Genomic DNA, 144,179 nt, shown 5'->3' with positions numbered 1-144,179 from the left:
TCTCTCTCTCTCTCTCCTCTTTCTCTCCCTGTCTCTTTCTATCTCTGTCTGCCTCTTTCTGTCTCTCTTTCATCTTCACCAAAGCAACCCTTTCATCATTAAGATTCATGCTATCCAAAGTTATCATCCAATCTAGGTCCTAGTAGCTGTTATCTTTAGACTTGTAAGACATTCCCCTTTCTTCCTCATGTTCATTACAGTATTTCTCCTCTCCATGTCCTTCCCTTATCTACTCACTTCCCATGACCTACTCCTCCACTCTGTCTTAGCTACACAGAGAGACTTATCCCTTATCTTACCCTCACCCACGAAGATTCTACTTCCCTGTTTATGAATTCTGAAGTTGCTCATCTGATCAGAACCATGTAACAGAGGTTGCTCAAGCCCAACTCTCTTAAGACCAGACCTGCTACATTTTATTCCCCCCATAAGGTTCTCTGGTATCCTGAGGAATTTGGAAAATCTCTCTTCTCTGCCATAGGCTCGAATGCCCAACAATTGTGTTCTCCTCTTAGAAGTCCAGTGACCAGCATCTCAGTTCCATGCAGCCACTTACACCAGATCAGCTTTATTTACATATATATGGGTATATATATATATATATATATATATAAAACAAGAACAAACATTCAAATATTTTTCCCAATACCTTGTAGGCACAATCCATTCTCTATACCACCTCCATTTCTGAATGGAGCTGGGGTGGGATAGGAGGGTTAAACTCATAGTTTCTACATAGACTAGTTCCACCATTTTCAAATCCAGAACTGACAGTGCTGGCTTCTGTTGTACTTGTGCTCTGGACTGGTGCTCCTTAAGGCATGAATGCCTAGCCTGGATCCCTATGACTTGAGGTCTCACATTAGAAACTCACTGCCTGAACATAGAATGGAAAAGGACAAAGTCCCAGGTCAGTTTCTCTGGACCCAAAAGGGATTTGGGAGAAAGCAGGTTTCAGACCCTCTCACTTGCTATGGGTGAAGGAATCCTTCATCCCTGGGCATGAATACAGGATAAACTCTGACTATGCTCAGTCTGACAGTTTTAAAGATGCAGCAGTTCAAGCTATGCAGCCAATGGAAAAAGAGCTGATCCTAGCCACATGATAGCCAAAATGAAATTCCATTGATTTTCTAGTACTCCATTCTCCTTGAAGCAGGATTCTCAGCATCCTTCATGTGTGTGACACCATATTAGGTAGACTAGGAATGTTCTGAATCTCACTACATTTGTTTATCATTCCGGCTTTCCCTCTATCTTATTGATTTCTGATCTGGTTCTTCATCTTTACCTTGAACCACATTTATTCCACCCCTCAGTTCTTACCAGATTATTAGACCTGCTTTAATTATACTTTCATTCATTCTCTATTTCAAAACATTAGTGAACCAGTCATTATATACAATTTAGCTAAAAAAACCCACAACAATAGTATTGAAAATAGAGGAGGAGGAAGAAGAAGAGATGGGTTACTTGGTGAAGCAGAAGAAAATCACAAAACCATGTTGACTGAATCTACCACAAATTTATGTTATCCCCACTCCCACAGCCCTATCTCCTCCTTTACTCTGGCTTCAGATGAAAAGGTAAATCAGCTTCTTGCCAGATTCAAATTTCTACAATCATCTCTGATCCCATCTCCTCTTGACTTCCTTAGCAAATTGTCCCCATTATTTTCCCCACTCTCTCATCTTCAATTTTTTCCTATCTCCTATTTTCCTATTTCTTCCAAGCATACTCGTCTCCCCCATCCTTAAAAATTCTTCACTCCACTACCATCTCTATTAACTAGAATACTTTATCTCTCCTTCCTTTCAAGGCTAAATTCCTTGAGAAAGTTGTCTATACTTAATGATGTTTCTACTTCTCTCCCTCTTGCATAAACCCTCTCTAATAGGCTTCTAAATTTATTATTCAACTGAAAATGCCCTATGTCTGTCTCTGTCTCTCTTTGTCTCTGTTTCTATTTCTGTCTGTCTTTGTTTCTGTCTCTTCTATTCCTCTCTCTCTCTCTCTTTCTCTCTCTCTCTCTTTTCTCTCTCTCTCTCTTTCTCTCTCTCTCCCTTTTTGTCTCTCTATCTCTCTGTCTGTCTGTCTCTGCCTCTCTGTCTGTCTGTTTCTTCTCTTCTCTCCCTCTCTTTCTGTCTCTGTCTCTCTCTCTTTCTCTGCTTCTGGCTCTCCTTCACTCTCTCTCCTCCCTTCACTGTCCCCATCTTCTTTATTTCTCTCCTTATCTCACAGGCTCTCTCAGCATGACTTCCTTGTACAACCTGCTTCTTCTTAAAATGGATGTCTCTTAGGCATCTCAAAATTAACAAGTGTAAAACAGAACTCATCATGTTTCCCCTAAACCTTTTTGTCTTCTGAATTTCTCTATTATTATTGAGAACACTACCACCCTCCCAGCTGTCAGGTTGATAACTTTGGTATTATTCCCCACATTATCTTCTCATTCATCTACATATCCAAATCTATTGCCATATCTTATCATTGCTACATTGATGATGTCTCATTTACATTTCCTCTCCATCATAGCTACAACCTTTATCCAGTCCCTCATTACTTCTCAATCGGACTATTGCAATGGCTTATTGCTTGGTGTCCTTGCCTCAGGTCTCTCCCTACTCCAGTCCATTCTCCATTCAAATTCCCAAATGATTTTTTTTCAAAATTTAAGCATGACCATGTTACTCCCTTGCTCATTGAGCTCCACTTTTTTCCTATTACCACCATGATCAAATACAAAAAGTTCTCTTTAGCATTTAAAGTTTTTCATGGAGATGATTCTGAGAGGATGGTGGAATAGATCAGAAAATCCCAAACTCTCCAGATTTCCCCCACAAATAAAACAAAATTGAACCTGAAAGTGAACATAGACCAGTGAAAAACAAATAAGACTCCAGGCAGAAAGGGGATTCTTCCGGGACAACCTGAAAAGACCCAAAGATAGAGAATTCTGGAGCTAACTGGGCTGGGAATTTGCCTCAGCCCCACTGGAACTTTCATCTCCTGGTCAGTGGGGAAGTTGGGGGCACTGAATCCAGGAAAAATGAAGGACCTTCGTTGATTAGGAGTGCCAGGCTTGGCTGTGCTGCTAAGATGCCATCCTGGGAGAGAAGAAAGCAGTGTATCCAGTGAGTGCAGAAGCAGCAGGGCAGGGATGCTGCTGGCTATGGGCACCTGTAGGAGGGGAGAGGTCTTGATTTGGGGTTCCAGGCCAGAGGGGAGAACAGAATGGAAGCACATCTTTGCCCCCATCCCCACCTCCATCCCAAGCCTGGAATTGTTTACACTAATAAGTTCTCCTTAAAAAAATAATGAGCAGGCAAAGGAGAAAGAATCCAACCACAGAAACTTATTGTGGGAATGTGGAAGATTGAGGTTCATCTTCAGAGGAAAAGAGCAATGTTTAAAAAAAAGTCTCTCTTACCCTAAAGAGTAATGCTGAATGGCTCCCTGTTCCAAAAAAAATTTATAGAAAAACTCAAAAAAGTTAAAAATTAAATGAGCAATGAAGGAAAAGAAAAAACAAACAAAAAAGACCCCTCCAAGAAAAATGAGGAGATTATGAAAAGAAAGTCAACCAACTAGAAAAATCTTAAAGAAGACAATGATTTTCTGAAAATTAGAATTGAGCAAAAGAAAACCTCAAACTACAAGAGATCAAGAAATAACAAAATAAAATATAAAAAAATGAAAAAATAGAAAAAATGTGAATCATTTCATAAGAAAAATAACAGGTCTTGAGAACAGATCAAGAAGAGAAAAACCTAAGAATAATTGGATTACCTAAAAGTTGTGAACAAAAAAAGAACCTTGACACAATAATACAAGAAATAATGAAAGAAATTATTCTGAAGTGATAGAACAAGAGAAGAAAATAGAAGTAAAAAAAATTCATTGATCATTTCAATAAGATCCTACAAGGAAAACATATAGAAACATTATTGCTAAATATTAAAATTCTCAAATCAAAGAGAAAATTTTACAAGAAACAAATAGCAACAACAACAACAACAACCAATTCAAATATGCTGGAGCTACAATTAGCATTATACAGTATTAATCAGCAGCCATAATAAAAGACCACAGGTCCTAGAATAGTATATATCAACAATCAAAAGAACTATGCCTGTGGCCAAAAATATTATATCCAACAAAATTAAGTACAGTATTGAACAAAAAAAAAAAATGGACACTCAATGAACTCAGATTTTCAGGATTTTGTCTCAAACAAACCTGAATTCAATAGAAAATTTAGCATATAAAAAGCAAAACATTTCAAGGGCCTCAATAAGGACAAATTATCTTTTATATGTAGAAATATAAACCATATATCTAAAATTAACATTAGTAATTGGTAATACAAAAGAAAGACTGGGACAGAGCTGAGTATGATCTGACTCTAAAAGACAAAACCAGATAGGAAAAGATAAAAATAGTAATTGTGCTATATTAATGAGGTGCAGAGGAAGAATCAACACAGAAGCATTAGATAGGGGAGCAGGAGGGAATAGGTTAAGGTGGGGTATGAGAAGGGTATGTAGGGAGTAGAAGAAAATGTATAGATAATTCGAATGGGATAAAGAAGGAGAGAAAAGGTGAGGGAAGAAGATAAGAGAGGTATCCAAGAGGAGAAGTTAAATAAAGTGAGAAAGTTAAGGGATAGATCTAAAGTAGAAGGGTTAATGGGATAGGAAATAAGAGATACAGAAACACAAATGATCAGGAGTAGAATTCACTAGGAAAAAAAGGAGGGCTAATAATCATTTATCACAGACAAAGTCAAAGATTCAATCAAGAGAGAAATTTATATTATATGTCAGCCATATTCATATTATTTTAGATGCATGCCTAGGAAAGTATATAAGACTTTATATAATAAATAAATAAATAAATGAACAACAAATAAAATAAAATAAAGTTATTCACAAACAACCTTCTTTCCAACTTATATGTATATATGTATGCATATGTGTGTAGGTAGGTATATGTGTGTGCATATAAATATATGTATGTGTATATGTGGATATATGTATATATGTATGTATACATAAATATATCTGTACTTAACAGTAGACTGCTAAGGGGAGGTGGGAGGGATGAAAGGAAAAGAAATAAACTAAAAAGTGTACAGAGAGAACAAAAGAAAACCCACAAGGAAGCAAAAATAGATAGTTATGAATATAATGTCTTCTATTATTACATATGCTTTCTTTGACATTTTTTGTTATATATTTTTAATTCTTCCTGATGTTCTACTGGGTACATGACAATGCTCCCATACCCTTTTTCTATTTTTTTCTTATTTTGTATTTGTTTTAAATAAATAAATTTTAAAAATAAAAATAAACAACAAATAAAATAAAATAAAGATATTCACAAACTATATTCTTTCCAACTTATTGTCTTTTTTTTACATTTTTCCCCCTCCATCTCCATGCACTGTGATATATCTATATTTGATCTTCTTGTAATTCTTCCCCCAAGATAGGACACTACCTTTCATCCCCCTTATGCCTGGAGAGCTCTGCCTCCTCCCCCTCACCTCTTGGTTATCCCCGACTTTTCTCATGACATATCTCAAAGTTTGCCTTCTGTAGGAGGCATTTCTCAGTTTCTTTAAGTCCCTTCCACCACCACCCTTCCTTCTGCCATCTGAGAATTTTCTCACACTACTGTTCATCTTCTCTGTATATGTTTTGTATGTACTACTTATTTACACGTTGTCTTCCCCATTGGAATGGGATGTTCTTTGAGGATAGAAGGTTTTTTTTTTTTTTACTTTTGTTGTATCTCTGGTGCTTGTACCAAGCCTGACACATTGTAAGCACTTAATAAATACTTGACTGACTGATTTTACATGATGGTGTCAGGAGCGGAGTTTTGAAGGAAAGCAAGGATCCCAAAAGGCAAAGTGAAGAAGGTAATATATTCTAAGCACAAGAGACAGCCAGTGAAAAGGCAGAGATGGGAGATGAAGGATTGAGGAAAAGCAAGAAGAGCAATTTGTCTGGACAATAGAGGGTATGGGGTATATTAATATGTAATAGGGCTCAAAATATAGGGTAGAACCCAGTAGTAAAGAGCTTTATATGCCAAACAGATTATTTCATATCAGATTCTAGAGGCACTAGGGAGCAACTGTAGTTTATTGAGTATGGAGGTAATTTGCTCAGACCTGTGCTTTAGGAAAATTATTTTGGCAGCATGGTGAAAATGGATGGGAGTGAGGAGAGACTTGACGCAAAAAGCTCTTTTAGCAAGTTATTGCAATTGTCCTATTGAGGGTCAATATGGGCCATAATGTATGTAGCTACTATATGAATACAAAGAAGGGTATGGATATGGCAAATATTGTGAAATAATTCATTATCTCTTCTCCCACAAAGGTGTTTTCCAAATCTACTGAGGGTCTCAGCATTTCAGTTCCATATTCTCTATTAATTTTTTTTTTCCAGGAGAATTTTCCCAGTCTTCCCCCTTTATTATTCTTTCTCATGCTCTGTTCCAAGAAAGGTTCCTAACTGGGATTTGTCATTATCTTAGTATATTATCCAGGTTCTGAATAATGCCAAGGACACCTTTTTCAATTTGGTTCCCAGGGCATTCACATTGATGTACTATGCTTAGAGCACTGATATGATGTTTAATGATTCATAGTCCTTTCTGTTCTAAAGGCAAAATCTGATGATTTTTAGAGCAGTAAGACAGAGATAATCCTTCTCTACTGGCAACATGAACTTATAAGAGATGCCCCTAGAGTGATTTTATTTGGATCTGGCTCCAATGTTCAGCTAAAACTGCTAGCTTATATTTAGTTCAAGTAGGGCTTAACATGGGGCAGAAGTTCATACCACAAGACCTCAGCTCTCTTTCAGTTGGCTAGGATTGCAAAGTAAAAACAAAACAGAGAGTTGTGGAATATTTGTAACTTTATCACATTATCCAGTTGCCAGAGAACCTATAATTATTCTCTCAGTTTGGAAATACAATATAAAAAAAAAAGATAATCCCTGCCTTCAAGGACCTTACATTCTAACAAAGAAAGATATCAAATAAAATAGAACTGAAAAGGGTATATGGGGTGGGATTTGGAGTATGGGTGGAAGAGCAAAGTCTAGAGTCAGAAACTGAGCCAGAAGAGAAATGAAGGATGGCTGGCCTGGCCCTTTCCTCAAAATGACGTTCCAGAAAAAACTCACTGGGATTAAAAGGGCAACAATAGGTCTGAGGGGTGTTTCAATATGAGAAGACCTGGGTTCCAATCTTGCCTCTGACACAAAGTGCTTGTGTAACTCTAGGCAAGTCCTTTAATCTGGAAGTATTCTAGGCAGTTAACTTAGTCCTTATTATTATTGTTTGTTGTTGTTTAACCTTCCTTATGGAAGAAGGTCTTGATAACAGGAAGATGTCTTGTAATGTAAGTGATTGGATTTGAGTTAGAGAGGGCTGTCTCACTCTCTCCTCCAGAACCATCTTGGTCCAGTGGAAAGATATAGATCAGGGCCACTAGAGATGACCTGGAATGCAGTGGGAGACCTTGGCCTTTTTAAGCTAAAATCTTTTTAAGGACTCAGTTTGTCTGAGGCAACACCCATTCAGTGTTTAAGGCTAGGTAAAAATGAAGCAAAGAATGACATCTTTTACCAAGTTAAAAAAAAAAAAAAAAGAATCTGAAAGGGGAAGACCCCCAGGTTTCTGGCCAAAACAGAAACAATTGCCATTTACACTCACTCTTAGTCATCAGAATACAAACATTGAGATTCAGGTCAGTTCCAATGGTCTTGTGATGAAGAAAGACATCTGTACCTAGAGAAAGGACTGGGGAACTGAGTGTGGATAACAACATAGTATTTCCACTCTTTTGGTTATTTGCATTTTGTTTTCTTTCTCATTTTTTTGTTTTGATCTGATTTTTTTTGTGCAGCATGATAATTGTGGAAATATGCATAAAAGAATTGCAGGGCATAGAGCATTAGTCCTGAAGTTAGGAGAAGCTGAATTCAAATCTGTCCTCAGACACTTAACACTTTCCAGGTGTGTGACCCTGGGCAAGTCACTTAATCCCAATTATTTTAGCAAAAAAAAAAAAAAAAAGAAAGAGAAAGAAAGAAAGAGAAAAAAGAGAAAGAGAAAGAAAGAGAGAGAAAGAAAGAAAGAAAGAGAGAGAAAGAAAGAAAGAGAGAGAGAGAAAGAGAGAAAGAAAGAAGAAAAGAAAGAAAAAGAAAGAGAGAAAGAAAGGGAGAAAGAGAGAAAAAGAGAGAGAGAAAGAAAGAGAGAAAGAAAAAAGAAAGAGAGAGAAAGAAAGAAAAAACAAAAGAAAAAGAAAGAAAGAATTGCACATATTTAGCATGTTGGATTACTTGACACCTAGGGGAGAGAGTAGGGAGAAGGGAAAGAAAAAATTTGGAACACAAGATTTTGCAAAGGTGAATGGTGAAAATTATCCATGAATATGTTTTGAAAATAAAGAGCTTTAATTAAAAAAAAAAAAAAGAAATACAAACATTGCCTGGGATTTATTGTTGGCTAATCAAAGAGAGCCAGAGTGATTGGGTTGAAGACATGGTCCATAAAAAAAGAAATCTAGCCTGTAATCCCTAAGATACTTTGTTAGGTTTCAGCTATTTTACCTTTAAAATGAGCTGAAGAAGTAAATGGCAAACTACTCCAGTATCTTTGCTGAGAAAACTCCAAAATGCATTAACAGGGAGTTGAATATGATTGAAATAACTAAGACCTTAAAATTGCAGAGCAGAAGCTGATCTGAATTGGTAGAAATATCCTCACAAAGTATTTCTTATACCAAAGAAATGATTGGTCTTGTAAAAAAAAAAAAGTTCTGAAGGATGAAAAAAATTAAGTCAAACTGAATAGAAATTGGACAACAACACTAGAGGAAGTACAATGAAATCATTTCTTTTTCTATATCCTTTGAGAAGAGAAATCTTATGTCATAAGCACAGATAGCAGAGGGATTAAGTTGGAGTCAGAAAATTTAAAATCATTTTTTCCCCACAAAGTCAATCTATCTTATTCTTAAATATGGCCTCAGATTCCCTCAAGAGCTTTTTCCTAGTATTTTGTGGGCAGGAAATTTCTCCTTACATATAAGATAAATCCCCCTAGCTGTCATTTAAGTCTATTTTGGGTTGCAATACAGGATAAAACATTGGTAAAGGTTTTGGAGAGAGGGTAAAGCAGAAAATAGTGTTACAGATGTTGTAGCAGGGTAAAGGGGGTGGAAGAGTGGTGGAGAAGCAAAGTGACATTCACTTCTTAGTGACAAGGAGGAAAGGATAGTGTCAGATTTGGACCAGTGATAGCATTCATGAAAGAAGAGGAGATGACAGTGTCTGCAGCAGTGAGGGGAAGGAGAGAGGTTAACCTGGAAGATAAGGGGCTGGATTTATAAAGCTGAAGTAGTGGGATCACCAGGATCATTAATAGTAAAAATCAAAGCTTTGAAAAGGACAATTCCTTTGTTTTGCCTCCTCCCAGGAAAAGGGATGGTTGAAAAAAGAAAAGAAAAAAGAAAACATTAATTGCAAAGAATAAAACCATACTATAATCTCAAAGTAACATTCTTTGCATTTTACTTAATAAATTCTGATGATGGTTTTTTGTTCATATACCTTAAGAAGATTGATTTATTTTTTTTTGCTATTAGAATTTTTTAACAGAAAAAATTTTACTTCATGGTACTATTTCATAACTTTTTTGGGGGATTGGGGGGAAATAACACCGGTGATAAGGAAAACTTTTTTTGCTAGATTGGGTCACCTCTCATGGAAATGAACATAGACACTTGACTTTTTTTTTTACAAAGGATTTTAGTGAAATGAGAACAACTTCAAAAAAGAAAAAAAAAAGAAAAGAAATGAGAACAACTTCTAATTAGTCCTCAGAGATTGGCAGTAGAGATTTTAAAAGGATGGACTTCTGTCAGGGAAACTTCCCTCCTACCCCAAGACTAGAAAAAGAGTTGCAGAAACAGTCTGACCTCCTAGGGCATTCTTCCAGGGCTTTCTTTCCCTTGAACTTCTAGCAAAGGAAGGAAAGAGATTTCTTTGCTCCCTATTGCCCATCTTCCCCGCCCTGCTCCCAGGGGACAATGGCAACTTTGCAGCAGAAACGTGAAACTCTGGGACAGAACCTTGAATCTCTCTCACTGTCTTCTTGCTTTTTGTTTCTTTCCCTGGAATCATAAGAATAATTAGCTTTGATGATAAAGTTGTGGGTCAGGGTTCTTAGATTCTGGATTCAGGCATCAGTTGAACTGATGGAGATTTCCATAGCTACACACAGAAGAAGGAGATCCCCTCTGCCAGGGGCATCTCTAGCTCAAGTGACTAAAGAAGACCATATCTTGTTGACCTGAATCTCTGTTAAGGCAGAATAGGTCTGAAGGGAGAGAGAAATAACTGTTCCTTAAGCCCAGAAAATCCCCCTCCTCCTTCTCCCCTTGAGGAAGAAGGAGGGAATAGGGAATAAAATGAATTCAACAGGTTAAGACACTTATATCTTATATATTTGTTCTTTTAAAAATTTTTTTGATTCTGAATTTAAAACTAGAAAACAAACATCTCCAAATACACAGAACATAAAAGGAGGATTATATAGGAATTTTCATTTTATAGCATTTTCTTCTTAAATATTCATTGTTCAGTCATTTTTTAGTCATGTTTGACTCTTTTCAGGAGTGGTTTGTGATTTTCTTCCCCAGGTCATTTTACAGATAAGGAAATTGAGGCAAAAAAGCTTAAGGCATCTATCCAAGGTCACACAGCTTATAAGGATTTGAGGCCAGATTTGAACTCAGGAAGATGAGTCTCCTTGACCCCAGGCCCAGAGCTCCAGTACTCCAGTGCTATCTAGCTGCCCTTGTGCCTCATATGTATGTAACAAATGTTAAATGTTGCTTTCAACTTGTCCTGTTTGTCTTTGCTTCCTTTTGAAATTCCTTGTTTTCTATGCATTTTTTCCACTGTTGGTCTTTTTTGGGGGGAGGGGACAACACTCTTATTAGTCTTCTTTCCCTCCCAATCCTATCTCCAATTTAAAAGTGAGACAGACACTCACAGATAGAATGAGAGACAGAAGAGAGAGAATGAAAGACAGAAACAGAGACAGAAAGGAAGGAGAGAGAGAGAGACAGAGACACACATAGAGACAAAGAGAGAGAAAAAGGTTTTCTGGTCAATATGACTGAACAAAGACAGGCTGCCCAGCCCTTCCTTAAGTAATTCAACAATCTATCCCTCGGTCTTCTGTTTTTCTTATTTAACTCTCTCAGTACCCCTTAAAACTTTCACAATTCTGAAAGGTCATTTGTTTTTTATCCCTGTAGTAAAATGCTAGCCCTAAATCATCACTGCTCAGATGTACCTTGCTAGTTTTTAAAAGTTCTGCTCAGTTTGGCTTTTTTCATTAGAAATGTTTTAAAAGTCCTGTTCCACTGAAGATCTGTTTTTTCCCCCAATAGGATTATGTTCAGCTTTTCAGAGTAAATTATTCTTGGTTGTAAGGCCATGAATTCTGCTTTTTGGAATATTATATTCTAAGATCTCTCGTTTATAGTTGAAGCTACAAAATCTTGTGTGATCCTAACTATGTTTCCTTGGTATTTTAATTCTTTCTGACTGTTTAAAATATTTTTTTTCTTTGATAAAAACTATGGATTTTGGCTGTGACATTTCTGGACTTGTCCTGTTAGGATTTCTTTAATGAGTGGATTATTATGGATTCTTATCTATTCTCACTTTGCCCTCTGGTTCTAAAAGATATGGACAATTTTCATTTATGATTTCTTGAAATAGGGTCCATAATTTTTGAAACCATTTTCAGAGTCCAATAATTATTAAGTTGTATCTCTTTGATCTGTTTCCCAGGCAGTAGCTTTTTTTTTCCTATCAGATCTTATTTTTCAATATTTTGATTCTGTTTTAATATTTCTTGCTGTCTCATTGAGTTATTGATTTCTATTTGACTTATTCTAATTTTCTGGAACTTCATTACATAGGTATACTTCTCTCAATCATAAATTATTTATTCTTCTTCCAATTATTTCCTCTGTAACTTTTTTTTTTAATCTCTTGTTTTTTTTTCAAGTATGCATGGAGTCCTTGTGGAAAAGCTATTTGTCTTCCTCTTGAGTTTCTGCCTGCAGTTATTATAGTGCTATGTTCTCCTAGTTTTCATTTTTGACCATCTCTGGATCTCTGGTCTGCTCATCTTTCTTGTGCTTCCTTGAACTGGAGCTTTATATGAAGATTAGATTATTCCTCCTGTAGCATTTTAGAGTGGAGTGGTCAATCCTGCTTAAGCTTACCTTAGGTCACCCAAGATCCTTCACTGACTTCCTCCTGCTATCGTTAGGCTCCCCTGGATCACTGAGGTTTAGAGTGATATATTTTTAGGGCATTCTATAGCCTCTCAAGTTAGAGTGCTAGGGACCATAGAACCTAAGAACTGGAGTATCCCAATATGAGTAATGAGCAACCACAGTAGTTACTAGTACTCCTAATAATTTCTAACATAACCAAAATGGGTTTCTGATTCCTTCTGGGCCTTTTATCAAGAAGTTATTCTCTTTTTCTGCTTCTGGACACAAAGTCCTGAGACTACAGTGAGACTACAGTATCTCTGGTTATGTTGGGAGGATGCAGGTTTATTTACGTAAGTTGTCACTGGCTTTGCTGGAGGCTCCTTTCCTATTATCTGTGAGCTACTGACTAACTTTTTGAGTGGATTGGAGGTTAAGCAGTTTACTATGTAGTTTCCCATTCTCACAATTTGATCTTGTGTGGTATTTGTTTTTTTTTTCTTGGTATAGATGTGCGAGAGCTGATCTTATTTCTATCCATGTAGCAATCATGGACAGAAATTCCTTCTGCATTTATTCTTGCATTGGGTTATTTACCTTACATTTTCTGTAATGGAAGAAATCAAACACTATTCTACCTTGTATCTATATTGCCCATAACATCTTTTCTAGTGGGACCCTCTTATGAGGAGACCTTAGACATGAACCATATATACGTCTTATTTTAGAAACTTTCCCTAAAGTCCCTGCAGGGATGGAGGTAGAACCAGGGAGAAAGAAATGTGATCTTCCTCTTTGGGGCCAAAACCTGTAGGATTAAATTCAATATGTTTGAATCCAGAATCCTTTCTTCTCTATCCTCCCTCCCCTAGGCTTCAGAGTACATCTATGCCAACCATCATGAAGAAATTCTATTTTCTTTGCTCTCTTTATTTTCTTGGCTCTCTTTGATCTCCTGTGATTCCACAGGAATAATAAATTTGAAGTTTAGAGCGGACTTTTTTCCCCCTTTCTCTCTCTCTCTGTCTCTCTCTGTCTATCTCTGTCTCTGTCTGTTTGTCTGTCTGTCTCTCTCTTCCCTTTTGAAACTATATTGGAGAGACAGGTAAGATGAGCCTCTTTTAGCTTGATGATATATAGAAGGAAATTATTTTTTTCTTTTCTTCCAGGAATGAAAACTAGATCCAAAAGACCCTGGCTTACACTTAATGGTAAGCAGGCTAAGCTTAAGTTCTCCCAAAATAAACATATTAGCTTTAAAGAAGGTTATCTGAGGATCTAGAAATCCCTTATTTACCCAGATAACACTTTAAGTAAGGGATACCCAAGTAACACCTGGAGAGCCTTTTATCTTACAATTAACAGAAAGTAAGGGGACACCTTTAGTCCTTTTTTTCTGATGCAACTAAAATGGGACAAAATTTCTAACTGTCTTTGGTGGAAACTGGAACACTCCAAAGAGGGTGGAGTCTGAAAGAAAAAGAGCAGCAATGATTTCTAACCAAAGCACAAAATATTATATTTGGAAAGACTTATTCAGAACCTTCTATTTTCTCAAGAAAGTTCCCTTAAAAAAAAATTCAGCAGGGCCAAACCAGAACCTTAGTGAATATGTGCCTCTTTAGGGCCTGATAATGATGAGAGATTCCTAGTGTTTGGAAGTCATGGGGATAGGGCCTACATCTCAGAAACCTGGAGGTCCTAAGCCCCTGAGAGCCAGAGGCATCATAAGCCTTCTGCCATGTGAGGTCATGCAACTGCCAAAGACAAAAAGCTGAGTATATATGGTGCCTGAAGCTATCTATTAGATGTGCCTCTGTACTGGAGTGAATATATAGAGCTTGAGCCAAGTGTGACATCCGTTCAGCTCTGGATACTCACTGATCTAGACACCAGACGAAATCACTACTAGTCTTACCCTTCCTTCCTGCCCTGTTTAGAACATAACAACAATAACACTAGTAACACTGATTTAAGTTTTTCAAAGCACTTTATAATTATTAATTCATTTTATTCTCACAAGGCAAATGAAGAAGAGATTAAATGACTTATTTAGGATTACACAATGTCCAAGGCTAAATTTGACTTTAGATCTTGGATTGTAACTGTCATTTTTTATCCTCTGTATCGTCTATCTACTTCTAAAAAGATATTTGCTGAATTGAATTGAAAAACAATAAATTATAAAGTATAATAAGTGAGCTCAATGACTATGCATTTTAAATTTCAAAACTATATCTGTTCCTGATTTATTAATATGTTTTAGAATTTAATTTACTCTTAACCAACTTATCAGCTGTCCACTAGTCTCAATTATTTAGCAAGTTAAACTGACACTTAATAAGTATGTAAATCGAAGCACCCAAACCTACTACAGGTACCTTCCTAAGTGCCAATTATATGCCTCAACATTCCCTTCAATTTGAATGAGTTAGTAAGAATCTAATTATACTAGTTTATAGCTGATAGAATTACAGGAGAAAAAGATTTCTCTCTTACATACTTATTAGGCCTCAATAAGTGTTCCTTAGCAATCTGTTGCTATTCAATTACCAAGTAATAACTGTCTTAATGAATCTAATTGAAATGCTTATTTTGGGCACACAAAGGCTTTACTTCAGTGTTTCTCTTAGGGTTGGGTCGCCTTGTTTGTTTAGCCAGAACAAAGAGATCTTAGATCTTATTCAGAATAAGCCTGATAAGACTAGTAGCTTTGGGTCTCATCACACAAGTGGAAAATGTGTAGCTCCCAGGGCATCTGTGTCCTGTAAAACAAGAAGTGTACTTGGAGTCTGTGAGAAGTTACTTTCAGTTCGTTTTTTTCTCACTTCATCAAATGAGGAACTCTGCATCACCTTCCTATTCTTGGAAACCTCCTAGAGATCAGAGCTGCATTTCTCAAGTTTTCATGGAGGTTCATGGAATCGTGCAGCTGGGAAGGAACTTGAGAGATCCTCCAGTAGTCATAGGTTCAAGGGTTAGAGCTTCAGAGACCTCAAAATCCCTTCATTTTCTCTAATTGGTTCCATTTCTTCTTCCCCCTCTCTTTCCTCCCTGCTATTTTTTTTCTGTCTTTCATGACTATGATGCCCTCAGTATGGCACAGTGGAAAGAGCACTGACTTCGGAGTCACAGTACCTGGGACCACACTTTTGTACACATCATTATTATATGACGATCAATTCTGATGAATGTGATTCTTTCCAACAACGATTGATGCCAGTTCCCATGATCTTGTGATGAAGCAAGCCACCTACACCCAGACTAGTGGAACTAAGTGTGCATCACAAATAGCATTCTCACTTTTTGTTGTTGTTCACTTGCATTTTTTTTTTTACTCATTTACTTTCTTTTTTTATTTGATTTTTCTTGTGTAGCAAGAGAATTGTATAAATATGTTTATACATATTGGATTTAACACATATTTTAACATGTTTAACATATATCGGATTGCTTCCCATCTGGGGGACGGGTTGGGAGTAGGAGGAGAAAAATCTGAAACACAAGGCTATGCAAGGGTTGTCAAATTATCCACGCATGGGGGCACTTAGTTGGAGCAGTGGATAGAGCATCAGCCCTGAAGTCAGGAGGACCTGAGTTAAAATCTGGCCTCAGACACTTAACACTTCCTGGCTGTGTGACGCTGGGCAAGTCACTTAACCCCAATTGCCTCAGCAAGAAAAAAAAAAAAATTCTCCCTGCATATGTTTTGAAAATAAAAAGCTTTAAGGAAAAAAAAAAAAAAAGAAAGAAAGAAATTTAGTGGCCAAGACAGAATTATAAACCTAGTCTCCTAATTATTCATCTTTCTACATGGTCTTTATTTGGTTTCCAAGAGGTGCCTTAAGTAAAAACAATCCATTTTAGACTTTTTTTGTTAAGCCAAGGAACTAGGTCCTTAAATGCATAAATCTTAACTCTCACTGGGTGCCACAAATAAACCTAGAAGAATACTTGTTGAAGAGGTCATGAAGTTACCTCCTGACACACACTTATAGGAAGAGACCTCATAGATCATCTAATCCAACCCCAATTTTTACAGACAGGGAAACTGAGGTCCAGGTGAGTGGACTTGCTTAAGTTTGCACAAGAAATTACTGTTAGAGCTAAGAGACCAAAACAAGTCTTTTTATTCCAAATCCAACATCCTTCCACTTCAAAGGAATTATTGTTTATGTATGGGTTGAGCTACATGGCTTCTAAAGTCCCTTGCAACTCTAGAATTCTATAAGTGTTTGTGTCGGTTGAAGGAGACTAACATTATATGTCTTTGGATATGTATCTTCTGTATGTGATTTGGTTCTTGATTAAGATGAATAGTGATACCTCTATAACCTACATTAAATTGCTTGCCTAAGGAGGGTGGAGAGGGAGAAAGGGAATTTGAAAGTCAAAAAATTAAAGATAAATGTTAAAATTGTTTTTACATGTAATGAAGAAAAATAAAATACCAAGTGGGGAAAAAATCATTAACGGTAAGGATAACAGAGACGAAGTTGATGAAGATGTTGTGAGGGAATGCCCCTTCTCTTTTTTTCTTGGGGATTTTGTACAGAATTTTAATACATCCTTAAAATATTTGTGGGACTACTCTGGGACTAGAATTCTGAAGAGCTCTTTACTCAGTGCACCTAGGTTCATGAGTAATCAGAGAACTTTATAATAAGTTAACTGTGATACCCAGCAATAAAACTTTCAAGTCCATATCTCAAAGCAATCACAAAAAGGAGGAAAATGTCCTAAATGTACAAAAATATATACAGTAGCCCTTTTTCTAGTGAGAAAGAACTGGAAGTTGGGGGTAGATATCATTAATTAAGGAACAGTTGCCTAAATTATTATATATGTGAAAATACTGGAATATTGCCCTATAAGAAGTGCAGAAAGATTTGGTTTCAGAAAAACCTAGGATGACTTATGTGGACTGATGCAGATTGAAGTGAGTGTAACCGAGAGAACAATTTATTTAACATATATATTGTAAAAACAAATAGCTTTAAAAAATTAATATCCCATATCTAATGATCAAGTCTGAATCCAACAGACTGATGAAGAAGAATGTGACCCTTTTTCTGATAGGTGATGGATTAATATACAAAATGACACACACTATTTAGGGAACATAACAGATATAGGAATTTATACTGTTTATGTTTTTAGTTACATGGATTTTGCTTATATTTTAGGGGGATTGGGGAGAAAAAAGAATGCTAAATAATTTTTAAAAATAAAAGAAAGATGACAAAATATTAATGTAAATTTTAAACTAAAAAAATAAACAAATTAACTGTAGGCAGAATGACAGAACTTGATCTTAGAACTTAGAAGAGTGGTGTCAAGGAGGGAGCGCTGGATTTAGCATCAGAACAATTAGTTTCAAATTTTGGCTCTGCCAATTATTTCCCCAGTGACTCTGGGTCTTGGTTTTTCCACCTATTAAATGAAGAGGTTAGAATGCATGATGTCTAAGATTCCTTCCAGCCCTAAATCCTGTGATAATAATACCTGCTCTACAGGTGAGCTTAGGCCTGAAAACATTTCTCAGATATCCTGAAGGAAGCATAGACTTTGAAATGGGAAAGGGAGATCACTACAACTGATACTATGTGAAAAATAAAAATGGTGCTCACTGTCAGGGTCATAGTATTCAATAGAATTTTGGCCAAAGTCTTAGATTACAACAATTGATAAAGAAACCTAGCATTGGGTAATTTTGCTACTACCATGTTTAATTTAATGTACAATTTGGAAAATAGAAATTCATTATTTCATATACAATCCCCTCCTTTATATATTAAAATGTATGATTTTGTGGATGATAAATTCATAAGAAAAAGGAAGAAATTTTAAAAGAAATCTAATTTTAAAGAGGAGTAAAATCAGCCTTAGTGAGGGGCTAATGATTATGCTTCATTATGGAAATGACCTAGAGGAGTGGGCTTGGAGCAAGGGAAAAGTCAGTTAATCAATCAACAAGTATTTATTAAGCATTCACTATCTGTGGGGGTTTATGCTAAGTGCTGAGGTTACAAAGACTGGTCCTCCATAGGCTAGATTAATGGAGGAGATAACATGTAAATAATTATGTACCTTCAAGATGTATACAAAGTTGAAGGAAAGAAGATAATGGGGGAAGGAAGAGGAGGATTAAGTTAAAGAAAAATCTGAGATTTGAAGGAAACAAGAAAAGCTAATAGGGGAGGTAAAATAGCAAAATGTTTCAGGTATAAGGAGTGACAAGGATTAAGGTACAGAATCAGGAGATGTAATGTCATGTGAGAGGAATAACAAACCAGTGTATAAATATCAAAGGGAAAACTGAGTAGATGCCCATTCATTGGGGGAATGGTTAAATAAGTTATGATATATATATAAAGGTAATGGAATATTATTGTTCTATAATAAATGATGGGCAGGCAAATTTCAGAAAAGCCTGAAAAGACTTACATGAGTTGATACTGAGTGAAGTGAGCAGAAGCAGAACATTGTACACAGTAACAGCAAGATTATGTGATAATCAACTGTGATGTTCTTTTCAACAATGAGGTGATTCAAGGCAATTCCAATAGACTTAGGATGGAAAATGCCATCCACATCCAGAGAGAGAATTATGGAGACTGAATGTGGATCAAAGCATAGTCTTTTCGCCTTTTTTTTTCCCTTCTGTGTTTTCCCCCTTTTGTTCTGATTGTTCTGATAAATTTGGAAATATATTTAAAAGGATATTACATTTAATTTTATATCAGATTGCTTCTGTCTTGGGGAGGAGGAAGGTAAAGGAAGGAGGGAGATAAATTTAGAACAAGAAGTTTAACAAAAATGAATGTTGAAAACTATCTTTACATGTATTGGAAAAATAAAATAATATTGAAAAAATACTCAAAGGGAAATAAAGTTATAACAAGGTTGATGAGGTAGAAAGGTCCAGGAATTACAGAAACTTAGTGGACAAGTGTCTTGCTAAGTCAGGACAAGATGACATGAAGCTCAGGTGTTCCCATAAAAATGTTCCTTCTACCACCAAGGAGTCAAGGAGATCAGGTCAGTACTCAAAAGGGTCTATAGGCTATCTTCCCTGTCCCAGAAACATTGGTAACTGAAACCTATCTAAACTGAAAAAAACTTGGGTCTATCATCAAAACCAACATAAAAAACTGTGCTCAATATAGATTTCTTTATTGTACCTTATCCATCACATTTAACTAATAATCTAGTCTGGTTGTTTTTCTTTGTCTTTGCAACTGCTTGTGGATTTGTCAAGGGGAAATGATGTTTCTTTAACTTGGTCAACATAGAGAAGGAATTAAAGTATCCCTTGTGTCTGTATATCCCCAGTGCTCAGCTCAGTGTCTTACACATAATAGATATTTAATAAATATTTGTTGAATTGGACATGATGATGTTAGAAACCATGCTGGCATTAGGACATGGGGAAAGCTGGAAGGAATAGATTAGAGAGAAATAGAAAAGTCAAGCCAGATTTTCTGATTCACAACTGGAAGACTGTTAGCAACCTTTTTCTGGGAATAGGAATTGGACTTTAAGATCAGAACAAACTCTCCAGAGTATCCAGGCTAGCATAAGGCTACCCAAGATAATAACACTATATTACTGAATTATATTCTTGGTTGCATGGCCACCATGAGGATTTCATACACACACACATATACACATATACATATGTACATTTACACACAGATATACACGTGTTTATATGTATTATGTATATATGTACAAATCTTTACTTTCTTAGAAAGGTTTATATTAAAAATAGAAGAAAATTAGATAAAAATAAGCAAAAGTAGAAAAAATATCGGTTTAATGAAAAATCATGTCATTTAAAAAATAGAGAATAGAAAAGAACTCTCACAATCATTTCTAGGGGAATTCTCAACAAATAAAGGATAAGGATGAATATATAAGTAAAATATATAATTTTGTTAATAAAAAATGAAAAAGTTCTTGCCATGCACAAAATCTATGCAAATAAAAGAAGAGAGGCAGATATGAAGAGAGAGAGAGAGAGAGAGAGAGAGAGAGAGAGAGAGAGAGAGATTGTCAATTGGGGTGGGGTTGGAGAGTCAACTCTGCAAAGAAGATGAATATCCAAGATATATATAATTGATATAAATATATAAATCAGCATCAAAGAATGTAAAAAATAGTTTTCAAAAGAATTGCAAATCATCAACACTCTATATGGGAAAATACTACAAATTACTAGTAATAAAAAATACAAATGAAAACAACTCTTAGATTTCATCTCATACTCAGTAAATTGGCAAAGATGACAAAATATAAAATTAATTAATGTTAAAGGAACTATGGGAAAACAGATATGATAATATGCTGAGCTATGAATTGATCTAACTTTTCTGGAAAACAATCTGGAATAATGAGAAATCACTAAAATGTGTCACTATGACACAGTGTTATTAAGACTGGGAATATATCCCCAAGGGTTATCAAAGAAAGAAAGAATTTATATATAACACTATATTCATAGCTATGATTTTTGTAGAACATTTTAAAAAATGGAAACAAACTGATTACCCATCAATTAAGAGTGCTTCCACAAGTTGTTGCATTTAATTTCAGTAGAATATTATTATTAATCATTCAATTAGACAGCTAAGAAATAATTGTGAATATAAGGAATTCAGGATTCAGAGAAAATTAGAAAGACTAGTAGAAATTTATTCTGAGCAAAGAAAACAGAACCAAAACAAAAAACCAATAACTCTCCAATGTTCCCAATAATATAAAGAAAAAATATTTTTAAGAGCATTTGTACATGAGAGGATGATATCAAATGTAGACAGAAGGAGGAAAGGAGGGAGGGAGAGGGAAGGAAATGGAAGAAGGGAGGGAGGGAGGGAAAGGGAAAGAAGGAAGGAAGCAAGGGAGGGAGAAAAGGAGGAAGGGAGGGGAAAAAAGGAGGAAGGAAGGAAGGAAGAAAGGAGGAAGGAAGGAAGGAAGGAAGGAAGGAAGGAAGGAAGGAAGGAAGGAAAGAAGGAAGGAGTCTTTCAGATGACCAATCCTAGTTTGTAGACCAGCTCTACTCACTGAGATTGTTGTTTGTCCTTTATTATTGAAGAGGAACCATGGCATTTTTTTTCTCTTTTGCATCTCTGAACCATCCCAAGATATCTTAGGGTTTACTGGATAGATTTCTTTCTTAAGAGCTAAGCTTTAAACCAAAACCAATCTGATTCTCATTGGCCACCAAGAGGTCCTAGACCAAACCAGGTTTGGTCATTGTTTGGGTCCTTATTAACTCAGATACAATATAAACAGCAATCATTTCTGCTTTGCCAAAAACGCTGAAGGTCTTCTCCTCTCAGATTCGTTCATTCATTTATTTAGATGTTTTTGACAAGGTGAAAGAGGAGATTCTTTGCCTCAGTTGCTTCCTAGCCTTCATCACTGAATGGGGGCAGTCTCAGTCAGATTGACACCTGTGGAAGACCTTAGCTTAAAGAGGCCAAAGTCTCCCACTGCATCTGGGGCCACCTCCCGTCATCTTGACCTATATCTGACCATTGTCCATTTGGGCTCTGGCAGAGAGAGGGAGGCAGGTGACCTTGCCCAGCCTCCCTCACTCAAATCCAATTCATCTGCATGTCATGACATCACCTCCCTGATGTCATGGTCCTCTTCTAGAACAAAGGACAAACAACAACAAAGAAAAATAAAAAGAGGAATCACCATTCAGAATACTATATTGACCAGTCTTGGTGCCAGAGGAAATGCAAGTTGTACAATGCACATCTGTTAACACACACACATATATATATATATATATATATATATATATATATATAACTCATAATGCTTCTGGGTGCAGTCCAAACCAGATTAAAATGTAATTCAGAAATATTTAATAAAATAAATAAAAATACAATAAAATACAGATGATACTATGTTCTAAAACTACCTTGACAGATATAGTGGGGGGGGGGATTTTTGCTTAATTATGTCTACTATAAGAAAAGATTTGAGAGATAAGATGATGATGATGATGATTTTTTTTGCTGAGGCACTTGGGGTAAGTGACTTCCCCAGGGTCACACAGCCAGGAAGTGTTAAGTGTCTGAGGTCAAATTTGAACTCAGGTCCTCCTGACTTCAGGGCTGGTGCTCTATTGAATGTGCCACCTAGCTGCCCAATAAGATAATTATTAAGAAGAGAGAAAATTATTGAGAAGTGATAAATGACTTTTTACAAAGCATCAACAAAATTAAAATATTAAACTGATTGTACTGTAAGTTAGGAGACTTAGTGTCTGCTTCATTTGTTTCTTTTTAACTAAAATGTCTGGTTTTGATCACATGTGACTCAGTTTCCTGAACAAAGAAATGAGGCTATTAGACTGAATATTTATAAGCTCACTTCCCGTACTAATGTTCTATGATTCTTATTCTACCCAACCCATCACATCTTTGAACAGCATTTCCTTTGAGACCAACATGTGCTATTGAGAAGAAGAGAGTTGGACGTTCAAAGATGGGTGATAGAAGCCAATGACTCTCTCTCTTACTATACAAATATAAAGGTCTTAGATAGTAAGCATCCAGAGGATAGGGAATAGCTCTAAGTATCTGTAGAATCTTATTTTAAGGAGCTTATCTTAACACTTCAAGAATCTATTATCTCAGCATTATTGTATTTTTTCGTCCATTATTTTTAAAATGACATGAAAATTTCCTGTAAAGGATAGTTTACCTCTCAGACCTGTGGAAGGGGAAGGAATTTATGACCAAAGAAGAACTAGAGATCATTACTGATCACAAAATAGAAAATTTCGACTATGCCGAACTGAAAAGTTTTTGTACAAACAAAACTAATGCAGACAAGATTAGAAGGGAAGCAATAAACTGGGAAAATATTTTTACAGTCAAAGGTCCTGATAAAGACCTCATTTCCAAAATATATAGAGAATTAACTCTAATTTATAAAAAATCAAGCCATTCTCCAATTGAAAAATGGTCAAAGGATATGAACAGACAATTCTCAGATGAAGAAATTGAAACTATTTCTAGTTATATGAAAAGATGCTCCAAGTCATTATTAATCAGAGAAATGCAAATTAAGACTCTAAGATACCACTACACACCTGTCAGATTGGCTAAGATGACAGGAAAAAATAATGATGATTGTTGGAGGGGATGCGGGAAAACTGGGACATTGATGCATTGTTGGTGGAGTTGTGAATGAATCCAACCATTCTGGAGAGTAGTTTGGAACTATGCTCAAAAAGTTATCAAACTGTGCATACCCTTTGATCCAGCAGTGTTACTACTGGGGGACCTGTATGTGCACGACTGTTTGTGGCATCCCTCTTTGTAGTGGCTAGAAGCTGAAAAATGAATGGATGCCCATCAGTTGGAGAATGGCTGAATAAATTGTGGTATATGAATATTATGGAATATTATTGTTCTGTAAGAAATGACCAACAGGATGAATTCAGAAAGGCCTGGAGAGACTTACACGAACTGATGCTGAGTGAAATGAGCAGGACCAGGAGATCATTATATACTTCAACAACAATACTATATGATGACCAGTTCTGATGGACCAGGCCATCCTCAGCAACGAGATCAACCAAATCATTTCTAATGGAGCAGTAATGAACTGAACTAGCTATACCCAGAAAAAGAACTCTGGGAGATGACTAAAAACCATTACAGAATTCCCAATCCCTATATTTATGCCCACCTGCATTTTTGATTTCCTTCACAAGCTAATTGTACAATATTTCAGAGTCTGATTCTTTTTGTACAGCAAAATAACGGTTTGGTCATGTATACTTATTGTGTATCTAATTTATATTTTAATATATTTAACATCTACTGGTCATCCTGCCATCTGGGGGAGTGGGTGGGGGGTAAGAGGTGAAAAATTGGAACAAGAGGTTTGGCAATTGTCAATGCTGTAAAGTTACCCATACATATAACCTGTAAATAAAAGGCTATTAAATAAAAAGAAAAAAAAAAAAAGAAAATTTCCTGTAAAAATTTGTCCTCCAAACCTGACCATAATGGAATTTGATTGCTGTAGTCCATGAAGGAGGTACACCATGTAGTTCCTGTCAACAGAATGTACACATTAGGTGTTCGTAAAAACAGAAAATGGAAAAGATGAGTGGAGATTTAGATAGAAAGGGATGTTGCCCTTGAAAAGATAAATTTTGCAATGATTCACCAATTCAATTCAAAAACATATAGCATTCATTCATATGTTCAAGGCATTGTGGTAGGCATGGGAAGACACTGAAAAAAAGAATAATATATGAATCCCTGTACTTATAGAATTTACTATCCATAAAAAGTGATCTATTTTCAGAATGTTAACTCAATAGTTTAGACAAGTTTAAAAAAAAAACCATGTACTTAGCTCTAAAGAAGAAGTATCAAGTATGCATATGGTCCTGGGTGTAGCCAAAATTAAATTAAAATGTAATTTAAAAATATAAAAGAAAATAAAATGAAATAAAAGAGATAATATTTATATTCTAAAACTAAGTCAGTATACAGCCCACCTGGATTCTTATATTCAGTTTAGTGACCATCATTTCTATTTGTTTGATACCTCTGTCCTAAAGGATTCATGTTGTCTGCATTCTGATGCTGAGGGCTATCCAAAAAGTGTCATTTTCCCTTTTGGCTTATAGCCTTCATCCAGAGTATATTGTGAGAAAATGTCCAACTACAAGTTATATATAGCTTATGTCTAGATGAACACAAATATGGATTATAGATTTCCTGAATCCTGTATAAACACTCAAGGTAATATGCATAATAGGTACAGGACAACCTTTATTTTATACCTTCCTCCCATTCCCTCAAAATAAATAATACTCTGAAAGAACTCATAGCAGTTCCCCTCAGAAGGTACCAAACTTGACATTGTTGCTGGGACAGAACTGGCATTCTGATAGTTCCCTGGATCATCCATAATCCCTCTCACCTCCCAAAAATAGCCAACACACTTTAGGGCTGCTAGATGGAAATTCCTTTTCTATCAAAGCTCCACTGCCCAAATAATAGAGGATGGTTCTAATCCTGTGCCATTCAAGTTATGACTTTTGTGTTCTTCCAGTTACTAAGGACATATGGTTAAACCTTTTCTTTCACTAAGAAAGTGATTCTAAAAAAAATGAGTCATCAAATTCTTGAATAGAGGCTACTCTTCAGGCGACCTGCAAAATTGTTGCTACCCAACAAATACCCCAGATCTATCTATGTGGCTAGATTCTAGAATCATGCAGTGTAGGAAACGAACCCTTCCCCACTCAACAAAGAGGGTTAGATTTCAGTTACATTGTCCATGAAATATCACTTAGACTGAGAGCAAAAGCATAGATCTGCTGCTTCCACTTGCTTTTGTGGGAACTCTATTGAAAAATCCACTCTTAGGTCTCCAGATCCTGTCCTGTGATAAGAAAGTTATGGATAAACACATGTAATTCCTGTGTGATTTTGCCCCAAGGCTGCTATTTTTCCATTCCTGGAGGAAGAAAGCATGTATTACACAGATTCTTTGCCAACATCCCTTTTCTTTTCCCCTAAGAAAACAGGTCTTTTCTGATGCATTCTGAAATGTCCTCTCAATCATGCTCCCTCCTCCAGGAAAAAAAAAAAAAAGGATGAAAAAGAGTCCAGAAGAAGCGCTAGACAGATCTGTCAAAGTCACTCTTACCATTCCTTCTAAAAAAAAAAAAACAGCTCTTTCAATAAGATTCTATCCTCTTAACCCTGGCAGTCAATCATTTCTTCAAGGCTGGTCACTGACGCTCTCAAGTGTTTAATTCAATTCCCACTGCTCCTGGTGAAGTAGGTCCCAGAGTTTGGCTGCTATGATTCCTTAGACATTTATGGGTAGCCCTGAGAATATGGAAGGTATCTTTCCTAAGGCTATAACTCATAAGCCCCCACTGATGTGCTTTTTTCCCAAAATTATTAGTTAAGAATCAATTTAATCTGTCAGCTTTCAGTAGGTTTTTTAAAGGGTGTTTAAGATGTTATAGTAATAATAGTTGTTATAATTTGTTCAATATAAAACATCCCCTCAAAAATCTCTGACTCATTCTCCCAGTATAAACAGAGGCCAAGTAAAAGTGGGCTCAAGCTAAGAGAACACATTGACAAATGGTAAATCACTACTCTTGGTTTTTGAAAATGGTTTTCCATGTGGGATACTCAAGAACTTGCCCTTAAGCATGGGGTAGTTTCTATGTTGGGTTCTTTATAGAACTGTGAATCTGTGTCTAATTTGTCCTTGGCTCTTAATGCAGATACTACTGCCAGCCACTGCCATCCCATGGGTATTAGTGCAAGTTGTTGATGAGAAAATGGGAAGTCCAGAATCCTTCAGGCCCTTCAAAGCTTGAAAGGTCCTCTGTCAGCCAAGTGGGTCAGGGAGCAGCAAAGAGGCCTAAGTCAAGGCCAAAGCTAAGGCCTCTCTTTCCCTTCCAAGAAATTCTTCTCTGGAATAACCCTACTTCTTTTAAGTAGTTTGATATTTTTACTGATGACCCTCAGGGCATGATCTGTGCAAACACAATTCTTGTTTACTCAACAACCTAAAGTAGGAATTCTTCACCTTTTTTGCATCATTGACCATTATGGACTCTTCAGAATAATCTTTTTAATGAATAAAGTAAAATGCATAAGTTTACAAAAGAAGCCAATTATAATGGAACTAATTATCAGTTTTTTTCAGAAGTTCATCAACAAGATTAAGAACCGCAATCTAAAGTTTAATTGATTGAGGTTTGTTCTCATTTCATTAAAACATACAAGTATCTTATCTCTTACTTTAAATGAAATGTAAGAGGAAAGGGTATAAGCTTTTATATAGTACTACCATGTGCCAGGATGGGTAGCTAAGTGGGTCAGTGGGTAGCATATTAGCCCTGGAGTCAGGAAGACCCATCTTCCTCAGACACTAACTGTTGATCTGGGAAAAGTCACTTAACCCTGTTTGCCTCAGTTTCCTCAACTGAAAAATGAGTGAGAGAAGCAAATGACAAATCAATCGAGTATCTGCCAAAAAAAAAAAAAAATCAGTGGAGTCACAAAGATTCAGACACGACTGAAATGACTGATATCCATAACAAAAAATGTGCCAGGCACTGTGGTAAATACCTTTACAAATATGTCTCATTTTGATCTTCACAAGCTCCCCTTTACATTTGAAGAAACTGAGGTAAACCAATCCCAGCCTCTCAAAAAAAAAAAACAAAAACAAAACAAAACAAAAAAACGCAACTCTGATACTCTCCACAGATACTTGCTTTCCTAACCTCAGGCACAGGCTCAAACTCTGAGAATTTATCAAAGTGATCAGAGCACTCCCACCATCAGCACTCCAGTCGAAAATAAAAAGCTCTTATTGATAGTAACTGTTTATATTGCCCATAAAACATATACCTACCAGACTAAGTGGGAAGTGCTCTGTGAATTCTGATAGCTAAAGTAAGCTTGTGATATGTTGGTGGCCAAAAAAATCATTTACTATAGTTAGCAATTCCCACAAGAGTTAGTATCTCTTAAAGCTATACCAGTGATACAACACTCTCTTCATTATCTTGGTCCTAAATTTTTCAATCTAGGTTTCTTATTTTTTTTCTACTCTTATTTTCTTTTGAACTTAAACACAAAAGTAGCATTTCCATATATACAGCAGAACTCAAGAGGATTATATATGCAACTAACTAGCCATTTCGCTCTTCTTGCTTTTAAAAAAATCTAAAAGTATATGCCAAATTCCACACATAACTTTCAAAATTGTCCTTTTTATCTGTTTCCATAAAACTTTTTTTTCTGTTCTTTTCTGTGCACTATAAAAAGTTTCAATGACCTTTTTGGAGGGAACATCATCATTGACAATCTAGCCTCTCCTTCCCAATCGCTTTCCAATTAAGAGTTAAAAACAAAACAATAAAAACAAAAACAAAAACAACTTGTAACAAATAAATATAGGAGAGCAAATCTAAGCTGCTGTATCAAAAAAATGTATGTCTCAGTCTTGTACCTCAAACATACCATCTCTCTCTGTCAGGAGGTAGAGGACATATTTCATCTTAAGTCCTCTAAAAACATGGTTGGTAATTGCTTTGATCGAAGTTATTTTTCTTTACAATGTTGTCATGGATAAATTGTTCTTCCAGGTCTGCTCACTCCATTCTTTGTCAGTTTCTACTTCTTAGGATTCCCCCAAATCATCTTTCATTATTTCTTTTGGTGCAGTAACATTCCATTCCATTATAATTTCAAAACTTGTTCAGCTATTTGCCCACTACGAGTATCTTTTTAGTGTCCACTTATCTTCTTTTAAAATTTTTTTAACCCCCTTCCTTTTTCAGAATGAGGAATTGTTTTGCTTTTCAATATGCACTCCTTGTATTTTCTGCCTTTTTTATTCCCATATGCTTTCCTGTAGATCTTTTGTTTTTATTTGTGTATATAGTTAAGTGTTTGTGAGAGAGATAGACAGATAGATAGATAGACAAGAGCAAAGATAAAGAGAAGGTAAGTTTAATTTGTCAATCATATAAGAGAGCTCATCTGATGTTTGCTCCCCATACACCCTCTTTTATGTTTAAACTTTCAGCTACCATAGTTATGAGAAATAGCAACTTCCATTCCCTCTTTCCTCTTTTCTACACTAGTACATTCATTTTTTAACCTACCTTTCTCTTTTCCCTCTTAAAACTTGAATAAAATCAATCTACTCCAAAGTGCTCGATTTTTCTTATTTAACTTCATCAGTATCCTTTAAAAAACATTTAGGTTTTAAAGTACACTTTTTCCTTTCTTTTAGATTAACACTATGTGATCATACAAGCTCTTCCAATTACTCCAATAAATTTAGTTTTCTAAATTTCTCTTGATTATTGTATTTGCATTTCAAAGTTTCTATTCTGCTTTGGTCTTTTTATTAGAAATGTTTGAAAGTTCTCTATTAAAGGTCTTTTCCCTTTATAAAAAGTAGGTTTATATTCAGGTTTGTAAGGGTATATTTTTCTTGGTTATAATCTCGGTCTTTTGCTTTTGAGATATTTTATTCCAAAATTCCCCCTTGTTTATATTAGAAGCTGCCAGCTCTTGGTTACTCTTGATTGTGGTTAGTGGGTACCTGATGCTTGTTATATTCCTTCTTTGACATGGAAACTCTAGAAGATAAATTCTTTCCATCTTCACATTTTTCCTCTGGATTTAATATATCTAGACAGTTTTCACTTAAGATTTCTTGAAAATGGTATCTAGATTTCTTTAAAATCATGCTTTTTATAGAGTCTAATTATTTTTGAATTGTTTCTTTTTGACCTGTTTTCCAAGGAATAAAGAGAAGAGGAAAAGGGAAGAAGAGAAGAAGAAGAAGAAGAAGAAGAAGAAGAAGAAGAAGAAGAAGAAGAAGAAGAAGAAGAAGAAGAAGAAGAAGAAGAAGAAGAAGAAGAAGAAGAAGAAGAAGATGAGTAACAGAAGGAGGCGACGACGAGAAGGATATCACCTTTGTGTTGGATCATTTTTCTAATTCTTTACTATTATCCAATCCTAATTCTTTCTAATCCCACCCCCTCTCTGTGTCTCTTTCTCTATCTCTTTGTGTCTGTCTGTCTCTCTCTTTACCCCTTCCTTTTTCTTGCTTTCTGTTTCCAATTCTTTCCTATTTTAGAGGAAGGAAGAAAGATACATTGGGGTAGGAGTAAGGCTCATGGAAGTACAGGAAGAGTGAAATTAAACTAGTATTCTTCCAAGTTCTAACACATTCCTTTTCAAAGACTCCCTAGAGGAATGAAATAGAGAGAAACATAAAAACTTTAAACCCACAAGCTCTTTAGTTTCCAGTTTCACTCTCAAATCTCTTGCTCCTGCAAAGCTCTTCCTCCTCTCCCATCCCTAGCAGCCAAAAACAGAGAAAGGGGTTGGGGGAGCTAGCCAAGTCAGAAAGTCAAAGCCTTTGAGAAAACAGCTTTGAGTAAATGTATTTTCATATTCATCTTTTCCCTCAGTCTCCTTCACATTTCAAGGACCTGTAGGCAGTAGCTGTGTCTGTCAGAATCAATTTCAATGAGCAGCTGACACATTCAGGAACAGAACAAAAGCATATGTCAATAATAATAACTCACATTTATAAAGCGCTTCAGTTTAGGGACAGGTTTTCTTTGGGTTTCTCCTAGGGTTTTATGTTAGTCCTCATAGAAGACTTTAGAGAGCACGAGATTTATTTTATTAAAAAAAAAACTCTAGCAGTAGAACTATTTTATAAATAGAGAAACTAAGGTTGCAGCAGGTAACTGACTTGTACAAGGAATTGTTTTGTTTGGGGCAAAAAGAATTGAGAGTGGTCCGGAGGGAGAGAGTATTGGAGGAAGGAGAAATATCGAGGACAATCCAAGTAGAAGGGAATTGAAAGACTTTATAAAAGGGCAACGTGCCAGTGTGGTACTGACTGGTGTGTACTAGGGGATGACCTTGGAGAGAATGACCCGGTGGCGATTATGCTACATGGTGGAATGGACAATTCAAGAAGGAAGCCTGACAGGCCTATGTTGGCAGCTTTGAGAAAAGCCCCGTTTGCTTCTTGCTAGATGTGCATTTGCCAAGATCTCATAGATGAGAATTGTTAAATCCTGAATTCCTAGATTCTCTCATTCAAGAAACATTAATTCTCAAAGTACAAGTCCAAGGAACTGAAAGAGTTGAAAGGAAATTAATCATAAGATCAGAAAAAGTGGCCGCTGTCCAATATGTCATGTATGATGAGTAGAACAATTAAGAGGCATACTGTTTCCAAAAAAGTTTCAACTTGGGTATTGGCAATGTAACCTACTAAATTCAGCTACGGAGGATTTGGAAATCTATAAAGGAAAGCTGCTCACTGGACTAATTTGAAGATGTCGAGGAAAATGAAGTCATTCCTCTTCATTTTGAAAAAAATTAATGTGGCGCTCTGTGGCTCAACATCAATCTGAAACAGAGATAAATGAACAATGATGTAGTCATAGGATCATAGATCATGCCTCAAGAAGCTTTCCTAAGACACAGTCCTTCTCACTGGTTTCTCTTCCCCCCACTTCATGAAGCGTGACCCATCCAAGGTCAAGAGCATTTCCCTTCACTCCACCCCTCATTGGAGAGGTTTTCTTGGAAAGAATGAAACACTTCTTAGGTGTGTTGTAGAAGGTTTGGCGCTCAGATATGCAATAGACTGGATAGTTTCTGAGGTCCTTTCCAGCACTAAGCTTATGTGATATGTTCTTAGAATGATAGATTTGTAACTCTAGAGTTAGAGAAGACCTCAGAGAACTTTTAATCTTAATGAGGACCATATCATGTTGCAAAGGTCCTGATTATTTCTTTCTTTCCTTTTCCCTTCTTTCCTTCTTTCCTTCCTTCCTTCCTTCCTTCCTTCCTTCCTTCCTTCCTGCCTTCCTTCCTTCCTTCCTTCCTTCCTTCTTTCCTCCCTTCCTTCTTTTCTCTCTTCCTTCTTTCCTTTCTTCCTTCCTTCCTTCTTTCTTCCCTTCCTTCTTCCTTCTCTTCCTTCCTTCCTTCCTTCCTTCCTTCCTTCCTTCCTTCCTTCCTTCCTTCCTTCCTCCCTCCCTCCTTCCCTTTCTTTCTTTCTTTCTTTCTTTTTTAATGTATGAGTAAACTGAGACTTGGAGAGGTTAAAGGCCTTGAACCCAGTAAATTGAGAAAATTAATATACTTTGTTTAGAATAAAAAGAGACCTATACTTATTAAGAAACCCACCAAGAATGAGAATTCAAACCTATGTCATCTAATTATAAAACCAGATATTTTCCCCTATTGCCATGCTATGTCAGAAATAATAAGCATATGATTTCAGAAAAACCTGCAAAGACTTACATGGACTGATGCTGAGTGAAGTGAGCAGAACCAGGAAAGCATTGTCAAAGCAAGATTGTGTGATGATTGACTATGATAGCCTTAGCTCTTTTCAGCAATGTGATGAGCTAAGACAGTTTCAATAAATTTTGCATGGAAAATGCCACCTGCATCTAAAGACTATGGAGATTGAATAAGTATTGAAACATACTATTTTCATCCTTTGCTCCCTTCTGTCTTGCTTTTTTTTTTCATGGTTTTCCCCTTTTGTTCTGACTTTTCTAACATGACTGATATGAAAATGTATAAAAAAATGAATTTATATGTATAACCTTGAAATTTTAATTAAGTTTAAAAAAAGAAAAGACATAATAAGCATACTACCTGCCTCCTGACGGAAAGGTGATATATACAGAGTGTGGAATAAAATATATTGTTCTTTTTTGACATTGTTGAAATTTATTTAGTTTGACTATGCATACTTATTCTGATCTTTTGTATTGCTTTTTTTTCCAAAGTTTTAAGGTCAGGGGGCAGAGATGAGAGAAACAAAAAATAGGTTTTTGTTAACTAAGAACCTAAATTTTCTGGAAAAAGAAACAATAGTTCTACTAGGCAGAAGTACTGGTTTCTCATGAAATATCTGGTGTTTTATTCATCTCTTTATGTGATAGGACCAATTGATGTAGTCACATTATGAGGCTGAGAGAGCAAAGATGAGGCACAAAGATTGTGAGAATCACAAGGCATTCTCCCTGACAAAAGGTACCTTTATTAATGAGTAAAGGTCTCAGTCAAAATCCAATAATGATTTTGCATCATATTTTGGGAAGGGGAGATTTTTACAGACAGAAGGAAGGGGGAGAAAATAGGAGAGTAGTTTTGACAAACGACTGGGGAGATGTTTTAGTTGAAGGATAATATCAGGGAGAGAGATCATAGATACTTGATGGACAAAAACAAAATTTGGGAAAACAAAGTCAGGGGAGATTTGGGGGAACAATTTCAGAATGGATTAAGGAATTTTGGTCTTAGGTAGAGCATGCTGGCATGAGTTCCCATCACATTCAACTTCCTAATTTGGTTTTTCTTTTAAGAATCCATATGATCATTGTATTTAAAACTAAAAGGCATTTTCAAAAGCATTTGAAATGACTTATTTGGGATCACATACTAATTTAAAATAGTAAAAGTTAATATTTATATTGGATATAAGGTTTACAAATCATTTTACATCCTTTACCTCATAACAACCCTGTGAAGTAAGTATAATAGTTATCCCCATTTTTCAGATAAATACTCAGAAAACTTAAATTCTCACCCAATATCACATATCAAAACAGTATCTACAGTGACATTTCAATCATGGATTCCTGACTCTAAGCTCTCATTCAGTAAGGGACAGAGCTGGTTCTCAAACCTAGGTTTTCTTGGCTTCCAAGGTGATGCTCTTTCTCAACCTTTAGATTGTAAGCTCCTCAAGTTCAGGGACTACCTCTTGCCTCTTTTTGTATGCTCAGCACTTAGCATGGTGCCTGCCAGACAGTAGATGATTTAAAACAATATTTATTGATTGATTATTGATGGATTGAACCATTACAACCATTGAAAAAGCACTTCCCAAATACCAACTTAGGGTTTAAATTAACCAGTTAACCTTTTATGTATCCAGGTAAATTGTTGGTTGCTTTATCAATATATATTATATCTATAATACTATACCTAATATTCAATACTGTACCTAACCATAAGTTTTACAGATTTAAAACTAAAAAGGATATTAGGAGTTATTTAGATCAACCCTCTCATTTTCTAGATGTAGAAGTAGGAAACATATTGTCCATGGGCACAAAAGTAGTTAGTAGAAAAACTGGGATTCAAACTGAGGTCCTCTGATTCCCCATCCAGCATTCTTTCCTCTGTACCCTTCTTCCAGGAGAACAGAGTTAAATTGCCATGAACATATTTCCTTGGGAGGGGAAAAAATCCACAGAGATTTTTTGGAAAAGTGTGTTGTTTTCTCTGAAACCTTAACTGGCATGCTGTCAAGGAAGAGAGAATTCTGCTGTACTAATTACCTTGTATTTTCACAAGTCGTCATTACCATAACAATCTCATTGTCCCACGCAGGCACTTGCTTCCTTATTCAACTCTCCTCCCTACACCCCCTACATTTTTTGGAAGCCAAGGTAAGAAGAGACAAAAGAGGAAATGGGAATTCATTGCTTCTTCTCTTATTGCCACTTGAGACCAGAGGAAGCATAAACTTGATGTCTCCTTTCTATGCTGAATGCCAGGGCTGAACTTTCTGGAGTCTAAGACACGCCTTCACTCTCTTACTCCCCAGTCACATCCTGTCCATTTTTTTTTTCCTTGAGTAAAACCTCTTTTCTGCTGTTCAGCATTTTCCCCACAATTTCCATTTCCCATCAGTTCAAACCAGACTAAAAAATACATAAATACTCCACTCAAACACTTAAAAATACGAAGTACATTCAAGGTCAATGAAAATCACCACCATTCCTTTTCATTTGATAAAAGCTTCTGCTGTTTTATTTTCTGTGGTAACTAAAGAAGTTTTTGCCTTAAGACAAGATAATTAGACAAAGTTGGCTGCTCTTTTTCTACATTTTTTTTCCCCTCTGAACAAATCCAAAATCTAAACCAATGGTGTACTGGTAAATGTTTAAACAATCAACTCACCAAAAGTCCACAATATACTTTTAAGCTTAATTTGCATTATTAACTTTTTTTTTCTGTCACTTTCTTAAATCTAGTTCAGAAAGGTCAAACACATATCCTCCAACACTTCTGAATACAGCCTGGACCAGATTAAAATATAATTTGGAAATAACCAACAAATGAGTTAAAAATGCAGTGAAACAAATAATTTTAATATGTGGTTTTCTAAGTCAATATGTGGCATAAAAGAATCCTGTGGTTCAATGGACCCTGTATATAATTGAGCTTGATACCTCTGGTCTCCACAATTAATAAAATGCAAATCAGTTCCTAATGCATTCAAACTGAAAAATTCACAATCAGCTCTCTAAAGCTCTAAAGTGTCATAGCACACCTCTATGATATCATCAACTTTTATCATAGTGCTTCTCTAAAGGACCCACATTTTGAAATGACATATTGTTTATAAAGGATTAAAACAAACGCTCATTAAGTACACAGTGCCTACTATGTACACAGTGCCTGGAACTGTTCTTGGGTGTTTTATGAGGGTCTACTTGTCACTAAGAGTAAATGAACTTAAGTTGGGACTGAACAAATTATTATTATTATTTTTTTTTTGCTGAGGCAATTGGGGTTAAGTGACTTGTCGGGACCTCCTGACTTCAGGGCTGGTGCTTTATCCACTGTACCACTTAGCTGCCCTGAACAAATAACTTTTTAAAATAAAAATAATTTAATCTAATTTTTAAAAATAAAATAAATTATTGAGACCCTACTATGTCATAGATCATAAAGAGGCAAAGATGAAAATGAAACAAAGTCCTGCGCTCAGAAGAACTTGCATGTCTCAGTTCCAGCCTTCAGACAGGTTTGGTGGAGGGCAATAAATCTGAAAAAGTAGTAGATTTGGAGCCAAAAGCTCCTAGATTCATTTCCTGACTCCTTTTGTTAATACTTGCAGGACTGTGGGGTAATCTCTCAAATTTTTGTGAACTTCCAATCTCTTCACTGAGTGTGATTCAGTGAAGAAAACAAACTAGACTGAAGCCTGCAGGCATCTGAGGACTGAAATTTGAAACCTAGATCTTCTCTTTACTACACTATTTATTTACAATTACTTTCCCTTGTTGGATTTTTCCCTTTGTAAAGGAGATTTGGAGTTTGTCTGAAATTCTAATGCCTCAATTCTAAATTTAATAAAAATGGTGATAATAATACTCCTATTCCCAATCTGGCTGGATTATTGTGAGAAATGCCTGTGTAAATCTCTAAGTACAAAGGAAAGAGAAACCATTAATTAGGAAGCAATCTTGTATGATGAAATGAGGGTGGAGTTTAGAGTCATAGGTTGACTTGTTTTAATCATATTTGACTCTTTGGAGTTTTCTTGGCAAAGATACCAAAGTGGTTTGCCATTTCCTTCTTCTGTTCATTTAACAGATGAAACAATTGAGGCAAACAGATTAAGGGATGTGCCCAGAATCACACAGCTAGTAATTATCTGAAGTTAAATTTGAACACAGTAAGATGAGTCTTCCTGATTTCAGGAGTGGTGCTCTATTCACTGCACCATTTAGCTGCCCCAAGAGTTACTCAGAGAACCTGCATGCAAATTCTAGCTCTGTTATTTGGTTTTATGACTTGAACAAATCATTTAATTTCTTTGAACCTCAGTTTCCTCATCTATAAAATGAGGTGATTAGATTAGATGATCCCATTCCAGTTCTAAGCCTATGATCCTTTATTATCAGTAGGGGAAAATAATTTGTTAAAGAAGACAAATTGCCACCATGGGAAGAAATAGAATTTTGAACAATTATTGAGGGTTACCATTTAATTGACAAAGCTCCCTGGAACCAACCAACCAAAGCTCCCTGGACTCCTCTCTTTGCAGATGGAGGGATCAGATGGGGCTGTCTTAGGCATCTGTATGTGTTGTGTCTATCAGCCTCCTTTAAATCAAACTGAGATGAGCCTGGACCACATTGATTATTCCATACATGCCTACAAAGTGACAGATTACCTGGAATGAGCAAATAGATTAGAGCCCCCAAACTTTGAGCCTATATCCTGGCCTGATGGGACTTTAATTGCCTCTAAAAACTAGGTTGCTTTTCAAAATTGACAGAAGGCTCCATGTTTCCAAATTTTTGTTCCATGTTTCCTAAAACCTGGCACAGACCCCTAGGAAATATTTTCTTAAGCACTGGACTAGGATCATAAGAGCTGGGTTCAAGTCTTAGTTCCACAACTTGTTACCTAGGTGATTTTGGGCAAGTCATTTACTCTTGTTGAACCTGTATTTTTCCATCCATAACATGTAAAATATAAAATAACTCTCTGTCTAACATAGAGTACTTGCAAAGCCCAAGTGAGTGTATGTGTAGATGGAAAGAGAAAGAGACAGAAAGAGAGAGAGAGACAGAGACAGAGAGAGAGACAGAGACAGACAGAGTCGGAGAAAGAGAGACAGAGACAGAGACAGAGACACACACACACACACACATACACACACACACAGAGACAAAGACAGATACAGACAGAGAGATACAGAGAGAGACACAGAGACAGAGAGAGACTGAGAGACAGAGACACACAGAGAGGCAGAGAAATGAGGAGCACTTTGTAAACTGTGGAAAAGCTTTGTAGCTGTATTGTAATAAACAATGGTGATGCTGATGGTGATAATGATGTTGGTGATGAAGATGATGATGTTGGTGATGAAGATGATGATGATGATGACTGGATCTGAGCTTTAATTGGCATAGGAAATAATGAGAGAATTTTTTTTACCTGTACAAGTTGACACTTTCTCTGCAGTTCATAATATTAGAGAGTTTCCTTGGGTAGTGAGAAAATAAGTGACCTGCTCAGGATCACATGGCTGGTATGTATCAGAAGATGGATTTGAAACCAGGTCAATCTAAGGCATCCATGATATGCCCTGCTTCTTTTAAACAATAATGATGATAATATGAAAGTAATATGTCAAAGACTCTTTGGGTCTCCATTTAGGGTTTCCTTGGCAAAGATACCAAAGTGGTTTGCCATTTTCTTCTTCTGGATGAAGAAAAATTGATCAAATTGAATATCTATATCAATAGCCCCATATTTGCCTAATTTTTATTTAAAAATCAGATGGAATTAATCCTGACTAACATTATGTCATTAGTCAAAGATAAAGCAACGATTCAACTTAACTCTTGACTCTTCTATTGAATATTTGACGTAGACTCCCAGATATTATAATTATTTGTAACATTTTGTTCTTTTATTGTTTCTATTTATTATACATGAAGTACCATGAAGGGCCATAGTTTCTGACAACACAATTTGCTTTACAACTTTTTTTTAACCAAAATGCTTGAGCTTGTATATAGAAGTTAAATATGGAAATCTTGGGACTTTAAGGAAATATGATCTAATAAACAAAACACTGGACTAGGTGACAGGAAGCATGGATTTTAATGATGGATCTGCCATCAAACTGATCTTGGGCAAGTTATTTGATTTCATCAATATGTGGCTTATGACTAAGGGCATTCCCAAATCCCCAACCCAATCCAAGGGTTCCCACAGAATAGATCCAATCTTTGGGGTTGACCCTAAAGGATCATTTTCTCATTTGGGTCATATTTTCCCATAAAGGTTTTATTTTGTGAAATCTCCAAATATGAATTTCATGAATTCCAAAATATAAACTCTTCTATAAGCTCTTAAGGCAACTTACATATTTGATGGAGGACAACTTTCATTTCACCCCATTAAAAATGCAGAAAGTTCAAAGGATTTGTGGGAGCCCATAAACAGACACAGCAAATACATTAAATACTTTAGCTTTTGCTGGAAGGGGAATGAACTTGGGGTTGTCAATAGGAAAATATCCAGCTATTCCAGTAAAAGTTCACTCTTCCACAGGATTCTAAATAGACTATTTCTTCCAGGATCTTAATATTATTCTCTGGCATGGATTCCTCCTAAAAGGCAAACCTACTTTGAGGTTGCTGATGAAAGCCCCTTTCCCATAGAATCTTCACTATTCTAGTAACTTATTAAAATATCAAGGAACAAAGTACAAGAATTCTACTTCTATATCCCATGGCTTTATTTCGTTATTGATTTCCAGTCACACTGGCCAATTGGACAGTCTTTCTCCAAGAAGTCTTTGCCACTTAGGAACTTTCCTTTTCTAAATTGAAAGTCAGATTTATAAACTCTTGACGAGGTTACTCTCAAGGTAGTCCCCAATATTGTTATCCAAAAAACCTTCTTTCTTTGTTGTTAGGCTAGAGTCTGGGGATAATGCCAGCAGGAACAGTTGTTTTGTATTTTACACAGACTTAGGAGTTCAAGAATATTGCTCATAAAAATATTTGGGTATGTACATGGCTGCCTCTACCATGTACTTTAAGATCTAATATTTTGCTTTCCCCAGATATTGTTATGGTCATTTGGTCTGGGAGATCTCTAGTCTTTTACTTGCATTCAGAGAGGAAATATAAGCAAAAGTTGAACTAGAAGTTCAGGCTCAAGAATTCCTTCTTGGGTCATCTGAGCAGTTCACCATGTGCTTCTGACACAAGACAGCCACTGATGTCTTTTTTGGGGGAAGACCCCCCCAATTTCAAAGAAAAACACATGGAAAGAGATGATAAATAGCTGCTCATTCTCTTTACAGGCTGGCACAGAAGAGTGATTTCTACAGCCAGAGTCTGCCTACCTGTGAATCCAAGACAACCAAATCACCTTGGGGGCAGATGCAATCATCATAAACCAAGCAGAAGTTGTCTTCGTACTGCTAACCAGGTGCCAACAGGCATGCCCATACAGAAAAGGGAAATGTTCTTATCAAACCTACTTTCTTGTTTGGAACCTCATCAAATCAAATTCATCAAGAAAAGCCTCTCAATCAACTCCTTAATTGGGCTAAATTTTCTCTGTGGTCCCATCTACCCCTGAAATGTGTGATTTGTGTTGGTGATGATTCTGATTTATGTGATTTTAAGAAATCTAGATCTTAGTTACAAACCTTACTTTCTCCATAGATAAAATAGAAATAATAAACTATGTCTCTTCTTAAGGTCAGTTTGAGAATTAACTGACTAAAGTAGGTGAGTCCTACTTTTTCAGGAGGGTAAAAAATAAACTTCTACATACTTAGAAAAAAATTAATGATTTCCTGGGGCTGGAAATCCTCTTAATGGTCTTCTCTTTGTACTTCATCTCCTTTCTCTATAACAGCATATATTACCCATATATGCAATGTATTCCATTCTTATTTCTGCCTTATAGAATCTCTTTTCCTTAGGTTTTCCTGATTCCCCTAACTGCTAGTGACCTCCCTGCCAGACAACCTGGAATTTAACTGCCTTGTAAATACAGAATAAATATTCTGTGTGTATGAATGTGTATATGAACCTACTTAGCAGGATTATTGTGAGGATCGAATAAAATAAGATTTGTAAATCACTTATAATAGTTCTTAACACAAAGTAGACACTACTGCCCTGCCTTTTCTTCCCTAATCCCTTCCAAGCCCTTGCAGAGTGCTCAACACATGGTAGGTGCTTAATAAATGCTTATTGATCAGCATGGGGCCTTATTTAGACATCTGTTTTGGGGAGGAGAAAAAGGTACAGTTAGATTCCCTGCAAGTTAAATCAAGTAGCCCTACTGTGTGTCTAGAGTTATGTAGACCTCTGTGGTGGAGAACATAGGAAAGAGAAATGTCCTATTATTCTTAGAACCCATGAGGGCCTTTGACAACTGGTACCAGTTCTCCCAAGGAATATCAACTCAATTGGAAAAGCAGTCTCAGCACTCACAATCTGATCAGTGACAGATACTAGCACAGCCAGAGTAACTGATTTTCATACAAAACCTTTGCACAATTCTCATGGCTAGCTGGTCTCAAGGTAATCCTTACAAAGCATTTGGGTCTGATATTTTCATGTAAATAAGGAAAAAAATCAACTGCAGCCCTCATATTTGGTGTATATAATGATTTCTTAGCCCCAGATGGAAGCATCAGAAGAGATGTGGAACGATGCATCATGAGCAGATTTGCTAAACAATATCTTATGCCTAATTTGAAAGAATGATTCAGTTGTTCTTCAGGGGCCAGTGTGTTATACACATTTATATGAGAATGCTAGTTGATTAATGATCTAAAAGCATAAGAAGACAGCAAACTTTTTCCCTCACTGAGAACTAAAGATGAATTTTATTAAAGGAAGTTTTCCACCTTGCTTTACAGTATCTCATTTATTTGACAAAGAAGGTAACATTGGCAAAAGGTTGAAATGTTTTATAGGTTATCTATGCGAAGAGGGGAAATGCCAACTACATACAAGAGTCAAATGATGGCTTAAAGTGCATTCTTTGACATATCTAATTTTATTGCTAATCTCTTCTACATACCACCCCCCTCACCTTAGCCCAGAATATGCTTCCTACATACACACAAAGCATAAAAAGCTAACCATTAAAAGAGTTAGTTTTAAATGTCAGGATTCATTACTTAGATCACAGAATGTCAGTCAGTACCTTTTCTTCCCATCTCCAGCATAGTGTCTTGCACAGAGTAGGCATTTTAAAAACATTTATTAAACTGAATTGAATTGATTCTAAAGGTCACCTAATCCAGTTTCATTTTACAGATGAGGGAAGTGAGGCATGGAGAAGTATTTTGATTTTCTGTTAGTAGCAGAGCCATGACAAAGAACCCAGTTTTCCCTGATTTAAATAAAGTCTATTTCAGATGCAGTTTTAGGAAAGGCTCAAAGATGGCAGAACTCTGGGCATGTTTGGAGTACAGAATTATGGACCTTCAGATTCCCTGGTAAACATAGCTTTTCCTTCCCCAAATCACTTTGCATTACAGATTTTTAAGATATATGAAATGGAAGCCGATGAGCAATGAGTTATAGAGAGAGCAAAGCAGGACCCTCAAAATTTCCATTTATATAGTCACTTAAATCCAGAAATGGTGACTCTGATCATCCTTCATGAGGGCAGGAAGTCATGGCACCTAATACAATCAATCAATAAACATTTAGCAAATACCTATTATGAGCCAGACACTGTGCTAAATGCTAGGGATACCAAAGGAAGACAATCTTGATCTTCAAGGAGCCAACAGTCTAATGGGAAGACAACATGCACACAAATATCTACAAGCAAGCTATAGACAGTGAAAACGGTAATAATGCACAAAAGGGAGGCCCTAGAATGAGGAATGGGGAAAGTTTCCAGTGGAAGATGAGATTTTATATGAGATTTAAAAGAAGCCAGGAATGGTAAAGGTAAAAGTAGGTAAAGATGAGGAGGGAAAATGTTTCAGATATGGGAGACAACCATGAACAGAGAAAATGCCCAGAGCCAAGAGATGTAATGTCTTGTTCATGGAACTGCAAAGTCAGTGTCACTGGATTAAAGTACGAGTTGGGGAGTAAGAGAACTAGATAGGTAGGAAAGGGCTGGGTCATGAAGGACTTTAAATGTCAAGCAAAGGGTTTTGTGTTTGATCCTGGAGGAGAGAGAGAACCATTGAAGTTTATTGAGTAGATAGCTGGTATATGTGGATCTATGCTTTAGGAAAATCACTTTGATGGTCATTTGGAGGATGGATTGGAATGGGGAGAGACTGGAGTTAAGCAGACCTACCAGCAGACTGAATCAATTGTGCAGATGGGAGCCAATGAGAGCCTACACTAAGATAATGTCAGTGTTAGAGGGAAGAAGGGAGCATATTTGAGACACCTCATGGGTCTTGTAAAATCTGAGACACACAGGAAGACTCTGGATAACTTGATTCAAATTGCCATGAATCTATTCACATTGTTTTTCCTACTTCAAATGCTATCTAAATAAGACCCTACGCTATACAGCATAAGTTCAAAGGTGAAGTTGACAGGCTTTGGCAATAAAATATTGGATACAAGAGGTGAGAGGCAGTGAGAAGTGCAGGATGACTTTTAGATTGCAAACCTGAGGGTCTGGGAGGATGGTGTTGTATAGTAATAGGGAAAATGGCAGGGGGCAGGGAAGGCTTCTCTTTTGGATATGTTGGTTTGAGATCTTTATTGAACATCAAGTTCAAGATGCTTAAAAGGCAGTTGGAGACGTCAGCTAAGAGTTTCAGGCAGGATTGGAGATAAATGCATGGAAGGTGATAAGATCACCAAGTGATGTGGTATAGAAGGGGAAAAGAAGATGGAGATGGGGGAAAGTGGTGATGAGATCTGTTAGGAGTATATTGGGATAATCCAAATAAGAGTCAATGAATATATATGTTAGGCTAATATCAATGGGAATAGATAGAAAGGGACAGATGGGGTTGGCCCCGTATTGGACTGGTCAACCAGGTTATTCTTTGTGGCTGCAGCATTATCTCTTCCTCAGAGTTAGCTATTGCCAGTGCTTATTCATGAAAGATTAGGAGCCATGAACCAAGGCAGTCTGCCTTCACAGATACATGGCAGCCAGGTAGAGAACCAATACAACCAAAGCTGCTGCTTTTACCTCCAATCCTGGCACTTTCAGCAATTATTCCTCCTCAAAAGCCACCAGGGGAAAGATTTCATCTGCTTGTTTCCTTTTGGATGGACACACAATTCCAGTTAACAGCCAGATAAAGGTTTCATGTGATCATCCAGTAAGCTAACAAAGATATTTGTGCACAGTCTGAAGGAGGGGAAAGGCATCTTCATTACTCATTATCACACTCACCAAGCTTCCATGGAACTAGTCAAGGGCATATCAGACATTCCCTAAGGACTGGATTATCACTGGCCAATCCAGTCACTGCATTTTCTCTGAGCCTGGGTATGATGCCATTATGTGTGACATTTCTACCACTATAGACAGGTAAGGCATATGAATTAAGATGGAAGAAAGCTCAAGATGAATGTGGAAAAAACAGCAATAATTCTACCATTCTGTATCTATCCCTTTGGTGTATCATCTAAAAGTAATGTGAGCCTCTTCTGGAAAATCTTACTATAAAATAAGAAGAAAGACACCAGATGATTTGGAGTTTTCTTATTTTTTACATAAAACACAAATTAGGTATATGCCGTAATTACAGAGTGTAAATTTGTATGGGACAAGAGGATGTAGACAAATGTATGTGAAGTAATAGAAAATAAATGCAATTTTCCTATCATGTATGCATATGCAATATAGAATAAAAATTAAACAACTCATCACCATGTTACTGAGTACATAGTATACTCCTCATGGGTTCTAAGCACTGTAGAATGATATAAACAATAAAAACAAATCCTTGTCTTCACAGAGCATCCAGTCTAAGGCACATATTTAGTAAATTTGAATCCACTATAGGAAAGTTTGTGGCAACAAGCTGTATTGGGAGTAAGCTCAGTGGTTAGTAACTCTTCTCATCCAGGATATAATCTGAGAAGAAAGGGGAAAATATGAAAGGAAGGAAGTAATACAACATGGACTACCAGCTTCCTTTCACATTCAAGAGCAAAGACAGATGCTTTATTTTGTTATAGCAAAGGGGAGAAATGATTGAAAATGAATCTGCTATAGAAAAACCTCTGACCCCAAAGAGTATGCATATTGCCTCTAAGATAACTGTAAAAAATAAATACATAATTTCTCAAAGGTTTGAGAGTTAATTCTTTGTAATATATTGCTACATGAGGGGTTAAAGACACCCAAAAAGGAATATCCCAGAATTATGGGGCAAAACTGAAAAATCTAAGAAACTAATAATTATCAGTATAAAATTGATGAGATTGAACACTTACAAGAGTAATATCATCTATAGATTCCCATATTTGACCATTTTGAAATGAACAAAAACTAAATGTAAAATTATATAACATTAATGACAAATGTAAATGGGGAAGTGGTAGTTTGCACAGAGACTAAATGCAGCCCCAAATTATGAAATTGTCACTATTTTTCCAAAGTTATCCAGGAGTTGAGGACACCTCCAATATTCTGTTTGAAGGATACTTCTGGCTGTGATGATTTGCTTCTCCATCCAAATTCCATTACTTGAACTTACTCAAAAAGCAACCTGATATTAATTGAATTTCTGAAGTCTATTTTCCTTCCTGCTGGGAAAAAGATGCTGATCATCTGACAAAAACATTTTTATCTACTTGGCAATTGCATTTTTTATTGATTGATAAAGCCGGATGCCAATTTATTCATTTGCAACCCCTTCTGAGTTTGGTTGGTGTGAATCAGTTCTCTAGAGTCCAATAGGCCCTGTATGTTTGATAACATCAAAATCACCAATCTGCAGAGCTGCATGGGAAGATGCAGGAATGCATGGCAAGAAGGGTCTCCAAGAAATTTGCAGCATCTTGGCTGTAGTGGTCTGGATTTGCCTCTCATCTACTTCATAGCTACTGTGTATGCTTTCCCTGGATCAGACCCCAGACTTGGTATTGATCTAATTAGAGCTAGAAATAGTCCCAGCAATCATCAAGTCAATAATAATAATAATAACAATAATAATGATGATGATGGTAAGCCAATATTTATATAGCACTCTAAGGATTATAAAACACTTTACAAATGTTATCTCAGTTCATGCTCACAACAGCTCTAATTCTCATCAAATTATAAATCCCACATAAATTCAACTTAGAATGTATTAGAATGTATTGGCTTCTTCTAGTCTGAACTAAGGAATCAAAAATGAGATCAATGGATGGTAATTTTAGGTCATTATGTCATTGATGTCCCTCTAGTCACTACAGGGTTCCAACTTCTTCTCTTTAATGTGGACAAAGAATGGAAATAAGCATGCTGATAATCAGTTATTAGATAACCTTCTTCACATTTTCCTGAACATATGCCCAAAGTTTTGACCTTTGTTGCTCATGATGAGTATGCATTCATAGGAAATAATGGTCTATGGAAGAGGTCTATATAGGGCAATCATAGTGATGGTGCATTAATCTTGGCAACCAATCCATTTCCTTTTTTAAAAGATATCTTAGAAGTTGTGGTACTCAGCCTCTTAATGGTAACTTGCAGCCCTCAAATAGTTTATTGAGATCTCTTACTCCAAGTGTTCTGGACCCTATTTAGGAAAACTATACTGACTCAAATATCATGCAATAAGAATAATAGTTTATATTTAGTAATGATGGTCCAAGGGGTTCATAACAAAAAATATTTAATAGTGCCTTAAGCAGTAAATAATTTACTAACTTTTTTACAAATATATTTTCCCTCTGAGGCAATGAACATGTACATGTTTAAAGCATTATAAGTCTGTTTTTGAAATGATTTCAAATCATCATGAGGATGTATGTGTACAAAGCTTTCAGTGTTTGTTCAGTAATTACCTAAAATTGACAGATTTTGACTAAGTGTTCTGTGTTCTTGCAGGTTCTTGACCTGTCATCAAATTATTTCCAAACTACCCTAAGGATTCGATGTTCAAGTGCAGACCAATTTCCAATAGATGGTAAGATGCATGAACACATTTGTTTTCTATACGTCAGAGTAACTCCTTCAGTCTCCTCTGGAAGAGTATAATCATACCTTATCAGCTGTGTGTAATCACACGGTCAAGATTTTATGAATGTGTGTGTTCTTGATAATCAAATAAATGCTATGTGGAGAATGTGTATATTCTAAACCATCTTGAAATTATTCTGAACTATTACAAATATTTTGTAGGAACAAACCTTATATTGCTTTTTATTGAAGTATTAAGGCTTTTCCCCAACTTATCCTCTACTTACATTATTGTCTTTTATCTGATGGATTTTTGAATGAATAGGTTGGCAACAATGCTCAGTTATTCAGTAGAGTTACAATGCAAGTACAGCCAGTGAGACTGCAGTAGAAGAGAAGAAAGTCATGTATGAAGATATTCTTTCCTTACAAAAACTAATTTATTTAGAAAAATTGTTTAAAAATACACCAATATAGGCAATTGAACTTTATACATATTATTTTATATAGTTCTTGTTATTAACCAGTTGAAAAGTAAATACATGGGGAGTATCCTGGGAAGATGAAGAGTAGACTGGTAAATTTCAAGCTCTCCAGATTTCCCTCACAAATAGAACAAATTTGTGCTTCAGGGCAAACATAGATCGGTGAAAAATCAAGAAAAATTGGGGCAGAATGGGGATCCTCAAAGTACAACCCAAGAAGATCTGAAGAAAGACCGAGGGCTGGGGATTAACCTATCTGAGGTACAAACATCTTGGGGCTAGCTCCACAGAAGTATCAAGTGGAGAGTCCTGGGTGAGCTACCTTTGGCTGGAGACTGGCAGGAACCACAGAAACTTTTACCTCCTGGACTGTGGAGTTGGGGTCTGAATCCCAAGACTAAGGGAACCGTGTCTGATGAGGAGTACCAGCTGTGCTGCAGGAACACGGCCCTGGGTGAGAAGGAACTAGCATCTGGTGAATACAGGGAACACTTCTGGCTGTGGGTACTTACTCGCTGGTGGAGGGAGCTCTTGGTTTGGGATTCCAGGTCAAAGGGAAGAGTTCAAGTGAAGCTAGAGGTACAATCCTCCCATCCAATGATTAGAAGTGCTCACACCAAAACCTCTTATTTAAAAAAGAAATGAACGCAAAGAAGAACCACCGAAACTTACTATGAGGACAGGAAAGACTGGGGTTCATCCTCAGAGGAGAACATTTAAGTAAAAATGCTTCTTCTACCCCGAAGAGTAATGTGAAATGGATCCCTGCCCAGGGAAAATTTATAGAAGAACTCAAAAAAGAATTTAAAAATCAAATGAGAGACATTGAGGAAAACTTTTTTTTAATCCAAGAAAAACAAGAAGATTATGAAGAAAAAAAAGTTAACAAACTAGAAAAGAAGGTACAGAGTCTCAAAGATGAAAATAATTCTTTGAAAATTAGAATTGGGTAAAGGGAAGCTAGTTAAGTTATGAGAGAACAAGAAATAATAAAACAGATTATAAAGAATGAAAAACTAGAACAGAATGTGAAACATCTTAGAAGAAAAATGATAGATCTGAAGAATAGTTCAAGAAGAGAAAATATATAAGAATAATTGGACTGCCTGGAAAGTTGTGACCAAAAAAAGAACTTTGACACAATAATACAAGAAATAATCCAAGAAAATTGTCCTGGAATGGTAGAATATGAGGAAAAAGTAGAAATAGAAAAAAAAATCCACTGATCACAACCTCAACAAGATCCTTTGTGAAAAACACAGAGGAATATTATTGACAAATATTGAAACCCCCAGGCCAAAGAGAAAAATTTGCAAGAACCAAGAAAAAAAAAGTTCAATATTTTGGAGCTACAGTTAGAATTGTACAGGATTTATCAGCAGCCACAAGAAAAGACCACAAGTCCTGGAACCATATCTATTGACAACCAAAACAACAAGGCCAACAAAATTATCTATAATATTGAAGGAGAAAAAATGGATATTCAATAAACTTGCAGATTTTCAGCACTTTCTATCAACCAAACTTGAACTTAATAGAAAATTAAAAAATTAAGAGCCAGTATCAAAATTCAATTTCAAGGAACTCAATATAGACAAATTGTTTTGTTTTGTTTTGTTTTTTTAACATGGGAAATGTAGATCATATGTTCAAGTTTGCTATCAATAAGAGGGTAGCTCAAAAGAAAAATTGGGACAGAGTTAAGGTAAAAATAGTAATTATTTTATACAAATAAGGTGCAGGAGAAGAATAGACACAGAAGCATTAGAAGAGGAGGAAGGCTCATAGTTCTGAAAACCTACTCACATCGAGAATGGGTTAAATAGGCAACACTACATAAATACTGTGAAGGCCACCCTTCCACCCTCCAAAATCTATAAAGAAATTAGGAGGGAGGGATGGGTGGACAGCAAAGTAAAGAGTTTGGGAAGAAGACAAGGAAGAGATCCATGGGTGGAGAGACCTTAAGAAATAACAAAGCAAATTAAGAAACAGAATTAAAGCAAAGTCAGCAGACATGAGAAAGACATGTGTATATGTATGTGTGAGGGTGGAGGTGGGTGTATGTATATGTATGTTTATAATTATATCTACATATGTATACACAATATATCCTTTTATTAACTATAGCCTGATGGGAGTAAGTGGGGAGGAATGAAAGGAGGAAAAAAGAAATAAAGTAAAAAAAAAAAGGTACACAGCAGAGAACAAAAGAACACTTTACAGGGAAATAAAGATGGACATATAGATAGATGATAGATAGATAGATAGAAAAATGATAGATAGATATACTTTCTTGAACTAGCAATTTATTCCTATAAATTTTGAATTATCCCTGATATTATGCTGGACACATGGAAATATTTTTTTCTTTTGTATTCCTTTGTTTTTCTTTTTTTATTCTGTTTTTTTTTAGATAAAATATATTTTTTTAAAAAAGTAAATACATTGTTACCTAACTTCATTCTCTTTTATTACGTGACTAAGTTTTTTAAAATATATCTCTGCAATTCAGCTTGCAAAATTTACCTACCATTTTCTTCCATATATTTGTGTGAGCAAACATTTTCACTTTATTCTTGTTTTAGATTTAAAAAAAAAGAATTCTCTGCAGAACCAGATTGAAGACTGCATTTGTCTCACCTTGAGCCATATTTTAGAAATGTTCTGCATTGAAATCAAATTAAATGTGATTATTATGTTATGTTAAACATCTTCCAAATTGTAACTCACTTCATCAAAATGTTATTTATATATTTAGAAAGACTTATAAAATGAAGAAATTTACTATGCAGCCTTGTAAATAATACTGAGGTCTTACTGTAATGTTCTTAATTCTTATAGAATATTCTATATAAAATATTCATAATTGTTTTATAATTAAAGTTTCATAATTTTATATTTAAAGTTTTAATAGTTGTAGGTAGAATAAATAATTATAATTACATAATATATGCTCTACTTTGGGGAGAAAAAGTTACTATTATAGTTACTGTAAATCCTTAGGGAATAAGTATAAAATAATATTGAGTCTTATATTAAATTATCCTGGAGGCTCAGGATATTCATTGTTGTTGTAGTTGCAAGAGTTTTGTAGAATAAAAAAGTAGAAATTGTTGAATAAGAGAAGTCTATAATTATAACCATGACAACTCAAATTCTATCTCTGTCACCTTAATATTAATATTCACCACAAATATTTGTTTTCTATTGTCACCTGTTTGGCAAGTAAGGAGAATGATTTCATAAAACTACTTAAAAAAAGTAAGGGGCTCTCTACTAGCTCTGGGATAAAATTCCAATTCTTCATTTTAACTTGAGTTGATCATTAATTTATGAAATTATGAAATAGGAGCAGGCACGCCTTGTTCTTGGGGTATTTTCTGGGAAAGACCTTGATGGGGAATGGAAGACAGAGCTGAAATCACATTTTAATAATCCCAGAAGGTGCAGACTGCACAGAAAGTACTGACAAGTGGGTAAAGGGGTACAGGGGCAGACAGCTTGGGGTAAGAAGTTTGGATGGTGAAAGAAGGCAAGCAATGGTGGAGAAGAGGAAGGGATAAAGGGGAGAAGCAGTGATCATCACTCTTATACCCATGGCTTAAAGTTGGGAACACTAGCCAGCATGGCCTGGAAGCAGAGGCAAGAAGGCTGGGGAAAGGCAGAAATCTGAGATCTCACTTTCATACAATTTTTTGGAGGAAACTGACTCGTATCTGTACCACGCTGGGATTAGTTCAACAACATGTGGTGGTTGTCCTTCATTCTCAAAGGGGACCATGACATCAGGGAAGTGTTGCCATGACATGCATCCAAATCTTTTCAGAGTTGTAAGTAAATTAACAAGTTCACAATCATCTCAAAATTATCAGTATAATTTAGTGATTTGCTTTGCCGTCTAGAATTTGTCTGGGATTTACATATCATAGGACTAAAAGACCCTGATAGCAATACCCAGATGGCTTCCCCTGATAGAGAACATATTAGCAGGATGTGAATTTTGGTTAATATATGATATAATTTGTAAATTATGCCCTTTTGATCTTTGGAACAGTTTGTTCATGACTTACAGATTCCCTTTTGCAATCTTACTTCCTGCTATTACCTTTATACTAGCTAGTTATAAACTTACTATATTAACTAAAACTGAGGAAAAGAGGGGTCAGAAGTGCCAGAACAAAGTACAATTTTAAATCAAGTCCTCTGAAGTATGGCTCCCATTCTAGTTATTTCATATTATTTGTCCTTTTTATACTCTGCTCTAATAAATCTAGTCTGCTAGCCATTTCCCATCCATAATACTTCCCTCCTGCCTATGATTCTTTACACAGGTGGTCCCCTATGTCTGGAATGTCACCTTGAATCATTAAATCCCTAGTTTTCTTCAAACTATAACTTAGTTGTCATTTTGTACACCAGGACTTTCACATTTTCCCTCTCTCCTTGAAATAATTTTTATTTGCTTATCTTTGTACTGGTTATTTCCTTCAGGAGCAGGAAAGCTCCTTGACAGCAGGGTCAATTGCTTGTTTCTCAGCTTTATATTCCCAGCACTCAGCATAGTGACTTGTACATTGTTATTATTCAGTCATTTCAGTTATATCCTACCCTTTACGACCCCGTTTGAGGTTGTCTTGGCAAAGATACTGAAGTGTTTGCCATTTCCTTCATGAGCTCATTTCTCAGATGAGGAAACTGAGGTTTAACAGGGTTAAGTGACTTGCCCAGAGTCATATAGCTAGGGAGTATCTGAGGGCAGATTTGAAGTCATGAAGAGTCATCTTCCTGACTTCAGGCCTGGCACTCTACCTACTCTGAGGTCTGGCTCCCTTATGAATTTAATTAATGGTTTGTTGAACTGATTTGAGCTGAATACCAGAAAAGAGTCCCTTGTCACTTGATAAGTTGGTGCCATTTTTTTTTTTTTTTTGCTGAGGCAACTGGGGTTAAGGGACTTTTACATGTTTTAATTCTTGGTTTGACGAATTAGCCAGGAAGTGTTAAGTGTCTGAGGTCAGATTTGAACTCAGGTCCTCCTGACTTCAGGGCTGGTGCTCTCTCCACTGTGCCACATAGCTGTCCCCTGGAAAATGTTTTATTTTTCCAATATTCTTACACTTTGCTCTCCTCCACATACTCTACAACTGGTCTCCTTCCTATTCCTGAGAAAGGAAGAAAGGCAAGAAAAGCCAATTTCTCTTCTCTTCTTTCTTTAAAAACAGGGGGAAACGGAGGGCAGCCGGTGGCACAGTGGACAGAATACCAGACCTGGAGTCAGAAAGATCCGAGTTAAATCTGCCATCAGACACTTCCTGGCTGGGTGACCCTGGGCAAGTCACTTATCCCTGTCTGCCTCAGTTTCCTCATCTGTACAATGAACTGGAGAAGAAAATGTCAGACGTCTCCAGTACCTTCCACAATGACAAGGGAAGGAAGAGTGGGCTCGGCCAAAGCTGGAGTATTTCCCATGAAGTCACCCTACCTGGGCAATCTTTCCCATTGTCAGGCTGGGCTACATCACCTACCTTAACTCTCAGGCCACATTTTCAGTGTATGTGCTACGTCTTGGCTCCAGGTGAAGCTCAAGCTATAAGGGTGGGCCACAGTAGGCACCTGGCAGAGCAGAGGCATCCCACCCAAGCTCTGGATTGCTTTCTCCCACAGTCCAGCAGCCGGACCACCCACAAGAAGACTCGGGAAAATAGGAAGACAAAGCCCAGACTACCACAGGCTTCCCCAACTTTCTGAGAGCCTTTCGCTGCTAGACTGTTCTTGTGCCGTCAATCTCACAAAATATGGTTCAAGTCTATCAGTAGTTCATTAGCAATGAAGACAGAACAAAGTGATTAAGCACCTGCTTTCTCCCCATGGTGTGTATCCTTTAAACTGGATATCCCAGAGCATCTTAACTGTAACAGGTCTAAAACAGAACTCCTTGTTTCCCCCTTCACTCACATCTTGCCCCCAACTTCCCTATTACATCCAGAGGCACTACTTTCGTTCCAGTAATCGAACTTTACAGCTCCAGTGATGTCCTCAAGTCTTTATTCCAGTCATCTTGTTGCCATCTTCTCTACCAGTGACTTTTCTTTAGAGAACTCTTTGGAACAACTACTTATTCCAGGGCCCAGTTGTCTGGATTGATGAATCAATGAGCACAAACTTGCATAATCAACCAGAGCTGACCAGCCTCAGACCTCTGGACTATACTTTCAGCTGCCCACGCTGGCCATTTTCTTGCCATTCTCTCTGCTAATATGGGCATATCCCTCCACCTCTTACTCTGGGGACTTTAATTAAATTAATATTATTATTCCTTCTGAAAAGCATGTCAATTGTTTAATCCCTTATGGCTCACCAATGGCTCCATCTCTTGTTTCTCCAGACCAAAATGCCTTTCTCTAGCTATGACTTTCCTATGCACTGTCCCCTTCTCAAGGGCAGGGACTGCTTAGTTTTTATATTTGTATCCTCAGTTCTTACCACTGTTTGGCACATGTTGAGCATTTAGTACTGATTCATTCTTTCTTTCTTCCCAAATAGCTTGTCTTTTCTACTTTATGATATCTCTCATCTTCCCCTCCCTAGCTATAGTTTTCCTATGTACTCTCTTCCACTATTAAAATATAAACTTCTTGAGGGCAGGGACTGTTTAGTTTTCGTATTCGAATCCTCAGTTCTTAACACAGTGTTGGCAAACACTGAAGCCTTAGTACTTATTCATTCATTCTTCTCATAGCTTGTCATTTCTACTTTATGGTATCTCTTTTCTATTCCCTTTTCAATTCCCACACAGCTGCCTTCTTAACTTAACTTAACTTCTTAACTCTTATCCCCACAATGTGGGCTATTGCAACAAAAGAAATGATTTGCCCCCTCAATTTCTATCTTCTAATATTCTTCTAAGTGATTTTCCCTCCTCAATTTTTATCCTATTTCAAGACATCCTCCACATAGCTTCCAGCATTTTCCCTAAAGAGCTAATCAGGCTATGTTACTTCCCTCATTAATAAACTTGAGTTTCCTCTCTATTACGTTTAAGAATAAATGTTAACAGGGCAGCTAGGTGGGGCAGTGGATAGAGCACCAGCCCTTTAGTCAGGAGGGCCTGAGTTCAGATCTGGCATCAGATACTTAACACTTCCTAGCTGTGTGACCCTGGGCAAGTCACTTAACCCCAATTACCTTAGCAAAAAGTTAAAAAAAAAAAAGAATAAATGTTAACTATTTTGTTTGGCATTTAAAGCTCTTCACAACCTGGACCCTAACCCGTTTCCAGATTTGGTGTACGTCATATGACACTCCATTTGCTAGCTCTCTACCTTTGCTCTGGGCATTTCCAACTCTCAAAAACATCCCATCCCCATCTCTGCCTCTTAGAAATCCTAGTTCCTTCAAGATTCAAATCAAATGCCACTTTCTAGGTGAAACCCTTCTTGACCTTCCTCAATTCCTAATATGTTTTGCCCACTACATCACCTCCCATCAACTTTGTAGGTAGCTATGTGGGTGGCTATTGCTTTCTTCAACAGAATGTAAGCTCCTTAGGACCGAGACTATTTTAGTTTTGTCACTGTATCCCTAGTGCCAAGCAGTGCCTGACAATAGTAGAAGCTTAAATACTTGTTAATTGACAGATGGTTGAGTGTAGCTCTTGGAGTCACACACCAAGAAACAAGGACAATCGGCTTAAAGCTGGTTGAGACCTTAGAGACCATCTACTCCCACCCCCTCCTTTTAACAGATATAGAAATCAAAACCTATGGCTCATAGTTACACAGGTTAAGTGACAGAACCTTGAAGCTAAGGCCAGAAATCTTCTTTGGAGCACAGAATTAGACTTGGAAATAGAATACAATAAATGGAGCAAATCTCTGAACTCTGAGTTTGGGGAAATCAGCTACACAAACCCTAGTAGTAGATCCCAGTACTATTCTACATGTAAAGTCAAAGATAGTTCTCCAACCTCTATCCAAAATACATTTTTAATTACAAAATCAATCACTCTCAAATAATTTCTAAATCTTTATTTTTACCACAACCACTCGTTTGCCTAGAAGGTACCTCCACATAGATAACATATTCACAGGAATCCAATTGGCCAGCTATAATTTAGAAATGAAATTTTAAAAGTGTGTGACTATCAAAGCCCAAGTCTTTTAAAATGTCTATATAATTATAGACATGTCCCATGATTCACTGTAATGCTTGTGTAATATATCTGGCTTAATTTAGACCTTTGAACAAAGTTAGACAGTAAGAAGATATCCGTAGGACCCTGAGACATAATAATAGGTTACAGTAACATTCATTCAGCATGATAGTAAATATTCCTAGTTTAGGAAACCGTTGGCTAAACTTTTAATATATGCAGAGTTAAACAATAAGTTATTTTTGTTTGAAAGTACTTTTTGGACCAGATCCATTACAACTGTTTGATGACCACTGAGTAATAGTGTGGGGTAATGGATAGAGAGCTGGCCTTGGAGACAAGAAAAACTAGGCTTTTGACCAAGTGTGGCCCTGGGAAAGTAACTTAATCTTACAGTATTCTGAGCAGCTCCCTAAGATACTTGCAGAGAAGGTGTTGGCTAACCTTTGACAGAGGGAGTTTCTTCACTCTCAATCAATGATATCACAGGTCCAGTCCCTATTCCCTTTAATAATAACAAGCAGGATGTAATCGAGTTGAATATTTTATTTTGACTTTACATGCGGTGTTAAAAACCCAAAGTACATAGTATTTACACATCCACAATACAAGTTTACAAGATATCTATACATGTTAAAGTACTCTATAAAACAGTATAGAGTAACTTCAATTTAGGGTTACTTTTTTATGCCGTACCATTAAAAAAGATACAATCTGTGTTTACCTTTGCACAAATGGATAAAGCATTTAAAAAAATTAAATTAACAGAATTGAGACTAGATTGAATGTTAGAAATTTCAACATAAATACTGATAGAACTCACATTACACTCTACAAGGCAGCACAATGTTACAGAAAGTTATCAGGGCTCACGCACAAGTATTGTTTCAGTTTTACACAAGTCAGGATTAATATTGGTAAAGTGAATTCAAACAAACATTTGTTGTGGGTGAACTGAGCAGTGTTTGTTGTTGGTGATTGTTTAATCCATTATTAATCTACAATAATTTAGTTGCACTATTGAAGTGTTTTAAGAACAAAGACGAGAGCTTTGGGGTTTCCAGAGTTCTCAGGAAATAATGCTCTTTATAAAGCAATATCCTTTAAGGGAAAAGAATAATTGCATTATTCTATGTTGTGTGTAAAAAAGCAAAAACCAAGAAGCAAAAACCTTGGCCTTCAGCAAATTCTCCTTCCCAACCCCCTGCAATGTAATCAGCATTATTCTCAAGATACCAGTTGAATTTTTTTTCTTTGTTCTAATAATCCACGAGTGCTCTCTGCCTTGGTTCTTTCTACATTAGTTTCAATAAGCAACATGTTAACTAAAACAGTCATCGGTGAGGCACATCCTCAACTGCAAGTGGTTTCAGTAAAACCACATAAATGATCTTTTACAAGATCTCGGCAGGTGTCACATTACCCTGGAAACCTCATTTAATTTCACATTCTAAGTGTTTCATCTGGAGGAAAACAGGAGTGGAATGTTCATCATGGCAAAGGATAGGCCGCAGCCCTATGATTGGACTGGTTTCTGTGTGTCTGTGTGTAAGTTTTAACCATTAATTGTTCTGGATCATTGTATGGTTTGTTTTTAAAATAAAAAAATCTTTTCAGGTGCTGGTTGAGAAATACAACTGGCACTCAGAAAATGATGTGCGATAGTGAGAACACCGGACAGATTCTAGTACTTTTACCATTCTCATGAATAAGGCACAAAATGCACAGATTCAGGTAAACCCACACATAATATTTACAGCAAATTGTCATAACCTGCATGACTTTGGAGAAAAATCTTCACATAACACAACATAAACAAAATGATTGCACTACTGTTAAGTTTTTTTTCAGACTGCTTCTGTAGGCCAATTGATGTTGACTTTCTCACACACTTAACAAAAAGGGAATAGATGGGGGACATGAATAGAGGTACAGGGGGAGAGGATAGGGGGGATTTTTCTACAGGGTAATATTGGACAGAACCAAAGCATAAGCTTGCATTGGTACGTCCAAAGTGAGAATGACTGGGGTTTGGATTCACAGTGGACAGGCAGCTCGAGCTACCAAATACTGGTGGAAAAACTATGGACTCATTTTTAATACCTCTTTCCCTCAAAACTGGCAAGATCATAATTGAAGGTCGGATGAATAGCAGCACAAAGTTCCTTAGGATTTTTTTATTTTACATTCTGGCACTGGGTCCCACATCATTCCAGCTAATCGCCTGAAACCTGGCTCCATTTTCTATCCCAAAACTCAACCCAGTGGACTGCTGTACAAAGACATCGGGGTCTGTTGTTCAGTCATGCTCAATGTAAACAATTCCATAGCATAAAAAAATGCAATGGGTACCTAAGTAGGTTCTAGTGTATACACAACACACACACACACACACACACACACACACACACACACGTGCGCAATCACAACAGTTTGTCGGTGGCACAGACAAAATGCCAACCATGAAAAAAAAAAATGCTACAGTTGGGCCAGAGACTGAATTTTCAGCAAATTGCTCGGTAACCTAGAAGTTCATTTCTTGGAGACATTACCATCCTTTTTTTGACATTTGTGCAAGAGGCAAGGTGAATGCATACATATTAAATGTTCACATTTAATGGGAAGACCACACAACACGGCAGTCTAAAATGAACCCATTTTCAAGTATTTGCTTACAGATTCTTCTGAGTACTGTATTTGCTATTTATTTATAACCGTCCAGTAGCCCCATTGCTACACCTCCTTAACTTCAAACAAAAGAAATGGAATGACCAGCACCTTCCTTTGTTTTTTTGTTTGTTTTCAGCAAGTACTTGGAAGCCTTGCAGTAGCTACATGTGGCAAGTTCGGATGTTGCCAAAGTCAAGCAGTTTCTTTGGCCACTTGGTTCTCTTTAAATACAAGTGAGTCTCTTGTCTTAAGGTCCCCACCTCCCACGTCCCCCCTACAACCGGTACAGCTAAAACACCCAGGAGCAGGACGCGCCAGTCTTAGTAGGTGTATTTGTTCAGCGGTCTGACTGACGGGGTCTGAGGGACGAACGAGGGTTTGGGGGGCACGTCGGGTTTTAAGGATGGTGTCCTCTTTATTCCCGTCCGCGGGAGGGTGCCGTTACTGGTATAACTGCTCTGTCTAGAAAGGGAAGGCTGCAGGTGAACGCTGACCGGCGTCCCCTGCATGTAGTCCATCTTCCCACCTCCTGAGGCAGGCACGTAAGCTCCACGACTAATACTAGGCTGTCTCGATAACAAAACACCATTGGGTGAGTTTAAGTTTTTAGGCATGGCTGAGATGGAGTGCCTCTGGGAGGAGTTTTTATGATAGCCCCTTTGTCTTTCCAAAGAAGTCATGGGGACCCCGGGGGCAGTGGGCACATCCACCCGCTTTGTGGGGCTATTCCTTGGGAGAGTAGAAGGAGGCGAATACAATGACGCTTCCCGGTTGGGGACTTTAGGTGGAACCTCGGACATATTTCCCATTGGATCCAGCATTAGGGTCTGGTGAGCCATCTGAATATCTCCCATGATGGCTTTGGGGTTACTGCTTGGGTCACTAAGATGTTTCAAGAGATCATTGAAAGTGTTTCTGGAATCAACAGAACGCCGGTGATCTCTTTTGCTGGATTTGGTGAGAGGGTGATCAATATTCTGAAGCTTTTTCTCAGCTTTATGAGCGTTAGAATTTGAGAAAGATGTATTGTAGTCATGGGTAGCATTTGGAAGAACAATGGCACTGGGAATGTGCCCGTGACTCAGTGGAGAGTGGGGTGGGGGGCTGGAAGGGAAAAACTGAGGGGCGTCTTTCCTTGAAGCACCATGAGCCTTTTCAGACTGGCTTTTCATGGACTGCAGGGTCTTCTGCTGAAGGACGGGGGTGGACTCAGGGGTGGGAAGGGCAGCCAGCTCCGGAGGCTGGCCACGGTGATCCATGATCATGGACTTTGTATCTCCGTTGGGCGGGAGCTCTTTACGGCTGGTCAGGAGGTTGGTGTACAGTTTGGGAGAATCAATGTTCTGCTGGTATTCCTTGACAGGGCTATCGAACAGACCATTCAGTTTGGCAAAGCTGCCGCTGGAGTCTGTACAGGACTGAGCAGACTCGGCGTCTTTGTGGATCTTCCTGGACTTCCGAACAAACAAGTCACGGTAACAGTAAACTGCCACGCCAGCGATGAAGGCCCCCAGCACGAAAGCCGCAAAGACGCACGTGATGAGAACGTTCATGTGTACCATCTGGTTGGAGTCTCCAGATTGTACCTCCCACCTTACACCTGTAATACACACGTAGGAAAGAAGGGAAGGGCTTAGTCACTCTTCCAGCAAACAGCTTTGGAAAAGAGTCATTATCGTCATGTTACAAGCAGAAGTACTTCCAGAGGGTTAACAAGCTTGGTTTGGAGGGACAGCTCCCACAACTTTTCTATGGAATTCCCAGGTGAAAGGATGGTGACAGCTGAAAGGGCTGTTATCAGAAGTACACATCCCTGCCTGTCCTTAGTTACAAGGCTTCCTTAACGATTGAGTGCTTGTCTGTTTACCAGTCTTCGACACCTCACTATTTATAGCATAAGCAGTTTAGATACTGTTAGTAACTTTAAGGATTTCTGCCAGAAAATTGGGGTTACAAGGTGTCTTATTGTCTAGCGAGGAAACTCGTCAATTGCAAAGGGATTTGTCTTATGTCTTTCTTGCTAACCCACAAATCCACAGCAAAGGGCAGCTGGTATTATGATAAACAATGTATGAAGTAACATAAATGTACACACCATGCTAATAGAATCTTGACAATTTGTTAGAATTTTGTTTTAATATAGTCACACATATTTTGTTCATATACTAGAAGCGTTCATTGGGTAGCTGTAAGTCGCTAGTTTCCCCGAGTGCGTTTGCTACAGTTATTTCTTTTCTTTCCCTTCCTGCCTGAGGAACACTCTTGAATTGTATTATAAAATCCACAGAGTCTAGTGAAATATACTAGTGAGGCAACAAAATACAAGAATCTTCAAGAGAGATATTTAACTCAGACCTAGAAGAAGAGTGGATTAGTTGGTAATTGTTGGAATTTTTAATGTAACCACAGACATCCCACAGTCAAAACAATGTTAGTTTAAGGAGGAACCTAGCTCTGTTACATGCAATAGACACAACTATCCCAGAGTGGGTGAAAATAAGAATAAGATTTTGAGATTTGCTTGCTTTTGGTTAGTTGTCAAGGCCTTCGAATATTAGTTTAGGAGTCAATGTTCAGGGTTATTATAGATTTCAGTGGCATTGTGTAAGGCTCAGAGAAAAGGAAGGATGAAAAGATTACTAAAACAAAAGAAAAAAAAAGAAACTAGAAAAAAGAAAAAGAAACTTATGAATGACAGAATAAAAAGAAACATAAAATCCCAAATCAACAAATAGAAATCATAAATGACAATGCACTGACAAAAAATAAAAACTGTTTGGAAACCTGATATCGTGTTAGATAAATAGTATAGTATGTATTTTTTTCCAGTACAATTTATCTAGTAAAAAGATCCAGCAAATTTTTTTTATTATTTCTTATAATAAAAATGAAAGATGTAGAAAAATAGTTGCTATTTTTTGTTGTTTATTATACCCATACCAGTTAATGTTTTATACAAATAAATATAGATGCCTGTGTGTATATATAGATATGTATATAGATACCTATATATTCATTCATTTAAATATTTTTTATTATTTATTTAATTTATATTATATACTTAATTATATTAATATAGCAAATTTATTTTTATATAATTTAATATATAAAATGTTTTATATATTTATATAAGTAAATGTATATGTGTATAAACATACACACATATATATTTCTATAAAGCATTAACTAGTATGGTTATCATAAGCAAGAAAAAATATATGTGTGTATATATATATATATATATATGTATTTTATGTATTACATATATGTGTGGGTATGTGTATACACAAATATTTTTATTTCTATAAAGCATTAACAAGTAGGAATATCATCAGCAAAGACAAAACATGTGGGTATACATGTGTGTGTGTGAGTGAATAAGTATGTATGTTTGATATGTGTAGCAAGAGTCTGGGCTGCTGGACACAATCTCTTAACTGTCCTTAATTTAGAGGGCACCAAATAGCAAGCACTATTTTCTGCTGTTGCTTAAAGGGCCCTCCAATTTCTTGCCCAATCTCTCTCAGACCATTAGCTCCTTCTGAGAGAAATCTACCATATCAGAATCACTTTCATGGCTGTTTTTTATCAGTCTTCTCTTTATGAATTGTCCACAGATGAAAGATCTGTTAAAGGACACATTTAGACTTAACCTAAGGAGACACAAGGGCCTGAGAGGAAAAGCTGTGCAAGCAATGATACCCAAAACTCTGCCAGTGTCACTTTTAAAAAGCCATAAAAGTAAAAGAAATTAAGGCACTCTCAGAAATTAAGTGTCCCTGCATTTGGAGCCTTCAAATGTCAGGTTTCCACTCAGTTTGTAATGTATTCCCTGGTAAGGCCTTACCCTTTGGGATACCTGATAAAGGATCAGTAAAATCAGAAGTGTTTGGTTCATCTTGAACTACAAATTTCCGGGAGCTCGTCAGTTTAGGTTTCCAGGAATCAATCACTTTGGGTGTTATTTCTGGGATACTTGCCATTGTGGTAACAGAAGATGAGGATACCTCCATGTCTGTGGTGGCAAACAGATTTTTATTAATGTGTGTGTACAGGGGAAAGAGGAATGTTCTTCTCCCCTCACTAGTCTGTGGCATTTCTTGCATATTAGAAGGGATATTGAAAGAAAGCTTCTTCCAGCTCTTCACACAAACGCATCTGAGGAAACTAAGCTGAATCCCTTCCCTTCCAAGGGAAGAACAAAAATAAAAAAGTACTTATGAAACAACATTAAACAGGTTTCAAAAATAAACAAACACAGGAAGTTCCCATTGAATACCCCATGGCCATTCATGTTATCCCGGGAGAGGGGAAAAAAAAATCATAGTCCTATTTAGTTTCTATTTCCTTCCCTTTAGAGAACTATTTAATTTCCTCCTTTTTTTTTTCTTTTTAAAAGCATATTCACGCAAAGTTTTTAAATGCATATTATGTGCCACATACGTGGATTTAGGAAAGCCTAATATATATTCTGAGCAATAAGCTTAATAGTCTGCTTAGAAAATAGCTGATCAGGTACATTTGAAAAATAGATTTTTGACCCAGGAAATGAAGTTCTTTTTTCATAAGTTCTTTTTTTCCCCTCTAAGGCAATTAGGGCTAAGTGACTTGACCAGGGTTACGCAGCTAGGAAGTGTTAAGTGTCTGAGGCTGGATTTGAACTCAGGTCCTCCTTGACTGTACCACCTAGCTGGGCCCATCGATATGTTCTGATTATGCTCTTGTTAGATATGAAAACTCTAGGTTTACAGATCATTCACCCCTCCCTCCAGAAAGATCATGGTCCATGGTAGAACCCTGAAGCTGGAAGTGCTGGATGCACTTTGCTCAAAGTTTCCCCCAAATCCCTGCAGAAATGTCTTCAGGAGAGTTAAGAGTTTCATGCAAAAAGAAATGGAATCAACAAGCAAAACAATGACTGCTTCCCTATAAAACATGCCTTCCTGTATCAAATTTGCCACCCTTTACTCTGAGAAATGAAGATGCCAGGGAGTTTTAGAAGTGCCAGTCGGAACAAAAACCATTGAATATTTTAGCATGCCTAGAATAGAAAGCAGCTAAGTGGATTTTCTGGAAGTTTAGAAAACAAAAGAAAATAAAAGATCAAAATTCTTTTAGGTAAAGACCTCAAGGATTACATTTCAGATGGGTGCAAATGGTCCCAGGTCAATCCACTGTGACAAGACACAAATGCAAGTCTGGAAACAGCCCACTGATATCATAACATATCAAGACTTGGTTTCTGTAATCCATTAACTAAAGGCCTCATCAGGCTAAAAGGCCTGATGATTTCTATGATCACAAAACACTCTGTAACATTTCTAAAACTTGTAAATACACATTTTAGCAAATGTGTATTTGTTTTATAAGTCTTAAGAAAGGTGAAGAGAGAAGGGGAAAGGCAATGAAATCTGCCATCCATTGGGCATAGATGGCCAAGTGAAGCATTCACAATGCAGGAGAAGGGGGAAAAAAGCTAGATTGACTTGCGTGCAGCTGAGATGCAGTCTATGTTAATTAGACTTCTTTAAAAAAAATTTCTTTTTTTAAAGGATGTGTCTTGGTAAATGATAAACTGTTAACATGCGGCTACACGGAGGTAATGTGTCCAGAAAGACAAAAGGTCTCTCACTACCATCAATGGGATTATGAGTCAAAGCACAAAAATGAAGGGCTGCCAAACTGCGCAAAAGGGGGGAGAAAGAGGGACTGAAAATGCTGAACTGAAGGAAAGAAAAAGTCATTAATTCAAAAAATTAAAAAAAACTAACCAGATGTTGGACCGCCAAATATTTTGTAATCTGGTGTAGTTGAAGTAGGCAAAATTTCTAAAAGAATTAAAGGAACAAGTAATCAGTGCAAAGTAACCAAAAGAAAGCAAAAATTTATAAATTCTATGTAACTAAAAAAAGTCAAACTAAAAGACTGCCAATTCAAAAAACAAAAACAAAAAACAAAAAAACCTATTCCAACACTTTTCTGTAGATTTCCTAAGCAGTTTTAAGAGGTGAAGAGGAAAAAAAAAAAAAAAAAAGGAAAACTTCCTTATTGAATCCCCAAGACCAAATAACTTGGCTTTTGCGAAGTTTTAAATTAAATGCTAGGTGGTAAGGTGAAAAGTGTCCTTATTAAAAGGTCAATCATCAAGTAATGTCCACATGCGAATGTGGCCATCGAGAGCTGCGCAAGAAGCCCAAGTGATCTCGTCTTACCATGGCAGTCCCCAAGTTGTGCTGTGTTGCCATATTCTGTGTCTTGCTCATATCCTCCAGCACTGTGGTTATGGGAAGCAAAGAAGTCCTCAGTTAACAACCTTCATAGGAATACAAGTGACAATCAAAGCAGGACCAAGAACATAAAACTGGTTAGCAAATACAGGATGGGGGAAGTTCCCCCCACCACCACCAAAAAAAAGCAGCAGCAGCAAACAATATCACCTACAAATATCCCCTTGCTACAATGAATGTATATGCTGAATAACATATTAATAAGGATGCTTAAGATAATGGAACAGTTATTCAGTTTTTCCTCCTCCACCCATATATATTCCTTTTCTGTCTGTGCTTTTCCTGTCCTTGTCTTTATGTCCATGCTCAATAAGAGTGGAAAAACAAATTCTTACAACTCTGCTAGAATTAAGGGCCTTAGGACAACACACCATCGAATGGAACAACTGAAATTCTGCCTAATGTGACAATGGGCACTTACAGCATCCCAGGTTTCACTCGGCCACAGGCTCCCTGGCTTAGCCAGCCACAGTAAGGGTCCCGAGAAGCAATGCAAGATCTGTACAAAAAATGAGAATAGAAGGTAACTTGGGTTCTTTCCATCACCAAAGGTCTCCATGTGGGCAGCTTCCAGGTTAAGGAGAAAACAAGAAAATCAGCTTACTTTTTACACGACCCGTAACGCTCACAGCGGCTGAGAGGAATTCTAATAATGCAGCTGGAGAAGGCCACATACAAGGCATGGTGATCTTGATCCAGCTGCAGAGAGATGACCTTTCTGTCCTCTTCACTCTCAGCATTACACCTGTTTGGGTAGGAAACAATTTGATGTTTTAAGTTAGATACCACATGAACTGGAGAAGAAGGATCTGGATTCTAGCAATCTGCTGAAACCAGGTGGGTCTTCAGAAATCAGATAACTTCTCTTAAAAGTAACAATGCACATGTTCAATCTTCTACTTCTTGGAGAAAGATTGAGCCCAAGCAAGTTCGGTTTAAGGCTGGATAAACAGTTGCTAAAAACTGTCAGGAGAGGAATTTTGATGACCCCTAATAGATACAGAATCAGAATTTCTACTTTTAAAAGGGAAAACACAATGTTATGGGACAAACATTTTCCTATGAATGCAATTTTCCTATGAATGAAAAAGTGTCAGATTTAGGATTCAGAGGCTCTGGGTTTGAAACAAAGATTTCTTGGACAATTTAATAAATGTTTCTGGGCCTCAGTAATATCTACCTTTGTAATAAATATCTAACCTCAGTTCAACTAGAAAAAGTTGGAGTCACCTTCAAAAGAAAACCAATAAGGATGTCACAGAATAGACTCAGAAATGTATCTCTGTCTATACACCAGAGAGAAAAGGGAATCTCATCTGTATTATCAACTTGGTCTTAGGATCAGATAATTTTGCTGGTTTTTTTCCCCTCAAGGATTTCAAAGACTCTGTGTGTGTGTGTGTGTGTGTGTGTGTGTGTGTGTGTGTATGTAATGATAATAGATGTCAAAAGCCTGATCAAATTTAAAGGGGGATAAAAGGTTCTTAAAGATTGTCAGTTTTTGAGTTGGGTAATGCACAACAGAGAAACATGACTTTTACTGGAAACAAAGAAAACAGTTTATACTTCAATATATTTATTACCTCCTTCTTGGAAGGGAAGAAATATAACACAGAAAGAATAATGGATCTGGATTTGAATCCCCACACTGCTATAGTAAAAGCATCCTTTACAATGCTTTTATCCAACTCTTTTATTCTGGTGATCCAAAGGATCTTATTTCATGAGGAGTTAAAGAAAACACTGAAACAGATGTGTAAAAATTCTTTTTTTTCCACTTGTAATTGTAGGCTAGCATGTGGCATCCTAAAATATCTCTGCAATATAATAGGAGTGGTGTTGGGTGAAATCAAGAGCAGATACATTTTTAGCCTGCTCAGTAGTTCACCTTACTGACAAATCTGGGATCATTTTTGTTGACACTCCCATACCAAACCATGACTACTTTATAGATCAAGGAGAACAGATTGCTTTATTCACTCAACTCTATGTGACCCCATTTGGTTTTGTTTTTTGTTTTTTTTGTAAAGAACCTGCAGGCATTGGCCATTTCCTTTTCCAATTCATTTTACAGATGAGGAAACTGAGGCAAACAGGGTTAGGTGACTTGCCCATAGTCCCACAAATAATAATAAATGTCCAAGGCCAAATTTGAACTCATGAATCTATTCGCCTCACTATCCCCAGAAGGAATTTAGAGGGAAAGCGCTGAAAATATTGGGGCAGTGCTAGAAGAGAGTTCTTGTAAAATATACTTACTTTGCATGGTTGAAAGCATCAATTTCTTCCAGTAACACGCTGTCATTCAAGGAGAAAGGACTAGTCTTTGCCAGGATCTTAAGTACCACTCCAGCTTCTGAGCCAAGGAAGATGACTGTGTAGTTTTGGTGTGGTCCGGCTGAATGATCGACTGCGATCGAAGTCAACCTGTACCTACCCAAGGAAAAGGAAAATGATGTGGTCAAGTTGAGGGCTGAGCCAACGAACAATGTTTCTAGTAGACCCAAGGGTCATTTCTTGAGCAAGCCTACCTGACTCGAGTCTTTGTGAACCAGGGCTCCTCAATGATGGACGGGACAGCAGAATCCATCAATGGATGTGATTTGATGAAGGACAAAGTTTCATCAGGGAAATCAATTGAAGTTTTGTAAGCCTCTGCAAGGCCATGCTTTGCACAACAGCCAGGCCTGAAAGGACCAACACCAATTAATTTTTCTTTCACTAAAATCAAAGTTCCAGCATGCTAATGAAGTTAGTAACACAATGTGTAAGAGAGAAATGAGGGTGTCATCTTTATTTGGGGAAAAATATTTATTTTGCTTGACCTCAGAGGGCACAACCAGTAGCAATGGGTACATGAAGCAGAGAGGCATATTGAGGCTTGAAATAAGGAGATATTTTCTAACAGTTAAGACTGTCCAAAAGTGAAATGTGATATCTCAAGAAGGGACAAGTTCTCCTGTCACTGGAGATTATCAAATGGATCTTATATGAATACTTGCAATATGTTGCAGAGAATATATAAGGTTTAGGTATGGAACGGATTAGATCAGGGACAATTCCTGGGTTCAGAGACTCAGAAGTAGTCTGTCAATAGATTTTAGGTCTATGATTTTGGACTGGGGGAAAGTTACATCTATATTTCAATATAATTGGTTTCCTTTAAGAGCCTAAGTAACTTATTTTATTCACTGAAAAAACATTCAGAAAAGGGGTTCACAGGTTGTTAAAGGGGTCTGTCTGTAAGTGAGAAAAATAATAATTCCTGGACTAGATGGCTTTGGAAGCTATCCCTATTCCAAATGGGAGACTGCATGATTCCATGATTCTGAAAGGACAATAGAGAGGGGCAGGGGAGTGCTGAAGAGATAGAAAGAAGAATTGCTATTTCCACTTACATGATTATCCTTCCATATTTGACAACTTGCAAAAGTATTATTCACAAACCAACTTTACTGACAAATTATTAAGGAAATTGAAGAGGGAATTTCAGCACTTTGTGGGAAGTTGGAATTGGAAACTTCCTTTTTTCTCTCCCAAGGCTAAGAGTCTACAATTCTGTGATTCTTTACTATGTTAGGAGTAAGACCTCCTAACTCAGATCTTTTTTCTTTATTCCTTCCTTTCTAAAATTCTTCTCTTCTTCTCTCCCTCTCTCTATTCTTTCTTTCTTCTTTCCTTTCTTCCCTCCATCCATTCCTCTTTCCCTCCCTCTTTTCCTTTCTCTTTTGCTTTCTTCCTTCCTTCCTTCCTTCTTCTCTCCCCTTTTCCTTTTTTTTTTTTTTTACCTTGGCTTTGGGACTTTGTCTTCAGGGACTGCTGTCCAGACAGAATCTGGGGTCTTCTGTTCTTTAAACCTTCCTTTGAATACTTTTTCAATGTCATCCATGCTGAAAGCACACACAGCTGAACCAGGGATACTGCAAGAAGACAGAAAGAAATAAAAATTAACTGGGAGATTCTAACAAGGAAGCCAAGAACTTTTCTGAAGGTCAGGCACTGAGTCCCTTACCTGTTAAGCTGTGTGGTAAATACGCCAACCACAGTGGGGATGCCATTGATTTGTATGATGTCAGTAATGGACTGAAGGACATCAAAGTAGAAAAACGAATCCCCAGGGACAGAACAGTTGAGTCTGGCTTTGAGGAAAGAAGTCCAGTGTTTCTCCAGGACCCGCTGGGATCCACCCATGTCGTTTTTGCATATACGGGCCACTCGAGAATACACAGCCTGTCCAAGAAAAAAGAACAGCAGGGATGTGAATGCGGGGGGGAATCAGTAGAAGGAAAGCTATTTTGTAATAGATCAATACAAGATGGGAAGACTGTCTAATTTAGAAAAAACTTTTTTTTTCTTTTACAAAAAGAGTTTACACCAGACTAAGCAAATCAGAGAGAAGGGCTATTTTAATAATAATAGTTAGCACTTATTTATATAGTGCTTTAAGATTTGCAAAACACTTTATAAATTTTATCTCATTTAAATTTCACCATAACCCTGGGTGGCAGATAATAATGTTATTCTCGTTTTACAGAGATAGAAATTGAGGCAGAGATTAAGTGATTTGTCCAGAGTCACACAGCTAGTGTCTGCAGTCATATTTCAACTCAGGTCTTCCTGATTTCAGATACTGCACTCTATCTATTGAGCCACCTGGCTGCCCCTCCCAGACATGATCTAATGTTTTTCCAGATGTTCATACTGTCCATGGAATCTAATATTGGCAGAAAAGTGTATATTTATGTGTATGTGTATGTGCATACATGTGTATATGGGGGTGGGGTGGAAAGTAATAATATGTCAGTTATTATAGAAATACTCATTTCTAAAGAAGTCTATTCTTAAAATAGCTTTGTGTCACTCAGGGGGAAAAAAGGACTAGATTTAGAGGGTTAAGAAACTAGCAAAGACCAGGAACTCTTTTAGTTCCATGAAGAGAGAGAAAATAAGAACCTCAAAGCTGATGTTTCTATTTTGGACATTGTTCAAGCCTCCCCAGGAGTCACTCCCCCAAGCTGATGGCTGTCTGGCTAGAAAGGATGCAAAGAGGTTTATTGAATATCCCAGTGCTTTGCCTGAGATCACATAACTAGTAAGAGGCAAAGCAAGCTAGGATTTGAACTCTGACTCTAAATATAATACTCTTCTCAAGAGAGCCAAAAAGACCTTTTTGGACTATATGCAATACACCCATACAGGAGAAAGGTATCACTAACTTTCCCAGATCATCCTCTTACTCCCACACAGTGTCACATAACACGTCTGTTATCATATACTTGCCTTGCCTAAATTATTATGTTCTACAGCAATTTCTCGAAAGAAGAAATAAACATAGTTTCCATATTCTATGGCATGAAGAAAGTGTGGCTCTGAAAGAAAAATCGAAGACAAACTGGTATCTAAAGGAGAATTCAATTAGTATTAGACACTGAGTGCTATGAATGACTGACAGATGTCTCTTAGTTACATACAAACAAGTCAACAGGAACTCTGATATGCCAAAGATTTTAAGGAGTTCAAATATGGGTGTATTCAAGCTTCAATGAACTTAAGAGTCTTTAATGTCAGCTAATGGACTGTAAAAAGGCCTAGAGGGAATTATGCTACAGCAAAGGTCTTTGTTTCTACAGATTTATTCATTAACCTATTTAACTAGGAAAGAAAAACTCTTAAAAGTCGAAATAAAACCTTGAATTCCAGGCCCAGAATAACAAGTTCATTTATTTCAGTTCTTACATTTCTACACATTTATCACATTCATCCCCACTAGGATATTTTAAAAATGCAAGGATGTGCTAAGGATCATATAGAAAAAGAGACTGGTTGAGGTTAGATTGCCAATCCAGAGCTTCCTTCCCTAGACCCTGCCAAAAGCATTTTGTGATACAGCTAAATAAACAGTGCTCTGTCATTGAACCTCCTCCCTCCCAGGGCTTTTGGCTGGGTCATCCTAGGCTCTAAGATGCCCCCATTCTTCAAAGGTACCTTTTATCCACTTGGAGTCATATTTTATGGTCCGTAGGGCGGATCCATCACCCATGCTCCGATAAATGACTGCATCACTTGCCAGGAAGTCGGCTACTGTTGCAGAGTACAGTTTGCCATCTGAAACAAGAGTTCTGGATTTGGTATAGCAAGTGAACAAAACATGAAGCAAAGGGCAGAGGTAAGCACAAGGGTCAATGCAAAGATAACTAAGAGAGGTTTCCATTTCTCAGAGAGCTTATGAACTTGTATTCACAATAACAATACTTTGCATATCTGTCATGTGGGAAAAGTCTCTTGATTTTTCTGTGCCGCAGAACCCACATCTGAAAACAGTGGCTGGCTCAGATGGTCTCTAAGTTATAAGTTCATGTGGATATACACAAAAATCCTTCGAGATAATCAGAGCAAATACTAACAACTAGCATTTATTTAGGGATTGGCATTTGCAAACAGTTTACATGCTTATCTCATCTAATCATCCCAACAATATTGGGAAGTAGAGGGGTTTTTCTCTTTTATTTGAACCTGTAATTGTACCTATATGAGGAAATCTTGGTAAGGAAATTTCCCCAAAAGATGCAAATCAACAACTCCTCTATAACTTAAAAATCTTATGAGACTTTCCTTGGAACACTTAGTAACTTACTAAGGGTCATTCATCTAGTGTATATCAAAGGCAGCACTTGAATCCGGGTATTTCTGACTCCAATGGTGGGCTTCTGATTACTAAACCTTACTGCATCTCATGATATAGGTACCCACAGTATTACTATACCAATTTTACAGATGTGGAAATAGATTCAGAGAAGTTAAATGAGTTGTCTGTGAACACATAAGTATCAGACACTGGATTCAAATTCAGGGCTTTTTTAATTTAGAGCTATCATATAAAAATCATCTAGCAACCAAATTACTCTGTCCCTATTGTATCATTATTTTTATTTTACAAATTAGGAAACTGAGACACAGAAAATTGCTTTCCAAATTCATAGAGCTAATTAAATGGTATCACTAACTTCTAGGATTAGAAACAAGCTTTCCTGGCTTCATATAGAACAATCTTTTTGCTATAATACATACAATTTATTATCATATATATGTATGTATATATAGACAGAGAGCATATATATATATATATATATATATATGTATGTGTGTGTGTGTGTATAGAGAAAGAGACAGAGACAGAGACAGTCACTTCTCTTTTGGAATTATTACAGTTTTCATTGAAATAATTTCACTTTCCATCAATGTCTTCTGGAAACCTATTTAAAGATCTGATTTTCAGCACACCTGTGTGAAAGAAGCTAACCAAGTAGCCACTGACTTTCCTGTAAAAAATTATTCATCCTCTTTAATGTCAAGTTATTTGGCATCATGACTAAAAAAGATCTTACCAGCAAAGAGGGCAACATTGGTTTGTCTGGCATCAAATGGGCATCTTGCCAAGCCACTGATTTCTTCCCCATCATATTCTAAGGTATTCAACTGCAGAAGGAGAATAAAGAGCAGGTATCACATCTGTTCTATGTACCAGTTTGAAAGCAACTATGTTTGACTTCTGTTGTAATTCTAAATGACAAATTCTGTCTCTGTCTCTATTTTTCCTTAGCATTAGAGAAAAAAAAGTCACTAGGGTACAGATTAGAAAACTCAACTCTGACACTGAAATAGTGAAGGTTTAAAAGACTATAACAATAACAAATAAATCATATCATATCTAACATACTTACCCTATAGTATCTGCACATGGGATTAAATGCATTTGTGCCACAGACAAAAACCATCTCATCATTTCTTGGAACAAACACTTTAATAAAGTTGTGGCACTCATCCTAAAAAAGAAAAATCAAGTTACACATTAACAATTTATTTTTCACATGGCTCTCTGATAGCATTTCCAACTTCAACTACTCCAAGCTTTTCACAGTTGAACTCACTTTGTGTTTGCCCTTCATGGCACAGTTTTCTCGATCCTGCTGCCTTGATCTCCATGTTAATTTCTGTTTTAATCAAATAAAAAAAGGGATTAATTTTTTACTTTGGAAATATTTTCCTGGAGAAGGGAGATGGATAGGGGAGGTAGAAGATGGGTAAATTTAAATCAATTTCATTAAAAAGAGCTGCTTACCTTACTTGGTATCACTTCTGTTTTGGGGATTTCATTTAAATTTACAGTATAAACTTGATCTCTGTTGGAAATAAGAGAATAGGCCATGTTATTAGAAGACATAAAATGAAAGCCTGTTGCTGTTTTTTGTTCATTTTTACAGATCTGTCTCTCTAATATGTTGTAGAGTCTTTAGAGATTGCTCACCTAAGGAAACAATTTAGTCAACAAAGGGCATGTTTTCCTTGGTAAGACACCTTTGGATTGCTTCCCTACTCAGAGAGAGAGTGTTATCAGGGTAGCTCAGAGTATGAGCATAAACATACTTGTGATATTCAGCTGGCTCATTCCATGTTAAGAAATAGGGAAGAATTATTTTCCAGCTATTCTCTAGTTTTCAGGAAGAACAATGAAGTGTGAGATCTTAATAGCTACAGTAACAAAGTGCTGATGAATGCTTTGTCTCTGCTGTTTTCCCTGCTACAGAACTCTGGGAATTTTCTGGGTAGCTTGGTTTCCCCCCATACCCCTTTTATCCTGCCTACTTCTGATTTTTGATCGCTATCTACATATTGCTTTTTCATGAACTAGATGCATTAAAGCATGCCCCACTAGAGAAAAGAATTTTAATCTAATAAACCAACGAGAGGAAAATTACCTGCCAGCAATATAAAGTGTGTCTCGAATTTTCAACATCAGCTGAAAGTCCAGCCTGTGCTGAGATTCATTGCCTGAAGGGCGTCCTCTAAAAACTGGATATTGCCTTGAATCTGCAAGTAAAAATGGCCTGCACCATCAGTCAGGATTATGGAGTTGGAAGATCAATAGACAGCATTGATTAGCTGTATATACTAGTTGTAGAAGGGTTTTAACTAAATTCCTTTGGTAATGTCTTGAATGTAAATGAATAAAAGATGGGAAATGTCAGCAAATGGTCTTTTTTTATATTAAAATTACATGACTTATTTTTGATTGATTTGGAAAAGAACACCTGAACAAAACAACCTGATTTGTTTTGGGGGGGGGTTAAAAAAAAAGAGGAAGGAAGAAAAGAAGGAAGGAAGGAAGGAAGGAAGAAGGAAGGAAGGAAGGAAGGAAGGAAGGAAAGAAAGAAAAAAAAGGAAGGAAGGAAGGAAGGAGAGAGAGAGAAAAAGAAAAAAGAAAGAAAGAAAGCTAAGAAATAATTAGGGACAAATTCAAAATTAAAAATGTTTTTAAAAAAAGAAAAAGCAAATAAAAATTCCTATCTCTACAAAACATGCTGAGGAATTAAGAACTAAAGTGCCTCTTTCTTTTGAAAAAGGAATCATTTTATGGCTTACTTACAGTGGTAATCAACGGTATTGATAGGTTCATCATCCTCAGGAAAGCTGACTGCCCTCAACTGGGAGATGGTTATTAGCAGTATATATGCACAAAGCAGGGGGGGCCTCATGGTTGGCCAAGGGGGTGAAAAAGAGCAGCGCCTTCCTTAGAAATCCTGGTTAGCTACCTGAAAAACAGAAACAGGTTGAAAAGATTTCTGTGTTGAGATAAAACTGTTTTCTCATTTGTAATCAGCTCAATTTCACCAGCACCCCCTTTCTTCCCCTACCCATGAATGCTAGCAGATCTGGATGAGGCACCTTTACAAACACAGAGAGAAGGTGGCAGCATTCCAGAACTGATTAAATTTAGCATCTGGGAAGCGTATGGATGTTTGTGAATTTTTAAGGCAAATTTACAAGCTTTTTTTTTTTTTTGGAGGTAACTATGTATGTCATCACAGCAAAGTCACAAGAACCATAGACAGAAATGCAGGCTGCTGACTTGGCAGGAAGATGGTGAAAGTTGGGATTAGAATTTTAATTAAACTGCAATTTCGTTCCCTTCCCCCAAACCCCCTGAATAGCATCCAATACAGAATTTCCCTCCATCTCATAAAATGTCTAAACTGCCTTCACAGATATCCTGAGAGATAATGACAGCCGTCACCCTAGTAACCTATTGGCTGAAGATGGTGTAATGCTATTGCTGTAAGCATAATGAGGAATTTAAACCCCAAATTTGTGAGTAGTTTTTGTTGTTATTTTGTTTTATTTATTCTGAATTTGGCAGTAATCAACATGTAACAGCCATAAAATAGATGCCCTAGAATAGAAAGACAGGTGAGATTGGCAAAAGAAAACTAATAGGAAAAAATATATACAGGGAATATTACATTGTAATAATACAGGGAATGTACAATGTAGCAAAAAAAAGATGGCAGAGCTTAAATAGCTGAGTTGATAAAGAGATCATCCAGGTATAAATATTTTTTAATGAAAGCCCTCAGACATATGCCACATTAAAATGTGATACTAGAATTTACAATATTAGAATATAATAATGATATATAGTATAATTATACACAATACATAATATCATATTGTATTAATAAAATATAATTATGTTATAATTTTAATTTATTATAAGTTATAATATTTTACTCCAAGTTTTAAGATCATCTTATCTAGCTTTTTAATTTTCACATGAGGAAACTGAGGCCCCAAGAGAGTAAACTACTTGTTCATGGACATGTATCAAGTTATACAGAATTCTAGATTGAAAATTAAAACAAATCTTACAAGGTCATTTTATCCCATCTCTTCTTCACCCTATTTTTAAAATCAGATATCTCAAATAAGGAGTAAAATGTACAAGTGGGATTCTGATATCAAATCCTGCACTTTTTACATAGAAACAAATTAATTAAATTGTTGTGCTTTTCCCACTCCCCCTTGTACAGCATAAAAACAGTGATAACTGAGGCTGGATGATCTGCTGGGAATGTGGGGGTAATCCAATGGTCAGGGATTGAACCACATCTCCCCTATGGTCCTTAAGATTACAATTCACCAAATAAAACATTTACTCTAGAGGATGTTATTAAAACTTAATTAATTTTAAAAACAAAGCAGCCACCAAAACCCCAGCTCTCCTACTCTACTCTTTTGATAGCTCTCAACGGGATGGATGGGTATATACATAAAACTCCAAAGACCCTATTTTGCCCAGACTATTTCTACCAGTTTGGATTGCCATCTGTTATAAAAAATACCTGGATTTTCTCCCCATTGCAAAGCTGAAGTGAAAGCATGAGATCATTCAAACTACAAGAGAATTTCAACCTCTTGGCCAGAGGCAACAAGATTGCTTCTTACATGGTTCTTAGAACAATCATACATGTAAATGGGAGTTTGAGGAATGCTGACATTGTAAAGAGAGAACAATTCTGGAATAAATATATTGAAGCTCAGATGAAAGGTATCTTAGCCTCCAAAAGCTTTTCCTAAATAGAAGATAGAGATGAAAATAGGAAAGTGTTGTAGAAAAACTGAGGTGGGGGAGAGGCAGGGCAGTGAAGGTCAGAAATCAGCATGATTATTTTGACTTGAGAAGGAGGGCAAAGATCAGCTTATAAAATCTGACCAGGAAAAAGGAAACTAGACCAGAGATATCTGTAGTACAAGACTAGGAAAACAATACTGTGCAAGAGGTAAGGAGACTGCCTGAATCCAGTCCAGTCCTGAATATGAATATAATGGACAGCAAAGAGAATCTTGCTTAATCAGTGTCACTTAAAAAATTTTATCTGAATACAATTGGGGGGAGGGATCAGGGAGTGGCAACTAATATTAAAAAACAAAAGAATATATTTCTTTTAACTCTATTAAGCTATTTTAACACTTAAAATATAAAATACATCTTTATTTTAATTATATTAAAATGTTTAAAATAAAAATGAATATATCTTAAATATAATAAATAAATGTGCTAGATGAATTCTAGGGTGACAAAAATAAGTATTTTATTTTACATTTAAATATATTCAAATGCTTTAATATATTTTAATATAAAATTAATAAAATGAGGAATAATAGTCACTGAAAATTCTACTTACACCCTTAAAAGGAGTTAAGTCAAACTGAGTAAAAATTAAGTGGGGCTTATAATTTGTCTATTTGTTGATCTACTATATCTATATAGATTTGTATCTAAGCACAAAAAGTAAAGCTAAAAGGGACCATGTAGTCCTCTCTCTTCATCATTCCTCATTTGACAGATTAGGAAACTGAGGCCCAGAGAAGAATGTGACATGCTCACAGTTATACTGACGGGGATTAAGAGAAGTAGGAATTAAACGGAGACACTCTGAGATTGGTGCACCTTATGGACTGTTGAAATAGTTGTGAACCTTAACTGGATGAGTGTGAAGGGTACTGAAGACATTAGTAAGTGTTAGGCACTATGCTAAGCCCTTCACCAATACTATGTCATTTGAGTTTTACAAAAATCCTAGAAGACGGGTTCTATTATTATAATTCCAACTGTACAGTTGAAGAAACTAAGGCATTCAGTTTGAGCCAATTATCCAGAGTCACATAGCTACCAAGTATCCCAAGGCGGATTTGAACTTGACGTTTCTTGACTCCAAGGCTCAGTGTTTTATTCATTTCAACATCTAGCTGAGAGATAAAAGGCCATAGTCCCAAGATCGAGGTCTCTGGCAAAAGGACCACATCAGTTCTTAAATGGGGAGAGCCCAGAATCTTTTACTACAATCCCCTAAAATGGCTCATTTGCTAGGAAAGCTTACCCACCATTGCCCATAGTCTGGGAAATCCTATGTCCTACAATTTGAATCCTTCGTCAGTCAATGGCTTCTTCAAATTATAGCAAAAATCACTCCACTGCTCTGGGGCTAATCTATGCTTATAATACTGCGTGAGCCTGACTGTTGAACAAAATGACCTCTAAAGGTTTTATACATCTACCGAGGTAAGTTCTTCCAGCCTTACCTCTTCACAGGGGGGTTATTGAATTTATAAGGCCCTTTGAAAAGGTGAAGCATTATGTAAATATGAGATGCTCTGGTGATGATTAAATTATGCTAGGGCACTAGAACTAAAACCTCTACTACTATGATGGAAGGGGGAAAAAAAGGAAATTTCTATACTGTTTTTTGATACAATGAGATAAAAACTGAAAAAAAAAAACTTTCCAATTATCTGGATACTTACAAACATCTCAATGAACAAATGCTAGTCAGGAAAGCTCTTTGATTAGCCATGAGGAAATAGCCCACCACAGGCCATCACATGCATTGTATGACTACATCCTATTTCTCCCCTGTGCACTGGTGTTTCATGAAGGAACCAAGCCACTAAGTATAAAGTATATACAGATACTACTGAAACTAATAATTAAATGCATTATAAAGCTTAAACAAAAACAGAAATTTAAAAATAATGAGTTAAAGATGAAATAATGTTTAGTCCTGGGGCCTTAGGATAAAAAAAAATCACCAAGTACTGCAATATTTTGTCCAGGAATCTACTGATATCATGTAGAGAGGGACTCGATGTCCTACAGAGTCAGACCGGGTACCACTGCACCTTCCTGGAAAGGGTTTCTTAGCAGTTGTGACCCTAGCATCAAGGTTGAAGACTGAGTCAGTGCTGACTCATAGCAGAGAGACTAGCTGCCTAGTGAGCTATCATTTCCTGTAATTCATTCATCTGACACTGCATAAAGTGATTTCTCTTCAAATTACAACCCCCCCCCCCAAAACAACCACATTCTTCCCAAAGAACCAATGCTTCCTGTCGGTCACAGCACAAAGTCATCTTTAAATTCTGTCCCTGTCCCTGTCCCTGTCTCAGTTTCAGTCTCTCTACCCTCCCCTCTCTCTTTCTCTCTCTCGCTGTCTCTCCCTCTCTGTCTCTCTTTGTTTCAGTCTGTCTCTGTTTCTGTCTCTGTCTCTCTGTCTATCTCTCCCTCTCTCTTTCTCTATGTCTGTCTCTGTCTCTGTTTCTCTCTCTCTCCGTCTCTGTCTGTTTCAGTCTCTCTGTCTCAGTCTCTGTCTATCTCTCTCTCTCTCCCTCTGTCTCTGTCTCTCTCTGTCTCAGTCTGTCTCTGTTTCTGTCTCTGTCTCTCCCTTTCTCTTTCTCTATATCTGTCTCTCTATGTCTGTCTGTTTCAGTATCTCCATCTCAGTCTCTGTCTCCTCCTCCTCCTCCTCCTCCTCCTCCTCCTCCTCCTCCTCCTCCTCCTCCTCTTCTTCTTCTTCTTCTTCTTCTTCTTCTTCTTCTTCTTCTTCTTTCTCTCTTTCTGTCTCTCTCTCTCTCTCTCTCTCTCTCTCTCTCTTTCTGTCTCTCTCTCTGTCTCTCCCTCTCTCTCTCTCTGTCTCTCCCTCTCTGTCTCAGTCTGTCTCTGTTTCTGTCTCTGTCTCTCTGTCTGTCTCTCCCTCTCTCTTTCTCTATGCCTGTCTCTGTCTCTCTCTCTCTCTCTCTCATCCCTGTCTCCCCATTCTCTGTGTTTTTCTCTGTCCTTGTTTCTCTGACTCTCACCATAAGACATTTAAGCAAAACAATTCAATATATCCAATCAGAACTTGGACTGATAATGATGGAAAAATTCAAGGGAACATGTTAGGAGATGGAGATTGGATTCTTGAAAAGTTCTGAAGGCATCCTACAAGTAACAATGAGCCTTGGATATGGGCCCTTTTAATTACAACAATAATAATAATGGTAGCTAACATTTATACTGGGGCAGGAAGCTTAGTGGCAGAGTGGACAGCATCAAGAAGACTTATCTTATGAGTTCAAATGGGCTTCAGATAGGGCAAGTCACTTAATTCTGTTTGCCTCAATTTTCTCATCTGTAAAATGAACTGGAAAAGGAAATGGCAAACCACTGGAGCTATTTGCCAAGGAAATCCTAAATAAGGTCACAAAGCGTCGGACAACAAAAAATTTACATGGTGTTTTGGAGTTTGCAAACTGCTTTACATAGGTGAGCTCATTTGATCCTCACAACACCCCTGTGAGGTTAGGTACTATTATTATTTTCATTTTATAGGAAAACTGATACTGGGAAATTAAGTGACTTTTGAGCATTAAGAGTAGAAGAAAACATTTTCTCTCCACCCTCAGAAGAAATTTTCTCTATGCCTTGCTATGCCCTCCAATAAACACTAGTTAGGAAAGTTCTGTGGCAGAAGTGAGCAAACAGTCTAGCATGAGCAATCACATGTCTTACAGGCTTCATCCTATTTCTTCCCTGTACTAGTGTTTCATAAAGAAAAAAAAAACCCGAACATTAAACATGGAAAGTAGAAAAATATAAATGTAAGATTATTCTTTGTTTGCATTCATGACAGATCCATTCCCTACTAGGAAATTTTAAACCAATTTTAACCAAAAGCCGCTACTCTTGAGAGCTAGAAATCACTTATAAGATGTCCTCAAGGCAGAGGGTCACTCTTTATTATTTATTATACATTATTACGCTACACATACTCTTTAATCCAGCCAAATTGGCCACATTTTGCTAATCCTCATATGATAGATATTTCATCTCCTACTTCCATGCCACACCTGAAGAAGAGTACTCCTTTCTCAATCCTACCCCTTTGTTTCTTTCAAAATTCTTTTCAAATGCCACTATTTACACAAGAGCCTTTGATCCCCTCCAACAGCTAAGGGGCTTCTCCTCTCACCTAAAAAATTACCTTTTATTTACTTGGTATATATTTTATAATATCTAAAAGCGCATGTTTCTAGTCCAAGAGATTATAAGCTCCTTGAGAGCACATACTTTTATTTTTGTCATTGTATTTGCTAACACCTAGCAAAGTAAATATACATTGATTCATTAAATTGTTCTATATTTATTCATTACTAATAAGTTATTTGACATTCTATGTTGTGGAATATATAGAAGTAATATAATAGCTATTCTACATTCTATAATTATCAGAGATTCCTAATCTTTGGACCGAAACACCAATGGGGAAAAATGCTCCCTCAAAGGAGAGAACTCATCTTTAACATTATTGGAGTAGGATTTTTTGTTATTATTTTTTAAGCTGGACCTGTGATTTCACTGAAATAAAACAGTGGCTCTCAATTTTTTTAGTTTTAGGACTCATTTACACTCTTAAAAACTATGAGCTACTCAAGAGCTTTTGTTTAAGTGGCTTATATCTATCATTATTTACCATTTAGAAATTAAAATGTCTTTGTGTTATGAAAATAGTTTTGACCTCATGAACCCCTCAAAGGATCTTGGGGCTCAGCCTACAAACTAAGAATCACTAGTATAGAAGAGCTCCCATTGAGGAAACCTTCAAAGAAGGTCAACACATACTGTGCTGATTTTTATTCTTAGTTGTCTAGGGCAATGAAAGGTCAAATGATTTGTCCAGAGAACACAGCTAGAAATTATCAGAGGCAATTTCACCATTCGAAATACTAGTCAGTGGTCTATAAACCTTTTAGTTCAAACATTCCAATCAATAAAATTTTGTTGTGTCTGCCTTCCTAATTTATGCATATTTACTTATTTATAAAACATATACTATTGTAACTAAAGAATTAAACATATTATAAAGCTTACATAAAAAAGAATTAAAAAACAATGAGATAAAGATGAAATAATATCTTTTCCTATTGTCTTAGGAAGCAACTGTATTTTATTGAGGTAAAATAGTGTCACAGTCAGATATGCATTTAGGAAATGCAGCTATGTATGGAGGACAAACTGGAATGGAAAGACTTGAGGTACAGAGGAGACTAACCAGCAAGCTAATGTATAATTCTACACAAAACAGCCTTGAACTATGGGAGTTATTGTATAAGTACGGAGGAAGATGAATGTGGGGATGAAAGTAAGAAGTCTATAGCAGGACACTGAAGTTGTGTATTGAAAAAAAGATGGAATCCTTGATAGTAATGGAGAAATTCTAGACTTGGGGCTTTAATGAAATCTAGAATGCAAATTGTAACACAGCTGCTTATTTTACTAAGTCCCACCAAAACAAACAAACAAAATTTGTGGGGGTACTAATGAACCACTTCCCAGAAATGCAGAGCCAGATTAGGGTTGCTGCTACCATCCCAAAGTGATCTGTGGGGCAGAATATGGGTAAACCAAGGAGTACAGGGAAAGGAAGATTTTCCCTATGACACATTGTGATATAGTGTCCAGTGTATAGAGGGAGACTGGATGTTTGAATGGCTGAGGAGGAGGTGTGGGAATGTGGTCACATTGAGACAAGCTCCAATAAGCCGTCCTGGGGAAGGTAAGTTAAGGCCCATCATCCATCCCAACTCTCTAATTTGTTGGTCTTGTTCCATTTGGAATTAACCCAGTGCCTCTAGAATGACAGGACACCAGTCTGGAGAACACTACACACACAGGCTCTGAAGAAACAACAGAAATAGGTAATAAGAGTGTCAGGGCCATTTGTGTTTTGTATCCAACTATATATGGAGGCTTCACCTTCTGGTTTCTTCTGGTCAGCTCCAGCTGCCATAAATAACAACTCACACTGATAGAGTTAGTATTTGGAAAAGAGGGATGAAGGATGTCTGGACTTACACTGTCACTGGTAAAAGGAACTCCTAGTAAGGAGATGCCTTCTGCCATGACCAGCTTTTGTCTTAGAGGATCTGTAGTCTTAGAGGATTAATACAGGGCATTGAAAGGTGGACTTGTCCAGGATCAGCCAGCTGGTATGTTTACAAAGTGATTTCCTAATAACAACATCATAACCATGACATAAATATATTACTATATAAATGCATTGTATAATAAATGTAATATAAGTAATGAATGTAATAACATAATGTATAATAAATGTATTGCTATATAAGTTTATACATAATATTAATAATAAATAGTACTTGTAATATTAATAGTACTGGTAATAATAATAATAATAATGGCAGAATTCTCATTAATAATAAACAGAGAGCTTTAAAGTTTACAATGATATATGTCTTTGTATTATCCTCATTTTACAGAAATAGGAGGCTCAGAAAAATTAAGTGACTTGCCTATGGACATATAACTAGAAAATGTAGCAGCTGTGACTTGAATCCAGGTCTCTAGATTCCTGGGTCCAATGCTATTTCTATCGTGCCTTCCTGGATGCTTTCCACAACAACTGTAATCTACTTTGCAACAGCCAATCCTCCCCTTTCTTATTGCCTCCCCTTGGCATCCCCCGGGCCAGTAACAGCCACAAGAAGCATCTTGACATCTCTAAGGCTCTCTCTACCACTGTAAAATATGTGGCTTTTAGAACCACTTTTGTGAATAGCAACAATGCTCACACATTATTATATATGCCAGGAGGCACTGCGGTGCGCCATCAGTGTTTTAATCTCCATTCTCTGAACTCCCATTCAATAATTTAATTCGACAAATATTGATTAGGCATCTGCTATGTATGTGCAATACTCTATGCCAGGTGTCGAGGGAGATACACAAAGACAAATGAGACATCTCTGTTTGTACCTCTCACTGCACCGTCTCCAAGTCTTCCCTGCCCCCTCCAGATGTCAAAGCATCCCCCAGAACTCTTGTGTGGTGCTTCCTGTTGCCTTAGGAACATACCTGTGGCTCACCCAGGACTGAGACTCACTTGGAGGGCGTGCAGAGGCATAAGGCTATATGCAGGAAGCATCTGTCACACTCATCCTTTGATCATCTCTGCGGGTCTTAACATGTAGACCCTACCTCAAATTTGAATGAATTCTGGGGCCTGCCTGTTTTAGACCAGGACCTTAATATTGCCCCACCTTTTGTTGACAAAAGATAAGCCTTATTCACCCATCAGGACCCTCATTGATTTCTAACCATGTTAACTGGATCCTACCCTCACTCCTTAATAAACTGCCTGTAGTCCCAGGTCAATTAGGTTCTAATCTAGCAAATGGCACAGGGCTACACCATATAAACTGTTAGAGCTGAGCTGATATTTCATGAATCAGTGTTGGTATATCAGTTTCTTTTCAATTTCTAAAGTTGTATTTTGCTGTAAATTAAAGAGAGAATTTCTTCAGTGTTATGTATATTTTAAAAATAAACAATTAAGGGCTGCCCTTTGCATATTTGACTGACAATGTCAGTGACCATATTTTAATTGTATTTTTTTCAATTAACAAAAATTGATTTTTTTCTTCCTAACATCCTCTTCCCCTTGGCGATAAAAAAAGGAAAAACAAAGCCACTGTCACAAATATACATAGTCATGTAAAATAAATTCCATTGATCATATCCAAAAATAGATATCTCACTCTGTGTCCTGAATTAATCACCTCTGTTAGGAATGGGCAGCATACATAAAGTAATACTTGGTCTACTTGGGTGACTACATCTTCCAAACCCAAAATCAGTAAGCCTGGTAAGACAAAGGATTTCATCGTCACTGTGGCAAAGCCTCCTTGAAAAGTATACTCTATTTTCCCAAATTGAGACTGAGCCAGAAAATCTTATTTATCTTTGAGTCTTTCTTTTTAAGCCCTGAGCACCAAGATTCACCACTGGTAGGCATTTAACAAATATTTGTTGAATTGATGTACCCAACATAGCACATACAATCAAATCAATAAATTGCTCTTTTGCCCTGAACCAAAAGGCAACAAAAAGGAAACACACTATCTCTTGCTTCCCCTCTTGAGATGCTTTCCCCTTTCAAAGCCTTTCCAAGACCACAAAGCCCAGAGCAACAACATCTGTGGGCCAGTCTTATGAGTAGCAAATGCCTGAAGGTGTGATTTTAGGGTTCTGGCCAAATATAGCCCCTCAGTTGTCCCAGATTACTGGTAAATTTTTTGAATTGAGATCCATTTCTTCGATTTTAATATTTTTCTTTTGTTGAAATATTAACATCCCTGGGAAGTAGGATAGTTAATCCCCATCTCACTTGAGACATAAAAGTCACATTGTACAATTAGCCCCCAGAACAGGGTCATACTCTAAGAGATTGCTTCCCTCATGAAGCTTACCATCTGCTAGGAAAGATAAAACTGTACAGAGATAAATATGGCACAAACTAGAATATGATTAAGCACTTAAATGTTATAAGATTAAATAGAGAAGAAATCACCTAACAGAAGTAATAAGGATCTTCCCTGAATGATCATTTTGAAAGGGTTTGTAAAGCTACTCAGGAACATGAATATTCTGCATGCCATAAGAAAATGTAGAGAAGACGACGACCATAGAACAGATATTCTAAACCTTTTTGTTGTCAACGGACCTGAACACCTTTTGTGGCCCACTGAAGCCTAGGGACCACTTCTCAGCATAATGTAATGTAGCTACATAAAATAAAATATGTAGAATTACAAAAAAAAAACCAAAGGTTGGTGACAATAACAATATAATTTTCCTTTCATCCAAGATTATAGAACTCCCTTAAATCTATCTTTAGACTGATTAAGGAGGATTCAAGGATTTTATATTAAGAATCTATGCCAAAGACGAGGCCATTGAGACAAATTCTGCTTATTATATAATCTGGTTTGGAGCTGGCCCAATCTCTTTGTAATGTTTCTGTAATGGAGAGATTCCACAAGAGTTGTGAATAAACTGAATTTTCCTTAACTCTAATTATATTTTAAAAGAATTGTATAAGTTTGGCATTTAGAGGAACTGTAAAATATTCTGTACAAGAGCTGGGAGGGCATTGAGGTGATGCAAAAACAGAGAATCTTAACAAAATGTACTTAAATTATAAACTGAAAGATCCACTGGTAAAGTGAATAACCACCTACTCCACTTGCCAGATTTTTGTATACTAGGTTTTCTTAAAAGCAAAAATACCTATACTCTAGAATTATCAGCCCTTTTAGGAAAACATGTCAGTGACTCATTGGATAACAAGACTGAATTTAAGTGATCCAGGCCAAAAAAAGAGACCTAGAGCAAGATGTGACTAGTTCTCTCTAAGTTGAACACAAAATCCAGAGGAGCCAAGGAGCTAAAAATTCTGAACAGTGGCTCTAGAGATAAAACACACACACACTCACACACACACACCACAAATGACACAGCTCGTACAAGTTTCTGCCTGTCCACCCAAATTCAAGTCAGAAAATGTGTTGAAGCCAAAGTGTCCTGAAAATGAAGTATGATTTAAAGTGAAAATAATGTGGGAAACTAATGAGAGGATGATCCTCATGTAAGATAGCCTTCTCATTTGAAAAGCACTTCCTATTAGGGAAAAAATGACAAATTCATTTCTAGGGAGATCCCAGAGGCTCAAGGTTAGTTTTGTAAGAAAATAAGCATTACAAAGTAGTTGCAATATCTTCTCCCCCAAGAAGGGCATGATATATTCTATGACAGAAGTGAACACAGATTTATCTGCTCTTTTCTCTGTGAAGAGCAGAAGGTCTTTCAAGGTTACCTATTGACTACAGGAATTAAATTTTTTCCCTTCTCTCTCTCCATTTCTCCCTCCCTCTTTTGCCTCTTTCCCCCTTCCCTCTCCATACGCCTCTCTCTGTCTCTTATTTCAAGCTTATATCAGAACACCTCCTCCCCACCGCTCCCATGGGCTTTCCAAGCAACTGAGTGATTCTAGATAATTAGCTTGAAACTCCAAGGTATGAATGGGATGCCAAGAGATTCAATCCTGTCTTTGGAACATTGCCTTAGTGGGCCAAATGACCTGCTGGGATTGCCATATGGGCCAAGGCTGACATTCTGTTCAGGATAATGGGGCTCTGGTGCCATCCCTGGTTCTGCTCTCTATGCTGAGATGACAGAAGCAGGGTGTGTGTTCATACCAACTCTGCCAGATTGACTGATGCAGTCTCTAAACAAACCCTAGCCTAGCTCACTCATGGTACAGGAGCATTTTTCTCCCAGAGATTTGCCCCTCTGGCAAAATCTGGAAAATACAAAATAGGATAATGATATTAATCCCAAGTAAGAAAGGGATACAGGATAGTGATGTCCATTTAGGTGTGCACTCGAGCATGGGATCTAGAATCCAATATTTATCAGCATTAGCAAAGACAGTCTCTCCACATATAAAACTCTCTATCATCCCCAGTTTTACTGACCTCTTCTCCTTCAAATTACTTTTAATTTAATTTTCTGCATATTTAACTCCCCCCAAACAAAGTAAGTTCTTTATGGACTGAGATTGTTTCATCTTTGCCGCTGTGTCCCTTGTGACTAAAATTATGCACTGGTCATAGCATGTTGACCTTGTTGAACTGAACTACTTTGAATAATACAGAAGCAGTTAATTCACCAACACATGTGACTCTTCAAGAGAATGCTGGATGTTAAGCCATATCTTTTGGTGCAACAGGCTAAAATTACTTGGCACTATGTGAAGTATGTCAGGAGAACATACTCCCACTCCCAACTGGAAATCAAGAATCCAAGGTTTAAATTTCAGTGTTGCCAATTCCTAATATTACTACCATTAGCTTTTATATATATGGTGCTTAAGTTTTACAAAAACTCTTCATTTATTATTCCATTTAATCCTCATTACAACCCTCTGAAATAGAGGCTATTAATTACTTCCATTTTCCAGAGGAGAAAACAGAGACTAGGAAAAATTAATTAATTAACTCAGTTAATAAGTGGCTAAGGCGGAGTTGAAATCATCATACATATGCCCTTTGATAAAAATGGCTATGTAACTCTACTTTCACATCCCATAAAAATGGGAATTATGGGTGCCTCCTAGTGCCTTATAGGAAGGCTACTGTGAAAAAAATTTCCAATAAAAATCCAAACTATATAAAAGATTAAAGTTGCCCTTATAAGCATCAACACTGCCCTTTCCAAAGGAAAATTCATCAGAAGTTCATTAAAAAGCTAACTGTTTTGTTGTCAGACCATGCCCTAAGAGGCTTAGATGGCCAGTGAAAAATACAATGGACCTGAAATCAGGATGACACAAGTTCAACATTGGCTGTGTGACTGGGCAAGTAATTAACCATTTGCCTTCCTCAGTTTCCTCATCTGCAAAATGGGGAAAAACAATAACTCCTACTTCCCAGGGTTACAATCAGGAATTAAACGAGCAGGAGGAATTCTGTTGAAGTAAGAATGGAAGAATCAGCTTGAGCTCAGCCCAAGCTGCAGACTAAAAATGGAGCCTTGACCAAGAACGCCACAGACTTCATGACTTCTATGGCTAGAAAAATTATTAAAGAGCAAGAGTGACCCTGAAAGCACATGCTTTCAAAATTGAGTGTTCCATCAACAGTAGTAGGAATGAGACCAAAGTCTCAAGCAGTAGGGTTTCTTGAGATAAGCTTAAGATGGGAATGACACATGAGACAATGTATCCGCTTGGATTTTACAGTTCTGCACAGGGCACTAAGGAGTAACCCAAGGCAAAAAGCAATCCTACAAGGAGATTAAAGACCTCCTTTGGTCTAGGAAATCCTAGATGGCACCATGTGGGTACCCTAGCTCTTAGGGGGGAAAGCATTTATCCTGGTTTCACAAAATCCTATTGTGCCATCTTTATCTGTATTTCTTCTCAGCTTACCCCAAAAGTCTAAGGCAACATTCATCTTAGCTCAAATACATCAAGAACAAAAACAATTTTAGAAGCTCATTGACTTGACCAAGATACAATTCTCCACACTAAACATACAGTCATTTCCAATTCAAACTTACAATCATTCTGAAGTGCCAGAGCTCCCCTAAAAGCAGAGGTACTTGTTCTCCATCTTAGTTTTCTAAGGCAGGGTGAATATAATACCTACAGACATAGCCTCCCATCTCCAGGACCAAAATTCAAAGGGGTTTTACACTAAAATTTTACTTGAAAGGTTCTCTCTGGAGACAGCTAGGTGGCACAGTGCTGGACCTGAAGTCAGGAAGACTCATCTTCACGAGTACAAATCCAGTCTCAGACATTTAGTAGCTGGATGACCCTGTTTACCTCAGTTTCCTCATTTGTAAAATGAGCTGGAGAAGAAAACAGCAAACTGCTCCAGTTTTGCCAAGAAAACCCCAAATGGGGGGTCAACAAATGAGGTCACAAAGAGTTGGACACGCCTGAACAACAATAACAACTCCCCTGGTATTTATGGGATGGAGCTTTGGCACAGTGGTGCTATTAGCAGAAATGTGGTTAGAACAGCACAAATGTTTGGGCTGGTTTTTGCTGCAATGATGATGACCCACTTCATTTATTTATCTACTCTATTTAATCCTATCTATTTATTTATCTATTTATTCCTTCCTTTCTTAATTTATTTATTTTAGAATATGGAGTTTGTTTATCTCACCAAGCCTGCAAGTGTAGGGGCTAATTATTGACTTCAAATCCTGGCTAAAGCTCACCTTTTTTTCTTTCTAGATCCTCTTAGTTCTAGTGTTGTTTCTGTTATCTCTGATTTATCCTTCTTTGTACATAATCGTTTATACTCCCCTATGGGATTGAGTTCCTTAAGACCAGGAACTGTTTTTTGTATTTCTTTATATTCCAAGTGCTTACTTAGTACAGTGCCTGACATATACAGTAGGCACCTAATGAATGTTTATTGACTGACTACTCATGGATCCAAACCTACTGTGATTGGCAAGGAAACTTGCTCTTTTGTGCCTTGGGCCAGTCTGGTATACCCCTGATCCTGGCAGTGATCTTAATGCTGAACCTGTAGTGCAACCGTCCAATCAACTTAGACCTGTGTCCTGGGCAAGTGGGATTACAGAAGTGTGTCACCATACCACACTTGTTTATTCCCATTTTACAGAAGAAAGGAAGTTCAGAAAAGAAGCAACTTTTTGTTCAATCAATGAGTACTTATTAAGCATTTACTGTATGTTCCTAGCTATTGTGCTAGGTGCTGGGGATACAAAGAAAAGCAAAATTATTTTCTGCCCTCAAATGTTTTCTGCTCACTGTGCCACTACTCTCAGTGCTTCCTTGTTCTTTCTTGAATTAGAACTCCATCTGCCAATGCTGGACATTTCCTTTTTTTTTCTTCCAAAAAATAAGTGTTTTATTGCTGTGTTCTGTTTTTTACATCATCATAACTATATCATAACTATCCCCAGTATCCTTCTCCTTCTCCCTCCCAGAGTCATCCCATATAACAAAGAATATTTTTAAAAGAGATAAAGGACTAGAAAACAGTATTGAAAGGCAAGTAATGGTCTAGAGAGCCAGACTATAAAGGATATATGTATTTTACCTTAAAAAATAAAATCCAAAAAACAGGAAACCACTGGAGCCTTTCTTTTTCCCAGAGTCACAAAGCTAATAAACTAAAATTCAAACCGAAGTTTCAAATTTAGATTCAATTCTTTTTCTACTATATATGCCATACCCTAATGCTAAACTTTTAGGATGAGAATCTGGTTTTTAAAGCCCTCCACAACCTGGCCCCCTACCTTTCAGCCGCCTTATCCCTTTCACCCCACTACTCTCAGTCTAGTGACAATAGCTTCCTTGTTCTTTCTTGAATTTAGAACTCCATCTCCTAGTGCTGGATATTTCCTTCCCCCCCCCCAAAAAAAGTTTTTATTGCTGTCTTCTGTTTTTTACATCATCATAACTATCCCCAGTATCCTCCCTCTTCTCCCTTCCAGTCATCTGAAATAATAAATATTTTTTTAAAGCAAGCACAATTGATCAATACAATGAACAAATCTGAAAACATGGAACATACCTATGAACTTCCCCATTCCACAATAGGGTAAGTTGGGATTTCTTTTCATCTCTTCAAACTTTTAAATTTTTGATGTATAATTATCCTTTCCATTTACATTATTGTAGTTACTATGAATATTGTTTTCTTGACTCTGCTCAATTCACTCTGAATCAAGAATTCATACAGATCATTCCATGCTTCTCTGTATCCACCACACGTATTATTCCTTACAGTACATTAATATTGTTACGTTCACGTACACAATTTATGTAGCCATTCTCCAATTGATAGGCATCTACTCTGCTTCCAATTCTTTGCTATCCCAAAAAGTGCTGCTATAAATATTTTGGTATATATAGGGACTTTCTTATTGATAGCTTCCTTAGGAAAGAAATCCAACTGTGTGTGTGTGTGTGTGTGTGTGTGTGTGTGTGTGTGTATACTATATATATATATATATATATATATATATATAGAGAGAGAGAGAGAGAGAGAGAGAGAGAGAGAGATACAGAGAGACAGAGACAGACAGAGAGAGAGAGAGAGAGAGATACAGAGAGAGAGAGAGAAAGAAAGCACAATATATTCATATCTCTAGCCATATACACATATGTATATGAACATACATATCGTTTATAAAACTTGTATCTTGTGTATAAGCATACACATATATGCATAATGTGAACTGTATAAATATATATATGTGCATACACACATATGAATATATACACACATACCTTGTTTGTACATATTTATTTGCATGTTGTTTTCCCTATTAACTTGTAAACCCTATGAGACCTTCCTTCTATCCAGCACTTTAGCCCAGTGCCTGGCATGCAGTAGAGACAATAAAAAATGCTTGCTGACTGACTGGACAGACAAGATAAACTGGACAGACAATAAACAAAATATAAATATTCCTTAGGTCTATGTTACTTCTTAGTGTGACAGTCCCCCATCTAAACTGTCTGATTCCTGGTTTCCCCTAAAGCAGATGTTTATAACCAGAGGTCTGTAAATAGATTTCAGGGAGTCCATTATCTTGAATAGAAAAAAAATACATCTATATTTCAAAATAATGTTTTAATCCTAAAAATTAATTTTATGTATTTAAAAACATTATTCTGAGAGGCAATTCGTAGGCTTCACCATACTATCAAAACATGTAACATGGAAGTTACAAATCCCTGACTCCAAGATTATGACCTACTGGGAGACATGGAGAAAAGGGCAAAAGAACAAGGTGGAAGGAGATATAACTTGATCTGCCAATGCTCAGAATCTAAAATGTTTTGAGACAAGCCCAGATCCATCTTAGTCCTTCTCTGGTTCAAAATACATCTTTAAGATGATACAGGGAGTTCCTAGGTTTCCTCAACATTTACATGTGGATGGAGACCTTCCCTTATTGATACCTCTTAGACCAAGTGTTCCAAACAAAGTGTCCCCTTGCTATTAGTAGCTAACATCTGAATTGTCCAATTAACTTTATACGGAGAAAATCCCTAGTTCACAGCCACTAATAAAATATAATACCTACTAATATGGTACCATGGTCTCCTAAATGGTCTTCTCACCTCATCTCTCCCTCCTCCAACCCATCATGCTGCTGCCACATTCAGTTCCTTAGAGTGGGCCATGTCCAGGACTCTACTAAAAATGCTTCAAAGGCTGGTTATTGTCCACTGAGGTTCAAGCTTCTGGATCTGCCCTTCAGGGTCCTCCCCCATCTGCTGCCATCTTAGGTCTTTTCTACCATTATCTCAAACTCTTCCTCATTCTTGTAATATAACGATACAGTAAAATGTGAAATTTTGCCTTCTCCTGAAGCTTTTCTCCCTCTGTGTTTTTGCTCACTCCACTCTCTTTACCTGCCAGGTAGGAGTTTGAGATTTCATGGATTATCCCCAAGATTACTTATCCCCACATTACTTATAAAGCACACTGTGTACTCATGGTAGTCTTTCCATCCATGTTTACAAAAGAATAGAGTTAATGATTAAGGTAAAAATAGATTAAATTCCCTCTTCTAATTCCACCATCTAGTAAGGCAGCAAGAATAAAATAAAAAAAGTCTTTGTGAAAAAACAAAATGATGAGTTCATTGTATGTTACAAGTGAACTAAGAGAACAGGAGGTGTCAGATAGGACAATGTTACTTTAGTCTTAAGTCTTCTGGGGCCTCAGACCCATTGAAACCCAAATCTCAACTCTATTTAAGGGGCCATTTACATCCCGACTCCTCAGAGGTCCCAAGCACTATCCCTCTAGAATCCTCCAAATACCCTTTGAAGAGCAGGGTAGATGGAGGTGGTCAGATGGCTCAGTGAATAAAGCACTGGGCTTAGAGTCAGAAGTCCTGAATTCAAATGCAGCCTCAGACACTTACTAAGTGTGTGACTGTGGACAAGTCACTTATGCTCTCTCTGTCACTGGAGAAAAAAAAAAGTGGCAAACTACTCCAGTACCCTTGCCAAGAAAACCCCATAGACAATATTGATGTGATATGGTCCATGGGGTCATGAGGAGCCAGACAAACTAACAAGAAGCTGCTGAGAAGAGCAAAAAAGCAAAAGCAAGGAAGCAGATTACACTGTCTGCCTCCAGAAATTTCCTTTCCCTTTTTAAGGGTAAAAGGAAAAGATGTTACTCTTAGTTATTCTTCAATAATTTAGTTCAGCAAAAATTCATCAATCACTTACTATGCGCATAGCACTGTAGTAGGCCCTAGATTTGGATAAGAGCAACTAGCAAGGACCATACAATTGTTTTTTGGTTTGTTGGGACCAAAATGGTGAAATCAGAAGTGAAAGGAACTCCCTTTGCTAATGAAGAGCTGTAACATATGGGGTAACTTAATTATCTTAGAAAATTGCTAAGGGCACTGAGGGCTCAAGGTCACAGATCAGAAGCTGGAATAGAACCCAGGTGGTTCTAACTGAGGTTCAGCTCATTAGCCATTATATTTCCCTGTCTTTTCAGATAAGTACAATACTAACTAATGCACAATAAGTATATCAGGAAGCCGCAAAATAAACACATGATGAGGCCTTTAGTGTATGTGTAGGGGAAGTTTCTTTCTCAGTAGTTCTGGCATGAAATCATGATTTCCAATATCTTTTAACTGTTGGTTATTAAATCTAGCCAAATAGACATCATCCCATTATACAGATGGAAAAAGAAAGCAGAAAAAATTGGAAGGTACTTCCAGTGCTAATGGTAAACAGCAGTCAATAAGTGCTATGAAAAAGCCCAGAGAAATCCTCTTCCTTTCACACCCAAGAGCTAATGTACCTCTGTGCCCCTAAGGGAAAAAGAGGATGTGATGGTTCATTTTTACTACTTAAAGAAATTAATTCGGATTCTTTATTGGAAGGACAAATGTTGAAGCTGAAGCTTAAATACTCTAGCCAAATAATGAGAAGATGGGACTTACTGGAAAAGATCCTGATGTTGGAAAAGATTGAAGGCAAAATAAAAAAGGGATGGACAGGGTGTGATAGACAGATGGGGTGATAAACATGAGCTTGGAAATCCCTTGGGAGACGGTGGAGATGTGCTATGGTTCAGAGGTCATGAGTCAGACAACCTTTAAACTATGTACCCTTTCCATTAACTTAATGATCTGTGCAAATCAGCTTCCCTTTTTAGGAATTTAGTTTCCTCACCTATAATACGAAAAGATTGAACTAGATGATAAAGATCTCTAGGGTCCCTTTGAGTCTCAGTTTCCTTACCTGTAAAATGAAGAAATGGAATGAGGTGACCTCTCAGATCTCTTTCAGCTTTATAAGTCTAGTATTCTATTATGAAATTTCTTTAGTCTACTCTCCATACAATTTTTCTCTTCAGGTATTTATGGTCTAACAGCACATTTACTCTTTTCTCCAGAAAGGCAAATCTGGACAGAGAGGTGACAGATTAATATGCAGAATAAGACACATTTTTCAATATGGCCAACATGAAAATCTGGAGTTTCTGACCATGGAAAAATTAAAGTCAAAGGAAGAACTTAAAAAGGAAAGAAAAGAAAAGAGAAAGAGAAAAATGCCCCCTCTCTGGCCAACATCCAGATCCCTGGTTTTGGATGAAGATATTAATTCTTCAAATCTGTAATGAGGCAGAATTTTCCAATGTGGGGTAGCCACATATGTGCAAAACAAAGGCTTAATATAAATGACAAAACATATATAAGGAGATTGTTTTCCTTGATATTTCCTGTACATATACTCTTCCCCACTTCAAACAGTAGTGAAGAGGGGGGAATGTGCCAGGGATCCTTGCAGGTGTTGGGAAAAACAGTCATGAGGCAGGAATGTGAAGAGAGTATTGGACCTGGAGACAACAGAACAGAATTCAAATCCAACTTTGCTCCTGTCTATCTTTGATTTATTATAATGTGTAACCCTGACAAGTGCTTTCTGAAGCTCACTTCCTTTATTGCTAAAATGGAGCTTGTATTTGTAATTACCCATCCAGATTTGTTGCAAGAATTGAAATGAGACGTAAAACATTTTGCAAACCTTGAGACAGTATATAAATATGTGTATATTATAGCAAAAACTTGAAATAGTGTACAATATTAAACAATACATAAATATTCATATATAGCTATGGAGAGGAAATACCACCATATCATAGGATCATGGACCTAGAGAGCTAGAAAAACATCATTTAAGTCCAGCAAGTTAATTGACTTGCCCAATTTCACACTGGTACTGAATCTCTGAGGGAGAATTTTACCCAAACTGGAGTTCCCTCCTTCAGACTAACATTGTGGAGTAATGGACAGAGAATTGGTTTTAAAAGTAAAAAAAAATCTATATTAAAGTGACACCTGCTGGCATCATAATTTTGAGCAAATCCATTAACTTTTCAGTATCCAAAGAGGCTCTCTCACTCTGGAAATTACACCTACAGAGGGAGTTTCCTCTGTATTAAGAGTTCTGTATATCAACAAAATCATAGGTTTGGTTCAAAATATATTTATATAAATGTCAGTTTTTAATATTAGTTCCCCTTTGCTGAAGGTAGTCAAGCAAAGACTAGATGACCATTCAGAAAAGCTGTTCTGGATTTCTATGACCTGTAAGTTCTCTACCAACTCCTTTTTTTTTTTTTTAATTATTGCTTTTTATTTGTAAAATATATGCAAAGAAAGTTTCCATCATTCACTTTTGCAGAACCTTGTACTTCAATTTTTTCTCCCTCTTTTTCCCCTCCCTTCCTCCTTTAGACAAGTAATTCAATATATGTTAAACATTTGCAATTCTTCTATACATATTTCCACATTTATCTGCTACACATTTCTTCCAACTCTTTTTTAGATTATGATTCTATGGCTGAATAAGTTGTGGTATATGAAGGTAATGGAATATTATTGTTCTATAAGAAATGACAAATAGTCTGATTTAAGAAAAGCCTGAAAAGACTTACAATGGTGCTAAGTGAAGTGAGCAGAACCAGGAGAACATTATACACAGCAACAGCAAGATTATGTGATGATCAACTGTGATGGACTTGGCTCTTTTCAACAATAAGGTGATTCAAGGTAATTCCAATAGACTTGTGATGGAAAAAGAGAACTACAGAGACTGAATGGAGATCAAGGCATAGCATTTTCATCTTTTGTTGTTGTCTGCTGGTTTTTTTTCCTTTTTCCTTTTTTTTCCCCTTTTAATCTGATTTTTCTTGCACAGCATGATGAATATGGAAATATGTTCAGAAGAACTGCACATTTAACCTATATGGGATTGCTTGCTGTCTAGAGGAGAAAGATTTGGAACACAAGGTTTTGCAAAGATTAATTTTGAAAATTATTTTTGTATGTATTTGTAAAAATAAAATATTTGGAAAAAATAAAATAATATTAAAATATTATAATTCTAGAAGTCACTGGCTACTTAGGGGGTGCTGAATTTGGGCAATTAATTAGGTGTGATCAGTTTCGTCAGGACGATGGACTGAGTCAGATTCTAAGGAGTAACTGATGCTATTATTGTCCTAGATTTCACAGTACTCCCCTAGAAAAGCAAGGGGCCTGGATTTCAAGCCTCTCATCAGACAGGAGGATACCCTCCAGTCCCCCATGTATATGCTCTGCCCTAATCTTTTCCAGTTACATCGTCCTGAACTTCCCCTTTCTTTTTATCTCTTCTCCTAGCTAGACCCAACAGTGGCTCAAAATTAGCTGTCGGAGCTAAGCATACCCAGTAGCCACAGGGAGCCTTTGATTAAAAGGCAGTAGTTCTAACAATTCCCTTTTGTCTTTATATTGTATAAGTGAGTGTCAAGCAGTCCAGTAATTGTCCCTGAAATGTCTGGATGGGTCAATCCCATTCTGCCATTAAGAAATTATATATGAAGTTAAATGAACTGGTCTGTGACTTGCAGGGGATATGCTGTTTCACTATTCCTAACATCCTGTTACTCAGGCTGTTATAAACAACACTACTGACTCTTGGAGATCCAGAGAACAAGAGCTCTGTTATTGGAGAGCTCAGTATTCACACGCTGACTGCTCAGTGATCAATCATGCAATTTAAAATATTTCTGTTAAAATGGAAACAATGCTGTGCTATTTGGGGGAATCAAAGGGTCTGGATTCAAGTCCCGGGTCTTGCTATTTACTTCCTTTGTGAACTAGGGCAAAGCACTATTTCCTCATCTACAAAATGAGGTACCAGATATCCTTGGAGATTCCTTCTAGCTCTTCATCTATGATTTTTAAAACAAAGTAAAAAGCATTATTTTTTATTCCTGTTATACCCACCTCTCCTTTCCCCCAAAAAAACACCCCTTTCAACATTCTCATTACTAAACTAGATTTACCAGCAAAGATTTCTGTCATTGATACCCAAAGTCTTGAAACATGACTTTGTGCTTCAAGGTGATTAGGCTGAGAAAGACATGAAGGGCCGAATTGATTTTGCTGTGGTTCTTCACACTTGGAGGCTATCTTCTACCCCAATGGCAAAGAAATGAAAAAACTAAGGTAATTATCTGAATTATTTCAAGGGGGCGGGCAAAAAATAACTACTTTTGTGCCTTATTCATCAAAATATTTTTCATCAATCAATTCACAAATTTCCAACTTTGCTTTAGAGCCAACTGGCAAATTAGCAATAACTTTATTAATAAAAGACCTTAATTGTTTATATTCCAAGTTTTCTTGGTGGAATGAGGAGGGAAGGAAGAAGGAAAAAAAAGAGTTTGGATTAACCCTTTTCTGTAGGGCCAAAAACATCTGGGACAGAAACAGGTGAAAATGTTGGCTCTGAGGGAATTTTTATTTGGCTCAGTAACTAAATGCTGAATGGGAGTGTTCACACACCAATTTCTACAGCTGAGCTCTTTATAATTTACATTGAAAATAAGCCCCTAACTGAAAAACTAAATCTGCTTCTGAATTTGGGACCATCCAACCATTTTTGCTAATTATAAACTAAAACGGGGATAAGAATAGTGCTGCATCTAGTTGTTATGGCAACAAACCTCTGATTTTAAACTATCTTTGTGGCCCTCTTTGAAATCAGCATTCTTGATGCTAAGGCAAATGTAAATCTATCAGTCAGCCAACTGCTTAGAAGCTGAAGAACTATCTTACAGGCTGCAATGTAAACTCCCATTGGGTTCCAAGGCTTCTAAGCATCCCACTGCTAAAGCAGAAAAAACAGAAGGGAGCCATGTTGTGCTCCACTAAAATTTTGTTAACCCCTAAATCAGAGTGCTTTGGGGATACCAACAAGCAGAATACTAATTGACTTAGAAAGAAAAAAATACAATTCTTGCACTCTATAAAATGAAACTATTTGACTTGTTTAAAAGAATTTGCATTAACACCTCCTGATCTGTGTCAAAGTAAAAAAAAAAAAAAAAGCCTTCATATTTAAGTGATGAAACCTTCCTACTAAGTATCACAGCTTTGATCTTAATTGGCTTGTGGTTCAGCTAGCTACACTTTAGTTGTTTGCAGGCTTTTAACATTACAGAAAGTGCTGGCCTCCCTTTCCCTAAAACAAGCTGACAGAATGCTTGTAATGTCGAGTGGCTGACTTTTAATGATGCAAACTGCTTTAGGTGGATGATTAGAGAGTTTGAGGACTGAATTCTCTTGTGTTCTAAAATTTGCTGAAGTAGAAGGTGGCTCCAGGCAGAAAGGGAGGCCTGTCCAAAAAAGTGAGGATTGTGATAATCGAATCTTGTTTAATTTGGGGTTGCTTATTTCCTCAGAGATGGCTTTCATGTTGCAATTTGCAAGTGACCTCAACTTGAAGGAAAACAAGCCAGTATTTGAGGCTTAGATCTGCCACAGAAACAGTTGTATATTCTAAAAGAGATTTTTTTTTTAAACATGGGCTCGGCTAAAGTGCCAGATTAAATGAATTGGCCACACAGGCTCATTACTAGAAAGACTAGACTTTAAGAATATGTGGAAGGAATAAGCAAATTTGTGCATCAATTGATGCTTCTGGTCCCTCCATACCCTCTGATGACTAGATCTTTGGGCTTCAAATAAAGAAACACTGGATCTTTTAGTAGAAATGAAGTTCACAGAGAAATATACCAAACTTCTAAACCAGAAATTTCTCAAAGGTGCCGACATTTATATTAAAGTCCTCGATATAGATTTGATTTTATTTTTTAACTGTGGCAAAAATACTATAGTGAGTTAAGTTTCCCCTGGGAAATCAAGGTTAAATCTACAGAGAAGAAAGGACAGATCCAGATGAAATGAGCATAATTATTCCAGCGTGCGATCAATTTGATATCATATTGCAAAACTATCAAGATTCAAGCTGGTTATCTAGTGTAGAGAGCCCTGGCTACAAGTCAAGATTTAGATTATAGCACCATCTGCCCTCTTATCCTATTATGGGCAGGTCTTTTCCAACTCTCCATAACCCAATTTTGGGGTTTTCATAGCAAAGATATTGGAGTGGTTTGCCATTTCCTTCTCCAGTTCATTTTTCAGATGAGGAAATTGAGGAAACAAGGTTAAGTGACTTGCTTAAGGTCATACAGCTAGTAAGTGCCTGAGCCTGGATTTTAACTCATAAAGATGAATCTTCCTAATTCTAAGCCCAGAGCTTTATTTGCTATGCCATTTAGCTGCATGTTTTAACTAAATTAGAAAACAGGGGGCTAAACTGAGAGAAGGGCCTGGGCTCAAATCCTGCCACTAATACTTATTAACTATATAACTTCAGTTATATAACTCTTAATTTTGTTAAGCCTGTTTCTTCATCTATATATAAAATAAGCACAGACTTAATAATGTCTAAGATCCCTTCTACCTCTAAATCTATGATCTAACTTCATAGGTAAAAGTAGTTTGAGTTCATAAAGGAAAGATACTCTTGCTGCAGTTTTAATCCTATTGATCAATGGGTCAACTGTCAATAGACAGATGAGCCCATGTAAAAAAATCTCTATTAAGATATATAAATATTAGAGAAATAAAAATTAAAGCAATTCTTAAGCTCTACTTCCTTGCTATTATATCAATAAAGTTGCTAGAAAGAGAAAATGACAAATGTTGGAAGGAATGTGGGAAAACAGGCACATTATTGCACATTATTGTAGAGTTGTGAATTGGTGAGGTCATTCTGGAAAGGAATTTGGAACTAGGCCCCCAAAGTTACTAAACTGGGCATACCCTTTGACCTAACAGTACTATTAGGTCTATACCCAAAAGACATCAAAGAAAGATTTTGGCAGCTCTTTTTGTATGTCAAAGCAGTAGAAACTAAGGGGCTGAGTCATCAATCTGGCAATGGTTGAACAAGTTACAGTATGTGAATATAATAGAATATTACTGTGCTGTAAGGGATGATAAAAGGTATGGTTTCAAAAAATTTGGGAAGACTTCTCTGAACTGATGCAGACTGGAGTAGAAAAATTTGAACAATAATACTGCAAAGAAAAGAAACTTTGAAAGGCTTAAAAACTCTGATTAATATACTGTTCCCATGATAAAACATGTTATCCACCTTCTGGCAGAGGTGATAGCACAGATTAAATCATATTTATTACTTGGACAAAGTCAATGTGGGAATTCATATTTGTTACCCAAGGTTTTTCTTTCTTTTTCTAGTAGAAGGAAAGTAGAAGGGAGAGAAAACAGATTTTTCTTTAAAAAAAAGTTTTAAATAGGGGAAGTAGGGAAAGAAAATTTATTTTAGCTCATTAAAAATAAATGTAATTATGTTCTAAAAAGAGACTATGCGGTTGTTTCCATGGAATATCTAAACCTCAAATACTTGTTTGTTTTCATTCAAGTTGAGGTCACTTGCAAACATCAACAACAAAAATTTTCTGAGCCTTTTTCTTTTTTACTGTTAAAAAATCATGTTATAACAGAAACAAAACACTTGCCTAAGAGTGAGGAGACCTGAGTTCTTGTCCCCATTCTGCCTAAAACTAGCCGTGGTGCCTTGAGAGACTTCAGCTGACCAAAAAAAAAAAATTAAAATTTGATAAGCATCTATACTTAATATGAAACATAACTGCTAATATCTGGGAAATAGGTACCAAGAAATAAGTCCCTACTCTTATGGGACTCATGGGAAATAATTGAGAGCTACAAACTATGAAAGGATAGATTACTTCTAACTAGAATTCAAGTAATTTTCGTTTCTCTAATATTTATATATCTTAATAGAGATTTTTTTACATCACCTGTCTATTGGCAGTTGACCAATTGATCAATAGACCCAAATTAAATGCTGCTTCCTGGGAGGGGTGGGCTGGGGCAAGGGGCAGGGATCCCAGCAAGAGGAGAATAAGATCAGTTATAAGAGAATAATAGTCCATCTTGGCTTGAGATTCAAGTCAGGAGAAGAGTGAAAAATAGGCAAAGAAATAGAACCTCTCTCTGAGTCTTGGATTCTTTTGTCAAATGAGGGGGTTAAATTGGATGACCTTAAAGGTTCTTTCCAGCCATATCACTGTCTCATCAGTCTCATTAATCAAGAACTGGAAGGGACCTTCCAGATCATCTTACAAATGTTTATTTTCTAGATAAGGTTCTGAAGTTAAGTAATTTACCTAAGGGAACTAAGTGATGCACTGGACAGAGCTAGGATCTAAAACCAGGAAAATTCATTTTCTTCAGTTCAAATCCAGCCCCAGATGCTTATTAGTTGGGTTACCCTAGACAAGTCATTCCAGTATCTTTGCCAAGAAAACCCCAACTGGGGTCACAGAGAGGAAGGAAGAGGTCACACAGGTAGAACTGATAAAAGATTCAAGCCCCAATTCCCTGACTCCAAATCTATAGTTTTCTACTCCACTAAAGCTAAGGATTCCTTTAGTTAAGTTATCCATTTAAGTTCAGGAAATGCTGAGTAGCTCTTTTGGAATCCCCAGAAAGATGTTTTTAGTATTGTTGGGTCTATGTGGTTATATGGGATCCTCTATTTAGCATTCAAAGCTCCAACTTTCCAGGTTTCTTACACTTTATATAGCATTTTCTATTCTTGCAATCCAAGGACACAACTTTCCTTGCCATTTTGAGAACAAGACACTCCAGCTCCTAACTCTGGGCATTTTCCCTGGTCATTTCCTCATGTCCACCTCTTGGGCTTGCCCGGCTACCGTCAAGTCCCAGCTAAAATGCTACCTTCTATAGAAGCCTTTTCCAATTTCTATGCCTTCCCTCTACTGATCATTGCCAATATTTCACAGAAATATCATAAATATCTCTATCTAGAATGTAATATACCATACTCACATTTATTTAGACACATACCTACTTGTGTCATGTGTGATAACATATCATATATAACATATTTGTGCCACATATTATATTGTGATGTGCCATCTATTCCTGTCATGTTATATGAACTTGTGTATATATACACAGATATTCTGTGTGTCTGTGTGCATATATACATGTTTTTTGGAACATGTTTTCTCCCCCATTAGGACTGTGAGTTACTTAAAAGCAGAGGCTAGCTACCTTTTTCTTTAACCCCAGCATTAGGCACTGTGCCTGGAACCAATAAATATTTATTGATTATTGACAGATATATTACTTCAACACTTTAAATGATTAGTGATATCCTTGGGGTGAGTATTCCTTAAACCAATATATATTGTAATTGCCTCATACCTTTAAAAAAAAAAAAAATCACCTGGTGGCTAACTTTCTGTTGATTAGACTTCTTGAACGTAGGTAGCCTGGTCTCCAGAGAACAGTCTATCTAAAGCTTTTGCATTACTGGCATAACCTTTGAGAAGCAAAAGTCAGGCACCATGATTTGAAAAATGCTTTAAAAAATAATTCAGCCACACAACACAGCTAGATTAAGGTGATTGGAGTGCCGAGGTTATGTCACAGGGTCTTGTAGATAACTACCTTGGCTGGGCCTGGGTAAGCTCCACTGGGCATTCAGTGGATGAGAAATAATCAATTCTAATCCCTGAATTGTTCTTACTTCTTGGTTAGCTCATAAGTTAGAGGCCACCTTTAAGATCTTCTGCATTTAGCAGTTTACAAAAATCTATATTGGTTCATCACCCCTGCAAAAAGTGGGACTTGCCCTAAAGAAGCCTAATTTTGGAGTCCAATTATCAAGATTCAAATTCTGGCACGATCACTTGCTATTTGTAGGATCTTACACAAATCACCCAACCTATCCAGACATCCATTTCCTCCTCTGTAAAATCAGAGAGTTGGACAACAAAACTGAGGAAGAAAACAGCCGGACGTCCTTTGTGGCACTGAACATCTAAAGACTGTAGAATAATATTGGTCCTGTAGCCTTTAATAAATGTTTGTAGAAGCTTGGGTGGGAATTTGTTTTGCTTGACTATGCATATTTATTACAAGGGCTTTGTTTTTCTTTTAACAATGAAAAGGAAGAGAAAAAAAAAAAAAGAAGAGAAAAAGACAATCAAAAGGATAAGTTAACTGAAAAGGAAAAAAGAAAGACTGATCGTTTCAGTACTGGGATTCCCAAGCTCAAAGCCACCCCACCAGTGACAGGTATCGGTGTTTGTCCATCTTAAAGAGACCAAGCTATCAGGGAGGCGATGCCATGACATGCAAATGAATTGGAATTAAGAGAGGGAGGGCAGGGCAAAGTCACCTGTCTCACCTTCCCCTCCGGAGCCCTGTGGGTCTGGTGGCCAGACACAGATCAGGACTGGAGGTGGGCCTGGATGAAATTGGTCTTTTTAAGCCTTCAACAGGTTTTGTTTGTCTGAGGCTGCACCCATTCAGTGATTACAGGTAAGTACCAATTGAGACAAAAAATGGCCTCCTAGACCTAGTCAAAAAAAAAAAAAAAAAATCTAAATAAATAAATAAATCTAGGAGGGAAAGACCCTCAGGGTTTCCAGCAAAAACAGAAATGATTGCTATTTACATTCACTCAATCTGGAACCCAAAGAGTGACCACTTGGGGCTTGAGTATGATCTATCTTTGGGCAATCTGTGAGTCAGAGTGATTTTGGCTTAAGGCAAGGTCCCCCTTCAGAAGCAGAGACACAAAGGCAGGCCCTGGATTGAGGAAGCAGCCTACTGCAGTTACTGATTTGAAGGCTGCCCTCCCCGAGGCTTTCTTCCTCTAGTTCTCCACTGAGCCGGGAAACTGAGGCTTTAGAGAATCTGGAGAGCAAAGGCCAAGTGGGCTTTCTCTTATGTCCTCCCATCCAGGGACGCCCAGGGAGATCAAAGGCTGTGTCCTGAACACTATGAAGTCTTACTCGGCTACAACTGATCGCCTTGGTTTCTTTCCATTTCAAAAAGTCAGCTATTTGGAAATGATTAATGGTCTCCGGTGGGAAGAAAGACAAGGGTGCTGGGCTAGCATTCGTGGTGGTAAGATATACAAGAAAGAGCTGCTATTTGCAAGGTTCTTGTAATAAGGAAGCTGCTGGCCCTCGTGAATTCCTTTTTAATGCTCCCATTTTCCCAGTGTTTGGGGGGAGTGGGAGTAGTAGGGAAGGGGCAAGAAAAGGTTTTAAAAACTTTTCTGCCTGGAATAGTCATATCATAATTTTGTACAGCCAGAGGGCAAAGGAAAGACTCATAGTGGGCATGTAGATGTAACACATTAAAATGTATTACTAAATAATAGTATAATAATAAATATTAATAACATATACAATATTATAATATATTATATTAATAATAAAATTATATTATACATTATTAAAATAAGTCATCAAAGAAATGTAAACTGGGCTAGCAGCTAGGGGAGGAGACAACCAATGGGAATCATGAGTGGATTCCCCTGGTATTTGCTCAATGTGAAAAGAAAGCATGGAAAGCCTCCCCCCCTTCCCCCTCAGCAGACTGGGTGGACTCCTATATGGTGAATTCATGAGACAGAAAAATGATTAGAACACTACCTCCAGGAAGATTCAAGTTCAAACTGGACTCAATCCCCTCCTAGCAGTGTCACTTAACTTTTGGGTGTCTCAGTTTCCTCATCTGTAAAACAGAAATAATAATAGCACCTATCTCCCAGGATTGTTGTGAGAATTAAATGAGATAATAATTGTGAAGCATTTTTAGCCCAGTGCCTGGCTATTTATATAGCCAGCATTATATAAATTACTGTTTTTATTAATAAAAAGACATGGGATGAATAGGTATAGATGGGTAGCCATCTGTATAGCTGCAGAGAACCTCTACATTACTGAGATTCAAGGTCTTCTAAAGTATTTGAATAAAGCCAGACTGAAGGCTAATACTGGCAAAGAAAATGGAAACATGGACTCTCTTCATTTCTCCAGTATTTTTCTCTTTTTTCTAGTATTTCTTTCTTCTTATCTTATATGTATTTATGTACATGTTTTGTCCCTTTTAATAGATTATAAGTTCCTTGAGGGTCTATCACAAAGCCCCATACTTAGCAGAAATTCAGGAAAAGTTTGTTGAATTGCACTGCAGTAGCCCAAGGCATAGATAAGTTCTATCTCCATCCACAGAGTTTACAATGCCCCAGGACTTACAGATAGTATAAATGGATTGAATTAGGTATGGATGTCTTATCTTAAACTTGACACAAAAGAGAAAGTGGAATGGGATGAAGGGTGGGATGCTTTGTAAAAACAAATTTTTACACACCCCAAGTAAACCACATAATGTGAGTGCCTCAGACTTGGAGTCTGCCATTTACTGGCTGTGTGATCCCAAAAGGCACTAACCCTCTTGGATTTTCAGTTTCCTCAGCCATAAAATGGGTAGGATAATACTTGCACAGTACGCCTCGCCAGATTGTTTTGAGCTAGTATAATAGCTAGCATCCATGGTGGTTTATACTCATTATCTCATTTGATTTTTACTGCAACCCTGAGAGGAGGAGACAGACTCCTGGCCAGGGTTCCATCCCTCACGCCACCTAGGTGACAGCTCATCCAACCCTCACACCATAGGGAACAGCTTTGTAAACTTTTAAAACCCTATTTTTAAAAATTACATGAGCTATAATTTCTGATAGATTATACACAAACAGCACTCATGATAGGGCAGGAAAGGGATCTGTGGAATTTCCTAATGGGGATGAGATTAAGAAAATTAATAAAACTGAAATGTAAGATATACTTGCCTTTGGGGTTTCAAGAGTATTCAAATCAACTGCAAAGGAGCTATGGAAAAAAAATGCTATTTACTTTCAGGGAAAGAACTGATAGAAGGAAGAACTGTATGGTTTTACATTCCCCCACACTTACACAGGCATAAAATGAAGGCCTCTAGTGCAGGATAGGAAGGGAAGAAGACAACTTGGAACTTAAAATGTAACAAACAAAAAAAAAAATAATAACAACAACAACAAAAAAAGGATTCTTGAAGCAACCAAGCTATAGTCTTAGATACACAGCAGGTGTTTAATAAATGCATGCTGCATTTATTATTTTCACTATGTCATAGTGAAAAGTTTACTAGGATTAAAAAAAAAAAAAAAACATGAAGTTTATGTTCATGTTTCCCGAAAATGTCTCCGAAATTAATGCCTGAATTTATAAAGTTTCCAAGTGATAAGCTGAGGTGAAAGGGGAAGAAAGAAGGTCATCCTTTCTCATTTAAGACAGACTGTAGAGAACCTGGAAGCCTGGTGAAGGCAAACTGATTCTACAACGTGTTCTATGCAATTCTTTGAAGCACTACCCTCAAGTGTAAAGAATCTTACATTAAAAAAATTTTTTTTTTCCTAATCAAATACAGACTCTGTTCCAGTCACACTAAATTTTCACATAAAGGCTGAAAAACATTTCTTCCAAGCCATGCACCAAACATTTGGATCCCATTTTCTCCTTTTACAAGTTGCATGCATGAACATGCTTCAGGAACATACACAGGTGCATGCATACATGTATGCATGAACACCCAAAGACAAACCACCTTGATGGGTACAGAAACTGCTAAATATAATTTTACAAAACCTTTCTGCATCCTGCTGCAAAATGTTGGGAAATAGCTGGAAAGTAAAAATGGCAGGACTGCTCCTTGTACTCCCCATACCACCCATAACAACACACAAGCCATGGCAAGATCTAAGTACAATGATCATTATGATTTTCTCATCCAGGGCAGCCAGGAAGAGTCTTCTCGGGAGGAAGATTACTCGAGCCCCCTCCTTCCTCACTCTTGGCTTGGGCATTAGCCCAGGTGGCACCTCAGTGTAAGATAACTCTTTATCACCCCAGTGGGGGAGATTGCTAGGGGGGAGCTATGCATCTCAGAACAAGACAGTAAGTGCGATGTAACCACTTACAGGAGACTGCTCTTCAGGCAAGCATAACTGAAAATTATGGGGATCTAGGGGGTGAGCAAAGGAGGGGGAGACAGAGATTGGCTAAGTCCAGATTCCAAGAGAAACGCGGTGGTTTCCACTAGAAAACCTTCCCAGAGCATTGAATTCCATTTATTGACTACCTATGTCTGAAATGTACGCCTCCTCACTTCCACCTTATTATTCACCTCTACTTTCCTTCAAATGCAGATCAAATATGACCTTCTCTGCCCGAAAGTCTGGATTGGTCTCCTTCCATCCCATGGCCCTGGCTCCTAAAATTATCTTGTATTCATGTGGTAAGATTGTTTATAAGTATTTACATGTTTATTTACGTATATACATGGTATCTTCCTCAATAGAAGGAGGCTCCCTGAAGGTAAAAATTGATTCTTTTTTTGGCCTTGTATCCCCAGTGTCTACACAAAGTAAGCACTTAATAAATGATTTTTGTTTATTTTCGGAGGGGCAATTATGTGACTTGTCTAGAGTCACACAGCTAGTGTAAGACCACATTTGAACTCAGGTCCTCCTAATTCCAGAGCCAGTTAGTTGTTCTATCTAGTGGGCCATCTAGCTGCCCAGCTGATTTTTTAATCGATATATTTTAACTGATATAATTTAATTGATTTTTAATTGATTCAAAAATAGTCATTAAGATACTACTAAGTACAATGGTCTATAGTAAGTTCTAAGGAGTTACAAAGGCATAGAGGAGATAGTTAAGGCAGGTGGCAGAGTGACAGACCTGGAATCAGGATGCCTCATCTTCCCAAGTTCAAATCCAGCCTCAGACACTTCCTAGCTGTGTGACCCTGGCCAAGTCACTTAACTCTGTCTGCCTCCGTTTCCTCATCTGTAAAATGGGCTGGAGAAGGAAAGGGCCAATCCCTCCATTATCTCTGCCAAGAAAACCCCAAATGGAGTCACAAAGAGTTGAACATGACTGGAATGACTGAACAGTAATAACAAAAGATAAGATCAATAATAATGTTTCCTTATATTCCAATTCTTGTGTGTGAGGCAACTGGGGTTACACAACAAGTAAGTGCTAAGGGTCTGAGGCCACATTTGAACTCAGGTCCTCCTGACTCTAGGGCCAGTGCTCCATCCACATCACCTAAGTGCCCTTTATATTTCTGTTTTCTTTTTTTCTTTTATCATATACTCCAAGAAGGGAGAACTAGTTTCATACCCAAAAGGATCTGTGATCCTAACCCTATGTAGTAAGTCTTCCTTAATTCCCTTCCAAGGTTACCTTCCATCAACTCTTGATAACATATTGTATATAGTTTTTAACTTAGGCATTGTCCTTCCCCTAAAAATCTAATCTCCATAAGGGTAGAGACTATGTTTTTGACTTCTTGTATTTTTTTTAGTTTTTTCTTTATTCTCTCTCTCTCTCTCTCTCTCGCTCTCTCTCTCTTTTGCACATTTAATTTTTCCAAATATATGTAAAGATAGTTTTCAACATTCATTTTTTAAGAATTTGTGTTCCAAATTCTTCTCCTTCCCTCCATTATCTCCTCCTCAAGATAACAAATAATCTGATATAGGGTAAATATGTGCAATTCTTTAAAATATATTTTCACATTTGTTGTGTTGTGCAAGAAAAATCAGACCAAAAGAAGAAAAGCAAACAAAAACATGCTTTTCCTTGTATTTTCAGCACTTAAAACAGTGCCTAAACACATCTTAAATTTAATAAATGCTGGTTGATTGATGTCACTGATATGCATATTCCCTCAGATGTGTACTAATGTCTATTATGCTTGCCCATTCTGGGACATTTGTCCAAATTCTCCCAGAAATTCACCACAAGGGGTTTATAAAAATACACAGTAATAAAAAAAATTTGACCATGTAGCTGTATGCAGTGGGCTCCAAAGATTAAAATCACTTTGGGATTTGAGGCTATTAACTGTCCAATTCAATTATATGGAGACATGAAAAGCATTTTACTAGAGGTCTCATATTCTGAACTTCAGAACTATACTAGCATTGGGGTACTACATCAGACAACTTTGTGCTGAGATCCTTTGTAAACTGATCAGACCCATTGGCCATGTTCCTTTGATTCCCCAGCTGGCCTTCAGGGAACCAGGTCCAGCAACAGTGGTTTGATCTTTCAATTTAAAGCTAGAAATACAGTATGAATTGGAGTAGAGCCCTGTACAAAGGAGCAATATCCATGTATTCTGGGTTTAAAATTGGACATTAATTCCTCATTTTACAGATGAGGAAATTGAAATTAAGTGACTTGCCCAAGTTCATAAAAGCTAGTAAAGTCCTGTGCCCTACCCACTGGGCTACTTCCTCTGTCAACTTTCTGCAATGATAGCTTATTGAAGGAAATTGGTAGGATCTTGCTCTTGCAGGCTTCAAGACAAACCTTGAACCCTTGTATTCCTTAACAATTCTTTATCTCCAGTACCCACTATGTGAAGAGGGATTACTTTATAAGCTTCCTTAACCAAGTGTTTACCACCTGCATTTGGAGACTGCTTCTGATTCCAAAATCTAAAATTCATGATTCTAATATGAGCAAATTTTTCCCCAAATGCAATAATATGCAGATGGTTTTTCATTTTCCCATATTGATTCAAATGAGCAGATAATTTTATTAACTACTTATTTTTAAAAGCATAGTTCAAAATATAAGCATTTGGACCTGATGTGTGTATAGACTCACTCATGTATATTTGAATATACATGTGCATATATGTATATACCCATGGCATATATATATATATATATATATATATATATATATATATATACACATATATTCCTATGTATATCTGTAAATGTGTATACATACACAAACATGCAATCACATTTGGTCTATGTCTCTTTTAAAGTGTGGTCGAATAAAATGATGGTGGGCCATCTCTTCCTGGAAAATATCTTCCCTGATATAGTTCCATGCTAACAGGTAGGATTCTCCTAGTCCCAGATCTATAGGGTGGAGCTAACTATGCTTTTTAATATATCTAGTCAATTGGGCAAAGCATAAAGGGAAAAAAAAAATCCATCCTGACTGTAGCAGACAATCACCTTATGCCCTGAAGCATGAAGTTTGATTACCCTTATCTCAGTTTATCATTAAATCAAAAACTGTTGCTATAAATACTGGTCCAGAACTCCATTTATGAAATTATACAGGCTAGTCAGCAGAAATAAGCGTCTGCCCTTTTGCTTCCTTAATTTCTGTTTCCCTGTGAAGATCTTTGCGAACTGAAAGAAACCATTTAGCTTGAAGCGGGCTTTATTACTTGATTCACTCTCTCCCTAGACAGCTAGGGATGTTTTCTCTCTTATAACTGTTCTCCTTGTTAGTTAAAAGCAACAGGCATCCTATCTGCTAGTTATCTTGCTGCATGAATCAATGAAGATGGTAACTCAGGGGCCCAGGGAACTAAGTGTTAGTCCTAACCAGAGAAGCTTAAGGAAAATCTCTGAATTCTGACCCCTTTATTAAGCCTTTTTATCAGCCTGCAGGGTTGCCTCAGTCCAGAAAGCCCTGCTAAAATATAAGATCGGAAGAGAGAACCATTACTAACACTGTCTTTTCTGTTTCATTTGGGTGAAGACTTGGGTTTGAGTGCCATCTCTGATACCCGTTGTGTAATCCCCAGCAAATGCTTTAACCTCCGGGTGTCCATGAAGAACAAATGCTGGTTCAGGTTAGGAGAGGGAGTTTTCTACAAGTTCAATACTAATGTAATCAAAGATCGGAGGTTTTTATTTTTTGTCTTTTTAAAGTATGGGGGAGTCATCAGAAAAGTTAAATCTGGAATCAGAAGATCCAGAGTTTGTGGTTTCTAACTCCCGCTTTGTGACCATAGATAGGAGTACAATTTCCCCATCTGTAAAATGGGAATGATAAGGCTTGGTTTGCAGGGTTGTTTTGAGGAGAAAGAATTTTGCAAACATTAAAGTATGATATAATAGTGACGTATTCCTATTGTCAGCATCTCTTTCCCACCCGGGTTATTTAAAAGCTTCAGAGAAATGGAAAGTAATCCTTAAAAAAACAAAAAGACAAAAAAATCCACTTCTATCCTGTCTCTTCCTCCTCAACAAACACATATACCTTCCTCATTCCCAAGCTGATTTTGTTCAAAACCTTTTCTGGGGGTGAAAATTTATACCAGTCTGGTCTGTTTTTCAGGACCAGTCTAGAAATGGAATTCTCCTTCTGGGAGGGCGAGGCAGTCAGTCAATCAATCTAACAGGTATTCACGCTGTGCTGAGCACCATTAACTGAGAGCATTAAGAGACAATGGTGTACCTTGCTTTGTACAATAGACATGCTCCTGAAAAGCTGCCCATATTGGATTTTTATAAACAGTATCCTATTTCTCCAATGACTTATTGTATAAATTCAGAGCAGCTTTGTCTTAATTTCTGATTGATCTTTATTTGACAATGGTTCAACAAATGGGCAGCAGAGTCCCTCTGGAGGCAGGGCTGACAGACAAGAGACTTGGGTTCTCATCTAAGACCGGCCACTGAACTGACAGAACTATGTGACCCTGACCTCCAAAGCTCAGCTTCCTCATCTGTAAAAAATGTTCTAACATTCTATAAGAGTCTCTCTGCCTCTGTCAAGTAGTAAAGGATTTTTTCAAGGTCTTAAAAAATGAACTTGGGGAACTAATGTTTAAAATACACTCTAGGCTCATATACTACTTGCAAAGCAGATGGTTTAAGTAATTATCCCCTAATTTATCTGTTTTATAAATTAATTTTTATTACACTGAATTTTCTTATAACAGTTTTATATTAGGGAAAGGTAACTCCTTCCATCCTAATTTGGTAAGATTTGTACTACCACCACTACTATTGATCACTTCTGACACAGAAGTGACATAATTAGATTTTAAGAAAATGGGTCAATGGTTAGAACACCAGCCCTGAAGTCAGGAGGACCTGAGTTCAAATCTGAACTCAGACAACTTAACACTTCCTAGCTGTGTGACCCTGGGCAAGTCACTTAAAAAAGTCACATAAAAAAATAAGATTAGAGTCTTAATGATAATCCATCTTGAAGCCATACCTACTGGCCCATCAAAACTGGTTGTTATAGTTACAATTTCTAGGAGGCAGAGGGCCCTGGTTAGGTATTGAGAAAAGCAAGACTAGAACCTACAGAGTGATAATCCAAAGACTAGATCTATGCTTAGATCCTGAAGCTATATCTACTGGCCCATGAAAGTTGGTTGTTACTGTTACAATTTCTAGGAAGCAGAGGCCCCTAATTAGGCATTAAGAAAAATAAGACTGGAACTTATTGAATGATAATCCAAAATCTACATCTATTCATACATCTAAAAAGCATGCCTACTGGCCCATCAAAATTGCTTGCTGCTCAAGATAACTGTATAAATACATTTACCGCTATTGGATTTACATATATTTTTATCATGTTTAACATATATTGGATTATTTGTCATCTAGGAAAGAGGGTAGGGGGAAGGGAGGGAAATTGAAAATCACAAGGGTCAGTGGTGAAAAAATATCCTTGTATATGTTTTGAAAAAAAAAGCTTCAATTAAAAAAATATTGCTGCTGCTACATTATCTAGGAAACAGAGGCATATGAAGGGGTGTTGTGGAGTTCAAAGGAGATAATAATTATAAAACACTTTGCAAACTTTAAAGTGCTACAAAGTACAGTTAACATTATTATTGTTGTTGTTATCATTAGTCTAGACCTCTGGTCTGATGATGTCTTCATTACTTGGACCTTCTACTACATTCCTGCTGAGCTCAAGCAATGGCTATAGAATAATATAGGTATGTGCTTATAAATGTTTAATCACCATGTTTTCTAGGAAAAGAAAAAAAAAGTATGCATACGTTCAATTTTAATTTGCATTATTAACATTTTCTTAAATTTAAACAATTATCAAAACAATAAATCAAGCCCTTATTTGTAATGTCTGCAAATTTCTGAGGTTTAAATGCGTACACTGAAAATCAGGCACACTCCTGATCACAGAACTGCAGCCCCCTCTTTTCTTTCCTCACTCAAGACTTTCACCTTCAGCATCCTCTTATTATGTTAACCTAGACTAGCTTTATGGGTGTCTATCCTTGATGGATGGCAGCCTATAACTTTGGATCAGAAATGTCCAATCACAGAACTGAAGACATGAGAAGGACCTCTGAAGCCATTTAATCCAAACAAGGACTCCCCTCTATAGCAGACCCAGAAAAGCAGACATTCCATTTTAGTTTAAAGGCTTCTCAAATCCACTATTTCTAAAGGTAGCTCATCCTATTTTGGGACAGCTCTAAATATTAGGAATTTTTTTTTAAATGATGACAGAGTCTAAATATTCCTCTTTTTAATTTCCATTTGTGGCTCCTAGTTGTACTTTCAAGGATCAAGAAAAATACATAAATATATATATAATTCTATTTGTCTATATCTCTATCTATCTATCTATCTATCTACCTATCTATATTACCACCATTTTCCTTCCACCTCTCAAACTTCCTTCTCTTCTTCAGGGTAAATATCTGTTGTTCCTACAACCAATTCTCATATTGCATGTCTGCCAAGTTCTTCATCATTCTGGTCACACACTTCTTTGGAAAATTTCCTGCTTATTAGTGATTATTTCATTATTAATGATCAAAGGGTTGTCCACCATATCATTTCAGGACTCTTATAAAATTCTGACATATTTATGCAAGACACTTTGGGGGAAGACTAGCTTTAAAGTATTTTACTTGACTGAGTCACATGCTTTCTTATAGCCAGCAAACAAGACAGTGTGGTTTGTATTCCCTATCCCTCTCCATCAATTGATGGTAATTGGTAATGATGTGGTCCACTGTGGCATACTGCTCAGTAAATCTTGCTTATTCCTTCCTAATAGCCTCATCAAGGAAGTCCTCTCTGGGTGTATAAAAATTTTATATCGATAGGAAAATCTCTTTAATGTCACAATTCTGATGGTGATGTTGTATGGTTACAAGTCATAGAATATGAAAGCCTCTAAAGAATTAAAATTAGGTTCACTCAAAGGACAATAAAGATATATATCCCAACAGAATAAAGGTTCTTCAAGATAAACGGAGATTTTCATTTTTTTCATCTTTGTATTCCTTTAGTGTCTGATGCATATAATAAGGATTTAATAAATACCTGTAGATTGAATGATGATTGAAAAGATTTATTTCTAATGAAATAATGAAAAGTATTCATTACTAATGAGGTATTACCCAGGGAAAGTGACGTAAAGGATACCAAATAAATGTTAGATCAAAAAAGAATATGGGACAAACAGAGTGAAATAAGTGATGAATACTCTGAATACATCACTGGTATCCTCATGATGATAAAAAAGTAAATGAGGAAGATTTCCAAGTATACCGGATGTAATGAATTCACGTGAGAATATATTTAAGAGTCACACAGAGGATGAGCAGGCACTTCAGTGAGATCACAGATCCTTTTTTAGAGCTAGAGTTAATTTCATCTTATTAAATTCAGCCCAACATTCTAGTCAGTCAAGATATTTTTGGATCCATTCTCCCTGACATCTAATGTGTTAGCTAGCTTGTTCCCCAAGCCCTGTATCATCTGCAAATTTGGTAAGTGTGCCATCTATAAACTTATCTAAGTCACTGACAATTTTTAAATAGCATAGGTTCATGCAGCACTCTGACAAAGAGACCTTCCAAACTGATACTGAATAATCAATGACTTTTTTTCCCCTGATTTGAGACTTTCAATCAATTTCAAATCTCCTCCTGACAACACTAGTCCACAGAGCTCCATCTTATCCACAAGAAAAGTACAAGAAACTCTTGTCAAATGCTTGGCTAAAATCTAGGCAAGTTCAAATAAATGAATGAAGAAATGGCTAGACTGATGAGTGAATGAATGAATAAATGAATGAACAAATAAATGAATCTAGGTAAACTCTATCTCCTGTATTCCTCCCTCCGATTCATCAGGCTTATAACCTTGTCAAAATGGGAAATGAGGCTTGACAGACATAACCCACTCTTGGTAAAGCCATATTTGCTCTCTGTGATCACTGGTTCCATATCTAGATCTTCCGTAAGCTTAAAATCTGTCTCTCTTTAACCTCCACCCATCGCTTCTGGCTCTGCCTTCTGAAATCAAGCAGAACCAATGTAATCCCTCTTTCTCATGACAGCCCTTGAAATTTTTGAAGACTGCTATTACGTTCCCAGCTGCCTAAGTCTTCTCTTTCTAAGCCACACATTCCAACTTTCCTTCTTTTTGTACAGCATGTTCTTTCTCACCAGTCTTTTTCTCCATACTGAGCACCCCCATTCTGGGGTCTCCAAGAAGAATCGCAAGAGTCGCAAATCAGAAGATCTTAAGATAGATGTCCACCTTCAAGGCTTCCTCTTCCCCAAACCTGGTTCTTACTCTTGGATTTTAGAGAAATGAAAAGTATCCAATTCTCATCAATTATAGTTTGAAATGTGGTTTAGGGGCCATGGTGAGCCACATCTGCAATGCATTCAAATTACAAATATGTTTAACTTTCACACAGAGAGCAGAGTGCAGGAGATAGCATGTGGAGGTAAGGAAGACCTCCTACTTCCTTAATTATGTAGCTATGGACAAATCCTTTAAACTTTCTGCCTCAGTTCCCTCCATTATAAAATGGATAGTAATTGTACCTATTTTACTGTGCTTTGAAGATCAAATGAGAAAATATATGCATATATATGTATATACACACATTTATATATATATGTAAATATATAAATATAAATATATGTATATATGTAAAAAGATATAAATTTCATGTGCGTAAACCTTATTCTATTACTATTCAAATACTATTTATTCACAAGATTTCTTTGTGCTAGAATTCTTCCCAAAACAAAAACGAAGACAATCTATAAGTATAGGTTTTACAGTTTCTATTCTGACTACTTGTCCCTCCCCCTATATCTGGAAAGCTTTCCCTCCTTATTTCCACCACTTAGAATCCTTGACTTTGCTTCAAGACTCAACTTGAGAGCCATCTTGAGTTGCCAACCAAAAGACAGGAAGCCTTTCTCAGTTCTCCCAGTTGCTAGCTAACATATTTCCTCTAAAGTTTTATTATAGAGGCAACTTAGCAGAGTCATAGATCTCGCTCAGTCCAAAATTCACTAGTTGTGTGACCCTGGACAAGCTGCTTAATTGTTCTGCTTGCCTCAGGTTCCTCATCCACAAAATGGGGATAAAATAACAGTTACCTCACAGATTTTTATTAGTATCAAATGAGACAATAGCAAATTCTTAGTAAATTGATCTTTTCTTCTTTCCTTCCTCCCTCCCTCATTGTTTTCTTTTTCTTTCTTTCTTTCTTTCTTTCTTTCTTTCTTTCTTTCTTTCTTTCTTTCTTTCTTTCTTTCTTTCTTTCTTCCTTCCTTCCTTTTTGCCCTCCCCCTCCCTCCTTCTCTTCTTCTTCTTATGTATTTTACATATCCATATATATATATATATATATATATATATATATATATATATATATATATATATATATCCTTTCTCATAAGCTCTTGAAGGATAGAGGCTGTTTTAACTTTTTCTTTGTACCCCTCAGTGCTTTGCCCAGTGCCTGAAATATTAAAGACTTAACAAAATACCTTTTAGTTAATTGACTGGTTTATTTTAATACCTATATCTCTGGTCTTTCCGAGTTAAAAAGGGATTATATATGAAGGAAACATCAACATTAGTAGTTGCCCTAACTGGTAACTTGAGGTAAAATGTTACCTTTTGCTATGGTTATATATAGCACTAAATGGCAGCTGGTTTGGGATTGTGTTTGCCAATCACCGAGCAAATCATCATCACACCTAAAACTAAATCACCCTAATGTCGATCCTACTAATTCTGTCTTAAGGATGGTGTGCCTTCAAAGCCTCTGCTGCCTGCTGCTCCATGACTAGCCATTGAGGCAAGCTGCAAAAAGGGAATCAATGGCAAACATTGCATTTACTGTACCACAGAGACAGAGCCTCTGCCTGCCCTACCAACAACCCACAGGATTTTCAGGAACTCCGCCACTGATAAATGACAGCAAAGAACAAACTAAAAAGAGCTACCAAAAGCCCTTTTAATAGCACTGAGAGTCCTTGGCCAGCAGCAGGAGCTGCAGTGTTCTTATCTGCTGGGCTGCTGACAGCCTAATCCTAGAAAATGAATATGTTATTTTGGTCAGAGTTTCATCTACCCCAGATCATGGGTGCCCTCCTCCTTCTCCTGCTACATGCCAAAGGAGACACATGGTATAGCTCAACTCCCTCCTTTAAATTTAAGTACAGACTACAGTAATAGGCAAAGTAATTGCAGCTTTTTCTGAGGTCTTATTATATACACATATAAGACTCCCAGGACTTTTTAACCCATGGTTTTCTTCCCAAAATGTACTTAAGAAGAACTTTGTGTGACATGTCAGCATTCTGTGTTAGGGTTTATTTTCCAAATACAAACCTTTAATATAGAACGATCTAACTTACTCTAAAAGTACCCTCTTCTGCCCCCTCTTCCCCCAAAACCCCCCAGCCTAGTTGGCAATTTCTCAGAGATGTATCTGATTACTCATGCAGGCAGAAGGACGCTTTCATTCAACCATAACCCAGAAAAATACATGTTGTAACAGAGTGAAACTACAGTACTACTCTCTCCATGCTGATGCTACTAATGCTTGAACATCTGCAGCCCTTGCTGTCTTTGCTGATGGGGCCAATAAAATACTCTTGGGAAATGGGACAAGGATACATAATGGATCTTCACCTGCCAAGAACTGGGAAATGAATGTCAATCACACCAGAAGCAAAAACACTTTTTGAAGAAGGGTGATAAATAACGCCATTTGTCCTGTGCCATTATATTCTTGGACAGGGAACCATAACAAAGAGAAAAACTGAAGATACTCATCTGGCATAGTGGAAAAGGGGTAAGATGTCATAATTTGGGGGACAGAAAGGGGAAATTTGAAGGACAGAGAGCAAGATATGGCTTAGATATGTTATTTAATGTTGATGCCTCTGTATACACTGTATATATTGTATTATGGAATATGAATTTGTTATAAAAATATCATCTTTACCCTCCTTGATGGCAGAAAGACCACGGGACTAGAATATGGTAAAGTTAGATACTTATTATCAAAGTGGCTGATGTAAATGGCTTTTGATCCGGTGTGACTGTATTTGTTTTTAACTATTCCTCTATAGAGGATGTTTTTGCCTTCTTCAAATTCTTTTACATTTTATAAGCACCAGTGGAGCATTAGTAAAGAACTAGGGCTGTCCATCTGTTACTCCCTAGCATGTATTCTCTCCGTTATCCTTTGATCACTAGCAATTTTGATTCCTTGTAGATTGGGGTATTCCATGATATATAATCATTCATCATTGCTGGGAAAATGCTTGGGTTAAAAAAGAAATGGCTTTTGAATCTGGATGCAGTCTAGAAATTGTTCAAAGATCTATGCTGTTTTCCAAATGCAACTCAGTCTTACTTTGTTCTTTCTTCTTTCCCTCCAATTCTGACCCCAACTCATATTCCACTTGCATTATCTAAAAGACATACACGCCTACATACCAATACCTACACTCAATTGAATGCCATAGATGGATAATGGCCATTTTTCATCCACCTTGTTTTCCTATTTGGATTGTTAGACTGATTCCTTTTGAATAATCTGAGATATCAGTTAGAAAGCTTTGTAAATATTCTGGAGCTTGATACAAAAAGCACAAAATCATCCACAAATAAGAGTAACTGAAAGAAAGACCCCACCTTCTATTGAAAATCCTTTCACATGAATTTTGTGCAGGTCATCCTAGAATGAAGTCAAGAAACATTTTTGGCATATGTCTTCTAATTTTATATATTTCTTGATGATAATAGTCAGAAAATCATTAAACAGTTTTCTGTGTGCTTGCAATTGCCAAAGAAACCTAATCTTAACATACAAATGATGGACTTCTTGCAATCCCAATTTTCTCTGCACTCCAGAAACCATCCTCTACACAGCTCTCAAATGGGGTTTCCTAAAGTTCAGGTCTGACCACAGGACTTCCCCCATTCCCCCAAAGAAACAGCCCCTAATTACCTCAAAAATCAAGTATAATGACCTGTTTGAAATTTTCCCAGATGTCTTATACATTATTTCCCTCTACACACTTTACAATACAGCCCTACTGGCCTTCTCACTGATACTCACACAAGTTATTTCATATCCTATTTTCATCCCTTTGCACTGACTGTTCATCCTGTCTGAGGTATTTTCCCCTCCTTACTTTTCCTGCCCTCTCTGCTAATGCAAATGTCTTTATGTGTGTATATGTTTATGTGTATGTTTGTGTGTGTGTATATGTATATAAAGAGAGAGAAAATGCCAATCAACATCAATTAGGCACTTACTGTATGCCAGGCATTGTGCTAAACAATGATATAGGAAGAAATAATAAAAAAAAATTTCTCCCCCAAGCTCACATTCTAATGGAAAAGATAGTATATATGTACAAATATACGCATATATTATATGGTAGTCTTAGCACCATTAAATCATGTCTCTTCCACATATAAAAATATACTTATACACATATAAAACATATAAAAATGTTTTACACACAAAGCATATATAAGGCATTTGTATGGATATGATATATTCATACAATATAATACATATACTATATATGCATCCATGCTATCTGTATTTCTTCTTAGAGAAATTTTTTCTGTCTTAGTATCTCAGTGCTTAGCACAGATACAATAGGTATCTAAAAATATTTGCTGACAGATATTTTCTAACAACAGAATTTGCAGATTTTAGAAGACTTTTTTTTAAAAAAACTCAAAAACATAGGTAAGAAAAGGGTAGCACATAACCTACAGAGAGCCAATTTTATTATAATAATTCATGCCTTTCATGTCTTAACAAGTAATAAGTTTTTACTTTTATGTCATTTTATTGCAAAAAGGGGGGAAAAGTTTCTTGCAGAAAGCATCTGGTGCAACTATTAGATACGGAGCTAAATCACATGTTTGCCTTTGTGAAAAAAAAAAAAAAGATGTAGCAATAACATGTGTAGTTCACCGAAGAATTAGCCTGGCTCTTTCTGTTTTCTGTCAAGTGGAACTGCAGGTTATAAACTAATTTTTTTCTTCTCCTTTTCAAAATATACGGTATTCTCAAAATCCAGTCTGAGTGGCGTCTGAGCAGCTCCTTCTAATTCCATTACTCAAGTAGTTTAATAATCAAGCCTGAAGAGGCTACATAGGAATCTATATTAAGGGTAGGGTGATCCCCTATTAAAAAAAAATTGCCCAGTTACTCCCAATCCCCACTATGACTTGTCTGTAGGCGTGCTCCTGAGTTGGATGGGGGGGGGGGGGGGGCTTGGGCCAGGTTGGCAAACAAAAGAAACTTCCCGTTCTGGATGTTAACTTTAGTTACCAAAACCAGACAATGATGCCAGTAGTGTGGAAGAAAAAATTTCTACAGCCAGCTGTGCTGTTCACAGTTGGATGAATTCTGTGGAGCTCCAAATGGTTATGGAGCCAGTAGCCTGTTGTGGCCAAGGACAGAATGATGGATGATATACATACTGTGTCCAAGTCGAAAGAATGGCAGAAGTTCACTTCAGGGTTGTTAAAATGCTAATCTGGGTTAGTTAACAAAAGCCTAATGGAAAGGAAAAGTTTGAGAAAGGAGGACACCTCATGGGCTATATACTGGGGCCCTGGATTTGATTTCACTGCTTCTATAACACTTGCTTTTGAAAATAAAGAAAATAGCCATTTTCCCATTTGACCCAATGGAAGTAACTCAATTTTCACTGCACTGCCATTGTTGTCCGGATCTGAGGAAGAAACTCAGACAGTACCCACAGCAGTTGAGGACGGTATTGTCGGATTGATATAGTAAAATGATTTTTATTTCTTACATATGACACGGGAGCAAATCAGAACACACTTTCCTTTGAATTGGACGCCAGCAGCTGTTCTCAAAACAAGCAACAACTCAATAAAGATGGCTTAGATAAATTTTAACTCTAAATGTACCAGCTTATGGGAGCCTGGGAAAAGAGAACACACCTGTTTTAACAACTCTCATAATGAAAGGAACAAAGGTGTTTTACTAGGGAGAGTTGAAAACCTCCAGGAGGAGCCTGTGAGGTAGGTATTATTATCCCCATTTTTATGGATGAATAAACTGAGGCTCCAAAGTGCCACAATTTGCCAGGGTCAAAAAATAAGTGGCAGAGGCTGACTTCTAACCTAGATCTTCTATCTCCGAGTCCATGAAGTCCATCAGCGTGCTCCTTTAGGACTTCAATCTTGCTTTCATCCTACTCTGAGATAAAATACTCATGTGACTCAAAAGGAAGAGATGTATGTACTTTTTCTTTATGTAACCAGGTCAGCATGTGATCGCCAACTCTCAATTAGATAAGGAAAAAAAAAAGAAAAAAGAAAAAGATTGTTTATTCAACCCCACTCTCTAGTACAATGCCTTTGAGACTGATGGATTCTGCTGGTCTCAAACTCCTCTTCCTTCTTTTATAAAGATTAACATCCTCCAATGTCTACTCATGAAGAACATTAATTTACAGCCACCTGCCACAGTGGCTAAAGGAGACCTGCATTTCCAGGATCACTTGTCAGGTGGGGGGAAAGTGTGACTGTAGGCAAGTCATTTTACTCCCTAGCAACTCAAGACTTGTGCAAATCAATTGCCAATTTGAATCAATACTGGGAGTTTCCTCTCAAGGAGTTCTATTCATTGATGAAATTCACAGATCCAAAACAAATTTATATATGTAAAATATGTGTGGATGTAGTATATGTGTAGATGTATATGACAGATCCAAACCAAATTTACTATATATATATATATATATATATATATATATATATATAATGTGTATATGTATATATGTATAGTATGTCTGTATATGATAGGTCCAGACTAAATTTACATATATAATAATATGTGCATATGTAGTATATGTGTGTGTATGTGTATGAAAAAAGGATATCATTTTCACCTGCAATGCCATAATAATTATGCCGACTTTCTATGGCAATACCAACAGAAGATATGGAGTTGAATACAGTTAATCTCATCTTGACCAGAAACTTTTCCTGATGTCCCTTAAATCTACTGTTGTGCCTCAACTGATTATTTCTAATTTATGCTGTACATAACTTATTTAAACATAGTTGAATGCATGTTGTCTCCTCTATTAGACTGTGAACTTAACTGAGATCAATGATTATATTGACCTTTTTCTGTATCCCTAGTGCTTAGTACAGTGCCTGGCACATAGTAGGTACTTAATAAATGTTTAATGACTGTTGGAAGATTCCATATGTAGTTTGGAAACAAACCTGATTTCATATTTTCCCTTCCTGCTTCTTACTGAAATATCATATATTTTCCTCAAGAACAATGACTAAGTTACTTATGAACACACTTTCCCAAGGATTATCCCTAACAATTTACAGCAAAATAGACAGGAATTGAGACAATCTTTAGATGAAAGTTTCTGAGATCCAGTTTATGCAGTTTTGTGCATTTCTAGTAATAGAACCCAATGAATATAATAGCGGAAGGGCTATAGTCATACAAACTACAGGCATAACCCACTAAATACAGTAAAGGGACTAAGAAATACAAATAAGGAGGATCATACGCTTTCATCCCAGTTCAGGGCATGAACTTCTTATGGCTTCTTAGGTTTTATAACTAAACCATAATCATTCCAAGGACTAAAGAGTTTATTGCTGTCATCTCAGAGCATTCAATCCAATAAGAAAGGTCCAGATGGTCCAGTTGTGAGGGGGGAGGAGAAAGGAAACAACCTTAAATCAAATGAGAACTACCTTTTTTATGATGGGGCAGCCACTATATTCCTGGCACACTCTCCTGCATCTGAAATGTTTTACACTAGAGGATGATGTGAACTATCTTGCAACCTTACTAGAAACAAGCATAGACAATGATTTTATTTAAAATTGTTTAAAAAGTATAGTTGTTTAGGATAAATAAAGATACAAAGAGAAATGACTAGTCTCCTAAAAAAAATTTGTAAATTTTTAGTCTACCTTATGTCTGCCCTTTTCCAAGTACCATTCCTTTGAGATAGGTTTAGAGACATTTTAGAGACAATTCAAAGCATAAAGGCTGACACAAATCTTTTCCTCAACACCTTCATTATAGACGAACTATATATGAATTTGCTGTAAAAGATTTAAATTAATGTAATAGAGACCAAAATCGCAGAACTCAACTGGCAAGTTCTATTTATCTAAGGCAGAGTAAATGTTGATATAATATGCCTGTCACTCATTATTTTAAACTTGACTACATACAACTTAATTTGCTGAATTAGATACATACACTAAAGAGGTGGGTAGATTTCTTTCCCTCTCTTTTTTTTCCAGCATGAATAAAGCAGCATAAAATTGTATTCTTTCTACTGCACAAAAGAATAGCAAACACTCTCACACTGGGCTTCCTGAGATAAGATTCCTCAAGAAGAAGAGGAAGGAATCTTAAAGAATCCTCTCAACAAATATTCTTCCTAGGCTTGCCCAGAAGTTTTAGGACGTATTTCAGGAAGAACCAAAAGCTGAAATCAGGAAGAACCAACTTTATTATCCAAAAGGTAGGAAATATGCAAGACACTGATACTTTCTTTAAAACAAACAACTCAGGATTCTTGGTAGGAAAAGATATCTTCAGAAAATCTCATGACAGTTTTGAAATCACAGAATTTTTAGAGATCAACTAAGACAATCTCATTTTACAGATGAAAATCTGTAAAAATCTGTAGTTCCCCCCCCAAAAAAAACCCAGCTTTTCGAAGGTCACAAAGATACTTTCTGTCAGGGCCATGATTTTAAACTTGGGTTTCCTAACTCATCACTCTTTTCCCCCATCATGGTGTAAACACGCCAAATGCAACCACACATCTCTGTATGTGTGTATTAAAGTATATTTTAAAAATACAGTAAGGGTTAAGTTTATTCCCCCTCCCTCCATCTACACATTTACAATGTTAATGTCTCCTTCTAAGAAGCCACTACTGACCTACAGACAGTAGGTCATGGGCTTTGAGATGTTTTTCCATTAAGTGGGAATGAACTTGCCCTGAACCATCCACATTCTCCCATCCAATCTTGCCTGTGACCAACTGCACACTCTGCTTCTAAAAGCAGACGTTCTGAATTGCACCCCACCCCCACCCCTTCCCCCTTTGGGCTTCCGATGTCTAGTAGTATGGAGCAATATCTTGAGAGTACTACTAGGTGCTTGGGAGTACTACACGAAATGGCATTGCTCAAAAGCTGATGACCATCGGGGCTGGTCAAAATGATATTCTGAAGGGATCCAATTAATATGCACACTTATTTTTCCCCTCTCGCTCCATGACATTTCTCTCCTAAGTCCAAAATTATTTTCAGTCACCTGACAGCAAAGATTCTGGGAGTCAATTTTCGAGGGATCTTTCAAACCCAGGGCTCATCCACATCTCCAAGTCCTTTGTGACCTTTCATTTCAATCCAAGAGTTATAAATAATAGAGAAGCCTTATTTAAGTCCTTCCAAATTACCCAGTGTGAGCTGCTGTATCAGTTTCTGCAAAGCTGGAACAAATAGATAATCACCGTAAAGAAAGGGGAAAGAAAGTTTTCCTATCTTCTACTCTTCTGTCACCCTCCCCTTCGTCTTCCCCCCACCCCCCTTTACTAGTTGCCTTCAAAAGAAGAGGCGGCTCCAGGCAGGAGGACGCCCCTCGTCTTCGCGAAGGGGCTCATGTAAAATTGACTCTTCCTTATTTGTTTCCATTCATAATTGATGGGTAGATGGAAACCTAACACATCCCAGCGCCGCGCTCTTACAGCCTAGCGGAGGCCCCGTCCAAGAAGCTTCGGTAAATCATTTCGAGCAGAACAAAGCATTGAAAGTTAGAGAGGAGTGGAGAAGGGATGGGCTGGGGTGCCATAGGAACAGAAGAAGGGGAATGACCCTCCCCCCCAACCCGTAGTCCCGGCCGCTGCGGCAGGCTCGGGCAGCCAGGCAGGGGGGAGAGGAGGGGCTGTGGCCCGCCGTCCCTCACGGGGGTCACTCCGGCATCGCGGGTCCGAGCCCCAGGGATTCTCCGATGAGGGCCCGCGGGCGTGCTCAGACCGGCTCGGAGAGCCGTCGGGAGCCGGCAGTGGCGGCGGCCGCAGCCAGGGCTGCAGCGCTCCGGCCGCACGAACAGGTAGCCCCCGTCTGGAGACTGGCTCCGCGGGTCCGGGCTGCAGGCTGGCTGCCGGGCCGAGGACTGGCGGAGGCTCGAGGGTCCGTGCGCCCGTCCACCCTCCAGGCTCTTCCCGGACCCAGCCTCCATGCCACCGCCGTCTGGGAGCCCAGTGTGGGGAGGAGGAGGAATAGGAGGAGCACGGGGGTCTCCAGTCCCCACCCCAGTCCCGGCACTCAGTCCATCGCTGGAGAAACCACCAGTGCCCAGGCACCCCAAACAACCCCAGTGCGACTGATGGCAGAACGGGGAGCAACGCAGACTCAACCACGGGCAAGCCAACTTTTGCCCCCTTTCTGCCTTTTATTTTTTGGGGGGAGAGAGTAGGTAGCGGGTGCGCTAAGAGAAGAGTACCTCTTCCTGTTCCAAGTTTCCCCTCCCCCAAAAAAATCTCAAGCAAAGGAGAGGAGCCGGCCACAGGCGAGTACAAATAACCTCCCCTACTCCGACTCGGTGTGCTCCTTGCACGCCAGGCTGGCAGGGCTCCTCGCAAAAGAAATCAACTCTCCAGCGACACTATAAATATCCATCTATCTATATGCACACACACATGCAAAGAGAGAGATGCACGGCTGCAAGTCCGCGGGTCCCCCTACCCACCCAGTCTTTTTGGACAGTAAAGAAGATTTCTTTTTTCCCTTTTTCTTTTTCTTTTCCAAAGGCAGCACTTACCTCATGGGGGGAAGCTGGCAAGGAAGCCTGAAACCCACTAAGGTAAGGGAAAAAAATAAGAGGGGAGAAAAAATCCGGTCTTCTTAGGTTTTGGTTTCCTCGGTATAATCCCGAAACTCGCCACCAGCCCTTTCAGCAGCGGGACAGAGCAAGAGCAAAACAAACCCAAGCACGGCAAATGGTGTAATTCGATCCATCTCCAGTCAATCCATCCAGAGAGCCAGGGAGGCTGCTTTTCCCTCCCAACAATCAGACAGCACTGAAGCTCCAGTCCCACCCCCAAGCACGAAAGAGACGCAGGCTGGGACTGACTGCACGCCCTCACTGGCGGAGCCCGACGCTGCCTCGGAAAGGCCCCCTCCCCTTCTCCCCGCCCCCGCCCCCGCCCCCTCGGACTGGGCGCCCAGTGACCCTCCACTGGCCTCCTGGCCTCTCCTCCCCTTCCCACCTCCACTGAAGAGCTCCTTCCAGCAACTCAGGAGCACCTCAGTCCTCTCTCTCTCTATGCTGCAGTCTCGCTTCCTCTTCCCTTCCCTCTCTTTATTCAGGGTTTACTCCAGGCATCCTAAGGACAAATCATTACTGCCTAATGGATCTGCATGCGCAGTCGTTGGATAAAGTTCTGGCTTAGTTGTTGGATTTATTCCCCTTTTCCCCTCCTAAGGTAAGGGACATTTTTAACACACACACAGCCACCCCCAGCTGTTACCCCCAAAACACATACACACTGTCTCTTTATAACCACTAAGCAAAACAGCTGGGAAGAGGCAATCAAACATCGCTTTATCTTTATAAAATACAGAAATTGCCTACTAAAAATCCCATTTCTACTTTGAATGAAAGTCGTTCAGTACAGTATAATTTTGCAGGCTAATGAGCCAGTTTTACAGACAAGTGTTTCGTGTAAAATGTTGTGGGAGAAATGAAAATGTCCTTGAAGTGACATCTTTTAAAAAGAGTATTAGAAAGAAAAGGGAGGGAAAAGTAACACTTCAAAACAAGAGGATTTAAATTTACACATTTGTTCTCAGAAACGGATGTTTTATTAAATTTTCAGTTGAATTATGAATCGTCCAAGGCTCAAAGTGAACTGGTGCTCTGAGTAAAGAATTGGACCCCTGTTTGAAAGGGGGGGAGGATGAAAAGGACTTTATCTCCAGATTTAAAATTTTCTTTTTCTACTTCTACAAGATAAAAAATTAAAGGATTTCTTTTCTGTTTCCTCTCGAAAACTAAGTTATATATTTGCATTTGAGAAGGGGGAAATACCTGTTTTCCTTCCAATTCCGAAATTTCATTGGCAGCCTTGAAGCAAAACTCAGAGAATACACCCTAAGGAACTGAGTTGCTAAGAGCTCCTGCAGAAAGTTGTTCTACTTAAATCGGTAGTTAACACTGGGAGAAAAAGAGATAAAAAGTAAGGTAGGAGAAGGAAGGGATGAAAGAGAGAGGTAAAGAGAGAACTTACCAAATATAAAATATAAAAATCTCTTTCTGGTGCTCTTCTTGTGGCTTGGAAATACAAGACTTAAAATTTAGGGCTTGCTTTTTTGTTTTATTTTGTTTTGTATTATTGGAGTTTTTTGTGAGTTCTCTGATCCTTGTGTTTTCTGGTGGTGCTGGGTTGAGGGCTCTGACATCATTGCAAGTTTCTTGGCAGTCAGAGCCCCACCACAGCCAATTCCTGACCCAGAAAGTTGTGCCTGCTTTCCTGGTATCCAGTCATTCCTTATTTTCTCCTTCAAGGGAGCCACCCCCCACTGTAGGCATAGGAATCTGTGCGCTGCATGAAGATGCTGGGGAGGTGATTATTGGCTTGATTAGGAATCAAATTGCCAACCCGAGGGCAGAAAGCTTGTAATTTGCAGAGTGGCTGCAATAGCAAAAAGGGTTTAGCTCACTAGATATTTCTGAATTCTTTGTGCTTCTAAAATCTAGAATTTTTTGCTTTTCAAAGACCACTCTCCGGGTGTCCAAAAGTAGAATCCTAAATCTAATAATGAACATTTTCCTGATTTTGTACTTGGCCAAATGGATTATCTTGAGCCAAGATTCTGGGATGTTTTCATTCAAAACATCATTCTGGATCTCAGATCCAGTGTCTTTCTGTGCCAGGAGGGGAAAGTCTTGGAAATAAGTTTGCCTCTGACCTAAAGATTATGGAGTCCCTCTTCCTTTTATACAAACTCAAAGCTTTTCTGTCAGTGGGAAAGGGGTGGGAATGAATAGAAGTTTCACTAAAGACTTGAGCTCTGAAGTAAAGCATCCTAGGATCATAGATTTAGAGTTGGAAGAAACCTCAGAAACCATGTTGTTGTCCTTTGTGACTACCAGGGAGGTTAAGTAACACGGGTAGTAATTGTCCAAGAAGGAATATCCTTGTGCTTTTAACAGACATCAAAATGACATGTTATTCATGCATGAATTTGAATAGAGTGCTAAATTTAGAAAGAATATGTTCAAATCATTCCTCAAATAATTGCTATTTGTCTGATCATGACCTCTCAGTTTCCTTATCTGCAAATGAGCATAACACCTGTAATTTCTACCTCACAGAGATGGTGAACAAATCAAATAAGTATATAAAATGATTTGCAAACCTTAAGGCATCATTTAAAAATATATAATAATAATAATAATTGCTAGCATTTATAGAGCGATTTCGGTAGATACTTTATAAATGTTATAAATATTATCTCATTTTATCCTAGATTCTGAAACAAAGGTCCTAGATAGGTATTCATTTCGAAGATGACGAAACTGAAGTAGGCAAAGGTTTATTAATTTGCCCAAAGTAACACCTCTAGTAAATGTCTAAGGCCAGGTTTAAACTGAGTATTTCCCAGCTTCATATTCTGTTGCTGAGAACTCATTTTATTTATTTTAATCTTTTTTTATTAAAGCTTTTTATTTACAAAACACATGCATGGGTAATTTTTCAATTCTGACCCTTGTAAAACCTTGTGTTCCAAATTTTCCCCTCCTTCCCTCTCCCCTAGATGGCAGGTAATCTAATACATGTTACATATGTTAAAATATATGTTAAATCTAATATACTTATTTATACAGTTATCTTGCTGCACAAGAAAAATCGGATCAAGGAAAAAAATTGAGAAAGAAAACAAAATGCAAGCAAACAACAAAAAGAGGGAAAATGCTATGTTGTGGTCCACACTCAGCTCCCATAGTTCTCTCTCTGGGTGTAGACGGATCTCTTCATCACAAGATCATTGGAACCGATCTGAATGATCTCATTGTTGGAAACAACCAAGTCCATCAGAATTGATCATCACATAATCTTGTTGAGAACTAATTTTAAATTTTGGAGGGCAGTGTAGCACAATGGAAAAATGACTGCCTCTGAACTTATAGGACCTGGGTACAAATCAAGACTGATTATTTACCCTTTTTATCCTCATCTTAATCTCCGTGGGTTTCTTTGTCTGGAAAATGAAAGAGTGGGACTACATGGCTTCTAAGGTCCCTTTCAACTTTAAAATCAAGATCATCAGATCTCTGGCATAGGGCTGAAATCATGATGAGTTTCAATAATAGCACATAGCTGTTCATGGAAGAGAATTCCCCAAAAAGAATCCCCAAGAGCTCAATAGAGAATATTGTTGCAGAGGGCATATTGATATTATCAGCCTCTGTTTTCAGTGACTAACTTATACTTATCAGTTAACTGGCCATTCAGTTATATGGTTCCAAGAAATATGAATGAAACAGAAAGTCTATAGGAGATACCCAAATTTCATAAAAATCCATGCATCAAAAGCAATGTGGCGACATAGATTTGGGTTGAGAAGGGACTAGGTCCTCCTTTTACCAATGGGGAAATTGAGGTCAAGAGCTTTGCTGAGGTCACCAGTGGCAGAGCTGATATTCAAACTCAGGTCCTCTAACTTCTAAATCCAGTAGTCTTTCCACTATCACAGAGGTCAATCTTTGCTAAACAAGTCTCATTATCAAAGATTCTATGAAAACCTTTTTTATTCATGTACTTAAGTGTTAATATTGATTTAATCATTAAGCTCTTTCTTGCCATTTTTCAAAGAAGTTAAAAGAATGTATGCCAAAGGGATTTTTCTCAGTTGGACATTCAGATGCCAAGGTTTTAAAATACAGCAATCTACAGAAAGAATGTCTTAAAAAAATAAAACTAGCATTTTCCTATGCAGTGATTTATGGTTTTGCAAAGTACTCTGCTACTACTACTGCTGCTGCTGCTACAATCTACAAAAAGAATGCCAAAAAAAAATTTTAGCATGTTCCTATGCAGTGGTTTATGTACTATTACTACTACTGCTACTACTATTGCTGCTGGTGCTGCTGGTGCTACAAACTACAGAAAGAATGCCTAAAAAAAGAAAAAAAAAAACAAGCATTTTCCTGTGTAGTTTTATTACTATTACTACTACTACTACTACTACTACTACTACTGCTGCTGTTGCTGCTGTTACAAACTACAGAAAGAATGCCTAAAAAAAGAAAAAAAACTAGCATTTTCCTATGCAGTAGTTTATGTACTACTACTACTGCTGCTATTATTATTGCTGCTCCTGCTGCTGCTGCTACAAAATACAGAAAGAATTCCTAAAAAAGAAAAACAAAACCAAAAAAAAAAACTAGCATTTTCCTATGTAGTGATTTATGGTTTTCCAAAGTACTCTACTACCATTACTACTACTGCTGCTGCTGCTGGTGCTGCTGCCAAAATCTACAAAAAGAATGGGGAAAAAAAAAAAAAACACAGCATTTTGCTATACAGTGGTTTATGTTCTATTACTACTACTGCTACTACTATTGCTGTTGTTGCTGCTGCTACAAACTACAGAAAGAATGCGTAAAAAAGAAAAAAAACCTAGCATTTTCCTATGCAGTGGTTTATCTACTACTATTATTACTACTACTACTACTATTACTACTACTATTGCTGCTGTTGCTGCTACAAACTACAGAAAGAATGCCTAAAAAAGAAAAAAAAAAACTGCTACTACTATTGCTGTTGTTGCTGCTGCTACAAACTACAGAAAGAATGTGTAAAAAAGAAAAAAAACTAGCATTTTTCTATGCAGTGGTTTATGTACTATTACTACTGCTGCTACTACTATTGCTGTTGTTGCTGCTGCTACAAACTACAGAAAGAATGCGTAAAAAAGAAAAAAAAAACTAGCATTTTCCTATGCAGTGGTTTATGTACTATTACTACTACTGCTACTACTATTGCTCTTGCTGCTGCTGTTACAAACTACAGAAAGAATGCCTAAAAAAGAAAAAAAAAAAACTACCATTTTCCTATGCAGTGGTTTATGTACTATTACTACTACTGCTACTATTGCTGTTGTTGCTGCTGCTACAAACTACAGAAAGAATGCGTAAAAAAGAAAAAAAACCTAGCATTTTCCTATGCAGTGGTTTATGTACTATTACTACTGCTGCTACTACTATTGCTGTTGCTGCTACAAACTACAGAAAGAATGTGTAAAAAAGAAAAAAAAAAACTAGCATTTTCCTATGCAGTGGTTTATGTACAATTACTACTACTGCTACTACTATTGCTCTTGCTGCTGCTGTTACAAACTACAGAAAGAATGCCTAAAAAAGAAAAAAAAAAACTAGCATTTTCCTATGCAGTGGTTTATGTACTATTACTACTACTGCTACTACCATTGCTGTTGTTGTTGCTGCTACAAACTACAGTAAGAATGCGTAAAAAAGAAAAAAAAAACTAGCATTTTCCTATGCAGTGGTTTATGTACTATTACTACTAGTGCTACTACTATTGCTCTTGCTGCTGCTGTTACAAACTACAGAAAGAATGCCTAAAAAAGAAAAAAAAACCCTACTATTTTCCTATGCAGTGGTTTATCTACTACTACTACTACTACTACTACCACTACCACTACTACTACTATTGCTGCTGTTGCTGCTGCTACAAACTACAGAAAGAATGCCTAAAAAAAAAAAAAAAAACTAGCATTTTCCTATGCAGTGGTTTATCTACTACTATTACTACTGCTATTACTATTGCTGCTCTTGCTGCTGTTACAAACTACAGAAAGAATGTCTAAAAAAGAAAAAAAAAGACTACCATTTTCCTATCCAAGTTATGGTTTTGCAAAGTACTGTACTACCACCATCACCACCGCTGCTGCTGCTGCTGCTGCTGCTACTGCTGCTGTTACTGTTATAGGTATCTCTTCTACATCATGATTTCAATATATTGCAGGTAGGCATAAGAAATTAAGTGGGAGTTTTGGGGGAATTTTGCAAAAACCACAGATGATACAGAAAAAAATTGGAAACTCAGAAAAGCATAAAATAAATGTATAATGATGAGATTGAGCGACCAAATTGAGGGTTTGACATCATAACTTGACTTTTTGATTGTATACAGTAACCTCCACAAGGGATGGAACTGTAAGGCTGAGCTGATGATGATCCATGCTCTTACTCTTTGCTTCTGGCGATAATCTTATCAGTACTTCAGGCTTTTCTGCCCACCCCATCTAGTGACCCAAGACCTCATCAGTATATTTTATCTTTTAATTCCATAACAATTCAGATTTCTTCTCAGATACGAGGTTGGGCCAAAACTTTATATATTTTCTAGATCGTTAATTCTAACTTCTCCTCTTCTTCCTTTACTACTACTATTACTATTACTACTACTACTACTACTACTACTACTACTACTACTACTACTATTACTACTGCTACTAAATGATCGCTCACATTAATATATTTACTATGTGCCAGACACTATGCTAAACACGGTACAATTATTAATTCATTTTTAGCCTGACAACAACCCATTTGTGTTTATTCTTATCCCCATTTTACAGGTAAGGAAACTGAGGCAGACAGAAGTTAAATACAGCTGTATGTTGAATCCCTCATACTTACAGTAGTACAGATTTTTAGTGATTTCCTCTACTAAAGTCCTCTGATGCCTCGGTGAGATGCGGTGAGAAATCCTGAAAGCTGTGCTGAGTACAAACTGGCAAGTCCCACCCATCTGTACAAGCTGCTAATACCAGCCAAGGACAGATTGTGTCTGCTCTCGGAACTAAAGACCATGACCAGATGGCTACAAGATGATGAACTTTCTGGCCACAGTACATCATGGAAAGAGCTGATGAGAGTGCAGAGGGGATACAGTCAGGGCCACCTTTACTAACCACGGATCCTTGAAGTGCTGAATCCTTAACCAATAAGGACGTTTCTAAAGATCCCAGGACATGCATTCTTCCTTTTTATTTGATGCAAAAGAAGATTTTTTTAAAAAAGAATTTAATGACTAGCACAGATTGGGACCTATATTTCATTTTTTCAAAATAAAACTACCGAGGAATTTAAATTTAAAAGGTGATTGCAGCTCATGTGATTATTTTAATTTGGAATACACATACAGGATTACTTGTGCATGCACATTAAAGAAAGAGCTTTTTGTGGCAAGGGAGTTCTTTAAAAACTAATCTCAGCCCCATATAACATAATAAATCATTAATAATATACAAGACTCTAAACTCTGCAAATATATTGACACAAGTGGCCACACTGTGTCTGTAGTCTGCCTATGAAAATGACTCTGCCAAGATATTTCAACTTAATAAAAATAATTTGTCATTTTAAATCTTATGCCTCCAGATTTTGCTGATATAATTTGTAACTATTAGTATGTGTTATGAGAGTATACTCATATAGCTATACCTGTTTGTGAAATGGTTAGGCTTTTGAAGAAAACTAATTTGTCTGCTCTCACATGAATAATTCTTATTGGTATGCCTTATTAAAGAAAACCCGTGATAGAGAAAAAAATGCAGGGACTGTTTTTATATTCTTTCTATCGTCATCATGAATACAAACCAATAGTGAATCAAGTCAACATGTATTTATACCTTTTATTATATGTGTGGCTTTGGGATGTAAAAAGAGCAAAAAATAGTTCCTGCCCTCAAAGAGCTCCCAGTTTAATCAGAGAGACAATAGGCAAACAACTATGTGCAAATTAGTTATATAGAGGATAAAGGATATTATTTTGGATGGAAAGTACTAACATTAAGGTAGAATGATAAAAATTTCTTGTAAAAAATAGCATGTTATATATTTCTACCATGTTAAAAATATATTGGACTACTTGCCATCTAGGGGAGGGGGTGGGAAAAGGGTGGGAAAAACTGAAACAGGGTTTTTCAAGGGCTAAGGGTGCAGAATTATCTATGCATATGTTTTGGAAAATAAAAAAGCTTTAATAAAAAATAGCATGTTAGCTGGGACTCAATGAAGAAGACTGAGGATGTGGTACTCAGCATAAAGGTAAAGAATCTTGCCTTTTAAAGCAGTTTAACAGAGCAAGCCCCTTAAAAAAGAACAGAGAGATATTGGAAAGGGACCTGGCTATAATTGTAGAAAAAATCCATAAATTAAAGTAATAAACTCAATGGCTGGCCAAAACGTCCCTCTTTTAGAATAAACAAAAGCAATTTGGGATGGAGGGCACCAAATGGGCATTTGTTTCTGCTTTCTCAGAATAGGATTTTAAAAGGCAATATTAAATATATATATGGATTCAATTTTATATACTGATAGGAAGGAAACAGCTGTTTTGTCTTCTACCCTGGTGGAAAACCCAGGAAATGACTTCCCTCTGTGAATTTATAATAATCTGACCTTTGGCTTTTAATAATTGAGAGGAAATTAATAATCTGAGAAATGCACAATTCTTGATTTGCTGGTGTAAACCCTCAGAGCTCAGGGAGGAGAACTGTAAGTAGGAATTGCAGCTCCAGACAGCAAATTTAGTTGAGCAAAGAGATGAGCCAGAAGGAGACAGATATCTGAGGCTTTCTGCTGGGAGAATGGCACACATGGTCTCTGACCCTGGGCATCCTCCATGGCACAGGTCTCCAAGACTGGCAATATAGCACGAGGTGGGTGTAGTTGCACTGGTGTGGCAGTTAAAAACAAAATAAAACCAAAACTAGAGAGAAAAGCATGTCAACAAGAGAGAGGAGGGGAGTGATAACCTGAACCCGGACTAGGGAGAGAAAGTAGGGATGCCACTGGGGGAAGGCTGGCATGGAGAAAATCTTCAGCTTTCTTCCTCGTGCCAGTATCAGCACCATATGGCACAAAGCCCTGGTCATCACACTGAGTTATGGAAGGTCTGTTTCTCAATTAGGGCAGCACAGTGAATAGAGTGCCAGGCTGAAAATCAGGAAGACTCAGATAGCTAAATTCAAATCTGGCCTCAGACACTTTCTAGCTATATGGCTCTGAGCAAGTCATTTTACCCTGTTTCCCTCGGTTCCTTCCTTCATCCATAAAATAAGTGAGAGAAGAAAATGACAAACCACTCCATTATCTTTGCCAAGAAAACCTCAAATGAGATCACAAGTCAGAAATGGCTGAACAACACTTCTCAATTACCTTTGGATCTCTCCTAGCACAAAGCTTTTCAAGTGGAAAGAATTTAAGTTAATATGTTGACTAAGTATGTGATCTAACCTAAGGAAGGAATACAATAATGCTGATGATCAAACGTGATAGATAAATTTAAAAAAATTAACTTGGAAACTAATGTGTTATTTTAAATGTTTTAAAAATCATTATTTGCCTCCTTCATTATGCTTTGCTTAGGCTAGTACTAAAGTTAAAACTGATGGGGCCTATCAGTATATACCGACATAGAGAATGTGGTTTGGGATTAAAAGAAATGAATAGCAAATAATCCACAAAATGAAAAATGCACACCTAAATAAGTAAGAATTGTCTTTAAGTAATTCTTCAGATTTCTAGTTTTTTAAGAGGTCTTTGCAAGTTGGACTGAACTCTAATCCCTTATAAGAATTTTAGAAGTAGTATTGAATTAATTTCATCACATAGAAATGGTATTAAAATTAAACTATTTGTTTGGACTAAATATTCTATTCATGTCCAAAGGTCTGATGATATTGAATAATATATACAAAGACATTTATTTATAATTATAACCAGAGATGATTGATTCATACTACTGCCCCCTTTTGATTAAAAAGAAATGAATTGCATTCTAGGTAATTTATTAATCTCTAAATAAAAGTTTAAAAAAGACCAAATCATTTGCTAAAGGATCAGAGGTTTAGAGCTGGGAAGGGTTTCAGCGCAAGGGTTTGTCTGGCCCGACCTCCTCTTTCTAGGGTTGAGGATACTAAGTATCAAAGTATTTGCTTACACACATAACAAGGGGCAAGGCAGGGATTTGAAGCAGATCTCCAAACTCAAAATTCATTTCCATTATCTTGCTTGTTCATCTTTTTGATATACAAGAAAAGATGCTTATCCTTATGCTTTGTTAAAGTTTGTGTTTACATTACATATGCAGTCTCAAAAAAAAATCAGTCAGCAACTGAGAGAATAGGAAAAATCTTATATTTTGGCTTAAGATAAAAATCAATATAAAACCCTATTGATACTCAGATATAATAAAGAGGGTTGTCCAAAACCCCATATGCCCAATTAAACTGGGTTGAAAAATCAAGACCTACTGAGATATTTGCAAAATGTTTTTGGTTACTAACCTTGATGTTGAAATCTGGGCCTCAGGTAATATATCACCTGAGTCAGCAATGCAGAAAGAAGTATGAGACAGCAGACAAAGTTCCTTTTCTGGTTCTGATATCACTGGCTTTTTATTTGTTGCCAGCAAGTTGGAGATTGGAGTTGAGTTGAGATTTATTGCTAGATATCCATATTGGTAGATATCTCCCTCTGTTTTCTAGCCCTGTCCAAGCTTTGGACATACTAGTCCAGGCGGCAAATAAAGAAACAGTGAGACCTATAAATTTTTATAACAACCAGCTTACCCGGTTTAAAAATAAACTCAGCTAATTTGCACCATATAGTACAGGGTGAAGTTCATCGTAGCATTCTTGAGGGAGCTTGGATCATAAGGTAGACTGAAAGAGATAATTTAGTTTTTATATCCTGAAGGAATAGCTAAGAAGGAACTTCACATTATTTGTTATTGTCTAAATTTGTGTTTAAATTAAAAATTTAGAGAAAAGGAAGCTTAGCCAAGGGTACTTGAGGGGCAGGATAGATGCAGAAGGACTATTTTAGCAATTCTGTGTTCTGTGACCACATTACATATCTTTTAAAACCAGGATGTTTAAATCCTGTTGCAATATTCAAAAGTGAATTCTAGCTCATTTATATCTTCATGAAGTTCAGGTCTGATCATGTCACTCCTTTCCTACCCTCTTCTCCCCAATCCCCCTCCCCACATATACTCAAGTAAACTCTTATGGCTCCCTATAAATCCCACAGAATATAAAAACCTCGGTTTGTTGTCCAAAGTCTTGATAACATCCCTTTTCCCATCACAGCTCCACCCCACCTTTTAGTCTTCTCACCTCATAATCTCTTCCAGGATGATTGACACTGAACTTTGCCATCTCTCATCCCAGACATTCCCATTTCCTGACTGCAGGATTTCTCACTCTTGTTCTCCCTGGTTAGAATGCGTTCCCTCCTTATCTCCTCTTCCTGCCTTCCTTAACTTCCTTCAAGTCCCAACCAAAATCCCATTCTCTACAAGAAGACTTTCCTCCTTCATGTATACACATGTACACCAGGATATATCTTGTTTGTACACCACTGTCTGCATTCTGTCTCTCTCACTGGGCTCCTCAAGGGCAGAGATCATCTTTGGTCTGTTTTTGTATCCCCAGAGCTCAGCAGAGTGCCTGTACACAGTAGGTGCTTAATAAATGTCAGTTGACTGCTGCTATTTTGTAAATTTGGGCATTTAACCTACCTCGGCTTCTATTTCTTCACTCCCCAAAAAATGAGGTAGATGGCCTAAATTACATAGTGCTAACACTGTGTATATTCAACCAGTGTTATACAATTCTACTTTCTCTGTAGGAGTCTTTGGATGAGAATTTTATTTAGTTAGTTCTCTACTTCATGAATGGAGAATTAATGAATTTTAAAATGTAAGAGATTTTCAAGATAATCTAGGCCAGAGGTGTCAAATTTACTGCCTGGTGAAATTCATACAAGATTAAAATGTAGCTAGGGAAATGTTTAATAAAATAAATACACAAATAAAATAAAATAAATGAAAATACAGCTTAGATAATGTTAATTTGTTGCTTTCTAAGTCATTTTATGGCCTTCAGGGACCTATTTCTTTTTTTTTTTTTAATTTGGTACTATTGGTAGAAACCAATTTATAGAGAAGACTGTGGTCCAAAGTGATAATCAAATGTGATAATAAATGATTCTAAAAGAGTGATTTGTCAACCTGACAGCATTGCTCAAAATTAGATTTCACATGACTAAATATTAGTAATTACTTCTTTGTGTTTTTATATTATTAACTCAAAAAGTAAAACAAGCATTTCTATAACAAAGTAGAATTTTAAAAAGATGATTGAACATGAAAAACTGCAAATCTATTGTACACAACTTTCTACTCTTTTATAAAGAAGCTATCTTATAACTCTTTTTTCCTTTTTTTTTCTTTCCTCTCTCCTACTCCCCAGTAATTACCATTAAAAACAAAAATGTACATATCTATGTGTGTCTATGTGTGTATAAAATCATTCTATGCTTGTTTTTATTTATCAGTTCTTTGTCTGGATGCAGATAGTGTCTTCCTTCATTGATCATTTATAGTCAATTTGGCTTTTTGTAAGTAGTCTGTTGTACCACAGTTCTCTTTTATTGTCTTGACTTAGTTTCCCTAATTATCCTGACTCAATTTCCCTAAATTGTTCTGCTTCAGTTTATAATTGTTCTGCTCAATCCTGCAAAATCACCCCTTCCTCTTAATCAGAATATTTGATAAGGATAAAAGATCTTATATTTTAGAATATCAGAATGTTTCTCTCCATCCCAAGCTATTAGAATACCAGATATTGTCTTATCAAGATGCCTCCCCCCATCTCCAGTGGCTCACCCCACTCTGTCAGACTCCCGTTCCCACTCTCAGGACCCTGCCTCTGCCCCTGCCTCAGTCTACCCTTTGCATCTGAGCCATGTGTATAAATGTCACTGAGAACTCTGATTGTTTGCTGGATTCTTGGAGACGATAGTCTCATTCAGTCCTGGGACCAAACTATGGATCCATCTGGTCCCAGTAAATCTCTCCCTTTCAAATAAATTATTAAATACTCTCTAATCTCTATCTTGCCTCAGTTTCTCCAGCCTTACAGTCAAATTGACTTAGTCACTCAAAATCATTCTTAAAGCAGTATTTCTGTTACTGTTTACAAAGTTCTCTTGGTTTTGCTCATTTCATTCTTCATTATTTTGCACAAGTCTTTCCTTGTTTTTCTAAAATCACTGAGTTCATTTGTAACTATGCCCAAAGGGCGATAAAACTGTTCATACCCTTTGATCCAGCAGTGCTATTACTGGGCCTGTTTTCCAAAGAAATCATGAAAGAGGGGGAAAAAAAACTTACATGTGTAAAAATGTGTGCAGTAGCTTTATTTGTGGTGGCAAAGAACTGGAAAGTGAGAAGATGCCCATCTATACAGAATGACTGAATAAGTTATAGTATGTGAAAGTAATGGAATATTATTGCTCTATAAGAAATGACCAGCAGGATGATTTCAGAGAGGCCTGGAGAGACTTATGTGAACTGATTCTGCGTGAAGTGAGCAGAACCAGGAGAACATTGTGCATAGCAACGGCAAGAATGATGTGATGATCAACTATGAGAGATTTAACTTCTCTCAGCAATTCAATATTTCAAGGCAATTCCCATAAACTGCATCCAGGAACAGAACTATGGAGACTGAATGAGGATCAAAGCACACTGTTTTCATCTTTTTTCCCTTCTTTTTTTTTTTTTTTTCTTTTCACTTGGTTTTCCCCTTTTGTTCTGATTTTTCTCTCCTAACCTGACTCATATGGAAATATGTAAAAAATGAATGTACATGTGTAACCTAAAACATGGGAGTGGGGATTCTACCTAGTTCCTCTGACTCCAAATCTATACGCTCTTCATTCTACACAACTTCTCCCTCTTCTTTAAAAAATATCAAATATATCAAATTTAGACTTACAAGTGATGTTAGAGTCTATGAAATCCAACTCCCTTCTTTTATGGATGAAGAAATGGAGATGGAAAGAAGTTACCTGACTACTAAAATATAACACTGATATTCCTAATAGTGGAATGAGAGACAGATGAGCATGGTGGATACAAAGCTAGCTTCTGAATGAGGAAGTCCAGATGTTGAGCCTCTGTCTCAGATATGTAATTATTCAATAACCTCCACTGGCTCCGTATTATCTCCAGGATCTAAAGATAATCTCTGCTTACTTTTAAAGCCCCTCATCAAGTAGCCCCCCAAACCTTTCTAGCTTCTGATAACTTCGGATCCATATACTCTGTGATTCCTTATATATCCTGTCTGTGTGTAATTGTGTGCAGTCTCCCTCATTAGGCTGTGACTTCCTAGAGAGTAAGACTGTTGTTTTGTTTTTCTTTGTATTCCCCTGAGTATAATTCCTGACACAAAGCAGGTCCTTGTTTTGTGACTTGATGGCTTGGATGATCCAAAGAGAATCATCTTGTTCCTATACAAACTATGATTATATTGCTAATCTGCATTGGTAGAGGGAGTTCCCCATTACAATGAAATCCTAAATTTAGATTAAAACAAACAAACAAAAACCCCAACTGGAATAAGGGCATTTACATCTTGCTATTCAGGATTCCAATAATGCAGTTACTTACTAAAGCACTAGGGCTTTTTGGTAATTGTTAATGTATTCAAAAGTATGTTTTCTAAAGAAATACCTAGTCTTTTAGACCTTTTCCTACAGGCTGGAGGCAATGTTGTGTTTGAAAGTCTTTGACCCCATAGTTTTGATGTTGTTAAAAGAAGGAAAATAATACTTGTCATCTTCCTCACAGAGAAGTGGTAGGGATTAAGAAGATAAATAAGGTGTCTATAAAATGTCAAGTAAAAAGTTGGATGTAAGTAAATTTTAAAAGGTCAAATCAGCCAAACTGATTTCAGCATTATAGTCAAAATGCCACTTGATTCAATTAAAGGCTTTATTTTTATTCTGATCACTTGATAACAGTAATTTGTTTAATTGTCCTATCCCTTATGTAATGGGTGAAATTTCTCCATTGTTGTAGTTTTTCCTTCCAATAATATAGCAAGGGATTATGTGTAATGGGTTTAATTTTGATTTTTGAAACTGCTACACACACACACACACACACACACACACAATCTTAGAGGGCTCCTTCTGAGGATTCAACTGGTTCCTAAATAAGGTGTTTTTTCTTCCACCTTTTTCTTCTGTACTGATACCTCTTTGTGGTCTGAAGGTGATGGCCTTGGGTTTTTAAAGATTACACCATCAGTAGGAGCTGGCTAATTCTATTGAGCTTGAAAATGCTTTGAGTCTGGCCAAGGGAAGGCTTATTCTAAGACCAGACCACCTTTGGCTGGAGAGTCTCATCATCAGAAGTTCGACCACCAGATGAATATATATTTTTGCCAGTTATAAAGATGCTTCCTCCCTCTTGGCAGTGAAATGCTAGATTCCACTTGGGGAATGAGGAATACTTTTTCAGACATGATTATATTTTGCTTGACTATAGCTATAGCCTGCAATCAGGAGGACCTGAGTTAAAATTCTGCTTTAGACACTGTGTGATCTCAGAAAAGTCACTTAAGCCTGTTTGCCTCAGTTTCCTCATCTGTAAAATGAGCTTGAGAAGGAAATGGCAAATCACTCCAATATCTTTGCCAAAAGCCCCCCCAAAACCCAAATGAGATCATGAAGAGTCAGATTTGGCTGGAACAACTCAACAACCACAACTTTTATTTGTCATAAGAGAAGTTTCTCTTGGGGATAAGAGAGAGGGGTAAAGGGAAATAAAAATAATGGGAAAAAATTAAGAAAAGAAAAAAAGAAGGTTATGGAGACCATTTGCAAGGCATGGAGCTTTGGGAAAGAGGCCTTTTTGAAGTAATAAGGAACATAGCCTGTTAGTTGAACTACCTCTTTTTATAGATGATGAAAATGAGACACATGGCCCAAGTTCAGGAAGCCTCCTCACAATCAGAATTTTAATCAAGATTCTAAAAAAATAGATGGTCTCTTTACATGGGTAATGGGTCAAGCTATTTGTCAGCATGTGATAATTCAAACTTTTGAGAGGAAACCACAGCTTTTCTAGGGGCTATTTATTACTGGCTACCCCAGTAGAAAGGATGTTTCTTGAAAGCAGAAGTTGTTTTATTTTGTATTTGTATCCTCAAAGCCCACTAGATTACCTTTGCCACAGTAAGAGTTGAGTAAAAGTATAATTAAGTTTGTCTCCAAGCTACCTAAAGGCATTTGAGCATCTGCAAAGAAAGGAATTGTGCCGAGCTTTAGGAGGGGCTAAGCAGAGAGAAAGAAATGGCAAACTATCTTTGCCAAGAAAACCCCAAACAGGGTCTGAAAGAGTCAAACTGGACTGAAAACCTAAAACAACTAAATAACAAGAAAAAGCCAAATGCTTAAAGAGTTCTGACTTTCTTCTCAGCTTTAATTTCCTTTGTAAGATATTTTATTGTTGCTAATGTTTTTTTAGAATTGCAAGGAAAAGGGAACTGAATTCAAATTCCGTATCACATGGCTATGTGACTCTAGGTCTCAATTTATTCATATGTAAAACTGTTCAACTAGATCACCTTTAAAGTACCTTCTAGCTTTAAATTTATGATTTTATGAATATAGGACAAATCATGTAAAACTCTCTGGACCCAGATTTCCTCATCTATCAAATGAGGGAGGGTGAATTTTTGAGTGGGTTGGACTCACTAAATGGTTCCTATAAACCTTTTCACTGCTAATATATAAAAGTAATATTTTAAAATTTTTTTTTTAAAAATTAACTTTTCTGTTTAATTAGTGAGATTAATTTGTCTGCTCTCTTGAGCAAGCAACAAAATGCCCTTCGGGTACTGAGGAAAAGAAACACTTCATTGTCCATACTCTTGGAATCTTGACTCCAATCAGATTGAAGAGCTGTACAACCTAGAAATGAAATAAGAATAAAGAAATAGCACATAGTTTTGCCCCCATTCACCTCAGGGTAAAAAAAAAAAAAGCAGCTACAGTATTTCATCACGTGTTCAATAATAACTGCTCTGTGTAGCAGCTTTGAAATCTCCTACTTTCTCAAAATATGCTGATCTATGCCATTAAAACTTTTTTGTAAAATTATCTGAAACCAGTATTTATTAACTGCAAAGGGAATTGATTCTGGCTTTATTCTTTCTTAATTCAGTGAAGGGAGGGATATATGAGTTTATTTGTTTTTCCACATATGTATGCAAATGAACTTTATTTTGCAAACTACTATTGGACTTTACATGAAATGAGTATATAACTACAGGAAAACAAAAGAAACAAAAACTTAAGGGATTCAAATAGAGTATAAATTAATTGTCATTGGACCACAACAATATCTGATATACATCGATACAGACATATGTGTATATATATATATATATATAATATATGTATATATGTATATCTTTTTATCTGTATAACAAATTTTACTGTATAAGGGATAGATATTTCAAAAGAGACTTGTTTAAAAAATCCCTTATCCAATACAAAATTCATCAACCTTAGTCCCTAAAGAGTAGAATGATCACATTTTATAGGGAATTTTATTACACATTTTATATTATTATATTATATTACTATAAATATATGTAACATATATTTGTAGGGAACAAGTCTTCTTAAAGCCTGCATAATATTGGGAAAACAATATTTAGTGGCTTTTCCCAAAGATCTCAGGGAACAGGAATATCTTCATTCTGCTTCATTTTAAGTTTTTTTTAAGTGAAATCCAGTATATATTCTTCATTTTGCTGTGAGAAAAGACATCTTGACTTGGAACCAGTAAAAATTGCAATGATTTAGTAATACCAATTCTTTTATAAGGAGGAATCTTTAAAAAGAAGTTCGGTTTTCATTCTTCAAACCAAACCTTATTTTCATTTAAGGAAAAAAAAAGGTTTTGAAAAATGAGTAAGAAAAGTGCCTTGGACACTATAGTATTCTTTAATGTTCAACTTTCACTTTAAATAATTGTACATTGAAAGGATCTCATAATAGGAACGTCTATAGGAATGATAGAAAGGAAAGAAACTTTCTTTTCTATTATGGTGATTAGCTTTTCCGTTTATTTTATGGCATTTACTTATTTGATGGAGTTTGCTCTTAACATCTAGAGTAAAAAGAGACAAAGAAAAGCAAGGAAAAAAGAGAAAAGACTAATTAAATTTAATGGCACACTTCCAAGACAAAGATAAAGTCTTTAGCAACATCTGCAGTTTCATTTTTTGAACTGCAGGTTCATGTGTTGCCAGGAATATATCTTTTCTTTATTTTTTTTTTAATCATTCATTAATGGTAGGAAAATTTAACAGAGAAGAGTATTTGTTAAGTTTCCACAAACCCTTTCAAATTACATAGGATGTCACAGAATATATGCTTAATTACAAATAGCAACCTTTGTATTAAAAAAAATCACTTTATTACCCTCTATAAACATTTTATGATTCTGTTTAGTTTATGGTTGAATTAAAAGAAAATGAAAGCCTGAGACAAACCTCAGTGAATTCTTTTCTTTCTCTTTTAAATTGCCTTCATTAGAGCCATAATTTAGTGCTTTATGTAAGTGGGTAAAGAGATGGGACAAATCTACTTTTATTATTCAGTCAAATGTTGAAAAGTTGCTCTTGGCTTTTGATGAATTTTTAATATGCCAGAGAATTCTCAAGATCCCACTTTAGCTATGAGATCTGGGGACAGTTTCAGCATGAATTGAATTGCTGATCTGCCTCTGCTGAATTTTCTTTAATGTTTTCATCCTCTAAGTTGGAAAGAGGCAGAAAAATAAGATTTCTACATCCCCATCTCAATCTT

At 37.0% G+C, this 144,179-nt stretch overlaps 1 protein-coding gene across 11 annotated transcripts; it reads right to left on the bottom strand.

The window, feature by feature from the left end:
* Positions 1–55,489: 55,489 nt before the first annotated feature.
* SEMA6D (semaphorin 6D) lies at positions 55,490–125,499 on the bottom strand. Of its 11 annotated transcripts, none has more exons than XM_031955121.1 (19): positions 125,220–125,499; positions 73,345–73,510; positions 72,677–72,788; positions 72,040–72,100; positions 71,849–71,911; positions 71,642–71,743; positions 71,306–71,396; positions 69,906–70,025; positions 69,201–69,289; positions 67,933–68,150; positions 67,709–67,840; positions 66,452–66,607; positions 66,180–66,353; positions 64,525–64,665; positions 64,342–64,419; positions 63,846–63,946; positions 63,405–63,461; positions 61,481–61,648; positions 55,490–59,233 (listed from the first exon to the last, which is right to left on the bottom strand). In XM_031955121.1, exons 2-19 carry the CDS (start codon positions 73,451–73,453, stop codon positions 57,954–57,956), a joined length of 3,252 nt encoding a protein of 1,083 aa, XP_031810981.1. In that variant the 5' UTR covers positions 73,454–73,510; positions 125,220–125,499; the 3' UTR covers positions 55,490–57,953. The 11 variants fall into 11 exon arrangements, with proteins under 11 accessions (XP_031810981.1, XP_031810983.1, XP_031810984.1 ...); XM_031955123.1 differs by having other exon boundaries at positions 61,493–61,648; XM_031955124.1 differs by having other exon boundaries at positions 63,846–63,907; positions 125,220–125,498.
* Positions 125,500–144,179: the final 18,680 nt, after the last annotated feature.

This window comes from Sarcophilus harrisii, chromosome 2 (assembly GCF_902635505.1).
Source record: "Sarcophilus harrisii chromosome 2, mSarHar1.11, whole genome shotgun sequence".
Taxonomy (NCBI): Eukaryota; Metazoa; Chordata; class Mammalia; order Dasyuromorphia; family Dasyuridae; genus Sarcophilus; species Sarcophilus harrisii.
The sequence above is the reverse complement of the archived record's forward strand: the minus strand, read 5'-3'. Positions and strand labels throughout refer to the sequence as shown.

Excerpts from the sequence above, each read along its gene's own strand:
- SEMA6D (XM_031955121.1), bottom strand. The coding sequence starts at position 73,453 with ATGAGGCCCCCCCTGCTTTGTGCATATATACTGCTAATAACCATCTCC. Across the intron at positions 71,397-71,641 it reads CCATGTGCAGATACTATAGG|TTGAATACCTTAGAATATGA; the intron begins GTAAGTATGTTA and ends CTCCTTCTGCAG. Across the intron at positions 61,649-63,404 it reads ATTTGGCGGTCCAACATCTG|ACATGGAGGTATCCTCATCT; the intron begins GTTAGTTTTTTT and ends TTGCCACCACAG.